Source organism: Cervus elaphus, chromosome 20, assembly GCF_910594005.1.
Source record: "Cervus elaphus chromosome 20, mCerEla1.1, whole genome shotgun sequence".
NCBI lineage: Eukaryota > Metazoa > Chordata > Mammalia > Artiodactyla > Cervidae > Cervus > Cervus elaphus.
Genome location: NC_057834.1, coordinates 125,685,081 through 125,803,447, shown reverse-complemented (window position 1 = coordinate 125,803,447; position 118,367 = coordinate 125,685,081). Strand labels below are relative to the sequence as shown.

The 118,367-nt window shown below is 40.2% G+C and overlaps 4 protein-coding genes and 2 pseudogenes across 10 annotated transcripts; 5 read left to right on the top strand and 1 right to left on the bottom strand.

The window, feature by feature from the left end:
• Window positions 1-12,171: 12,171 nt before the first annotated feature.
• LOC122678161 lies at window positions 12,172-12,548 on the bottom strand (annotated as a pseudogene).
• A 715-nt stretch (window positions 12,549-13,263) lies between these two features.
• ZFP69B (ZFP69 zinc finger protein B) lies at window positions 13,264-34,667 on the top strand. The gene is given in 6 exon segments (XM_043878719.1): window positions 13,264-13,381; window positions 17,754-17,839; window positions 28,055-28,181; window positions 28,441-28,551; window positions 32,730-33,008; window positions 33,011-34,667. Coding segments are annotated over 6 exon segments (1,587 nt in total). The 3' UTR covers window positions 33,877-34,667.
• Window positions 34,668-38,002: 3,335 nt separating this feature from the next.
• ZFP69 (ZFP69 zinc finger protein) lies at window positions 38,003-54,467 on the top strand. Of its 3 annotated transcripts, XM_043877688.1 has the most exons (7): window positions 38,003-38,646; window positions 39,618-39,700; window positions 39,852-40,334; window positions 41,664-41,749; window positions 48,727-48,853; window positions 49,205-49,303; window positions 53,108-54,467. In XM_043877688.1, exons 3-7 carry the CDS (start codon window positions 40,208-40,210, stop codon window positions 54,241-54,243), a joined length of 1,575 nt encoding a protein of 524 aa, XP_043733623.1. In that variant the 5' UTR covers window positions 38,003-38,646; window positions 39,618-39,700; window positions 39,852-40,207; the 3' UTR covers window positions 54,244-54,467. The 3 variants fall into 3 exon arrangements, with proteins under 3 accessions (XP_043733623.1, XP_043733624.1, XP_043733622.1); XM_043877689.1 differs by lacking the exon at window positions 39,618-39,700 and having other exon boundaries at window positions 49,208-49,303; XM_043877687.1 differs by lacking the exon at window positions 39,618-39,700.
• A 15,783-nt stretch (window positions 54,468-70,250) lies between these two features.
• EXO5 (exonuclease 5) lies at window positions 70,251-81,395 on the top strand. Its single transcript, XM_043876727.1, has 3 exons — window positions 70,251-70,388; window positions 71,238-71,295; window positions 79,436-81,395. The coding sequence occupies exon 3, from the start codon at window positions 79,461-79,463 to the stop codon at window positions 80,571-80,573; it is 1,113 nt and encodes a 370-aa protein (XP_043732662.1). The 5' UTR covers window positions 70,251-70,388; window positions 71,238-71,295; window positions 79,436-79,460; the 3' UTR covers window positions 80,574-81,395.
• Window positions 71,161-98,059, top strand: ZNF684 (zinc finger protein 684). 5 transcript variants are annotated; one of them, XM_043876724.1, is made up of 5 exons: window positions 71,161-71,295; window positions 91,036-91,073; window positions 94,841-94,967; window positions 95,291-95,386; window positions 96,485-98,059. In XM_043876724.1, exons 2-5 carry the CDS (start codon window positions 91,059-91,061, stop codon window positions 97,387-97,389), a joined length of 1,143 nt encoding a protein of 380 aa, XP_043732659.1. In that variant the 5' UTR covers window positions 71,161-71,295; window positions 91,036-91,058; the 3' UTR covers window positions 97,390-98,059. The 5 variants fall into 5 exon arrangements, with proteins under 5 accessions (XP_043732659.1, XP_043732657.1, XP_043732658.1 ...); XM_043876722.1 differs by lacking the exon at window positions 71,161-71,295 and adding an exon at window positions 89,019-89,150 and having other exon boundaries at window positions 95,285-95,386; XM_043876723.1 differs by lacking the exon at window positions 71,161-71,295 and adding an exon at window positions 89,019-89,154 and having other exon boundaries at window positions 95,285-95,386.
• On the top strand, window positions 83,848-84,244 carry LOC122676821 (annotated as a pseudogene).
• Window positions 98,060-118,367: the final 20,308 nt, after the last annotated feature.

Sequence of the window (118,367 nt, the reverse complement as noted above, 5' to 3'; positions counted from 1 at the left end):
CCCATTCCAGCATTCTTGCCTGGAAAATTCCATGGACAGAGGAGCCTGGGGGGCTACAGTCCATGGGGTCTCAAAGAGTCGGACATGACTTAGCGACTAAACGTATATGCATGCATACAAACCTTATATTGGCCAATCCTAAAATCTGGGATGACAGAAATTCCTTTGTATAATGTAGAGAAAAGCTTCCTAAACTCAAGGAATTCTGGGACGAATTACCAAATATATCATTCCTTTTCCCAACCTGATAAAACACTGAAGGCATTCCCTTTACCCAATGGCTTGAGACATACTTTGTTAGAGAAGTGCTAGAATCATTAAAACACGACTTAGTAGGTGTTCTCTGTAGGCCAAGAATACTAGTGAAGTGTACTTCCTATTTTCAGTGGACTTGAGCATTTCCAATAATAGCCTTTAACAGTGGCCCACCTGCAAGTTATTATAATCAGAATGGATACCAAGATCTTTGGAGGTGATTAATTAATTGAAGCTAGGGACCCAGACAAATGGCAGCTCACTAAAGCCCCACTTGATCTGTATAGCCAGATTTTCTCAGGGTTTGGAGACAGATGTCAGTAAGATAGAAATACAGCCCTATGTTCTGTTGCTAGACCTGAGTTCACAGCCTATTGAATAATGGAGAGACAGATATTCTTGAGGATGGAGCTTGTAAAAGCCTTATTAATGTGTAATGTTTATCTTCTGGCTTTCCCCAAAGGGACCCATTACCATTTTATCTGGGTAAATACACTAGGGAAACTACACAAGCACCTGGGCAACAGTTGGACACTAGCTGTTAACTATTGCTATGTCCTACTCATAGTATTTTTGTCCATGTGTCAGAGGGGGAGCATATGGTGATCAGGTAATGATGGAGTTTTGACCTAAGTCAGCCTCACCATAGGCCAAGTGGAATCTTAAACCCCTCCTGTAGCAGTTCCCCCCAAGTTTCTGAGTGTCCGGTTAGAAAAAGATGCCCTTAGCAACTGATAGATTTCTTACATTGGCTTGACCTGCGAAGTAAGGACTGTTGAGGAAAGAGTGGAGGAAGAGGAAGACCCTGAAACTCTTCCTTACTGAAATAATAAACCAGAACAGTATTACATCTCTGGGGGAAATTTAAGAGGCCCCAGGTCCATTCAACCTGAAGTCTAGCTGGTGCAAAAGATGGATGGGTTTGGAAGAATGATAGTAAATTATGGTAAACTTCTCTGGGTTAATACCTCCAAAGTAGGTTATCCTCATGACAGGTGCTGTTCTAGAAGGCATCTCCTTATTGAATTTAATCAGGATAATGCTTGACATGTTACATATGTCTATTAACATTATACTTTGGGAGAAGTAATTTATCCTGATAAGCAAAAATATCAGAAACAATCTGCTTCCATGTGATAGAACATCAGTGTGAGTTTACTACCCAGTCTGAGGAATGTGCCATCTCTTAGATATATGCAGTAGTTCAGTGTGTAGAGGCTTTGGCTCTCTCTTCAAAGTAGATTGTATTTTCCAAAGATGGCCTCACTGGCATATACCCCATCCCACATGCTCATCTTATAATCGTGACATTGGCCTTCTTCCATTGAAGAGGTCTATTTTCTCTTCCTTTGAACATGAATAGGCCTTTATAACTGCCTTAACCAACAGAATACAGCAGATACAACACTGACTCTCTTCCCAGGCTACATTATACAAAGGCTGTATGGCCTCTTCCTGGTTCTCTCTCTCAGGACTCTTGCCCTTCATACCGAGCCAATATATTTTAAGCTCAGGCCACATGGAGAAGTCACATGTGGGTTTCTGGTCAACAGCCCTGGCCAGGCCCATGTGACAGTGAATACCCTTCGGATGATTCCAGTTCTTTGCCTTTGTGTCTTCCAGTTAGGCTCCCAACATCATGGTGCAAACACAAGCTGTCTGCTCTGTGCCCTGTCTGAATTTCTGACTTACAGAAACTGTGAGAGACAATAAAGGATTATTGTTGTTTTAAGCAGGAAATAATAGGCAATCTATCATATAAACCAATCTGTAAGGAATCCTGCCACATCAATGAATTATTTGAGGCATGTTGGGCTGATCCTTTTAAAGGAAGGAATAAGTTGTTTTCTCTCCTCTGTATTAAAAAGAGAAGTACCACACCAGATGAGTCCCTTTGGATTTGTGAAGCATATACATGATAGATGTGTTGACCCAACCAGTTTTGGGGGTGATGTGAAAAGCTGCCTATTTCAAGTAGAGCCCAGAACGACAGATGGTTCTCTTATTCAGGCTACAGGCACTTCTTCCCTCAGCCCTTGCGATTCAGTAGCTCAGTAACAGATCAGGATACTGTATGGACCCTCTTACAAGCCCTAAGTAAAGAACCAATAATGGGACTTCCATGGTGGTCCAGTGGCTAAGATCTGCACTCCCAAAGCAGGGGCCTGGGTTCGATCCCTGGTCAGGGACCTAGATCCCACATGCTGCAACTAAGAGTTCACATGCCGCAACTAAAGATACTGCATGCCGTGATGAAGACCTGGTGCAGCCAAATAAATAAATATTAGAAATAAAAAGGAACCACCAAGGAGGCATTTATGGTTTTCGAAACTAAGCTCTCTTTGGCGAGCAACTCTTTTCCTACTTGGCCTTGGTGTGGATTGAATGCCAGATCAAGAGATCCCAGGTGCCATGGGCTTCCCTGGTGGCTCAGATGGTAAAGCATCTGCCTGCAGTGTGGGAGACCTGGGTTCGAACCCTGGGTTGGGAAGATTCCCTGGAGGAGGGCATGGCAACCCACTCCAGTATTCTTGCCTGGAGAACCCCCATGGATAGAGGAGCCTGGCAGGCTACAGTCCATGGGGCCTCAAAGAGTCGGACACAACTCAGCGACTAAACACATCACAGCACGTGGAGCCAGAGCTGCCCAAAACTGAACCGAGTAACGGTCTGCCTGCATATCCTTGGAGAACCTTCAATGTCAGCATCTTTAGATCTTTTTCTCTTTGGCCGGGTGGAGTCACTGGAGAAGTTTTACAAATTTGCTGCCCAGGGAGTATAGACCTGGCTAGAAGCATTTTGGAAAGAAGACTGGGAATCTCAAGTTCAGTGTGTAAATGTTCACATATCCTTGCCCTGTTCCCTGTATTTCCAGCATAGTGCCCACCCCTCAACTCTGCCTGCGGTTCTTCTGTTCAGAGACCCGTCTGTTTTATCTTTTTCTTAAATGACTCCTCCAGTCTCCTGCAGAGATGGTCAAAGGACAGTCACCTGACTGGAGTAGTGGAGAGACACTGAGAATTTGCTTCTAACAAATTTGCAACCAATGTTCTATGGTTAGCATGGCCTGAACTCCCCATTTTCAGAGGGGCCCCTAGGCGACCAGTGTGTTTGCTTCTGGGGATTCTGGAATGTAAATTAGGTTGCTTCTTGGCTTTCCCACTGCTCACTAAGGAGTCAGACTTTTCTGGACTCATAAGGCTGTCGGCACTCATCCGTTCGTTGTTCAGTTGCCAAAATTTTGTTTTTCTCCTCTCTATTCAATGTATCCTTGGGTTTATGCCTTTGGTTTTAAGTCCTTTTTTTCTGCAGTTATGATGGGATTTTTGTGAGGGAGTGGAGCTAAATACATGTGTTCCATCTGCTCCTTTTAACTAGAACTTAAGACCATACGACAAGGACTAAGAAGGCGGAAAGGACAGGGGGTGAGACCCTTCTTCTGGAAAGGGGTGTAGTTTTCCCAGGGAAGAGAGTTATGGACTACAGCCTCAAAGAAAAGGACACCTGTAGGATGAGGGTTGTAACTACAGTCCCTGAGAAGTTCAACGTGCCAAGTACTTTCTTTTTAAGAGAGGTCAAGTTAATTGCGATTGTAATTCTGAATTTCCCTGACTCTCCTATAAAAGTTATCATAAAACTGCTCAGTCTGGTTTATGAATTCTGTGAGGGTTTAAGGAAAGCAGGAAGAAAATGGCCTTATTCTGTCCCACTGTCTCCCAAGATGGAGAAAGGGCATTAACTTTGAGTGCCCACACCCTAGTGAAAGCAATAGATCCTGGAAGATTGTTTCAGAGAGGACAAGAGAAGAAAGAAAATCATCTGTTTACTCTCATGTGTTAGTGAAGGTTGTTCCTTTGAGGAGAAAGAACTCCAGCAAAATCCTGAATTATTTAAGTGGAGTGACAAGTTGATTTATAAACCAAATGAATTCACTGGAAGCAGAAGCTCAAAGCTGGGGTGACTGTGAGGCTGAAAGACAATTTTTATTTTTAATTTTTTATTGTGGTTGATTTAAAATGTGTTGATTTCTTCTCCATAGCAAATTAACCCAGTAATACAAATTATGCATTCTTTTTAATATTCTTTTCCATTATGGTTTATCCCAGAACATGAATATTGTTCCCTGTGTTATACAGAATATCATGTTGTCTGTCCATTCAATATGTTATAGTTTGCATCTATTAACCCCAAACTCCCTGTCTACCCCTCCCCCTCTCCCATATATGAAAGTACACAAATTGTAAATGTGCTTGTATTCATTTTTAATGTGTATTAGGAGAAATAGAATTGGTACATTAAATATAGAATGTAGGATATTATTGCTCGGGATGAGGGTAGTGTGCACTGGTAAGGCACTCACTTTATAGGGACTGCATGGAAATACCCTGGGGGTCCAGGGGTTGAGACTCTGCTCTTCCACTACAGGGGGTGAAGATTCAGTCCCTAGTCCGGGAACTAAGATCCCACATGCCACACAGTGTGGCCAAAACAAAAACAAAAAATACAAAGACCGTATGACTTGTAGGATCACTGTTCCTGCCTTCAGTGACTGTCTGATTTGGGTTCTCTCAGAAACATACTCTGACAAAGGATTGGGCCCAAGTAGTTTATTTGGGAAATACCAATAGGAAATGAGGGAAGGAGGTGGAAAGGAAGGTAGCCAGTAAAAGGTACATTATTAAGCTAGTTACCTCTGTAGGAGTGTTGTGTCCTTAGCCGCTCAGTCGTGTCTGACTCTGTGAGACCCCATGGACTGCAGTCTGCCAGGCACCTCTGTCCATGGGGATTCTCCAGGCAGCAACCCTGGGTTGCCATGCCCTCCTCCAGGGCATCTTCCCAACTGAGGGATCGAACCCAGGTCTCCCGCATTGCAGGTGGATTCTTAACCATCTGAGCTCCCAGGGAAGCCCCCTCTGTAGGAGACGAGTTTAATCTCACTGAAACTCTGGGAAACTGCATAATAACCTGAGAATCATGCCATCTAGTGGTGACCAGTCTGAGTATTGTCAAACCAACTGATGAGAGTCATTGGTTGAAGGCTGGTGGTGGGGGTGCTTGTATGTCTGCTCAGTCGCGTCCAACTCTTTTCAACCCCATGGACTATAACCTGCCAGGCTCCTCTGTCCATGGGGATTCTCCAGGCAAGAAGTGGGTTGCTGTACCCTCCTCCAGGGGATCTTACCAACCCAGAGACTGAATCCACATCTCCTGTGTCTCCTGCATTGCGGGCAGATTCTTTACCCACTGAGCCACCTGGGAAGCCTGGTGGTGGGGGTAGTGGGAGGGTAATCAGTGTTAATTCCCTGCCCAGCTGCAGAGATGCAAATACAGGCAGCTGGCATCGCTGAAGCACACTGGAAAGTCTAAAAGGTATGCATACGACACAAACAACATCAGCTCCTGCAACTAAACTTACCATTGTAAGTGCTTGGAAGCGATAGAGTGCTAGCATAGATTCCTCCTGCACTTTTTCCATCATTCTGCTGGAAGTTGACAATTATTTGTGATGGAAAATACTTAGAAAGTTAAATAATTATAAATTGAAATTGGGCCTCACTCTGTCATTAGTCATAGTGTTAATTTCTACTTGACCCTATCAGACATTAGTGGTGAAAGTGGTAATTCTAAAGAATAAGGCTGAACATTGTAACAGAAATGTGAATAGCAATTGTGATTTGAATAAAATTTACAGATGGAAAAGATTAGTTTTCATTCTAATCCTAAAGAAGGGCAATACCAAAGAATGTTCAAACTATCATACAATTGTACTCGTTTCACATGCTAGTAAGATTATGCTCAAAGTCCTTCAAGCTAGGCTTCAGTGGTACATGAACCAAGGACTTCCAGATGTACAAGTTGGGTATAGAAAGGCAGAGGAACCAGAGATCAAATTGCCAACATTCCTTGGATCACAGAAAAAGCAAAGGAATTCCAGAAAAACACCTACTTCTGCTTCACTGACTATGCTAAAGCCTTTGACTGTGTGGATCACAACAAACTGTGGAAAATTCTGAGAGATGGGAATACAAGACCACCTTATCTGCCTCCTGAGAAATCTGTATGCAGGTCAAGAAGCAACAGTCAGAACTGGATATGGAACAACGAACTAGCTCAAAATTGCGAAAAGAGTACGTCAAGGCCGTGTATTGTCACCCTGCTTATTTAACTTATATGCAGAGTACATCATGCAAAATGCCAGACTAGATGAATCACAAGCTGGAATCTAGATTGCTAGGAGAAATATCAATAACCTCAGACATGCAAATGATACCACCAAAATCAATGCAGATGGTGACTGCAGCTACAAAATTAAAAGATGCTTGCTCCTTGGAAGAACAGCTATGACAAACCTAGACAGTGTATTAAAAAGCAGAGACATCACTTAGCTGACAAAGGTCCACATAGTCAAAGCTATGGTTCTTCTGGTAGTCATGTACAGATGGTCTTCCGCAATAGCTCAGTTGGTAAAGAATCTGCCTGCAATGCAGGAGACCCTGGTTTAATTCCTGGATCGGGAAGATCCCCTGGAGAAGGGATAGGCTACCCACTCCAGTATTCTTGGGCTTCCCTTGTGGCTCAGCTGGTAAAGATGCGGGAGACCTGGGTTAGATTCCTGCATTGGGAAGATCACCTGGAGAAGGCAAAAGCTACCATCCACTCCAGTATTCCAGCCTGGAGAATTCCATGGACTAGTCCATGGGGTTGCAAAGAGTCTGACATGACTGAGCATCTTTCACTTTCGCTTTCATGTAGGGATGTGAGTTGGACCATACAGAAGGCTGAGCACTGAAGAATTGATGCTTTTGAACTGTGGTGCTGGAGAAGAGTCTTGAGAGTCCCTTGAACTACAAGGAGATCAAACTAGTGAATCCTAAAGGCAGTCAACCCTGAATATTTATTGGAAGGACTTTTGCTGAAGCTGAAGCTCCAATACTTTGGCCACCTGATGTGAACAGCCAACTCATTGGAAAAGACCTTGATGCTGGAAAAGATAGAAGACAGGAGGAGAAGGGGGTGACAGAGGATGAGATGGTTGGATGGCATCACTGACTCTACAGACATGAGTTTGAGCAAACTCCGGGACACGGTGAAGGACAGGGAAGCCTGGACTGCTGCTGTCCACGGGGTTGCAAAGAGTCAGATACAACTGAGTGACTGAACAACAAGCCATCCAATCTGTGGTATTTAGTTGTAGCAGCCCAAGCAGACTACTCAGTTCAGTTCAGTTGCTCAGTCATGTCCTACTCTTTGCGACCCCATGAATTGCAGCATGCCAGGCCTCCCTGTCCACCACAAACTCCCGGAGTTTACTCAAACTCATGTCCATCGAGTCAGTGATGCCATCCAGCCATCTCATCCTTTGTCGTCCCCTTCTCCTCCTGCCCCCAATCCCTCCCAGCATCAGGGTCTTTTCCAGTGAGTCAACTCTTCGCATGAGGTGGCCAAAGTATTGGAGTTTCAGCTTCAGCATCAGTCCTTCCAATGAACACCCAGGACTGATCTCCTTTAGGATGGACTGGTTGGATCTCCTTGCAGTCCAAGGGACTCTCAAGAGTCTTCTCCAACACCACAGTTCAAAAGCATCAATTCTTTGGCGCTCAGCTTTCTTCACAGTCCAACTCTCACATCCATACATGACCACTGGAAAAACCATAGCCTTGACTAGACGGATCTTTGTTGGCAAAGTAATGTCTCTGCTTTTTAATATGCTATCTAGGTTGGTCATAACTTTCCTTCCAAAGAGTAAGCGTCTTTTAATTTCATGGCTGCAATCACCATCTGCAGTGATTTTGGAGCCCCCCAAAATAAAGTCTGACACTGTTTCCCCATCTATTTGCCATGAAGTGATGGGACCAGATGCCATGATCTTAGTTTTCTGAATGTTGAGCTTTAAGCCAACTTTTTCACTCTCCTCTTTCACTTGCATCTAAATGGCTAACTAGTTGTCTTCACGACACTTAATGAATAACCATCACTTTGCTAATTTGAAATTCCACTTTTATAATATATTAAATTTAAGTAAACTAACAAGTCTGTTTGGAGGGTTTCAATTTAATTTTATTAGTTTCAGAGTATATTTTGGTGCTGGTTTTATCTTATTTTGATTATCAAGCCTTGTATTATATTGGTAAAACAATTTATACAAGTTACATTGGTAGGTCAAGTCTGACATCAGTATTGTTGGAAAATTTTATTGGCCATTCTGGAATACTTACCATTCCTGGTAAACTTTAGAATCATTTAACTTATTAAAAGGAAAAGTTGAGATTTTTATTGGGGAGCATTAAAGTGGAGGAAGCTGACATATTTAGAAAGTTCTATTCTAATCCATGAACATGATGTACATCACTATTCTTTCCATTTAAATCATTAATTTTTGTGACTTTATTGATAAGGTCCTGCATAATTCTTATTTATTCTTATCAATATTTTATTATGAAAACATTCAAACATACAGGAAAGTTGAAAGACTTTTACAGTGAGCATCCATGTACCACTACCTAGACTTTACCATTAGCGTTTTATTATATTTTATGCCATGGTTTTGTTTAGTAGCAGGTAGAAGAGCAGACTGCTTGGATTCATCACTTGCAAGCTGTAAGATGCAGGACAAGCTACTTAACTTCTCCAAACCTGTTTTCTTATCTACAAATTGGGAATAATAATAGCATTTACCTCAAGAGGTTGTTATGAGGACCACATTGGTTAAAATATATAATGCACTTGGAACAAAGCTTCATACACTGTAAATACTACATGCTAGTATGTTACTCTGCTTGGGCTGTTATATAACAAAATATAATAGGCTGGGTGGCTTAAACAATGGAAATTTATTTCTTCATAATTCTGAAAGCTAGAAGTTCCAGATCAAGGTTTGGCAGGATCAGTTTCTGGTGAGGGCTCTCTTCCTGGCTGTACATAGGCGACTTCTCGCTAAATCCTCATATTAACTTTCCTCAGTGCCTGCCTTCAGAGAGAAATTAAGCTCTCTGCTGTCTCTTCTTAAAAGGACACTCATTCTATGGGATCAGGGTCCCACCCTTATGATCTTATTTCATCTTAATTATAGAGAGTCCCTGACTTATGAGTTTTCAATTTTACAGTGGTGTAAAAGTGATATGCATTCAGTAGAAACTATAATTTGAATTTTTACTTTTTTCTTGAGCTAGCAATAATCGGTATAATACTCTCTCATGATGCTGGGCAGTGGCAGTGAGCCTCAGCTCCCAGACAGTGACAGTCACAAGGATAAACAACCAATACACTTACAACCATTCTGTACCTACAACCATTCTGTTTTTCACTTTCAGTACAGTATTCAGTAAATTACATGAAATATTCAATACTTTATTACAAAATAGGCTCTGTGCTAGATGATATTGGCCAACTCTAGGCTAATGTAAGTGTTTTAAGCACATTTAAGGTAGGTTAAGCTAAGCTAGGTGAGGTGTATTAAATGCATTTTTGACTTACAGTATTTTCAAAGTACTATGGGTTTATCCAGATGCAACCCCATCATAAGCTGAGGAAGGTCTGTGCTTTCTTATTCCAAATATAGCTACTCTGGGGGTTAGAGTTTCAACATATGAATTTGTGGGGCTAGTTGGGGAGACAGACACTCAGTTCATAACAGCTAGCAGTGACATTGCTTTATTCTGTTTTCTAAATTGTTGCTTTTGTAAGCTATCGATGTAGAAGATAAAATAGCATTAGAGTATAGTCATTTCTGCAGAAAATACATAAAAGATATGAAAAAATGGTGTGGGTATGTGTGTGTGTAGGTGAGTGTGTGCACCAAAAGTTAGCAACGGTTACTCGTTGAAATTATAGCTAATAATTATTTCGTATTTTGTGGTATTTCAGAAATATAAGGAAAGCAATTAACCTAAGGACTTCTTGAATGCTGGAACAAAAAACTACATAATCGTTGTTGTTCAGCCACTAAGTCGTGTCTGACTCTTTTAATGAAATACTGGATTCCATTCCACTTTCAGTCTTTTCTATGTACATATTAAATGAAAGTGGTATGGATCATTTTATACCAATGCTGTTTCTACAAAAAAAGAGATATCGATGTTTTCCTTTGTCAAGGGTTTCAAATCTCCCCGCGGAAACATTCACAAGTCTATACCCGGCAGAGGAGAGCTGGTTCTATTCAGTAGTCTTCAGACGGGCGAGAAGACAGGCTCCGTCTCCTTCCGCAGGAGCAGGCTTGCCTTACGCTGGGTTCTAGCCCCAGGCTGCAGGCAAAGCAGAGTGATGTAACCGCATCCCGGGGCGCATCCCTGGAGAGCATCCCCCGAGGCGCCCGCAGGCTGCTCCGGAGGACGCTGGGAACCGCGCGCCGAGGCTGCTTGTCGCGCAGGCGCTTCGGCCAGGGCTGCGCTACGTGGGAGCGTCTTGTCCCTGCGCGGTGACCGGTCCGCGGAAGCGGTCAGAGCGGGTGAGAGGGGTGAGCCAGGGCTCCCTTGGGTCTGGAAAGCGGTCAAGCCGGGAAGCGCCGCCTCTGCCCAGCCCGGCGTCATCTGTGGCTCGCGGTGTGCTCCCAGTCTCTGAGTCGGGTTGACACAAAGGCTGCGAGGGCTGGGCCAGACAGGTCCATCTTTGGAGAAAGGTTTATCATCTCCATTTACAGAAGAGGAAACGGGATCAGTGGGGTTACGTGGTTTGCCACAGCCGACAAGGGAAGGAGCTGGACTCAAACCCAGATCCCTTTTGATTACAAATCGCAGACTACTTTAAAAGTGGTGTTGTTCAGTCGCTAAGTCGTGTCTGACTGACTCTGCAGCACTCTAGGCTTCCCTGTCCTTCACTATCTCTTGAGTGTGCTTAAACTGGTGTCCATTGAGTGGATGATGCCATCCAACCATCTCATCCTCTGTCACCTCCTTCTCCTGCCTTTTATCTTTCCCAGCATCAGAGTCTTTTCCAATGTGTCCAGTCTTCACATTGGATGGCCAAATTATTGGAGCTTCAGCTTCAGTCCTTCCAATGAATATTTGGGTTTTATTTCCTTTAGAATTGACTGATTTGATTTCCAAGGGACTCTCAAGAGTCTTCTCCAGCACCACAGTCCAAAAGCATCAATTCTTCATTGCTCAACCTTCTTTATGGTCCAGCTCTCACATCTGTACATGACTACTGGAAAAACCATAGCTTTGACTATATGGACCTTTGTTGGCAAAGTCATGTCTCAGCTTTTTAATATGCTGTCTAGGTTGGTCATAGCTTTTCTTCCAAAGAGCAAGCATCTTTTAATTTCATGGCTGCAGTCACCATCTGCAGTGCTTTTGGAGCCCAGGAAAATGAAGTCTGTCACTGTTTCCACTTTCCCCCCATCTATTTGCCATGAAGTGATGGGACCGGATGCCATGATCTTAGTTTTGTGAATGTTGAGTTTTAAGCCAGCTTTTTCACTCTCTTTTTTCACCCTCATCAAGAGGCTCTTTAGTTCCTCTTCACTTTCTGCCATTAGGTGGTATAATCTGCATATCTGAAGTTGTTGATATTTCTCCTTGAAGTCTTGATTTCAGCTTATGGTTCTTCCAGCCCAGCATTTAGCATGATGTACTTTGCATATAAGTTAAATAAGCAAGGTGACAATATACAGCCCTGACGTACTCCTTTCCCAGTTTTGAACCAGTCCGTTTTTCCATGTCCGATTCTAACTGTTGCCTCTTGACCTGCATACAGATTTCTCAGGAGGCAGGTAAAGTGGTCTGGTATTCCCATCTCTTTAAGAATTTTCCAGTTTGTTGTGATCCACACAGTCAAAGGCTTTAGCATAGTCAATGAAGCAGAAGTTCTTCTGGAATTCCTTTGCTTTTTCTGTGATCCAGCGGATGTTGGGGAATTTTTTTTTTAATTAACAAGCCAAAGTAATTTTGTTACATAAATCAACCCATTTACTATAGGCTACCAACATTATCAAATGGTGGTGCTTCTACTGGTCCTTCAATTCCTTCAGTCTTCTGATGGCAGACTTTACTGCGACAGAAGTGGTGTTGTAGGTCTTGGCACCACCAGCTGCTGTTTTCATGCAGGAACCACAGTGCCAAATGCCCACAGCTCATCTCTTCATCTTGGTTTTGCCACAGAAGGAGCAGGTATTCTTGGCATGCTGGCTGATTTCAGTTCTCTTCACCATTTTCCTGAGGGAGGCACCATAACAGGTGGTGTATTTGCCCACGATTCCAACTTTCTTGGTGCATTTAGCCATTTTAACACAACCTAGGTCTGAGCCCAAGAGCAGATGCTGGTAATTTCATCTTTGGTTTCTCTGCCTTTTCCAAGTCCAGCTTCTACATCTGGAAGATCTTGGTTCACGTACTGTTGATGCCTAGTTTGAAGGATTTTGAGCATTACTTTGCTAGCTTGTGAAATGAGTGCAATTGTATGGTAGTTTGAACATTCTTTGGCATTGCCTTTCTTTGGGATCAGAATGAAAACTTACTTTTTCCAGTCCTGTGGCCATGGCTGAGTTTTCCAAATTTGTAATTTCCAAATTACTTTAAAGGTAGTACTGCCTAAAACAAAGAATTGGGTTTTATTAATTCTTTATGCTTCTAGACACCAGCAGTGCTTTGGACTATGTGGGTTGTGTCTATCCACGATCTCCGTGTATGTGTTGTAAAACAAATTTTCATTGATTGGTGTAAGTTCTGACCATGTAATCGAACTTTCTAGATCCTTTTACTGACACTGATATTTTTTGCCCATCATGGTGATTGGGAATAAATACTTGGAGCCTCCAGCTGCCTGCTGAGGAGACAGATGGAGGCAAGGATGGGAGGTATTCCTTGAGAGTCTAGAGAGTAAAACTGTCCAGACTCCGGATTTTGGTGCTGTTTGTTCCCCAGGTTCCTGAGAGTGGAGGACATTTGTGCAGTTGTAAAGCCTCCTGTCAGAGACTCTGGCGGTTTCCTCATCAGAAAGTGGAGAAGCCCAGTCAGGACTCTGCCCTGTGGGTGGAGCCAGAGCTCCCCAGAAAGGAGTGCTGAAGTCAGCATGCTACAGTGACTCCTGATCACCTTGCCCACCGAGGCCAGCACCTGGGTGAAGCTGCACCATCCAAAGAAGTCCGTGCCCCTGTGGGAGGACGTGACTGAGATGTTTAAAGAGGAAGGTAAGACTGGACTGCTGGGTGGGAGGGAGGAAGAGCACCATCCTCCAGAGTGGGAAGGAATGTAGACATCTGAGCAGAAGCATCTCTTGGGGAAGCAGTTGGGTAAAAAGCCTCTGGAGTTCTTTATTGCTCCTGGCCTAAGGTTTTCCTAAGTAGTAGTGGTTAATTCAGCCCCAAGCCAGTATTTTAGGGTCATGACTGTTGTATGTTATTTCTTTTCAACTTCCCTATGGGTGTGTGAGGCTGGGAGAACTTGCCTGATTTTCCATACTTTAGAGTGAGGAAATGTGAATCAAACAAATGACCTGTCCAGGTGCTTGGTATGTAGGTCAGAAGTAGAAGGCAGGAGGGAAAGTACCAGGTGAGACTGGAGTATCTTGTGCTCAAATAGCAAGGAAGAGCTCAGAGACTAATGGACCTGTGTTTGAAGGATGCAACAGCCCGGTTCAAACTGGGGACACTTTAAGTATCCAGATTGATTGTAACACCTTAAATAAGTAAAATTCCACACATTCATGATGATACTTAAAATAGAGGAGGAAGAGGGGAGAAAACTCATCTGTCAACATTGGAAGTGATTAAGACACTGATTTTCTTACTTTGAAAATACATTATTAGGGGATTGAAGGATGCGTTGACCTTTCTTTTTAAATCCTTTTCAGAAAATACCTTCCAGTAATGAATGTGAAAGGAATGGTGGGATATTTTACTGTAAATGAAATAATTAGAAGATTTATGGGGAATAGGATATTCACAAGGTGTCAAAGTGTCACCCCTGCAAATGAAATGAAATGAAATGAAAGTTGCTCAGTCATATCCGACTCTTTGTGACTCCATGGACTATACAGTCCATAGAATTCTCCAGGCCAGAATAATGGAGTGGGTAGCCTTTCCCTTCTTCAGGGGATCTTCCCAACCCAGGGATGGAACCCAGGTCTCCCGCATTGCAGGTGGATTCTTTACCAGCTGAGCCACAGGGAAGCCCAAGAATACTGGAGTGGGTAGCCTATCCCTTCTCCAGTGGACCTTCCTGACCCAGGAATTGAACCAGGGTCTCCTGCATTGCAGGCAGTTTCTTTACCATCTGAGCTATAACCCCCCACAAATCACTTGCTAAATGTCAGGGAAAGAACATACTTTTCCAGTGGCAAGATCTGGTGGTCACTATCTTAAGTGTTCCAGTGATGGGATGACCTGACATTTTGTGCCTTCTGGGTCATGTAATATAAAGCACATGGTATCACCCATAATATATCCCTTCCTAAAATGTTTAACTTGATCCAAATTAAACTTAAAGGCTGAACTTCTGGTTTAAAGAAAATATAGGGGATGGAGAAGTAAGATAAACCTAACCAAGAGGATACAGTAAGACGATACCAGTGTTTTAAAAGCCACTGTTGTGAAAAAAGTGAGAAAGGCTTTGAATAACAGCCACTTTGAGTGTGTGAACCTTGGTTGGCTCCTGGTTTGGAAAAAAATCCAGGATAAAAGATAGTTTGGGAACAGTTGAGGAAATCTGAATATTTACTGAATATTTGGATGGATATTATTTAACTCTCTGAACTGAGATAAATGGTATTATGATTATGGAGGAGAAGATTCTTTGAAGTATTCAGGGAGGAGGTATCATGATGGCATGTGGAATCTTAGTTCCCTCACCAGGGATTGAATCCACACCCTTGCAGTGGAAAAGTGTGGAGACCTAACCACTGGACCTCCAAGGAAGTCCTGTGATGTCTGCAACTCTGAAATGGCTCAGAAAAAAATATAGATAAATGAAGTAAATATGGCAAATGTTAGTGATTATTGAATGTGGGTGGAAGATATATGGGTGTTCAGTATTCATGATAAAAAGTTAAGGGAAAAATACAAGGACAATAATTCATGTGCTTTTTAAAAAATTTCTCCAACCAAGATGGGTTTATTCAGAATCAGCAGAGAATTGCAATTTGTGGTCTGCAACTACTGTGAACCATGTACAAGTCCCAAGTGATAAGGATAGGAGAATACTTTTATAGAGAAAAAGGAAGTTGGGAGAGCTATAGTTAAAAATAGTCCGTAGCTTTTCACTGGCTGAATGCTTGCCATGAAAGACGAGGAGTCTCTTCTTCCTGTTGGACTCTGCTATCATTGCAGAGTATGAGAGCTCCCTCTTCTGGTCTCCCGATTTTATTTAATTGAGTGAGTGAGTCACTCGGTTGTGTCTGACTCTTTGTAACCCCATGGACTATGCAGTCCATTGAATTCTCTAGGCCAGAATACTGGAGTGGGTAGCCTTTCCCTTCTCCAGGGGATCTTCCCAACCCAGGGATCGAACCCAGGTTTCCTGCATTGCAGGCAGATTCTTTACCAGCTGAGCCACAGGGGAAGCCCTTTTTAAATTGAGGTTTCTGTTAATTTCTACATTTCCTCCTTTTGACCAAGATCTTCCTCTGGAAACTTGGTTAGTCAAGAGCCAGGTTTTCTAGTTTCATCAGTCCTTTTGTCCCTCAATGTCAAGAAAGTTCTTTCCGGAGTAGTGTCTTACATCAGAGGGAAAGTGTACAAATTGGAAACCTATTAAGGTCAATTTGAGTAAAACAAAGGGGTAGGAGGGAGAACTCAGACACTTTTTATCTAAAGTGCTTATGTTATCAAGATCATAGACATTGGAGATTATCTGAAGCATTATGTCATCATTACAGCTTTAGTGACGAACTTCCAACAGTCCTGGTCTGGATATGTTGGGAAAGCTGCCTCATCTCTCTCTCATGATATTGTCTGCTTCAGTTCTAGGAAATATTTACTTTTAGGTCACCAGATGATATGCATTTCTACTACTGGTGCTTTATTTAGGTGAGTCATGTGACTCCAGGAGTCTATTCCCTGGAGTGTAGCAGCACAAGGATTGGTTAGCAATACCTCTTAGGAGCCTTTCTAGGGATATTACAGAGAGTTTTTGGAGGTGTCTTTCCTAATGGATGAACTCTCCATTCTAAGGTGTGATGCTTAAGATCTACATCTTCCAAGGAAACACTGCTAGTGTTGGGCAGTCTCCTGTAGAGACGTGGGTCAGAAGTGGCTCTCCAGCGGGACGGCAGTACTGACAGCAGCAATCCTGGAAAGTGCCCCTTGGCGTGAACCCTCTTGGAGGTCGCCATTAGCCCTACTCTCTCATCTGCTTTAATTACAAGTTGTTTTGCTTTTTTCATTTGCTTGCATCTTGTGGGATCTTAGTTAACCTGACCAGGGATTTAACTCTGTCCCTTGGCAGTGAAAGTGCAGAGCCCTGACCACTGAACTACCAGGGGATTCCCTAGTTCATATATTTTTACAAAAGATTTATTTATTTGTTTATGACTGTGCTGGGTCTTTGTTGCTGCATACAGGTGTTATCCAGGTGCCGTGAGTGGGGGCTACCTACTCTCTAGATGGGGTGTGCAGGCTTCTCATTGTAGGGACTTCTCTTGTTGCAGAGCACAAGTTCTAGGCGCTTCAACAGTTTCAGCAGAGCTGGGCTCAGTAGTTGTGGCATATGGGCTTAGTTGCTCTGTGGCATGTGGAATCTTCCCAGACCAGGGATCAAACTCATGTCCCTTGCATTAGCAGGCGGATTCTTTACCACTGAGCCACCACTGAAGCCCCATATTTTTAGCATGTCAAATTCAGCCAGTATTTCTTGAATTCTAGTAGCCTGGCAGGGTGTTATACTTAACTAGCAGATGGGAAAAAGTGAACCAGATAAAGTTTCTACACATATACTCATACTAATACTCAATTGAAAGATATAATTATAAAAATAAATATAATAGGAGGCAGCCTGAGATACCAGAATAGAGAGAAAAACCAAGCTTTGGAGGAATACAGGGGAGAGGAAGTTTTTTTCTCATTAAGGGGATCTGAGAAAACTTCACTTGAACTGATCTAGAAGGATACCTCAGTTTTTCACTCTGTAGGCCTTGGGGGAAAGTTCTGAGCTGGGTGCTATTAATATCTAGGTATGTTCAAAGAGTGGATTATGTGGTAGGTGTGTCTAGTGTTTAGAGGCAAGAAATACTTGGAGGAATAGCTTTGGACTGTTTGTGGAGGATCTTGAAGTCTATGATATGATAAAGTGTTTGGATTTTTCTTTCTTGTAGTGGGGAATGTTTGAAGATTTTTGAGGTAGGTCTGTGCTTTTGGACCAGCACTGGTCATTGGGAAACATTAATCCCGTAATCAATGCACTGCAGATCCTCCCAGTAGGAGGCTCCAATCTGCTCTTGAGTGGCTCTGAATGTCCCTCTTTGTGAATGTATTGAGAGAGGGGCTGTATTCAGCAGGTCTGCAGGAAGTTTTTCTATTTAGGGGGATTTGGAGAGGTGCAAACTTCATAGCTCTTTTCCTTTCCCACCTCGGCTATCTCAGGACGCTGATGAGACCCAGGGAAAAAGTTTTGAGGATAAAGTGACCTCTGGGTCCCTGACAGCAGAATCCCAGGTGGGTCGGAATTTCCTGTCACTTTCATGAAATTGTTTCTCATTTAAGAGCCCTGGACTTTGACTTTCTTTAGGTTGACTTCTTGGATTGGATTTTCTTAGCCTGTTTGAAATCAGCCTGCATGGATTTATTTTACAGGTAATTTCCCCACCAGTAGTAACCTTCCTGAAGAACCCTCTTGTTTCTAGCAAACCTCTAGCCACTTATCCAACAAATTTAAAAATCATGTGTTGTGTGTGTGTGTGTGTGTGTGTGTGTATGTGGAAAAAGTACATAAAGTAATTCTTTTTTTGGCCATGCCACACAGATTGCAGGATCTCAGTTCCATGACCAGGGATTGAACCTGGGGCCACAGCAGTGAAAGCCCGGAATCCTAACCACTAGGCTACCAAGGAGCTCCCTGTAATTCTTGCTCTTAAAATTCACATGATGTCATCCAGGGGAAAGACAAGCATTGTAAAACATTTTAAGCAACATTTTAAAATGAACGGAGCGAGGTTCTGATATTCTTGGAGATGCATGCACTTCCTTAAAGACCTTTGAGAGAGGATCTTTGGTCATGTTCAGGAGCAGAATTGTAGATGAAAAGAGGAGTAGAGAAGCTGCTGACAGGTCATAAAGGTTGCAAACGAAATAGACTGAGCAGAAAAGGAAGGAAAGCTTCCAAGAGTCATACATTAGCTCATTAGAAATCCAGTGGTACTGGCAGCAGGCCAAGTTCTTTACAACCAAATGCCAGAAGCACAGGGAAACTCAAGAGAGTTAGAGAATTAGAATACCAGTGTAGAAGGAGATAGTAGAGAACAGGAGAGTTTTAAAGTGGAGAGATCTTAGCTTCCAAAATCACATGGTATAGGGTTTAGTATAATGTCTTTGGGGCTTTCCTGATGGCTCAGACCAATGTAGGAGAATCTGCCTGCCAATATAGGAGACATGGGTTCAATCACTGGGTTGGGAAGATCCCCTAGAGAAGGAAATGGCCACCTACTCCAGTATTTTTGCCTGGAGAATTCCACAGACAGAGGAGCCTGGTGGGCTACAATTCATGGGGTCACAAAGAATCAGACACGACTGAGTGACTAACACCAAGTCTTTAACTTTGCTCAAATTCAGTTTTCTCATTGGTTAAATGTAGATGCTAGTGTTGGCCTCATAGGGCTGAAATACATTCCAGAGTTATTTATGATCCATAAAAAGCATTAAAATATTCTATATACTTAAGGAATTTGTTATTATTTCAGCCTTCTGGCTTCTGAGTTCTTTCCCCATTTGGTAATATTTAAAAAAACAAACAAACAAAAAAACCTCAAATGGCTATTTGTGTAGGTTGTTCACAGCAGACCCTAGTACTTCCCAATAGAGTGTCCGCTTTGGTCAAGGGATCTTCCTTACAAGCCACAATTCATGCTCCCTCCAAAAATGTGCTATTCTCGCATACTTTTCTTACTAATGGAAATCCCTAGCTAAGGGTCTTACCCATGAAGAAATGTTCTCATTTATAACCAGTTCTTTCAGCCCAACCAGGGTCCCTGTCTTGTCTTGTGGCCTTAACCTCCATTTGGACTCTCCCCTTTCTCAAATATTCCTGATTTTTATTGTCCTTAAATTACTATATACTGTTCTATGACCTTCTCTAATACAGTTCATGAGTGTTTTGCCTTCAGCCAAACTGCGAGTTGGAAGAGACAACTTACCCGCTCCCTGCATTGTTTTGTAACCTCCATCAGAGAATCAGCCAAATGGTTTTCAAAAGAGTGTCTGTGGGAGCTGATGAAGGCTGAATGACAAGGAGATCTCCTTCTAGCCTTTCTCACATCGGAGATGGTGTTGGTCTTCTTTACAGACTGGGACCTGGTGGATCTGAGTCGACGAAAAGAAAAAGAGAAAAAGAGAGAGACAGCAGTATCTCTTGGGTTATGTGGAAAACCAATAAAGCCCATACACAGGACTTGAACCGCTCACGAAGGCACAGGGCGCCCTCTCAAGGAGGTCTTGAAAGCCCGGGTGAGAAAGTGAGCTCAGTAGGTTTCCACGCTCCGATGAGAATGAAGACAGAAAGAAGGACGTGGGGGACCCAGGTCTCTAGTGGAGCAAAGGTATTTTATTAGCAGAAATGCAGGCTTATATATCTTTAGTAAAATGATTACTCAGCTATTACAAAGAATGAAATTTCATCAGTTGTAACAAAATGGATAGTCTAATATATAACAAGGTCGCTGATGCTGAAAAGAGTCACTGAAGGGAGTTACTGAAAGGAATCCAAGCTGGTACCCTTTCCCATGATCTCAGTCCTGAGAACTGCGTGCAGCTCTACTCGTTCCCAGAATAGGAACTGATAAGGAACAGAGAATCCTTGAGAAATGGCACACAAAGGAGAAAAGTGCAACATATCGGATTCTTTAAAGTTGAACGTCCCCTGACAATTCCCCCCTTTTTAATTTTTTCATAACTGGGGGTAACTGTAGATACTTTAGTGAAAAAGGTCCTGACCAAATGAGTTGGTTTAGTTTGAACAATTTTAGTTGAAAGGCATTGGTATAATATGCATATAACCATTAGGACAATTATTAGCATTACAATTCCAGATCCAATACTATGTATAATGCTTTGCAACCATCTTCGAGGGTCTAGCCTGGATAATTGATCACCTAGCTGTTCAGCTAAGGTTTCTAGATTGTTGGAAGAGGGTAGACTCTTAGAGAAGGCTTTAAAGATTTTTTTGTAATAATTGTACATTTAAGGAAGCATTATCATGTAAGTCTTGCAAATGAAATTTGATTTGTTTCCAATTGTAAGCACTATAGTTGAACCAAACAGGGGTAATACAAAATTGAGTAGAATTTCAATCACATTTTAGTATAGCTTGTTTTTGTAAATCTATTAATTGATCTCTGACCCATTGGAGGGCTATTTTTATTTCCTATATTTCATCTTGAACTTCCTCATTTATCTGAGCCTGAGTGGTCCACATAGTATGAGCATCTTTAGTCCAATTTTGGATAAAATTGTGTGTTTGAATTGAGGTTTGTAAAGCAATGCTGGCGACAGCAGCAGTAGTGTAAATGGCTATTAATCCCAAAATGCCAAGAATTAGCCATCCAGTGAATTGTTTAGATCGTCAGAGTAATTTAGTAAGTAACCGGGAAGCAAGTCTGGTCATGGGGCCTTCCTCTCAGGGTCATTGGAGATCTATTGGCAACCATATTACATCGAGATCGAAGAATCAGAAGGGATTCATTTTTTATAGACATGGAGGAGTTAAGACAAGTATATAGTTTGCAATTTATACAAGTTACAGAATGTAAAGTCTCATTAAATTGTAAGTTTCTTATAGCTACAGCAAAAGGAAGGGGAACACAAGCTTGTATGAATGATTATAATGAAAGGAATAATGACTAGAACCATGACCAGTCTCTGTGAAATATCCAGTCGAAGTTACAAGTTCTTCGGTGTTCATGGCAAATTTCCAAATGTCTCATTGTTTAGGTCCAATCTGTTTATTGAGGATGATTTGAGGGCGAGGAGGTGCCATCCCACCTCTGCCACCAAGAAGTCCTTTGTCATAGTAATGTTTCATCGTAGTATTGGTAGTCGTCCATGTTACTTGAGTAGTATAACGACATACAGTACTGTTAATATCATCTGAACAGTCAGATAACCATATACCATGGGGTCCCCAATCAACAATGGTATAATTGGCCACAAACATTAATTTTCCTGATTTGGTTTGATATCTGTCCCAATGAACAGGAGTATATTTAAAGTTTTTATAAGTAAACCCTTTACATAATGTTTTTTGTCCTTTCCCTAGAGTTTCAGTAGTGTTGACATGGTTCTCATAAAAAGAAAGGGCAGTAAATAATCCAAGCAATGTCCGATAGTCTTTTTTTGGAGGCAGGACGAAAGCCCAAGTTTGTTGGCTAACATTTATGTATAATTCTATTGGGCCCATGTATAAAGGAAGGATTTCATAACCTAGAGAAATATTAATTAGTCTCTCTTCTTCCTCAGGGCATGAGGGCCCCTCCAGGCTCTAAGGAGGAGGCATATATACTGAGTCATTAGTGGGTACAATTGGTCTTATGTCTGTCCATATTATAACCTGAGATAAAAGGGGGGTTAGGTATATAAGCCCAATAAGTATAATTAATCAAGTCAGCCTGAGTGGGGGAAGCAAAAGCAAGCAAAGCAAGCATAGCAACAAAAATATTTTGTGGATTCCAAGGCATTCCCTCTTGAGAAGCCAGATTTTCAGCTTGATTAGTAAGGGTTTTTATCTGTCCCCAAGTAGGGAGATCATGAGGTAGATGATGTTGAGTGCAGCATTTTTTGGAAATCTCTAAAGCCACCATGGCTTGTGTTGGAACTTCCTCTTCCCAGGGATTTAGCTTTTTCCTCTCTATCTTGAATGTCGGTGGTTCCCCAGGGCTGGATCTTCCAAAGGAGCCAACTGACTTCGTTGGATCCATCTGGAGAAATAGAAGTATACCTCTTTCTCTGTGATATTAATTTTCCAGATTTTCATTGTTTAGTTAACCCATCTGATACCAAATGGGCAGAGGAAGGGAGGTATCCTTCAATGCCTCGAAATGTTTTTCTGCTTTTGTCAAAATATCTCCTTGTGGTAAGTTTAAAAAATTTAAAGCAAATAAAGCTGTATTAACAATAGTTATAGGTTTAGAGAATAGCTTATGTTGGAATCTAGTAAAGTCTGTCTTAGATAAGGAAGTCAGTAGTGTTCCTGTGTATTCTCCCTTTTTAAATTTTTTTATTAGTAGTTTCAGTGTGTGATGTGTTTGTTTGATTATACCTTGTGCTTGTGGATTATAAGGAATATTTGTAACATGTTTAATAGAAAATGATTGTAAAAATTGTTTGAAGTGTTTAGAAATATAGGCAGGGCCATTTTCTATTTTTATAGAACTAGGAGTTTCTATTATAGCAAAACAAGTTAATAGATGAGTTATAACATGTTATGCAGTTTCACCTTGAAGAGGTGTGTCCCAGATAAGAGAAGAGTTTGTGTTGATACAGATACGTAAGAAAAAAGATGGAGAGAGTTCAGGGCAATGAGTCACATCTATTTGTCCTAATTCATTGGGTTGTAATCTTCAAAGATTGATATCTTATGTAATGGGTTGAAGATGTAAGGGTTTACAAGTAGAGCAATTATTAATGAATTTTTTTGCTTGGTGGTTTGGAATTTTCTATATTTGCTGTAAGGAGCCAGTATTATTGTGTAATAAAGCATGTTGTTCTTTGGGAGTAGCAAAAGAAACAAATTTATTAGCTTGTTCATTACCACGAGTCATAGGGCCGGGAAGGCAGGAATGTGTTTGAATATGAGTGATATAAATGAGATAAGTGTGTTTTCTAATAATAGATTGTAGTTCAAAAAAAAGTTGTTGAATAACAGGTTGATTGGAATTTATAGTAGAGGTTTTTATATTTTTTAATGCAAAAACTGAATATAAGGAATCAGAGCCTATATTAATGGGGTAAGGATGTAAGTAAATAACTTGAATGAGAGCATATAATTTGTTTTGTTGAGCAGAATGAAATTTAGTATAAAAATTTTTATATTTTTTAAGAGACCAGAATGAGACTTTGGCATTTTTGGTCCCGTCTATATAGAAAACATCAGCTTGAGGTATAGGTTGTGAGCTGATGATGTGGGAGATAATAAATTCAGTATTTTTGAAGAAATTCTAGAGCTTGTTAGAAGGATAATGAAATGAAATTTCTCCAAAATATTCCAGAAGCACTATTTGGAAATCAATAGAAGTTTGTAATGTGTTCTTGAATTGAGATTTATTAATAGGTATAACAATTTTATGAGGATCAGAGCCAATTAATGTCTTAGTTTTATTTCTTTCATTGATAACAATTAAAGCAATTAAATCAAGATAGGGTGTAAGTGATTTTGTCCCTCTAAAATGGGTATAGATCCATTTTATTTGGTGTTTTAGTTGGGCAAGAAGTCCTGTGGGGGAATGAAGAGAGGGGAGTATAAATAATTTTAGAGGTAAATCGAGTCTAATACATGTAAGAAATTGCTTTTGCAATTTATTTTGTATTAAATAGAGTTTTTCTTGTCTCTTGTGAAAGTGAACGAGGGCTATTTAAATTGGGATCTCCTTTCAAAGTATTAAATAAATTAGTCAGTTGATAATTAGCAATGTCTAAAGAAGATCTAATCCAATTTATATCATCTAAAAGTTTTCAAAAATTATTTAAGGTTGATAATTTATCAGTACGAATCTGTGTTAGTTGAGGAGTAATGTGTTGTCTATTAATAATAAACCCTAAGTAATGGTAAGGTATAGAGGTTTAGATTTTTTTAGGGGTAATAATTAGTCCAGAGTCTTTTAAGCATTGTTGAGTTATATTAAACATGTGTTGAGTTTCTAAAACAGATGGAGCTGAAAATAATATACCATCTATATAATGAATAACAAGAAAGTCAGGAAATTTTTTTCTTATAGGTTTCAGGGCTTTGGCTACATAATATTGACATATGGTAGGAGAATTCATCATTTCTTGAGGTAATATAGTCCATTGGTATCGTTTATGGGGCCTGGTGTGATTAGGATAAGGAAGAGAGAAAGCAAATTTCTCTCAGGCTAGAGGGTGTAAAGGTATAGTAAAAAAGCAATTTTGTAAATCTATAATAATAATATGGAATAGTAGTAGTATGGAATAGTAGTAGGTGATGGGATTCCTGGTTGTAATGCACCCATAGGTTTCGTAGATGTATTAACTTTTTAAAGGTCTGTTAAGAGATGCCAATTGCCAGATTTCTTTTTTATAACAAAAATGGGAGAGTTCCAAGGGGAATAAGATTTCTCAATATGTTTTAATTCTAATTGTGTATCTATAAGTTCTTTAGCAGCCTGTAATTTCTCTTTTGTAAGGGGCCACTGCTCTGTCCAAATAGGTTTGTCATAATTTTAAGTTATTTTAATAATTGTTTTGTTTGTTAAATTAGCAGTGGCCCCTAGGAAAAATGTGGAATGTATATTTGAGTTTGTCATAGTATAAGTAAATACCTTTCTATTAGATTAAGGGGTGTCTTTATCACATAAGGTTGTAATGTTGTAGGCTGGCCTTCTGGTCTATCACAAGGATAAATTTGAATGTTTTGATAGACTTCTTGTATTTTGGTTTGAGAAATTTCTGTAACTTCGTAAGAAATTTTCTGTATAGGCCAAGATTTAGACCATAAGTGTTTGGAAATGATAGTGATATTGGATTCAGTATCGAGGAGATTAGAAAATCTTTTATCATTAATTTTGATATTTATATTTGGTTGGGCATATTCAGATACCAATGATGTCCATAAGGACTGTTTTTGATCTGTATTTCTTAATTTATTTATCTGTATATCATTAGAGGAGTTAATAGAAATATAAGGTAAAAGAAGTAATTGGGCAATTTTGTCTCTTTTTTTGAATTGTCATAGTATCTGAGATGACATGATAATCTGAATTTCTCTCTTATAATCTGAATCAGTTATTTCAGGGTGAACAGTAATTTTCTTAGAAGTCAAGCTAGATCGGCCAAGTAAAAGGCCGAAGGTTTGTGGAGGTAGGGGTCCAAAAAGTCCAGTAGGTATTCTAGAAGGAATTGTTTGAGGGAAAAGATGGAGTTTGTCCCTGTTTTTCTTTGAAGGAGACCTGGGGAGTCCCCTGTTTGAAGTTTTTCAAAATAAGTTTTCTCTCAATATCATATATAGATTGACAGTCTTTGGCCCAATGTATCTCTTTATGACAGTGAGGGTAGATTTTGGGAAATTTTTTATTAGTTTTAATTTTTTATTAATTTTAATTTTTTTTTGCATGTTTCTTAGGGCAACCTTTTTTTTAAATGGGTCTTATCTCCAAATGCAAAATAGCCTTCATTTCCCTTTTTAAAAGCAGCAGCCATTGTTTCAGCTAACATTTGTATTTTCTGTGTCTCAGACCCTACATTGCGGCAAGCCTTCAAGTAATCAATAACAGTCCTGGTCTCAGGTATTGGAGTGATAGCCCTTTGACATTTTTGATTTGCATTCTCATATGCAAGCAGTTTTTCTAGATGTATTTTGGTTTCTTCTCCAGTTACACTATGGGAAATAGCAGTTTCTAGTCTAGCTAGAAAATCAGCATAGGCTTTATTAGGCCCTTGTAATATCTTAGTGTAGCTGTCTTTAGGTTCTCCTTGAGGAGTAATTTGATCTCAAGCTTCAAGGGTAACTTCTTTTAATTGTTTGATGAGCCCCCAAGATGATAGCTTATGGTGAATGATTCTGTCAGATTAGTAGTCTCTGAAGGAGAGTTAATTCTGGGAACAAAGATAGGTTTCAGTCATTGAGAGCTTTGTATAAAGTGACAGATCAGAGAAAGCTTCTGATATAGATACCAGAATGGGGTAGAAAGAGTATTTGTCTCAGTAGTTTAAGTGGGACCTTATATATTTCTCAACTAGCTGTTGAGAATAGGTAAAAAGAATACCTCAATGTTGTAAGAGTTCTATTAGACCCTTTCCCAAGACATATATCTGGAGATAACTTTGGCACAATATTAGCCAGGGAGAACAGGTTCCAGAAAACGTCTCTGGGCAAGATATATTGTTGCTGTGCAATCAGGGGTACAAGTCTTGAGATACAAGTTCCCAGGTAAGATTTGTTATAATTATAATCATTATCATAGAGCCTAAGAAAAGCATTTCAATGAGTAAGACATTGTGCTGTGTAATCATTAGTTTTGGACCTAAAGAAAGGTCAGTTCTCTGGCAAGAGACATAGTTGTACAAGGCTTAAGGAAAGCATGAGTGAGAATGTTTGCTTCCTCTTTATAGGGCCTTGGACTGTCTGCTTAAGCTTTAATTCTTTCATTTCCTCCTGCTTTTAGGAGAATATGGTTGTCAGGGAAAGGGGTGGAGAAATCATTCTGTAACTATTTCCTGTTGGAAAGGGGTGTAGACCCTAAATTGTTGAGGCAATATATTTTCTTTATCCTCATATTGAGGATCTTTGATCTAGGGGCCCCAAGTAATAGTTGGAAGAGCCTGTGGCTATCATAGGAGCCTGAATAATCATTTGTAACTTAAATGCCTCAAACCTCTTACATATAAAATTCATTATATAGTTACAGATATAAAAAGCAAACAGCAAGAATGAGATGACTACAGTTATTACAGTCAAGATAGTTTTCCATCATTTGGAGATAAGCCTCTATTTGCTGACATGAAACTGAAAGTCTTTGAACTTTAAATAAATAATGAAGTAAAGTAGAAAAACGGTGGGGCTTTCCAGCCATTTGTCCCATAACCCCGCACTTACCTGATCTCAGTAGGTTCCAGTCACTCTGTCCTGAATACCATGAATTCCAGGTCCCTGTTCGGGTGCCACTTGTTGGTCTTTACAGACTGGGACCTGGTAGACTGGAGTTGATGAAAAGAAAGTGAGAAAAAGAGAGAGCAGTATCTCTCAGGTTACGTGGAAAACCAGTAAAGCCCATACATGGGACTTGTACCACTCACGAAGGCACAGGGAGTCCTTTCAAGGAGGTCTTGAAAGCCCGGGTGAGAAAGTGAGCTTGGTAGGTTTCCACGCTCCAATGAGAATGAAGACAGAAAGAAGGACGTGGGGGACCCAGGTCTCTAGTGGAGCAAGGGTATTTTATTAGCAGAAATGCAGGCTTATATATCTTTAGTAAAATGATTACTCAGCTATTACAAAGAATGAAATTTCATCAGTTGTAACAAAATGGATAGTCTAATACATACAAGTTTGCTGACGCTGAAGTCACTGAAGGGAGTTACTGAAAGGAATCCAAGCTGGTACCCTTTCCCATGATTTCAGTCCTGAGAACTGCGTGCAGCTCTACTCATTCCTGGAATCGGAACTGATAAAGAACAGAGAATCCTTGAGAAATGGCACACAAAGGAAGAAAAGTGCAACATATTGGATTCCTTAAAGTTGAACATCCCCTGACAAGATGGGTTCCCACGTGTGGCAGGCTTTCTCATACAGATTGACATAGACCTATCTGACCTGAGGAGACTCTCTGCTGAGGGCTCTTTTTCCACCTCTGTGATAGATTTGCTTAAAAAAAAAAAAAAAAAAAAAAAAAGAGGGTGTCCAGGAAAACTTGGCTACAATCTCTTAGCATATAGATAAAGTTAGAACAACTTCCTGATTCAGGCTAAAAAGAAATATATTTGATGTTCTAGGAACCATTGACCTTCAAGGACATAATTGTGGACTTCACCCAGGAGGAGTGGGGGCATTTGGTCCCTGCTCACTGGCATCTGTATCGGGAGGTGATGCTGGAGAACTATGGAAACCTGGTCTCAGTGGGTAAGGGTGGATTCCGTTTGTAACTAGAACCTGCCTACTGGAATAAGAATCTTTATTTCTAACTGAACTGCTCTGCTTGGGCTTTGGGTTCTGTGTTAGAAATTTCTAGTTCTGTTTGAACAGCAAGTCAGAATTGCTGTGGTCTTTGGTGATCTTTCTACTTTACCCTGCAGAAGGCCTGACTAACAGAGCACTGTCTGTAAATTCTTGGGATACCTCTCTGATCTCAGCACATGCAGTTTTTTCTTCTTGTGAGCAGGATATCAGCTTTCCAAACCTGGTGTGATTTCCCAGTTAGAGAAAGGAGAAGAGCCATGGCTGATGGAGAGAGAGGTTTCAGGAGGTCCAGGTCCAGGTAAGAGCAAGGCAGGTGGAGCCCTTATGTTTTCCAGAGAGTTCAGCTTAAAGGCTTCTCCAGGCTGTGGGGAAGGCTGCAGTCACCTGGGTGAGACCCACAAAAAACTCGATTACCACTCTGTCCCTGCTTTCCTACACTTGCTTCTTCTCATTAGTTTCTCTGGAGTCAGAGGAAAAGAGATGCCTTTCTCTTCAGGGTTAACTGCCTTTACCATTTCTTCTGACCTGACTTTTGTGGTTTTCTTGCTTTCTTCAGCATTCTAAACCTTGCCCTGATCATAGTTTCTTTCTCATGTACATTCAGATATCCATGGATCTCTCTTCATTTAAAACAGCGCTCTTGGTACTTCCCTGGTAATCCAGTGCTTAAGACTCTGTGAAGACTTTGTGTTTCCACTGTAGGGAGCATGGGTTCAATCCTTGTTAGGGAAGTAGGATCCCTCATGCTGCAGTGCAGCCAAAAAATCAACCAACCAACCAAACAAACAAAAGAAGCACAACAAAAGACAAACACCCCCAAAAAATCAGCACCCTTCACTAGATTCTTAAGTCATTTTATCATGACTTTCTCTGATTCCATTTAAAATTTTTTCCTATATTCTATGATTAGCCCTTCAATTTTGATTCTCTTTTTGACTTGTGTAATTTAACCTTTATTTCAGATAATACATGACTCTGAGAAATCATCACAGAATTCCTTCTTAGCAAATCCAATGGCTTTTCATAGTCTTCTTTGACTTCTAAGAGTAGTAAAAATGACACTGTTTTCCAAGCTGGTTTCTATGAGTCCTATACTGACTTTAACCCCATATTACAAATGAGATAAAGAAGGTACTTAGGTTAAGAAATCTGTCCATGATCATTTAGCCACTATTAGGTGGAATCAGTGTTTGAATTCTAATCATTCTGCCCTCCACGGTTTGCATTCTTTTTTTTTTTTTTTTCATTTATTTTTATTAGTTGGAGGCTAATTACTTCACAACATTGCAGTGGGTTTTGTCATACATTGACATGAATCAGACAGTTTGCGTTCTTATGGAGCTTTCCTATAGGGAAGCATTAGGTTATATAGACCTCACCACCTTCGGGTTATTGTTTTCTTTCATCAGCTAGTTTAATAATTTTTGTCTCTTCTGTCTCTCTTATTGATTCTTCCATGCTTCTCATCAATCTCCTTCTTAATGCAGGTGTATCACTTATGCCTGTGTTAGTCTAGCCTAACCTACTATAGCATATAGACTCTAAAGTTTGGCTCAAACTGAATAGGGCTTTCTTGCTCATATATTGATCTGGGGGAGTTGGCTAGTTCAGTGGACAGTTCTTGACCACCTTGCATTCAGGGACAGAGATTCCTTCCACATGGTAGTTCCATCATTCTTGAGGGCCTCCTCATGGTCTAAGTTTGGCCAGCAGTAGCGGAAAAGCACAAGGAGGGCATGGCAACCCACTCCAGTATTCTTGCCTGGAGAATCCCCACGGACAGAGGAGCCTGGCGGGCTACAGTCCATGGGGTTGCAGAGTCAGACACGGCTGAGCGACTAAGCACAGCACAGCACAGAGGAAAAGCACAGAGGGGTTCCTTTGGGAGGTTTTTATGGGCCAAACTGGAATGGCTCACATCACTTTTCACTCTCATTCACTTAATGTTACTTCACTCAAATTCAGGGAAGATTGGGAAGTATAGTACAGTTGTGTGTCCAAAAATAAGATGTTTCAGTGAACAGCTAACAGTCTCTGCCACAGTCCCCGAGGAGCCTCTCTCTTTCACTGCTGTCCTGTTTCTGCACAAACTCCCACAGATGCATTGTCATGTTCTCAACGATCCCTTTGACGTCTGTATTCTCCATATCTTCGTTTGTGTCATACATGTTCATGTGAACTCTATTCCCTCACCTCCCTGGTGTTTGGAACATCTCTATATAAATACACTGTTGTTACTTCAAGCCCGGTACATCCAAAATTGGAAGCACTCATCTCTCTCCCAAACTAAGTTCTCATCCTGACTCCTCCTGTCCTTTCAGCCTCTAAGACTAGAAATCACTGTATCAGCAAGAATGTATCATGCTTTCTACTTTGTTTTCCCCCCATCCTCCATGTTTTCTTCTTTGGTTTTATCTACTCAGTCCACTTCTACATCTCTGTTGATGTATTGTTAAGCCAGGTCCCCATCATCCCATGCCAATTACTATAATTTCTAGCTGCATTTCTGGATATCTTATTTTCTCTTTCTGAATCCTTTGAATGTTACTGCCAGATTGGACCACTCAAAATATCTCATTTTTCTTGTTTTTACCCTAAAAAGAAAAGTTAAGTGACTCCTTATCCCCTATAATAAGTAATCCAAACACCTCTATTTGCTTTTTGGGTCCAGTCCAAAATTTATCCTGCTATTACCAAGTACTTTGTATGTGCTTTGACTAAAATGAGCTTAGACATCCTGCAGAATAAGTTTGCTGTGAACAGAAACTATTGATGCTTTAGGATGACAGAGTCCAGAATAGTTGGATAGAAGTAGAGAGTAAAAATCCAGGAGACTCCCTCATCTGATTTATAAAAATCACATCTGAAAATGCTGTGTTATGTGTACTATGGATAGAATATATATTCTCTATCTGTTAAGATTTTACAGTGTACATAATATTTTGTCACAAATTAAGAAACCATTTTTCAACTCTTATATAGACAATATTATGAAGATAGATAAAAATCCAGTGAAAGGCACACATATTCACCAATAGCACATATACCCATAACCTAATAATTTCTTTTTAGTAAATCCTATGAAACACTGACAGAAGTATACACAAATTTATATATAAAAGATAAAGGGAAAAAATGGAGATTACCTAAATATTTTTCAGTAGAGAAAAGTCAAAGAAATATATCTATAAGTGGAATGTGGGCTTTCCTCATAGCTCAGTTGGTAAAGAATCTGCCTACAATGCAGGAGACCCTGGTTCAATTCCTGTGTCAGGAAGATCCACTGGAGAAGGGATAGGCTACCCACTCCAGTATTCTTGGACTTCCCTTGTGACTCAGCTGGTAAAGAATCCACCTGCAATGCAGGAGACCTGGGTTCGATCCCTGGGTTGGGAAGATCCCCTGGAGAAGGGAAAGGCTACCCATTCCAATATTCGGGCCTGGAGAATTCCATGGACTGTATAGTCCATGGGGTCGCAAAGAGTCGGACATGACTGAGCAGCTGTCATATTTCACTAAGTGGAATGCAGTTATTATAAAGAATAAGATAAATCTAAATGTATAGACATAGAGGGGGGCATGAGATATAGTTTAAAAAAACACAGAATTATATTTATGACCATATATACACAAATGCACATATTTACATATATATATTATTGAGAAATGTCTGAACATCTGAACAGATTCATTCCATAATCCTAAGAGAATAAAGGAAATGGAGATGAAATTGACAGAGGCTATCTTTTTTTAGTGAATGCATTTCTGTATTATTTAACATTTTATTTGAGCATGCAAAATGAATGAGGTACTTAAATTTTTTAAGTAAATAAAATTTTGTCATAGAAATAGGAGGTTGAGATATGGTGTTAAAATTCTTATCTTCCTGTCTTATCTCTTGATATTTGCCCTTATAGTGATGTTTTCTTCTTAGTCCATTTCCTCTTGCAGTTCTCATAGATGAACTCCTCCCAGTTTTCAAAGTCACTTTCACATACATTTTTTAAAAAGTCTTTCATTTTGTATAGCTCCTCAGAGCTTCATTTATTTATTTGACTGTGTCAGTTCTTAGTTGCAGCATGCAGGATCTTTGTTGCATCATGAGCGATCTTTTGTTCTGATGCATGGACTCTAGTTGTAGCACACGATCTCTGAATGTGGGCTCAGTTGCCTGGTGGTATATGGGATCTTAGTTCTCTGACCAGGTATCAAACCCATATGCCCTGCACTGCAAGGCAGATTCTTAACCACTTGATCACCAGGGACGTCCTATCTCATATTCTTTTAACAGCTTCCTTGCTTTGACCACTTTGTTATTTTCATATTAGCTCTCTAGGTGGCAGAATCCTATTTGAAGACTATTCAGCCCTCCTGTACCTAGTATATATTATTTTCCCCTTCTCTTTGCACTGTGGCCATTTATTTTTGAAGTGCAGTGAATATGGGTTATTTATATTTTTGGATTTCTTTCATACTTGGAGGATGAAACAGAAACCAAAGAGACAACTTTAAAGAATGACATTTCATGGGAAGAATTACACCATGGCCTGATGATGGAAAGGTTCATGAGAGGAAGCACCTTGATTTCCACATTGGGAAGAATCTCCAAATGTCACAAGTTAGAAAACCACCAGGAGAACCAAGGAATGGGTGAGAGACAAATACCCTTGATCCACAAGAAAAGGCTTACTCAGGAGAGGGGCCAAGAATCTAACAAATTTGAGAAAAATATTAATATGAGCTCAAAAGTTATAGGACCAGTAGGCCCTCCAAAAAAAGACACCATAGATATGACATATCTGGCAAGAAAAGTAGATGCAATTTAGATTTGATTAATCATTCAAGGAATTATACAAGAATGAAAATCTTTGAATGTAATATATGTGAAAAAATCTTCAAACAGCTCATTCACCTTATAGAACACATGAGAATTCATACTGGAGAGAAACCTTTCAGATGTAAAGAATGTGGAAAAGCCTTTAGCCAAAGCTCATCCCTTATTCCACATCAGAGAATCCATACTGGTGAGAAACCCTATGAGTGTAAGGAATGTGGGAAAACCTTCAGACATCCATCATCTCTTACTCAACATGTCAGAATTCATACCGGGGAGAAGCCCTATGAATGTGGTGTATGTGAGAAAGCATTTAGCCAGAACATTGGACTGATCCAGCATCTGAGAACTCATGTCAGAGAGAAACCTTTTACATGCAAAGACTGTGGAAAAGCATTTTTCCAGATTAGACACCTCAGGCAACATGAGATTATTCATACTGGTGTGAAACCCTATATTTGTAGTGTATGCAGTAAAACTTTCAGCCACAGCATATACCTAACTCAATACCAGAGAACTCATACTGGGGAAAGACCATATAAATGTAAGGAATGTGGAAAAGCCTTTAGCCAGAGAACACATCTTTCTGTCCATCAGAGAGTCCATACTGGAGTGAAACGTTATGAATGCAGTCATTGCAGGAAAGCCTTTAGGCATGATTCATCCTTTGCTAAACATCAGAGAATTCATACTGGAGAAAAACCATATGATTGTAATGAATGTGGAAAAGCCTTCAGCTGTAGTTCATCACTTATTCGACACTGCAAAACACATTTAAGAAATACCTTCAGCAATGATGTGTGAAATATGTTCAACATCAAAGAATCCCCCAATTGGAGCAAAAGCCTCTAAATTTGTGATTTTCTGACTTTCAGATTTCAAGAACGAATATTTTTTTTAACGGTTTGACCCAATGTTACAATTACTAATTTTGCTGTGTTAAAAAAACAACCTACCTATTATTAGCATTGCTTTGGAAAAGAAAGGGCATTTTATTATTTTAAAATATAGGAAGACTATAATTATAGAAAACAGTCTTTTACATTAAATTAGTTTTATGAAAATCTCCCAAATTTGTCTTTATTTTTCTCATTTCACTGTGGGCCAGTGAAATCATCATGACAAGCCAGTGATCTGTGATTGATTTTAAGAGTCACAGATTTAAATATCCCTTTAATGAATCAGAATAAAATACAACCTTTTACTATAGCCCTTTATATGGCTAGAAGAGGTAGAAATAAAAATGTCAATTGTCTCATTCTAGAAGAAATAATGTTAAAGAGAGTTTTCTAGACTTAATAGGTAACCAGCTAAACATGAGGCACATACATTGGGGTTTCCTAGAGAGAAGTTGGCAAATGTTTTCTGTAAAGGGCCACATAATAAACATGTTAGGTGTTGTAGGCCATATGACCTCTGTCAGAACTACTCAACTCTATCATTTTAGTGCAGGAGCATCCAGAGACAATATATGGGTATCTCATCCGTGGCACTGCTAATGTTTTGGGATACTTTGTTGTGGGTGGCTGTCCTGCTTTGTAGGATGTTTAGCAGCATCCCTGGCCACTGAATGCCAGTAGTTCCCCCTTCCACTGTGACAACCAGAAATTTCCCCAGACCTGGGGAGGGCAAGATAATTCCTAGTTGGGAACCACTGACATGAATGAATTGCTATAACTCTGCTCCAATCAACTTTATTTAAAACACAAGTGTTGGTTTGCATTTAGCCCAAGGATTGTAATTTGCCCATTCCACTATGTAAAATGAATATATGTATAATGATTAATACTGACACTAGACTACCATTTAATGTCATATTTGTATGTTCAATTATATCTATGCCAAAAGTCTTATTTCCTTATCAATCCCTTTGGTATTTTGTTGCAAAAAGGTTTTTTAAAATCACAATTGTAATGCTGTTGTGGAAGCCTAGGAATTATTTATGGAGATATTTATGTAGACTTTAGTTCATAATGATGCTTTTTTTTTTTTATCCATCCACAAGTGCTTTGGGATGTATCTCTAAAAGATAACCACCACTCTTTTAAGACTTAACTGCAATGCCATTATTATACCTAAGAAAATTAGACCATAATTCCTAATACATATTGATGTCTTTTGAAGATAGATATATTAAGATTGGTGGATGCCATTTTAATTGTCTTTTACTTTCCAATTGCCAATTGTATGACATTAAATTTAAAAATGTGTTGTCTTTTGAGTGAGAAGGTCTTTGAAACAGCTCTTAGAAAAACACATTTAGGGACCCACCAAAGAGGACCAGGGAGACGGTGACTGCAGGGGCCAAATTGAGGCAGGGACGTGTGAGAGGGGAAGTGGAGGAATTGATTCATAGTACTTCACTGTCTTTATAAATACTTCATCCTTTCAAACATCAGTGGAGATTGGTCAAGTTCAGCTTCTTACTCTTAAATGGCAGTTCAAAACAAATAATTTAACTGCCTGAACATTGTGTGAACTATCAAAAGTAAAGCTGTTAATACAGAATATATTCCATTATCTCTAGATATTTTATATTAGTATATTTACCTGAAAAAAACTGGCTTCTAACTCTTAAGTCCTGTATGACTTTGATGGGCAGAAGGACAGAGTGAAGGTGTTCACTGTACCTTATATATGTTCTTCCATGTTTCTGTGGTCTTAGATTTCCCAAGAATTTGGGTTTTTTTGATTGCTTCCTTTAGTGAAAAGCACAACCATCACTTTTCTCTATCTACAGTCTGTGTCTCAGTGATCTTACATGGTCTCCTGGCTTAAAATAACATCTCTGTTGGTATTTTATGGTTGTTATCAACTGCCAAATTCATGTCTCCAGCCAAGACCTCCATTCTGAACTATAGCCTATTCCTGCTACTGGGCCTTTACATTAGCTGTTCCTTCAGACATCCTACCCTTCCTTCCTCACTTTTGCTCAAATGTTACCTTTTCACTGAAGCCTGTTCTGACCATGCTACTTAATATTACAACCTTTCCCTTGCCCCCTAACTTTTGTATTCCCAAATTCCCTTAATGTCTTCTGTTCCTTCTTTGTCCATATCACATCTTACATAACATACTAGATATTGATAATTTACACATATATTATGCTTATTATTTACTCATATTTTCCCTTAGGAGAATGTAAGCTCCATGGGAGCAGGGATCTGTTTTGTTCACTGGTGCATTACAAGTGCCTGGCATACAGTAGGGACTCAATAAATACTTGCTGAATTGTTTTGATTTAAACTGAATTGAACTGGGTATCTATGACAATAGAGAAAGGCCATTCCTATGCTTTCTCACCTAGCTTTTATAGGTGAGGAAATCTTCTTGTTTCCTTTTTTTTAACACAAATTTTTATTTTATTTTTTTAATATTTATTTTTATTTGTTTGTTTGGCTGGCCGGGTCTTAGTTGCGGCACACGGGATATTTAGTTATGCAATACAAACTCTTTAGTTGTGTCATGTGGGATCTAGGTCCCTGACCAGGGATCAAACCTGGGCCCCCTGCGCTGAGAGGGCAGAGTCTTAGACACTAGACCACCAGGGAAGTCCCTCCTTCTTTTGCTTACAAATGGTTCAGAATTTATAAGTTTTTAAGAATGGTGAATCATAACAGACATACTTTTAAGATAGCAGGTTATTTTTTAAGTTAATTTGTTTAAAATGCAATTAACTAGGGGTGATTAACTATGTGAGTTTCTCTTTATTTTGTAAACATGAGTTTACATTACCACCTTTCCTCATCCCAAAAGAGACTAGAGTTTATCCTCTGGAGAAGGACAAGTTGCTCCGGAATCAGGCACACCAGACGCAGTACCTGAAAGAGGTCAGGAAGTAACTCAAAATACAGGAAACAATCTTTTCAGTGATGACTAGATTAAAAGTCATAAACAAGTCATTAACAAGTTATCAGTTCAGTTCAGTCCCTCAGTCATGTCTGACTCTTTGCGACCCCATGAATTGCAGCATGCCAGGCCTCCCTGTCCATCACCAACTCCCGGAGTTTACTCAAACTCATGTCCGTCGGGTCGGTGATGCCATCCAACCATCTCATCCTCTGTCGTCCCCTTCTCCTCCTGCCCCCAATCCCTCCCAGCATCAGGGTCTTTTCCAATGAGTCAACTCTTCGCATGAGGTGGCCAAAGTATTGGAGTTTCAGCTTCAGCATCAGTCCTTCCAGTGAACACCCAGGACTGATCTCCTTTAGGATGGACTGGTTGGATCTCCTTGCAGTCCAAGGGACTCTCAAGAGTCTCCTCCAACACCACAGTTCAAAAGCATCAATTCTTCGGCGCTCAGCTTTCTTCACAGTCCAACTCTCACATCTGCTATAACAAGTCATAGCAGAAGGTAAAGGCCCTGCTCACTGAAATTATTCCTTAGATATGTGTCTTAACTATCTACAGTCAGCCAGAGGGCAGAAGGTTTCCTGTTTGTCTCCATCCTGAATTCACCTCAGGGTACACCATTCGTGAGGTCTGCAGTGGCTGATGCCTTGATGGTGGGCAATTCACTGGGGTGGCAGAGAACATTACCTTTCTACATTATTATTATTATCTATTTAATTTTCCCAGAATTAAGATCCAAGAAAGCAGGGACTGAGTTTTGATAACTGGTATTTCCCCAGAGCCTGTAACAATGTGTGAAAAGACCTAGGGATTCAGAAGATAGTTGAATAAATGAATGAAGGACAGAGAAAGCGCTTTCGCAGGGGAAGAGCTGGGCCGGTTACCTAGTCTCTTGGGACCGCTGTCAGGAAACGCGGGCGGTCCCCCTGGGTGGCCGCTGCCCAGGGTCTGGCAGTCGTGGGGGCGGCGTGCCCAGGCGCGCTCCGCGGAATCCAAGTTCCGGATTTTCGGGAGCGCCTGCCTCCCTGGACAGGGCGAACTCTCGCTGCTCCCGATGGGCGGAGCCGGCGGCGGGGCGTGCCGAGCCGCCGGAAGACTCGAGGGCACCGGGGTTGATAGCACTGCGGCTGCGTCGCGGGCAGCACCCGGGACCCGCCGAGGCCTGGGCGAAGGCGAACAGGGGCGCGGGCAACGGCGCTTCGCTACTGCGGAGGGGCCGGGACACCCGGACTGAGGCCCAGGAGGCGGGGCGCCGGTGGGCCTCGCCACTGCCGCCGGCCTGGCATCAAAGCAGCGGCTGGCGAGCGATAGCCTAGCCCGGGTCTGTTGGAAGCCGGTTCAGCGTTCCCTTGGCCTTGCGGGTCCCCAAAGCCCAGCTCCCGGGAGTGTGGCTGCGAAAGGACACGTTGGAGGGGCTGTGGGTTTATCTGGTGCCTCATCACCTACCCTAGGCCGCCTCTCAGGAATTTGGAAAAGAGCCCTGGTCCGGTCTGGAGGCCGATAGTCCTTTGGGCTTCAGAAGGAAGCCTGCGTGAATGTTTGGCGTTTTTTAAAAAAGTCATTGTGTTGGGTGTCGATGTGGTCTGTCTATAAAAGGCTGGGAAAGAACAAAATATCTTACCCGTTCTTCTCTAAAGAGACACCCTCTGGAGCTGTAAGCCTCAAGAACCGGCTCTCTCACGCCCCCCATCTCTGGTCCTACCAGCGTACAGGGCCGCTCTGGTGAGTAGGAAGCTACGCTATCTGTGTCTGTAATTTCTTAGGTCCGAGAGAGACATGTCTGGGAGTAGTGAGAAGGGGTTACGCTCGAAATGAAGCTTCTCTGTCGTTAACCATTTCGTGAATAAGATTGGAAAGTTTCTCCGCTTGGGTAACAAACCATTTTACTTTTCATATATTTGGGGGCAGGATATTTTTCATATGCTCCAATACAGCTCCTTTCTCTGCATCAGTCACAGCTGAAAACAACAAGCCAAACACCCTGCCCCACAAACTTCAAAAAGTTGGGCCAGCTCCCTTTTCAGGGAGCTAGGACTAGGATTGTTCTTGAGGCCCTAATACACTGTACTTAGTCGCTGTAGAGGCACCTGTTCAGATGCCAAGGGCTTCCACGAAAAGATAGGCGGTTTCCAAAATTTCCTGCCAGGAGCAGTTCTGCAGTAGTTCTCATTATATTTGAAGTACTATATTTGAGATACTTGAAACATTAAATTCAGATCTGTAATTGTTTTAAAAATAACTTTAAAAAGTAATGTTGTGGTTGCACATTAAAGCAAAAGGTTTATGATAATGTCTATTAAGGTACTGTATTCCCAACATTGTTACAACCCTACGAAGTATACTTCTTATCTGCATTTTCTAGATGATGAAATGGAAACTCAGAGAATTGAAGTGTCTTAGAGCTTTTAAGTGCCTGTGTCAGAATTCTAACCCAGGCTATTTGATTTCTAAGCTTGTCCTCTTAACTCCCAAGTCTGTCTGTGCCCAAGCAGAAGATACATGCAGCTTGCTGTTGTTGTTCAGTTGCCAAGTCGTGTCCGACTCTTTGTGACCCCATAGACTGCAGCATGTCAGATATCTCTGTCCCTCACCATCTCCCAGAGTTTGTCCAAGTTCATGTCCACTGAATCAGTGATGTCATCCAACCGCCTCATCCTCTGTTGTCCTCTTCTTCTGCCTTCAATCTTTCCCAGCATCAGGCTCTTTTCCAAAGAGTCAGCTGTTCGCATCAGGTGGCCAAAGTATTGGAGCTTCCAAAGAGGAAAGTCAAGGCAAGGTCTGTGCATGTTTGTGTATCTTTGGTATTTGTGTGTATCTGTGCTATTTGTGAAAGTGTGTATGGAACTGGAAATTAGAGCTGCATCCAAAGCGTAGATTATACTTACTTTCACATTGATGCTAAATCTTTGTTTTTGGATATTTTGCAGTTTTAAGTATGTTTCTGCAAGTTCTGGAGTTCTATCTGTATGATCGGTTTTCTGGATCCCTCCTCCCTGCCTTTTGCTCCTCTAGAAGAATATGAAGAGGCATAGACTCAGACCTACTCAACCAGCCACCCCGCAAGCAGGCAGGAGTTAATTTTAGAGAGGAATCAGTTTTTCAGAGCTGTGAGAGCCACATCAGCCTCCAGGAGGCCCTAGGTTCTGGTGCCGCAGGCACACGCAAGAATCCTGAGGGCAGGAGACTGTGATCACAGGAGGACCACGCAACTGTGAGGCATCTCAGCAGAGGCTCTGGCCGTTTCCTCACGAGAAGTGGACAAGGTCAGTCAGGAGGCATCGTCATGCTGCAGCAGCTCCTGATCACCCTGCCCACTGAGGCCAGCACATGGGTGAAGTTGCACCATCCAGAGAAGGCCAAGGAGGGGGCGCCCCTGTGGGAGGATGTGACCAAGATGTTTGAAGGAGGAGGTGAGAGTAGGCTGATGGATGGGGGGATGGAGGAGGAAGAAGGGTTCTCAATCTGCTTGGGAAAAATAGGTACACACATCACTGAGGTGGTCTCTGGCAGAGAAAATTGGGAGAGAGTAGGTCCTTGGGGCTTGTGCTTGTGGCTTTGGGGAAGGAAATAGCTATGCAAGAAAGTGTTAGGCTCTTAAGCACGGAGTCCCTGCAAGGTGTGCTCAATGCTGCTCCCATCTGTCCTCAAATAAACACAGGACAGGAAGACAGAATTCAGGGTGTTCCCCACCAGCAGCTGTATAAGTGTGATTTACAGACTTCAGAGTCAAAGGTTTCTACCCCCTTAAGCCCTCCAGTGGTTTTCCTTTATTAGTCCCAGTCAGTTTACCCCCATACCAATGCTTTTTCTTTCTTTTCGTCTCCTGCTAGGAGGAAGGAATGACATTCTTGGTTACTCTCACTTTACCTTGAACTGTTTTGAGTTCAGTGGGAAACATGTCCAAGGTTACACAGTATTTGCTGGCCGGGTTAGGATAGATGGATGGACAGAGGAATTAGTATATCTCATGGGGTCTCTTAGTTCATCTTTAACACTTCAAAAGTCAAACAGGGACTTTGTTAAGCATCTTGATAGATGGAAAAATGAATAATGATCTCTAATGCTAATTATTAATTGATAGAGATAGACACATACCCGGATGGAAAGAAGAGAAAGTAGCCTAAATACATTTTATGGTAAAGTTCTTTTGGAAGAGACAGGAAAATTCTTCTGATTGTATTTATCAGAGAAATTTTCACAAAGCAGATAGCACTGAATTGAGCCTTAAAAGATGTCTTTGGTTTTTATGGAAGAATTGGGAAAAAATACAAAAGTGGGGACCTTGAAGAGTGGTTCAGAGAATGGAGACTATTCTAGTCTAACTGAGGGATAAGAATGTGGTCAGTGCATGTGTCCCACAGATAAAGGGTGGTGGTTAGAGGAAACTAATACTGGGAAGATACGCTTCAGGCAGATTGTAGAGTGCCATGAAGTCCGTGGGAAGTGTTTGGATTTTTCTCGCTTGTAAGTGGGGAGCCTTTGAGGATTCTGAACAGACGAGTGGCCTTGTAGGTCAGTGCTTCTGGATCATCATTGACCATTGGGAAACATTAATACCCCAATCAATGCACCGCAGGTCCTCCTCATTAAGGAGACTCTAGTCTGCTCTTGAGTCACTCTGAATGTCTCTCTTTGTGAATGTATTCAGAGAGGGGCTGTATTGAGCAGGACTGCAAGCAGTTTTTCTATTTAGTGGGGTACGGGAAGATGCAAACTTTCTGGCTCTTTTCCTTCCTCAGCTCTGCTATCTCAGGATGCTGATGAGACCCAGGGAGAAAGTTTAAAGGATGAATTAACCCCCGGGACCCCAACAACAGACTCCCAGGTGGGTTGGAGTTTTCTGTCACTTTCTTGACAGGCTTTTTAGTTTTTAAAATTATAATTTGCCCTTTTCTGGGGAGTTGGGTATATTGAGGCTAATGAATTTAACTAGGGAACTCAGTGCAAGTTGATCTTGTGCAGAAAATGGGTCCACAGTGGTGGCAGTTTCCCTCCTTTTAGAAAACGTTTCTTCGGACTTCCGTGGCAGTCCAGTGGTTACAACTCTGCACTTCCACTGAGGGGGTGTGGGTTTGATCCCTGGTTGGGGCACTAAGATTCCACAAGCTGTGTGGCCAAGAAATATTTTTTTAAAAAATGTTTCTTTCCAGCCAACATCTAATACAAATTTTTGTAGAGAAAGCAAAATGAATGATTTAATTCTAACCCATAAAAACCAACAGGTACCATATGGGATCTAAGATAAACCTCAGTTTTTATGAGTATTTTATACTAAAAAATGGGTTAACATCTGTCACTTCATGAGGTGGCCCATAGAATAGTGGCACGAGCAGAGGTCAAATAACAGCTAAAGACCTGAGCAGAGAAGAAATGGTCAGGCCATGGAGCACACACATTAGACAGGCTGGGCAGTTACAGCAGGGTATGGAAACATGTCCTCACCACCTGGTAGAAGCACAGGTGAAGTAGAGAAGGAAAACTGTAGAGTAAATGTGAAAGGAAGACTTATTACAGAGGAGACGTTATCCGGGGACAGAAGAGTTTTTTTTTTTTTTTGTGACAGAAGAGTTTTAACTGAGAACTTGGGTTCTGAAATTAGATGGTACAGAATTTGAACTTATCTATGGTATTTACTTGCTCCGTGATTTTTTTTTTTTTTTTTTTTTAGGTTTTTTATGATGCCATTCTCTTTAGCTAATTCAGGTGCTAACATCTTTTAGGATTGAAATGCATTCCAGGGCTATTTCCAGTAATATGGAAGAAATAGTAATATTCTAATTATTTGGAGAGTTACCTTATCTCTACATTCCACTTTTCTGAAATTCTTAACCTCCTGACAGTTAAAAATATTGGTGGGATTCTTAGCACTGGGAAAGGATTAAATTTCTTAAGATTGAGGTATAATTTATATATAGGAAAAACACTTAAGAAAGTATATGGTTCTATTTTGACATTTATACACCATGTAACCAAGTCAAGATACAGAGCATTTCTGCCTCTCAGAATGTTTACTTGTGCCCTTTTCCAATCAAAACTCTGTTTGGCCCCCAGTAGAGAGAGAGTACATGGGATTTCTGCTTTATTTCTTATAACTACATGTAAATCTATGATTACAATTATCTGATAAATCTATAATCTCAGAATAAAAACTTTGAGAAAGAATCTGTATGTGGCAGTGGTTAGGTATAATGCTCTACAAATGTCAGGTTAAGTTGATTGATAGGTGTTCAGATCTACATCCTTGATAAATTTTTGTCTACTTGTTCTATCACTTACTGAGAGGAGTGTTAAAATCTCTAATTATTGTGGTTTTGTTCATATCTCCCTTTAGTTCTGTCAAGTCGAATTCTGTTACCAGGCACATAAACACATAGGATTATTGTCTTCTTAACGAGCTGACCATTTATCATTAGGAAATGTCTCATCATATTCTTTTTCCTAAGCCCACTTTGTCTGATTTAATGTAACTTCTCCAGTGTTTTTAGTTATTGTTGGTATGGTATAGCTTTTTTCATTCTTTTAACTTATTTGTGCCTTTATATTTAAAGTGTGGCCCTTCTTAGATACTGCCGGGCCTTGCTTGCTTAGTCTGTTAACAGTTACATAATCACTGACATGGAGCTTCCCAGGTGGCTCAGTGGGTAAGGAATCCACCTACAGGATTTCCCCAGTGGCCCAGTAGCTAAGACTCCGTGCTTCCAATGGAGGAGGCCTGGGTTTGATCCCTGGTCAGGGAACTAGATCCCACATGCCACAACTAAAGATACTGCATGCTGCAACAAAGACCCGCTGCAGCCCAAAAAAACCAAAAACAATCCGCCTGCAATGCAGGAGACGCAGGAGACATGGGTTCAATGTCCTGGGTAGGGAAGATCCCTTGGAGGAGGGCATGGCAACTCACTCCAGTATTCTTGCCTGAAGAATCCCAAGGACAAGAGGAGCCTGGAGGGCTATAGTCCATAGAGTCACAAAGAGTAGGGCACAACTGAAATGACTGAGCGCACAGGCAGTCACTGATATGGTAGAATTTAAGTGTACATTCTTGTCCTTTGTTTGCTGTTTGTCAAACCTATTCTTTCATTTCTTTATTCCTCCTCTCCGGCCTTCTTTTGGATTGTGCAGTGTTTTAGTATTCTATTTTGTGTCCTCTAATGACTTTTTTAGCTATACTTTGATTTGTTTTTAGTGGTTGTCCTGGCCATTACAGTATGCATTTTAAACGTGTCACAGTTGAATTACTATTATACTGTTTCACAAAGAATATGAAGATCTTATTTTCCCATTTACTCTTCCCACTCTTTGTGTGTTGTCATCATGCTTTTCACTTTACATGTTATATACCCCATGATACATGTCCTTATTTTTGCTTTTAACAGTAAACTGTCTCATAAGAGATTAAGAAAAGGAAAAAAACGAGCCTTTCATATTTGCCCACATATTTACCAGTGCAGGCTTTCTTGGTGGCTCAGACAGTAAAGGATCCACCTACAGTGCAGGAGACCTGGGTTTGATCCCTGGGTTAGGAAGATCCCCTGGAGAAGGAAATGTCAACCTACTCCAGTATTCTTGCCTGGAGAATTCCAAGGACAGAGGAGCCTGGTAAGCTCCAGTCCATAGGGGTCACAAAGAATCAGACACGACTAAGTGACTTTCTTTCACTTTACCAGTTGGAGCACTTTTCAGTCCTTCCTTTAGGTTCTAAGTTTCTGACATCATTTCCCTTCAGCCTGAAGAACATCATTTAGCATTTCCTGTTGTATGGGTCTTCAAATGACGAATCCTCACAGCTTTGGTGATCTAGAAATGTCTTTATATGATCTTCCTATTAGAGGATCTTTTACTGGATATAGAATTCTAGGGTTACTGTTTTTTTTTTCTTTTATGCACTTTAACGATGTTCCATTGTCTTTTGGCTTATATTGCTTCAGATAAAAAGTGAGCTATTTTTCTTATTCTTTCCCCAGATGTGACATGTCTTTTTGTTTATTTTATACTAACTTTTCCGGTGTTCCTGTTCTTCCTTTCCTACTTTCTTTTCACTACTTTTATAATCTTCCCTTTTATCTTTGCTCTTCAGCAGTTTTAATGATGTGCATAGACATGGTATTCTTTGAATTTTTTTTCTTTTGGTGGAGGATTTGCTGCCTTTTGCATTTATGGGTTGATTTTTTTTAATCTAACTTGGAAAATTTTCAGCCTTTATTTCTTCAAATATTCTTTTCTTCTCATTCTTCTTCTGAGATTTTAATTACATGTATATTAGACCATGTGATATTATCCTTTTTTTTTTCTTTTTCTCTCTTGGTGCTTCTCAAATGGTGCTTCCATTTGAATACTGTCTTTTGACCTCTGTTAAGTTTCATTGATATTGCCTTCATCAGGGTCCATCTGATGTTAAGCCCATCCAATGGATTTTTCAGATACTGTATTTTTCAGTTGTAGAATTGTCTTTTAGTTCTTTTTTGGCATTTCTGTCTCTCCTCAATTACCGTGACGTTTTGACCTATTCCATCCATATTTTATTGTAAACTCTTCAACATATATTTTAATAATTGCTTTAAATTTCTTGTCTGCTTCTTCCAGTGACTTGGTGACCTAGGTCTTTGCTTTTTATGTTTTTATTTCTTGATTATAGGTCAGATTTTCCTCCTTCAGTTGCCTAATAATTTTTTATTATGATTCAGATATTATGTATAAAAGAACAGTGGAGGATGAAATATGCATAGATAGATTCATTTCCCTATCAGCGTGGGAGGACATTGGTATTGAGAATAACTATGGTTGCTTCCAGTTTTTTAATGAAACCTCAGATGTGTAGCTTCCTGGCCAAGCATCTGCAATTTCATATTGTTAGAGCAATCGTTGTATCTCTGGGAGTTGCAACTTTCTACAAGTTTGCTTTGGTGAACCAAGAAAGACAGAATAAAGGACAGAAAGGGCAAGGACCTAACATAAGCAGAAAAGATTAAGAAGAGGTGGCAAGAATACACAGAAGGACTGTACAAAAAAGATTTAATGACCCAGATAACCATGTTGGTGTGGTCACTCACCTAGAGCCAGACATCTTGGAGTAGGAAGACAAGGCAGCCTTAGGAAGCATTACTACAAACAAAGCCAGTGGAGGTGATAGAGTTCCAGTTGAGCTGTTTCAAATCCTAAAAGATGATGCTGTTAAAGTGCTGCACTCAATATGCCAACAAATTTGGAAAACTCAGCAATGGTCACAGTACTGGAAAAGGTCAGTTTTCATTCCAGTCCCAAAGAAAGGCAATGCCAAAGAATGTTCAAACTACTGTACAGTTGTGCTCATTTCACATGCTAGCAAGGTAATGCTCAAAATACTTTAAGCTAGGCTTCAACATTATGTGAACTAAGAACTTCCAGATGTTCAAGCTGAATTTGGAAAAGGCAGAGGAACCCCGAGATCAAATTGCCAACACCTGTTGGATCATAGAAAAAGCAAGGGAATTTAAAAAAAAAATTCACTTTTGCTTCATTGACTATGCTAAAGCCTTTGACTGTGTGGATCACAACAAACTGTGGAAAATTATTAATGAGATGGGAATACCAGACCACTTTACTTATCTCCTGAAAAACCTGTATGCGGGTCAAAAAGCAACAGTTAGAACTGGACATAGAACAATGGACTGGTTCAAAATTGGGAAAGGAGTATGTCAAGGCTATATATTGTCACCCTGCTTATTTAACTTCTATCCAGAGTTCATCATGTGAGATGCTGGGCTGGATGAATCACAAGCTGAAATCAGGATTGCCAGGAGAAATATCAACAACCTCAGATATGCAGATGATACCAGCATAATGGCAGAAAGTGAAGAGGAACTAAAGAGCCTCTTGGTGAAGGTGAAAGAGGAGAGTGAAAAAGCTGGCTTAAAACTCAACATTCAAAAAACTGAGATCAGGGCATCCAGTTCCATCACTTAATGGCAAATAGATGGGGGGAAAATGGAAATAGTGGCAGGTTTTATTTTCTCCTGCTCCAAAGCAGGAGCTCCAAAGCAGGGCTTCAAAATCACCCTGAATGGTGACTGCAGCCATGAAATTAAAAGATGCTTGCTCTTTGGAAGAAAAACTGTGACAAACCTATACAGCGTATTAAAAAGCAGAGATATCACTTTGCTGACAAAGGTCCATTTAGTCAAAGCTATGGTTTTTCCAGTTATGTACAGATGTGCGAGTTGGACCATAAAGAAGGCCGAGCCCCAAAGATGCTTTCAGACTGTGGTGCTGGAGAACACTCTTGAGAGTCCCTTGGACAGCAAGGAGATCAAACCAGTCAATCCTAAAGGAAATCAACCCTGAATATTCATTGGAAGGACTGATGCTGAAGCTGAAGCTCCAATACTTTGGCCATCTGAGGCGAAGAGCCGATTTATAGAAAAGACCCTGATGCTGGAAAAGATTGAGGGCAGGAGGAGAAGGGGGGCAACAGAGAATGAAATGGTTGGATGGCATCACTGACTCAATGGACATGAGTTTGAGCAAACTCCGGAATAGAGTGAAGGACAGGGAAGTCTGGTGTGCTGCAGTCCATGGGGCAGCAGAGTCGGACATGACTTAGCAACTTAACAACAGCAAACAACAAGAATGCAGGCATATGCAGATTCTGCAGAAAGTATGGTTCTGTGAAAATTTTTAAGGTGATGAGAAAGGCTGGTATCTTTCAGAGTGCAAAGTGATTTCAGAATGTAAAGAATTTCTTTGGGTTGAGTTGCATGAAATTCATCCCTGACCTGTGTTTGTTAATGAAGCATGAATATCTGGGCTATGGAATAGTTTCTCTTGATAAATAAACAATAAATGTATATATGTATAGACAGATAGATGTAGTCTGTTTGTCTGTTCTGTTTATTTGCAGAAGACTCTAAGCCTTTTCCTCTTGACTGGTGGTTAAGGTGAGGGACTGATTATTCATATTTTTCCTAGAGCTGTGGCTGAGCTCTGGCTGAGATGCACTTTAGTTTGATTGAATTCACTTTTTTTCTTTTTTTGGTTGCATGGCATGTGGGATCTTAGCTCCCCAACCAGGACTTGAACCCATACCCCCTGCAGTGGAAGTTATGGACCTTCCACCGCCAGGGTCCTTTATTGAGTTCACTTCTGATTAACCCAACTACAAGCGCCCCATGCCCTCACTGCTAAGGGGCTGATCCTTTTTGATCTATTCAGTATTTGAGCTAAGGAAGAGCTCGATCACAGTTCCAAACCGTTTTGTTCATCTTGCATTAAATTCCAGCAGGGTCCCAGAATTTCAGCCTTGGAGGAATGCATTGGTCTTTGTGACAGTAAGTGCTGAAAGCCTGTCTCCCTTCCCCTGGGCCCTCTGGTCTCATCTACTTCCACTTGCCCGCCTCCAGCAATGCTGGCCACTCTCCTGCTCCTCAGACAAGCCAAGGACATGCAGTCCTCAGGTCCTTTGTTCCTGCCTGGAATACTCTCCCCTTAGATTTCTGTGTGGCTCTTTCTTACTGAGTTCATGTCTCTGTTCTAATATCACCCTTTTAGGGAGGCCTACCCTAACACCCTCCAGGAAAGATCTTCCTCATCCTCACTGTGGCTCTCCCTGGTGCCATTATCCTGCTTCATTTTGTTTTTTTCTAAGACACATATAATAACCATCTGTCCTTTCATATATTGTTTATGATAGTCTCTAGAGAATTACCAAACAGATCCAGAGGAGACTCCCAGTAAAACTAATTTAGAATCTCTCAGAAAACTGTCAGAACATATTGGATCTTGATAGAGGTGGTCTCAGGCTGAAAAGGGATATATTGGATATTCTAGGAACTGTTGACCTTCAAGGACATATCTGTGGACTTCACCCAGGAGGAGTGGGGGCAGCTGGCGCCTGCTCACCGGAATCTGTACCGGGAGGTGATGCTGGAGAACTATGGGAATCTGGTCTCAGTGGGTAAGGACAGGCTACACATACATCCAGAATCCTGCCTATTAGCAGGATTAATATTTAATTTAGTTTAGTATTAATAATTCCTAAATTACTAAATGCAGTAGATTCCCTGGAGCCTGGCCTTGGGTTCTGTGTTGGAGATGGATGTTTCATACCTTTGAAAATCAAGCCAGAACATATCTGAATCTCTTCCCTCGGGGAACACTTTACTTTGTAGAGTGAGAATAGGAAAACATGCTCTGGTACCCCTTCCCATCTTCAGAGACCCTAAATACCTGAGGATTGAAACTACATCCCAGGGATGGATCTTTGACCTCAACATAAATATTGATACCCTTTTTTTCACTCCATAAGCAGGCTGTCAGCTTTCCAAACCAAGTGTGATTTCCCAGTTGGAGAAAGGAGAAGAGCCATGGATGACAGAGAAAGAAGGCCCAGGAGATCCCAGTTCAGGTGAGCCAAGGCAGATGGTGCCTTTTAATATGTAGGCCAGAGTGCCCAGCATCTTCCCAGGCTGCAGAAAGGCTGAATGGGTGGACAGGCATGCTCTGAACTAGATTTCATCCCTCTGTCTGCAGTCGTTTTCTTCATCTGACCTTGCAGAAGTCTGGAGCTGGAGGAAAGATAAGTCTTCTCTTGATTAAGGTTTTCCTTCTTTCTTCAGTATCCTAAAGTCTGCCAATCGAAAGCTCCTTTCCCCATGCTCTGAGATGTACGTAGTAGTCTCTTCTCACAGAAAGCAGATCTCCTTTCAGGACTCTCTGCATTTTCCAGATCTTTAATCTTCTCTCTTACATCCTATTTCCACTTTTCATCAACTTCGATTTTATAATCTTAACTTTGATTCTCACTCTCCTTTGAACTAAAGTATCCTTATTTATTGTAACAAATGTTTTATGGAAAATCCTGCTAGAGAAATGACCATGGGATTCCTTCTCATCAAATCCAGTGATCTTTAACAATCTTCTTAAACTTCGCTTTTATTGTGAAATATTTTAGATATTCAGGAAGGCACAGAGAACATTACAATAAATTGCTATGTACTTTCTACCTAGATTAAGAAATAAAACAGAGCTTAAACCCCAGTACTCCCATCCTTGCCTGTGAAATAACCAACTCTTCTGACTTTAAACATTGTCATTCCTATATGTGTCTTCATATTTGTATTGTATGTATATATTCCCAAGCAATATATAATATTTTTTGAATTTATTTTTAATTGAAAAATAAATTGTATTTATGATGTTGTGTTCATTTCTGCCGTATATCAGCATATATCAGCCATAGGTATACATACATCTCCTCCTCCTTGAACTTCCTTCCCACCTCCCACGCCATCCCACCCTCCTAGGTTGTCACAGAGACCTGGTTCGAGTTCTCTGAGTGTACAGCTAATTCCCACTGGCCGTGTGTCTTACATATGGTGGTGTATATGTTCCCATGCTACTCTCTCCATTCATCCCACCCTCTCCTTCCCCCCACTCACTCATTTCCTTAAGTCTGTTCTCTGTGTCTGCGTCTCCATTGCTGCCCTGACCATAGGTTCATCAGTACCTCTTTCTAGATTCCGTATATATGTGTTAATGTACAATTTTTTTTTCTTTTTCTGACTTCCTTCAGTTTGTATAATAGGCTCTAGGTTCATCTACCTCATTAGCACTGACTCATGTTCCTTTTTATGGCTGAGTAATATTCCATTGTATATATGTACTACAGCTTCTTTATCCATTCATCTGTCAATGGACATCTAGGTTGCTTCCATGTCCTAGCTATAGTAAATAGTGCTTCAGTGAACATTGGGGTACGTCTGTCTTTTTCAGACGGTTTTCTCAGGATATATGCCCAGTGGTGATATTGTTGGATCATATGGTAGTTTTATTCCTAGTTTTTTAAGGAATCTCCATACTGTCTTGCACAGTGGTCATGCAAGAGGTTCCGTTTTCTCCACACCCTCTCCAGAATTTATTGCTTGTAAATTTTTTGATGATAGCCATTCTGACCAGCGTGAGGTGATATATCATTATAGTTTTGATTTGCATTTCTGTAGTAATAAGCAATATTGAGCATCTTTTCATGTGTTTACTAGCCATCTGTATGCCTTCTTTGGAGAAATGTCTATTTAGGTGTTTTGCCCACTTTTTGATTGGGTTGTTTTGTTTTTCTGGTATTGAATTGCATGAGCTGCTTGTATATTTTGGAAATTAATCCTTTGTCAGTTGTTTCATTTGCTATTATTTCTTCCATTCTGAGGGTTGTCTTTTCACCTTGTTTACAGTTTCCTTTGCTATGCAAAAATTTTTCAGTTTAATTAGATCCCACTTGTTTATTTTTCTTTTTATTTCTGTTACTCTAGGATGTGGGTCATAGAGGACCTTGCTGTGACTTATAGCACATAAATTACTACTTACAATACTGATTTGCATATTCTTATTCTTTAAAAAAATGGTATATGTACTTCTTCCACTTGCTTTTCTCATTCAACACTGTCGATATTTATCCGTATTATTCATTCATATTTATCCATATCATTCATTTCCATTGAATTAATAAAGCACAATTTATCCATTTTTCTGTTGATAGAAATTTAGGGGTTTCTAAATTTGGGGATTATAGAGATACTGCAATAAAACTTTGTATATGTAACTTCTTGTGTAAGTATGTAAGTATATCTCTGAGATATTTGATAGAAGCAGACTTGCTGGGTCATGGAGCAGACGTACCTTTATGTTTCAGGAAATTGTTCTTCAAAGTAGTTGCACCAGTTTGTACTCCCATCTGAGACTTTTGAGAGGTTCCAGAACTCAGCATCTTTGTCAGCCCTTGGCGTTGTCAAACTTTCACATTTTTATAAATTCAGTGGTTGAATATGGTGTCTTGTTTTTTTCATTTTTATGATACTAATAAGAAGGAGCATGTTTTTCATGTTTGTTAGCCATCCTTCCAGGATTTCTTTTCTGTAAATTACCTGTTTATATCCTTTGCAAATCTTTCTATTATTTTTTCCTTATTGATTTATAGAAAAAATGTATATTATTTTATATCTTTAAAATTTTATTTTTCCATATTTAGGTTTAAATCTATACATTTTATATATAGTGTGAGATGAGGCTCTAGTTTAACTTTTTACATGTGGGTAATCAGCCCAAGAACCATATATTGAATAGTTGATGCTACTTGGTCACCTGCCAAGTTTCTTTATATACCTGAGTCTATTTCTGGCTTTATCTGTTCTGTTCCATTTTTCTATTTTCTATCCCTACTCTAATGTCAGACTGTCTTAATTACTGTATTTCACAGTGAGATTTAATATCTTATTCTTCAAAATTGTCCTGGCTATTGTTAGCCCCTTGCTTTTCCATATGAATTACATAATGAGTGCATCAATTACACACACACAAATTCTCTGGTGGTATTTTGATTGGAATATATTGAATCTATAGATCAATTTAGGGGGAAATTAATGTTATGATATTGAGTCCTGTTGTCCGGGAATATGGTATATTGTTCCAGTTATTGATATTTTCTAATTTTTTAAAATAAATTTTCAGGATTTTCCCCCATAAAAGTCTTGTACACATTACACATCTTTGGTCAGACTCATCCTGAAGGACATACATTTTATTGCTATTCTGTTTTTTTATTTTTTAGCCACACTGCATGTCTTGTGGGATTTTAGCTCCCTGATGAGGCACTGAACCCTCACCCTCAGCTGTGAAAGCTTGGAGTCCTAATGACTGGACTGCCGGGGAATTCCCTCAAACCTTTTTCTGAACTAGCTGGAGTGGGAAGAGGGAAATCTTTTTCTCTTTCTGAGAATGTTTTCCAAAAATAGTTATCAGTTAAAAAGACACTGTTAAGACATAGCCCTGAAATATCATTTTTTAGTATTAATAGAAGATTAAAATGTTCAAAATTTTACTCTGTATATAAAATCACACTTTTACCTTGTTCATTGTGTCTTAATTTCCCATTACCTCTCCAGGCTGCATAACCGTATTTAAATACACTCAGAATTTCATGGGACTTCCATGGTGCTCCAGTGGTTAAGACTGCATGCTCCCAATGCAGGGGGCACAGGTTGGATCTCTGGTCAGGGAATTAAGAACCCACATGCCTCATGCAAAAAATAAATATACTCAAAATTTCATGTACTTCATATGTATTGTTATCTAAATCTGTATTCCATATCCAGTGTAATAATTGATTTCTTAAAGCATAATGAACATGAGTTATTTGCATTTTTTCCATTTCTTTCAGACTTGAAGAGTAAAACAGAAACCAGTGCGTCAAATGCAAAATATAACATTTTACAAGAACATTTACGTCATGGTATGATGATGGAAAGGTTCATGAGGGATGATGTCATTTACTCCACATTGAAGAAAGTCTCAAAATATGATGATGGGTTAGAAAGGCACCAGGATCTCCATGGAAGAAATGTGAGACAAACCAGTATGACCCATAAGAAGAGAAGCCAAGAAACTTACAAATTTGGCAGAAATATTGTGAGTTCAAATGTTGTTATAGAACAGAGGCTCCGTAAATGTGACACGCCTAGAAAGAGAAACAAATGCAAATCAGATTTGATTAATCATCCAACAAGTTACATAAGAGTAAAAACCTATGAGTGTAATATATGTGAAAAGGTCTTCAAACAACCCATTCACCTTACTGAACACATGAGAATTCATACTGGTGAGAAACCTTTCAGATGTAAGGAATGTGGAAGAGCCTTCAGTCAAAGTGCATCCCTTACCTCACACCAGAGAATCCATACTGGTGAGAAGCCCTTTGAATGTGAAGAATGTGGCAAAGCCTTCAGACATCGCTCATCTCTCAATCAGCATCATAGAACCCACACTGGGGAGAAACCTTACATATGTGATAAATGTCAGAAAGCTTTCAGCCAGAACATTAGCTTGATCCAGCATTTGAGAACTCATTCTGGAGAGAAACCCTTTACGTGCAGTGAATGTGGGAAAACCTTTAGACAGATTAGACACCTTAGTGAACATATAAGAATTCATACTGGGGAGAAGCCCTACGCATGCACTGCATGTTGTAAAACCTTTAGTCATAGAGCTTATCTAACGCATCACCAGAGAATCCATACTGGGGAGAGACCCTACAAATGTAAAGAATGTGGGAAAGCCTTTAGGCAGAGGATACACCTTAGCAACCATAAAACTGTTCATACAGGAGTAAAAGCATATGAATGCAACCGCTGTGGAAAAGCATACAGGCATGATTCATCCTTTAAGAAACATCAGAGGCATCACACAGGAGAAAAACCTTATGAATGTAATGAATGTGGAAAAGCCTTCAGCTATAATTCATCACTTACTCGACACCATGAAATACACAGGAGAAATGTCTTCCAAAATAATATCTGAAAACAGATTATGCAACATGAGAACAAAAGCTAAGTCTAAATCAGTAACTCTGTGCTCTGAATTTCAGGACTCTAAATTTGAGGAATTGACATAATGATGCCAACTTCTAGTTTTGCTCATTGTGTAAATAAACACTACATTGATAACAACTATTTACTAATACCTCCACACAAAGTTACTTAATCGAGAATAAAAGATGGCCCTTCAAATTAAAATCAACAATATAGAAAATTTTGTACATCATTATTTTTATGATTTCATGGTAGATTTAATAAATTATTTTTCTTGGGCATTCATAGATAAAGACCAGCATTTGGAAACTACTGTTTAAAACATCACCACCACCCCTAATTTTTTAATTAAAATTTTATTTTTTTTAATGGGGAAACCCTTCACATGTTATAAATTTCAAAAGGTATGGTCAGTTGTGTAAGTGAAAAGCCTTCTTTCTCCATCCTCCACACAAAATTCTACCTACAGGCACCCATTTTTTATAACTCATATTTTGTACACCCTTCTAGAGAGCTTTCTGTTTAAATCCAAGAGAATACAAGCATACATTGTTTTACTTTTAAGCATAAGTGGAAGCTCCCTAGACAAATGCATATTACTTTTATTACTTCACTGTGTATCATGGAGGTTATTCCATATCACTAAACAAAGTGCCTACTTGTTCTTTTTTAACAGCTGTATAGTATTCCATGGTTTGAATGTACTTTATTTAGCCATTTCATTGTAGATGACCTTTTGGATTTCCAGTCTCTTATTTATATAATTTTGCAATGAATACTCTTACACATTTTTTTGTTTGTTTGTTTCTCACATATAGGAACATGCAGAGGGTAAATTCCTAGAATGGGAATTTCTGTGCTAAAGGGTATTTGCATTTGTATGATGGATACTGCCAAACTGACCTTCAGAGAGGTTGAACCAATTTATTTTCCTACTAGAAAGATACAGAAGCCATGTGGGAGCCATATATGATACTGATGCATCTCCAGCAGCCTTATAATCCATTAAAGAAGTATCAGTTTATGTTAATAACATAGTCTAGAAGTACAGTCTAAACACATCCCCCAAAAGAGCAGTACTTGCCGTCCCTGGAGTCAGCATTAGCTGCATCTTATCAAATAGCAGCCAAACCCACCAGTCTCTGTTGGAGAAGAAAACACCTCTCCACCAACTGCTCCAGTCCCTAACTTCTGAGGCTGGAACTGTCTGATGAAGTATAGTCACTTAAGAGACTGATCCACCTGCTTTAGCAAGTATAATCCTGGCTACAACACCTTTGTTTGGAATGGAGGAAAATGGACAATTCAGTCAGGATACTTAAGATGGCAGGCTATACTACAAAGGATCAACTGACCATACATAGCATTTTATGGCTATGTTAGTGAGTTACAGTTCACTTGTGGAAGGAGACAGAAATGAGGCAGGACATGACTTTCTAATTAATAAACATTAATTAATGAGAACATTAATTTGTTGACATTGCCTATTACATTGCAAAAACTGTCAATGAAAGGACCACAGTGATTTTGTAGATGTTCATTTTTCATTTTGGTAGTTTTATTGTTTAAAGTTTTCATGATTCTGTAGAGTGTTGATGGATTTCCCATCTCCATCACCACAGCCACTAATCAGTTATAAACCAAAGCATGGCACTCATTACATCTAGTCTACCTTATAGCTTCACCTTCCATTTACTTTTCTCTTTCCCATATGGGCTCTAATAGTTGAGAATCTTTTAAGTTGCAAGTAACAGAAATCAACTGAGGCTAGTTAAGTCTTAAAGGGGGATGTTAATAGAAGGATATTGGGGTATCATGGAATTCAGGGCAGTGATAGATTATAACAGTGGCCTGAGACTGAGATATAAAGTGCTTTGGAAAACCCAGGCAGTTTTCTCTCCATCTGTGATCTTTGCTTCTTCTGTCTTCATTTTTCAGCTTCCTGCCGCCAACACCTCATTGCAAATCATGGTTATCGTCAACTTTAGATTTTACATATATTCCCTTTTCATTACCCAGAGAAAAACTGTCTTCTCTTTCTTTTTATCTCAGAATCCTGAGGAAGGTATTTTATTGACCCAGCTAGCTGCTGCCTACCCTAAACAAGTCAATTGTAAACAGAGATCTCAGTTTCTGTGGGAACCACATGGAGGGTATGATGGTGAATGGGAGAGGAGGGCTGGAGGGGCAGGAGAGCAGAAGAAAGAGTTACTGTTCATAGAGATCCAGATCCTACTCACTCTTCAATGCTGGCTCATCAGATCAGAACTTAAGAGCTGGAAAGGGAGAAAATTGTCTTCTCTTTCTTCCTTTTTATCTCAAAATCCTGAGGAAGGTATTTTATTGACCCAGCTAGGTCAGCTGCCTACCCTAAACAAGTCAACTGTAAGCAGATATCTCAGTTTCTGTGGGAACCACGTGGAGGGTGTGATGGTGAATGGGAGAAGAGGGCTGGAGGGGCAGGAGAGCAGAAGAAAAAGTTACTGTTCATAGAGATCCAGATCCTACTCACTCTTCAATGCTGGCTCATCAGATCAGAACTTAAGAGTTAGAAAGAGTCTAGGAATTCACCTAATTGAAACTTCTCCCTTTATAGATGAAGAAGTGAAGAATCCCCTTCTTTAATTACTCACATGTTTTCACCTGAGTCATATTTTTTTTAATAATTTTTTCCTCTAAATTTGTTAACTTGGTTCTCCAAACACTTGCCCTTAATGACTGACCATAGCTGCAATTCATCATTCTAAGAGTTTTGCTTCTTAGATCTGCTATTGCCCCAAGGAGATCTTTCATAAATTATACTTCAGAACCTACTCACTAGTTTTGCCTTTTATCACTGCCTATTCATTCATTGGATTTGATTTAGGTCGTACCTGAGTGGTCTAGTGGTTATCCCTACTCTCTTCAGTTTAAGTCTGAATTTGGCAATAAGGAGTTCGTGATCTGAGCCACAGTCAGCTCCTGGTCTTGTTTTTGTTGACTGTATAGAGCTTCTCCATCTTTGGCTGCAAAGAATATAATCAATCTGATTTCGGTGTTGACCACCTGGTGATGTCCATGTGTAGAGTCTTCTCTTGTGTTGTTGGAAGAGGGTGTTTGCTATGACCAGTGTGTTCTCTTGGCAAAACTCTATTAGCCTTTGCCCTGCTTCATTCCGTACTCCAAGGCCAAATTTGCCCGTTACTCCAGGTGTTTCTTGACTTCCTGCTTTTGCATTCCAGTACCTTATAATGAAAAGGACATCTCTTTTGGGTGTTAGTTCTAAAAGGTCTTGTAGATCTTCATAGAACTGTTCAACTTTGGCTTCTTCAGCATTACTGGTTGGGGCATAGGCTTGGATTACCGTGATATTGAATGGTTTGCCTTGGAAACTAACAGAGATCATTCTGTCATTTTTGAGATTGCATCCAAGTACTGCATTTCAGACTCTTTTGTTGACTATGATGGCTACTCCATTTCTTCTAAGGGATTCCTGCCCACAGCAGTAGATATAATGGTCATCTGATTTAACTTTGCCCATTCCAGTCCATTTTAGTTCACTGATTCCTAAAATGTTGATGTTCACTCTTGCCATCTCATTTGACCACTTCCAATTTGCCTTGATTCATGGACCTAACATTCCAGGTTCCTATGCAATATTGCTCTTTACAGCATCGGACCTCACTTCAATCACCAGTCCCATCCACAACTGGGTATTGTTTTTCTTTGGCTCCATCCCTTCATTCTTTCTGGAATTATTTCTCCACTGATCTCCAGTAGCATATTGGACACCTACTGACCTGGGGAGTTTCAGTATCCTATCATTTTGCCTTCTCATACTGTTCATGGGGTTCTCAAGGCAATACTGAAGTGGTTTGCCATTCCCTTCTCCAGTGGACCACATTCTGTCAGACCTCTCCACCATGACCTGACCATCTTGGGTGGCCCCACATGACATGGCTTAGTTTCATTGAGTTAGACACGACTGTGGTCCTGTGATCAAGTTGGCTGGTGTTCTGTGATTATGGTTTTAGTGTGTCTGCCCTCTGATGCCCTCTCGCAACACCACCGTCTAACTTGGGTTTCTCTTACCTTGGACGTGGGCAGCCTTACCTTGGACGAGGGGCTTAAATAGATTAAATAGATAAATAGATTAATAGATTAAATAGATTTAAGGGACTAGATCTGATAGACAGAGAGCCTGATGAACTATGGACAGAGGTTGATGATATTGTACAGGAGACAGGGATCAAGACCATCCCCATGGAAAAGAAATGCAAAAAGGCAAAATGGTTGTCTGAGGAAGCCTTACAAATATCTGTGAAACGAAGAGAAGCTAAAAGCAAAGGAGAAAAGGAAAGATATTCCCATTTGAATGCAGAGTTCCAAAGAATAGCCAGGAGAGATAAGAAAGCCTTCTTCAGTGATCAATGCAAAGAAATAGAGGAAAACAACAGAATGGGAAAGACTAGAGATCTCTTCAAGAAAATTAGAGATACCAAGGGAACATTTCATGCAAAGATGGGCTCAATAAAGGACAGAAATGGTATGGACCTAAAAGAAGCAGAAGATATTAAGAAGAGGTGGCAAGAATACGGAGAAGAACTGTACAAAAAAGGTCTTCACGACCCAGATAATCACAATGGTGTGATCACTCACCTAGAGCCAGACATCCTGGAATGTGAAGTCAAGTGGGCCTTAGAAAGCATCACTATGAACAAAGCTAGTGGAGGTGATGGAATTCCAGTTGAACTATTTCAAATCCTGAAAGATGATGCTGTGAAAGTGCTGCACTCAAGATGCCAGCAAATTTGGAAAACTCAGCAGTGGCCACAGGACTGGAAAAGGTCAGTTTTCATTCCAATCCCTAAGAAAGGCAATCCCAAAGAATGCTCAAACTACCACACAATTGCAGTCATCTCACATGCTAGTAAAGTAATGCTCAAAATTCTCCAAGCCAGGCTTCAGCAATACGTGAACCGTGAACTTCCAGATGTTCAAGCTGGTTTTAGAAAAGGCAGAGGAACCAGAGATCAAATTGCCAATATCCACTGGATCATCGAAAAAGCAAGAGAGCTCCAGAAAAACATCTATTTCTGCCTTATTGACTATGCCAAAGCCTTCGACTGTGTGGATCACAAGAAACTCTGGAAAATTCTGAAGGAGATGGGAATACCAGACCACCTGACCTGCCTCTTGAGAAACCTGTATGCAGGTCAGGAAGCAACAGTTAGAACTGGACATGGGACAACAGACTGGTTCCAAATAGGAAAAGGAGTACGTCAAGGCTGTATGTTGTCACCCTGCTTATTTAACTTCTATGCAGAGTACATCATGAGAAATGCTGGGCTGGAGGAAGCACAAGCTGGAATCAAGATTGCCGGGAGAAATATCAATAACCTTAGATATGCAGATGACACCACCCTTATGGCAGAAAGTGAAGAGGAACTAAAAACCTCTTGATGAAATTGAAAGAAGAGAGTGAAAAAGTTGGCTTAAAGCTTAACATTCAGAAAACTAAGATCATGGCATCTGGTCCCATCACCTCATGGGAAATAGATGGGGAGACAGTGGAAATAGAGTCAGACTTTATTTTTCTGGGCTCCAAAATCACTGCAGATGGTGATTGCAGCCATGAGATTAAAAGACGCTTACTCCGTGGAAGGAAAGTTATGACCAACCTAGATAGCATATTAAAAAGCAGAGACATTACTTTGCCAACAAAAGTCCGTCAGGTCAAGGCTATGGTTTTTCCAGGGGTATGTATGGATGTGAGAGTTGGACTGTGAAGAAAGCTGAGCACTGAAAAATTGATGCTTTTGAACTGTGGTGTTGGAGAAGACTCTTGAGAGTCCCTTGGACTGCAAGGAGGTCCAACCAGTCCATCCTGAAGGAGATAATTCCTGGGTGTTCATTGGAAGGACTGATGCTGAAGCTGAAACTCCAATACTTTGGCCACCTCATGCGAAGAGTTGACTCATTGGAAAAGACCCTGATTCTGGGAGGGATTGGGGGCAGGAGGAGAAGGGGACGACAAAGGATGAGATGGCTGGATGGCATCACCGACTCAATGGGCATGAGTTTGAGTAAACTCCCGGAGTTTGTGATGGACAGGGAGGCCTGGCATGCTGCGATTCACAGGGTTGCAACGAGTCAGACACGACTGAGCGACTGAACTGACTGAACTGATTCATTCATTCAATCTGTCCCCCAGGCACTTCTCCTTCTGTTGGTCTTGTGAATGTTCTTCCCCAGAGCTGTGTCCTTAGGCACATTCTCAAGTTAGACATTTTGTCTGATTGATTTTGTTACCATCCCAACACCTCTTACATCTACATTTTAGAACTCTCTCCTGAACTCCAGGTCATAATGATCTTCAACATCCCATCATATATCTCCCCTTGGATATTTCATAGTAAACCTCAAAGTCAGCATGTCCAAAACTCAACTCAGCTTTGGGGAGAAAATCTGTATTCCTTAATCCAGGAAGTGGTATCACCACTCATTCAATTCTCCAGTTTAAACTTCTCCCTCTCATCCATTGCCCCCACCCTCCACCCCTCAATCAGTCACCAGGTCCTATACGTTCTATTTAGGACTTTGTCAGTTTATACCCTCTGTTCTATTTCCATTGTCAGTGCTTTAATCAGGCTCTTAGCATTTCCTAATTGCTTAGGTTCCCAACTATTTTTTCTATATCTAATCTGGACTTATCTGTCTTCCCCACTGCTGCTAGAGTAGTCATTCTAAAATATATAACTAATCAAATTATTGCTAGAAATCCTTCAATGGTTTCTCATAAAAGGTAAAGGTCAATTTCCTTAATAGAATACTTGGTATAGAGCATTGCCTAGTTTCCTAGCAGTGGCTCCCAAATTTCTCCCTGAGCACACGTCTCTCCAGACAAAACATCTTATGGTCCTCTAAATTCCATGCTCTTTTATGGTTTCTTTTCATCAGTTATGCTATTTTTTCCTCCTTCCGCCTAACTTCTTTATTTAGTTAGCTCCTACTCATCCTCCCAGATTTAGTTTGTGCACATCTTCAGAGAATGCTATGGAGCTTTATACCAGGATCACAGGTGTGGAGCTTATACCTCCTTTACTAGAAAAACACCCTACTTTCCTTAAACAACTGTGAACTGTCCTTTATATTATCTTTCTGTAGATTGGTGAAAATAACCAGTGGTAATTTCTAAAAATATTTCCTTTCTTATAGGGAACATCTCAGGATGGCACCAAATATATTCATTAATAGTTCAAAATATCTTTAGTTTCTCTGTAAAAGGAAGCCAATGTTTAGTAATTAATGTTTCAGTATCTTATTTTATTTGGGAGTGACCTAGATATTTAATAAACTTCCAACACTTAATTTAACACAACCCTAGAAATTCAAGTTACCAAAATCTGGAAAGACTAAAGCAAAATTATTTTTAATAGAGTTTTCCTAAAATCTCTTATCTCACATTTTCTTTCCTTAGAAGTTTATTCACACTGAGTTGCTTCCCTTATGGACAAATTTTCAACAGATAAAATAAGCTCTTCTTTAGTTTATATTAAACTTAGGTACAATAAAAGTATTATGCTTAATGATGATTCTTAAAATAGGTCTATATTAATTAGATCAACAAACATTAAATACCAGGTATTAATTTAATATTGATTATTCTCCATTCACATGAACCTGGAATTCCTTTCACTTAATTTCTCTTGTATTTAGAATTGTTTGATTTATAGGTGCTTACTTTCTTTAGGCCAATTAAATTAGAGCTCATTTACAAATTAACCTCAAAAATAAAAACTAAAAAAAAAAAAAAAATTAACCTCAGCAATATTATTCAAAGACTAAGACATACACTGAGACATACATAAATCCAGAGAGACAGAGATCTGATCTTATAGTTTTTTGCTTGATATTTAAAATGTCTCTTTGTCCCTTTTTTCCCTTGACTTGAAGTTCTACCAATTTACCAAAGGTTGAAGTCTCAGACAATGTGGGCTGTGTATCTCAAGGACATGATAAGAGTTAACTTCAGGCTTTTCCTAGGCATATTTCTGTTTAACAAGCTAGCTTTTTCTAATTGTACATGCTAGGAAAACTGGTTTTATAATTTCAGAAAGATTTCACTTTAACCAGTTTTCTCTGGAGTCTAAAGAATATCATGGTCATACTGTTTTTTCCCCTTCTGTGGTTATGGTCTAATAGCTAAAATTTAAATTAGAGTACTCAAATCAGCTCTGTTAACAGGGGCAGACTGACTGATAAAATGTTGTCCTAGCAAGGATTGTCCCTCTGGGGAGGTGGGGTCTTAGTTTGATCCAAAGAATCTGGAGAAGTAAGGGAACTTGCAGAAGTAGGGAAAGCTTGGTTCTCCCCAACACTCCCCCACCCCCAGAGACAGCAGAAGTTATGAGGGGATTCTTTAGAATGTTAGGAGAGTTTTTTGATCCCTCAGGCTAGGAGAAAGTCCTGGACCAAAGGGAACTTCAGAATCCCTTCCTTGTCTGCAACAATAAAGATCAAATGTGGACAGGAAAGGTTGAGTTGGGGTCATCTAGGAGATCTGATGGAGAGGGAGACAGGGACGGGGATGGGGGTGGGCATGGGGATAAGGCGGCTATTGCCTTAGAAAGACATGTGGCATGTGTACCTCAGAACAAGGTTCTGATTAAGGGTCATAAAGATTTGAACATAAGGAACTTCTGAGTGAGTCCTTTTCCCCTGCTTTCGGCAAAAGAGATCAAGTTGGAGGATGGAGGTATAATTTAGTGTGCCATTAAGAGGTCAGTTTTCTTGGTCCTCCGATTTGTATTGAGGTCAGACTAGATTTCCAAATTTTTCCAGTTCCTGAGAATGTAGCCAAGAGGTGAGTGAGGGAGGCTCCTGGATGTACCAGTATCCGTTTTTAGCCTATATGCTGTAGAATGGGGATACTGAGAGTCACTAGTTGACTCAAAGGCATCCCCTTTGTCCCAGTGGGCCCTCCATTCAACTAGTGGCACCAAATGGCTGACCATCCCAAAGTTGCATCCAACAGCGAGAGGTGACCCCTGAGTGTAAACCATGAAGCTAAGGCACCAACCATGTGACTCAAGCAGGGAAAGACAGAAAAGAGAGAGATTCCCAGGACCAACAGATAACTCTCCAATTGGCGATTTCCTGAAACACGGAAGGCACTCTTGGGACGGTTCAGAGGCAACACCTGCTGCTGCTGCTGCTGCTACTAAGTCGCTCCAGTCGTGTCCAACTCTGTGCCACCCCATAGACGGCAGCCCATCAGGCTCCCCTGTCCCTGGGATTCTCCAGGCAAGAATACTGGAGTGGGTTGCCATTTCCTTCTCCAGAGGCAACACCTAGGCTCCTGTAAATCAGTCTGGACTGAAAGAGAAGTGAAAATAATAGGGAAGACAGGCTGAGGAATCTGTCTTTTAATCCTACTGGGAAGGTGGTGGTCAGGGAAGTGGGCTTAGTGTTTTGCTTGAACCAATCACTATATGTCTCATGGTGCACAGAAGTTGTCTTGCTGAGGGTGGATGCCCTGTAGTCTGGTCCATTCCATGACCACCTTATCCTGTCATAGGTGTCTTCAAGCAGCAGGTGCAGTAATGTCTTTTAAGAGCCTGACCTATGCCAGCACATTATCAACTGGCCTAATCCTCAGTCTAAGGAAGAAAGAGGAAAGGAGAGCCCTCACCCACTTGGGTGACAGCTACTGGGGTGCAGTGGGCTGTGGGGCCTTTGGAACATGCCAGAGGGTAACCCTAGCCAGAGTTTCTCAATTGCTTCCATGGCCATTTGCCTGTTTGCAGAGGATTTGAAGAGAAAGGAACAAGCAAGTGGTGGGGGAAAATCCCTAAGAGTCCCTGTATGAGAGATGCTTTCATATTTTCAGGTAAAGATTTTCATGAGTCCAATTCTTGAATCTTCTCATACCTAGAGAAACATTTAATACCACAGACCAATGTCTGGTTCTGGTTCTCCTGGCTAGCCCCTCTTCTAAGCCACTTGGCAGCCTTTCTACTTCTATTAATCTTCAGGCCATGTATCTTCAAACTTCTTGGTAAGTTTGTTTCTTCTAGAATACAACAAATAAATCTCCAGATAATAGAAGAACAAGAATATCACCTGGCCAACACTCAAACAATGCTTGAATAAGCTGCCTTGTTATTCTGTGGACTCTCATCTCCCTCTGTAAATGCACCCTGTCAGAGAGCAGGCACTGGGACCCAGGACCCTATGATGCCTCTGTTAAGCCTGAAGAATCTAGGAATGGTCATCATCCCTTTCCCAGTGACCTGTGTCCCCATGACCTGAGATGGGGTAGGTAGTCAGTTCATCATGAGCAGGCTAAATATCTGGCCCACAAATAAAAAGAGATGGGACTATGGAGCCCTTTACCAAGGTCACAGGTGTGGAGACTTACATCAAGGTCACAGGACAAAAATTTCTAGAATTAACCAAGCCCCATAACAGTTGTTGCCATGAGCCTCCTGATCTACACTGGCCAGTTCTCGGACCCCATATTAGGTAAAATACCCACCCTATTACCCACCCTATAGCATCCCAACCAATCACCTAAGGCCACCCTTTCAGGAGGACTTTTCTCTGTCCTGAGGCTATAAAAATTGGCTACTAGCCTGCAAAAGGGGTCAACTTTCCCTTGAGCTGGCCCACTGTTCTAACAGCATCTCCTGCTCTAATAAACTTTTGTCTCCTCTCATTCTGCCTCATGTCTGGAAATTCTCTTTCAACCTGCACACAGACCATGGCAAATACTACCCAAAATTTGTGACAATTTTGGATGAACACTTGAGTTCTTGAATGAACTTATTAATAAAGATCTAGATCTTATCCTATTGGGTTTTTTACTAGAAGGGGTTTTAATTTTATAAAATTACTCTGGAATCACTGTGGAAGACCATGGCTCAATATGCCACAATAGCCAGTGCTATACCACTTCAGTTTGCTTCACACTGTTGTTGGCTACATTTCCTTCTTTTCTTACCTTTGGTACCATGGTTTTGCAGCTTCGCTTTGTGTTTTGGTCATGCCACACTGCATGTGGGACCTAGTTCCCTGATCAGGGATTGAAACCACGTCCCCTGCATTGGAAGCATAAGTCTTAACCACTAGACCACCAGGGAAGTCCTGGGTTTGTACCTTAAAAAAAAAAAAAAAAAAGCATCCAGTCCTTGCCTCAGGCTCTGTTTGTTTTGTTTTTGGCGACTCTGGTTAAGACAAGTATAAAGCCCCAGTTTGAGTAATCAGGGCCAATTGGACAATTTCTGGACTTATTTTTGAGATATTAGGGAATGGACTGTTTTTTCCACTGGACAAAAACCTAGAAGTGGCCCTGGAAGCTAATGACAGTGGAAGAGGAGGAAGACTGCATATAAATGAAACACAGAGGAAATAGATCCAAGAAATGGAGAGCAAAAACTCAGTTCTGATCACACTGTTTCACACCTGGATCAAGCCTCACTTGAAGCTAGAGCTCCTGGGTTTTCAAACTAATAAATGAATAAACCCTATTTGAGTCAAGGTTCAAATGTCCTACATCTGAGGCTGCCTGTTTTAGCAGAAGCATGGCCCAGTCTTACATTCTTAACCCAGGTCCCCTAACTTCCTATCTTTCAGTTCTGTTTGGTTGCTCAGTTGTGTCTGACTTGCTGTGACACCACGGACAGCAGCATGCCAGGCCTCCCTGTCCATCACCAACTCCCAGAACTTACTCAAACTCATGTCCATTGAGTTGGTGATGCCATTCAGCCATCTCATTCTCTGTTGTCCCCTTCTCCTCCCACCTTCAATCTTTCCCAGCATCAGGGTCTTTTCAAATGAGTCAGTTCGTTGCATCAGGTAGCCAAAGTATTGGAGTTTCAGCATCAGCATCAGTCCTTCCAATGAATATTCAGGACTGATTTCCTTTAAGATGGACTGGTTGGATCTCCTTGCGGTCCCAGGGACTCTCAAGAGTTCTCCAACACCACAGTTCAAAAGTATCAATTCTTTGGCACTCAGCTTTCTTTATAGTCCATCTCTCACATCCATACATGACTACTGGAAAAACCATATCCTTGACTAGATGGACTTTTGTTAGCAAAGTAATGTCTCTGCTTTTTAATATGCTGTCTATGTTGGTCATAACTTTCCTTCCAATGAGTAAGCGTCTTTTAATCTCATGGCTGCAGTCACCATCTGCAGCGATTTTGGAGCCCCCAAAAATAAAGTCAGCCACTGTTTCCCCATCTATTTGCCATGAAGTGATGGCACCAGATGCCATGATCTTGGTTTTCTGAATGTTGAGCTTTAAGCCAACTTTTTCACTCTCCTCTTTCACTTTCATCAAGAGGCTCTTTAGTTCTTCTTCACTTCCTGCCATAAGTGTGGTGTCATCTGCATATCTGAGGTTATTGATATTTCTCCCGGCAATCTTGATTCCAGCTTGTGCTTCATCCAGCCCAGCGTTCCTCATGATGTATTCTGCATATAAGTTAAATAAGCAGGGTGACAACATACAGCCTTGACGTACTCCTTTTCCTATTTGGAACCAGTCTGTTGTTCCATGTCCAGTTCTAACTGTTGCTTCTTGACCTGCATACAGATTTCACAAGATGCAGGTCAGGTGGTCTGGTATTCCCATCTCTTTCAGAATTTTCCATTTCTACTTTATTTACTATGCCAAAACCTTTGACTGTGTGGATCACAATAAACTGTGGAAAATTCCTAGCTTTAGGGCTACCTTTTCTGGGTTTCTCCAACTAAGCAATGCTCTTTTCAATTACCAAAAACTGGTGTTTTGATGAAGAGAGGCTGATCCTAACACAGGGAAGAAGAGATTCTCAAATACAGAATATTATCAGTGGGTTTCTCTTATGCATGTAACAGTTATATCAATAATTGTTCTACCTCCCAGGGACTGAGCCTTAGCCTGAGTTCCCCTGGGTAGGTGGGCTTTGGCATAGGGTCCTGCACTTGCTAAGGTCCCCTATCCCAGAAGTGAGGAAGGGAATGATCACGGCCCCTCCAGTCTGAGGGTACTGGCCTAGCCTCAGGGAATTCCTTACCCTGATCCCTTCCCCACACCCAGGGAGATAGCTCTCAATTTTTAATTTTTAATTTTTGTTTGAAGTAAAGTCCTTAGTTAGCCAAAAATAATAATAACAATTGTTCTAGCATTTGTGACAAACACAAACTTGAGTAAGATAAATTCCCTGCCCTTATATTCTAATGCTCAAGAAGAGCACTGTCCAAGAGTGATGTAATATGAGTCAAAATAAAAATGCAAATCATATAAGGAATTTAAGATTTTCTAGCAACCACACTAATATAATGAAAGGCAGTAAATAAAATCAATTTTTAAACATATTTAATTTGATGTAATATATCCAAATATTACATTTCAGCATGTAATCAAAATAAAAGTTATTAGTTATTTTTTTTTTTTTTTTACTAAATCTACAAATACAGTGTTTTATAGTTATAGCACATCTCATTTTGGTCTAGTTACATTGCAAATGCTTAAGAGCCCCATGTGCCTCGAGGCTAATGTATTGGACAGTGGCGTTTTAGAGAACACTCATATAGATAAACACTTAAATGAAAGAATGTAATCAGTGTTGTTTAGAGGTATAAACTCTATGCTCTGAAAGAGTAAGGAAAGTAAGACGGAAAGAGGAAACAGACGATTTGTGTCTAAAAGTATTTTCCAGATTACAGACATCCCTGGAGGTAGAAGATCTAAATGATTTTTGTATACAGATGGACCTTAAATCGAAGTTTCCCAAGTGGCAAATGGTAAAGAATCTGCCTGCTAATGCAGGAGACCCAAGGGACAGGGGTTCAATCCCCGAGTCAGGAAAATCCCCTGGAGTAGGAAATGACAACCCACTCCAGTATTCTTACCTGGAAAATTCCTTGGACAAAGGAGCCTGCAGATTGCAATCCATGGGGTCACAGAGTCAGATACCACTGAGCATACACACACACACACACACACACACACACACACACACACACAGACCTTAGAAACTTAGGCTTCTTATGATAGCCTTTTGGGGGAAGGGTAATATTTTCTGAAATTTTAGAATGAAAGCTTTGGGGAACATCATCCAGCTGACTTGGACATATCTTTTCCCCATGGTGTGATCATTTCTCAATCCCTTTTGCTTGACTCCACCCAGCAGTACTGCCTCCTCAAACTCTATTGGAAGATAATAGGTCCATATGTGAAAGAGTGGAGGAGGGGCTTTCGCAGCATTGGGAATTACATCTTGGTGAAGGAAAGTTACATTTGGGAGGAGGCAGTAAACTCCAGCCTCAATAAGCAATGCCCACTCATATTTCACTTGATTAAGAAGATTTTCCTCAACTTTCCCGTTTCCAAAAACAAGGATGTTTTCCTACACAGCCACAAAATCACACTCAGGATGTTGGTAATTGGTTGAGTTATCTAATTATCTAATATATGTCACATTTAACTTCAACAGACCCAAAATGTCCTTTGTAGTTTTCTTTATTATTTAACATTTTTTTAATTTTTAAATACCACTTCAATATTCTTGCCTGGGAAATCCCATGGACAGAGGAACCTGGTGGGCTGCAGTCCATGGGGTCTCAAACAGTTGGACACAACTGAGAAGGCATTCATGTATTTTTTAAAAGAAATATTTCCCTATTATGAAGTCCAAAATATATTTAGGTCTTAAATGCTCCTGGAATTGATATTTGTGATGAAATGATGTGTCTCATTTTATTTTTTTCCATAAGGATACCCTCTTGTCACAGACCCTTCATTGAAAAGACCATCTTTTTTTCCTCCATTTCTATGTGATGCCACCTTTGTCACAAATCAAGTTTGCAAATATGTTATAAAAACTGTGTTTTTTAAAACAATGATTGTCATATAAGTCAGACTAGTGGGGGGTTGACATGTATATACTGCTATATTTAAAACAGATAACCAACCAGGACCTACTGTATAGCACAGGGAACACTGCTCAATATTCTGTAATAACCTAATGGGAAAAGAATTTGAAAAAGAATTGCTGTTGTTTAGTTGTTGTGTCCAATTCTTCTGTGACCCGGTGGATTGTAGCCTGCCAGTCTCCTTTGGCCATGGAATTTTCCAGGCAAAAATACTGGTATGGGTTGCCATTTCCTTCTCCAGGAAATCTTCCCAACTCAGGGATCGAACTGGGATCTCTTAGCATTGGCAGGTGCATTCTTTTACCACTGAGCCACCAGGGAAGCCCCCCCTCCCAAAATATATACATATGTATGAGTCATTTTGCCGCACACCTGAAACTAGTACAACATTGTTAATCAAAAGTGCTTCAATATAAAACCAAAATTAAAAAGAAAAAAAAGTCAGACTAGTGGTCTTCTTAGGAAGGAGGCAGGGAGTGTATTTGTGAAGCGCCTGACACTATTTTATTTTTGCTCTACATGATGACATGTCTGTTCAGTGATTATTATACTTACCTTTCTAGTTCAGAATATAATTGTGTTATATTTCCTAACAAAAGGGTTAGCTAGAAAGTAAGCATATAGAAAAAAGAAATACATTGATGAGACGAGTGCCAGCATCTTTGAAAAGTGAGTTTGTGGCTGTTTCTCTCGGCTAGGGAAGCTGGTGCGAGATGCAAAGAACAATATACAGAATTCAAGGTGGCAAAGCGCAGACCCAGCACTAATGGGCCGCGGCCAGGTGCGCGGAGGAAAGGGACGTGCCCAGACCTTTCTCCTACAACTGGCTTTGCGGTAGCCGGGAGCCGCCAGGGTGGGAGCTTCTAGGTCAAGTGACAGCGCTGTTTCGTCCGGAACCAACTCACAGGGACAGCCAGCGGCCACAAGGACGACCTCCCCGGAGGCGTACCCGCACCACGAACCCCCTCCGACCCGCAGCTAGCAGTTTGCCAGTCTGAGTCGCCAGCGGGTTAAGAAGTGGCGCCGCTGAGGCCTCTGGGAGGGGGCGGTCCTTGGGCAGCTGCTGGGCATTGTGGGCGTGGTCTCCGGGCGGCTTTCCTGCGAAGCCCGACAGAGCTAGTCAGGTCCTCTTCCTGACTAGAACTTGCGCCTAAGGGAAAGAGTCCGGGAGCGGTTGCGAAGTTCAAGAGGAGCAGGTGAAGTCCTGGGTTCGGAGGCGTATCCAAGGTCAGAAGGGTTAGAAGAAGGCCGGCGAATGCGGGTGGCGGGCTGAGGGGTTGCGTTTTGGAACCCTGGGATCTGTACCAGCGGTTACGACGTCCCCCCATCGCCTTCTCCGGGTGGGAACGGCTCCGGAGTAGCGGTTTATCTCGTCTGTTCCTGTGGGTTGAGTTCCTTCTCACCTTGGAAGACCCTGCTGTCGGCTGGGACCCCTTCCCGAAGTCAGTGATCCCCTTCTCGCCGCTCCTCTAGCACCTTGAAGGGAGTGCTCAGTAAACTTTTGAGCATGCTTGAGACTCCCGGGAAGACAGTGGTTTGGGGATGGTGGGAAGGTCCCCGCTGAAAGCAGAAGTTTCTGGGACCTGCAAGTCCGGGCTTGTACCAACCATTCAGAATATTGGTGGTAAAGCCAGTGGCAGTTCCGGAGGCATCAGGAATCCGTCAGGGAGGAAAAGCCTCTGGATTTGAGATCTCTTTCTGAGCTTCTGAGCCCCGGTTGGGGCTGGAAGAGGGAACTGACCTCGGAGTTGCCGGGAGACCTTCGCTATTGTTGACACTTTTACTTGCTGGAAGCAGGGATTGGATCGAGTGTCTGCATCCAGGGTGTGGGCAAAACGAAGAAGTTACGGAGAATTTGCCCGTAAAGAGAGGCAAGCATTACCTAGGATCTGGGTGGGCAACAGTCTGTGCAGTGAGGATCAGAGAGGAGGAAACACCACAGTGTGAGGGACTGACTGACTGGTCAGGTGAGAAAAGACCAGAAGTTGCTCTTTTACCACAGCAAGTCCGGCGGTTGCTAATCTGGATTCTCCAATTTCAGACCTGGTCTTTCAGAGCTCCTTTCTCCTCCCCTAGACTTGTCAGTTTAGCATTTTGCCTTTCCCTGTGAAGAGGAAGATCAGCCAAGTCCCAGGTGAGTAGAAGTTTTTTCTCTCCTAAAATTTAGTTTAATTCGACAGAGGGAATGAATAAACTATCTTATGTCTTTCTGGGAAGGAGGAGACCCACATTTGTTGAGTGGCAGTGTCTCCTGTGTCATCACACTATCATTTGGGTAGCTGAGTACTATTGGAAAGTGTTGGTCACTCAGTTATATCCAACCCTGTGACCCCATGGACTGTAGCCCACCAGGCTCCTCTGTCCATGGAATTCTCCAGGCAGAAATACTGGAGTGGGTAGCCATTCCCTTCTCCAAGAAATCTTCCCAACCCAGGGATCGAACCCAGGTCTCCTGCATTCCAGGAGATTCTTTACTGGCTAAACCACCAGAGAAGCTGGTGTTGGAAGAAGTACTGTTGGAAGAAGTACTCTAATTTTAAAGATGTGTCAGTAGCCTCAGTAAAATGAAAAATTTGCCCAAGAGTACTCAGAAGGAAAGTAGTCTACTACTAAATACTATTGACCTAGTCAGATTCAGAATCTAGAGCTGTAGGACCCCCAGACTCTTGACACTATGCTGGTGTTTCCCAAACATCTTATTCACTTACCACCTATTTATGCCATACCTCTGTCCTACCTGTATTACTGTTATTCTCATATTTTTAATTTTTAACTTTTATTTTAAAAAACAAACTTGCACTGAGAAACACTGCATATGAAATTATGCATTTGATAGATGCTCTAAAGTCTTTATATTTATTCTAAGATGTATCTGAAGGTGTTGATCTATGTACCATGTAAAATCATCTCCTGTCAAAAAGATACAGACTGCAATTTGGGAGACAGTGCACTGTCATGCCTTTTAACTTTTGTTTTTTGATGAAGGGTAAAGATTCTCTCCCACTTTCAGAGACTTCATTGTCCAAATAACATTACTCATTTTGACACTATCATTATCTAAGACCCACTTATAGTTTAAGACACTTGTGCAAATGTTCTCCTGTGTTTTATTTCTGTTGAAGTATCCTATAAAGCAATAACTTAATAGGATATACCCAGAAGTCTGAGCATTGTATTACCTTTGTTTATTGCAAATAACTTTTCTTCCAGTTATCTGTGTTTTCTTTCCTTGGGGGAATTTAGACTATTTAAAAATTAGTTAAGTACAATGATAACTAATATTTATACCATTTTCAAGGTACCAATTGTTAAAACTTTTACCATGGGAGTTGGTGAATGCATCTCTTTTATTGTTCATTAGAGTAGCAAGGAGGAAATTTGGCTTATAACCTCAATCAGCTTAAATTCTGTGTCAAGTTATTTTCCTGGGCACCCAAAGTCAAATACTAGTGGACTGATCATACTTTTTTTTTTTCCTATGAAGGGTTTGTTTTGCCAGAAGTCTTACTTTCGTTTTAGGTTCGAAGGGTTTGCTAACAAAAGAAATAACTTGTTACACACAATTTCAGGTTTTTTTAATAGAAAATTATTTGACTTAATTTCAATATACTATCATTAAAAGAAAAGAAATAGAAACAATAGAGAAAACTAACAGCACATACATCACCTAATTGGGCTGGTCAATATGCAAATTTAAACAGTGCTGGGAAGTCCCTCCATAATAGCAATGTGAAGTCCCAATTGGGAAAAGGTCCCAAGCAGTGCATCCACTCCACTGGTGAGACTTCACATTGCAGTTTCAGGGATTCCCGCATATTTGTGTGCAAAAATGCAGCTCTGGTTTTACTTTAATTTTTTTACAATGTTGTTTGTTTTATCTTGTGAGTCACAGGATTTCATTATACCCTGAGCTGTTGGCCAGACCTCCAGGGGCTCAAGAATTCGAAGACCTACTCCCTTTCTTATCTAAAGTGCTGCCTGACTTACTATGCTTGTGGGCAGGCACTGAATCTGGGCAGTGTCCAGGCAGGTCAGAAGCCAGGTAAGGGACCTGCCCTCATGCTTCTGAAGCCTGAACAAGACTTTCTCCATTTTAATTTCCTAACTGTCAGCCTCAGTGTTGTTTAGACTGAAAGAGCATGTTGTTGTTCAGTCTCTCAGTCGTGTCAGACTCTTTGTGACCCCATGGACTGCAGCATGCCAGGCTTCCCTGTTCATCTCCAGCTCCCAAAGCTTGCTCAAACTCATGTCCATCAAGTTGGTGATGCCATCCAACCATCTCATCCTCTGTCGTCCCCTTCTACTCCTGTCTTCAGTCTTTCCCATCATCAGGGTCTTTTCCAATGAGTCACTTCTTCACATCAGGTGGCCAAAATATTGGAGTCTCAGCTTCAGCCTCAGTATTTCCAATGAATATTCAGGACTGATTTCCTTTAGGACTGACTGCTTTGATCTCCTTGCAGTCCAAGGGACTCTCAAGAGTTTCCTCCAACACCACAATTCAAAAGCATCAATTCTTCAGCGCTTAGCTTTGTTTGTGGTCCAACTCTTGCATCCATACATGACTACTGGAGAAACCATAGCTTTACTAGACGGACCTTTGTCAGCAAGGTAATGTCTGTGTTTTATAACATGCTGTCTAGGTTTGTCATAGCTTTTCTTCCAAGGAGCAAGCATCTTTTAATTTCATGGCTGCAGTCACCATCTGTAGTGATTTTGGAACCCTAAAAAATAAAGTCTGTCAGTGTTTCCATTGTTTCCCCATCTATTTGCCATGAAATGATAGGACTGGTTACCATGACCTTAGTTTTTTCAATGTTAAGTTTTAAGCCAACTTTTTCACCCTCCTCTTTCACTTTCATCAAGAGGCTCTTAGTTCCTCTTCACTTTCTGCTGCTACGTTGGTGTCATCTGCATATCTGAAGTTGTTGATATTTCCTGGCAATCTTGATTCCAGCTTGTGCTTCATCCAACCCAGCATTTCACATGATGTACTCTGCATATAGGTTAAATAAGCAGAGTGGCAATATACAGCCTTTCCCAATTTGGAGCCAGTCTGTTGTTCCGTGTCCAGTTCTAACTGTTGCCTCTTGACCTGCATACAGATTTCTCAGGAGGCAGGTGAGGTGGTCTGGTATTCTCATCTCTTGAAGAATTTTCCACAGTTTGTTGTGATCCATACAGTCAAAGGCTTTGGCATAGTCAATGAAGCAGAAATATATGTTTTTCTGGAACTCTTTTGCATTTTTGATGATCCAACAGATGTTGGCAATTTGATCTCGGGGTTCCTCTGCCTTTTCTAAATCCAGCTTGAACATCAGGAAGTTATCAGTCCATGTACTATTGAAGCCCAGCTTAGACAATTTTGAGCATTACTTTGCTAGCGTGTGAGATGAGTGCAATTGTGTGGTGGTTTGAACATTCTTTAGCATTGCCTTTCTTTGGGATTGGAATGAAAACTGACCTTTTCCAGTTCTGTGGCCGCTGCTGAGTTTTCCAAATTTGCAGGCATATTGAGTGCAGCACTTTCACAGCATCATCTTTTAGGATTTGAAATAATTCAACTGGAATTCCGTCACCTCCACTAGCTTTGTTCATAGTGATGCTTCCTAAGGCCACTTGACTTTGCATCCCAGGATGTCTGACTCTAGGTGAGTAATCACACCATCGTGGTTATCTGGGTCATGAAGATCTTTTTTTGTATAGTTCTTCTGTGTAGTTTGTATAGTTCTTCTGTATAGTTCCTCTTGCCACCTCTTCTTAATATCTTCTGTTTCTGTTTAGGTCCGTACCATTTCTGTCTTTTATTGTGCCCATCTTTGCATGAAATGTTCCCTTGGTATTTCTAATTTTCTTGCGAGATCTCTAGTCTTTCCCATTCTATTGTTTTCCTCTATTTCTTTGCATTGATCTCTGAGAAAGGCTTTCTTATCTCTCCTTGCTATTCTTTGGAACTCTGCATTCGAATGGGTATATCTTTCCTTTTCTCCTTTGCCTTTTGCTTCTCTTCTTCTCAATAGCCTTACAGCTATTTGTAAGGCCTCAATAGGCTTTGCTTCTCAATAGCCTTACAGCTATTTGTAAGGCCTCCTCAGACAACCATTTTGCCTTTTTGCATTTCTTTTTCTTGGTGATGGTCTTGATCCCTGCCTAGTGTACAATGTCACGAACCTCCATCAATAGTTCTTTAGGCACTCTATCCATCAGATCTAATCCCTTGAATCTATTTGTCACTTCTGTTTATAATCATAAGGAGTTTGATTTAGGTCATACCTAAATAGTCTAGTGGTTTTCTCTACTTTGTTCAATTTAAGTCTGAATTTGGCAATAAGGAGTTCATGATCTGAGCCACAGTCAGCTCCCAGTCTTGTTTTTGTTGACTGTATAGAGGTTCTCCATCTTCAGCTGCAAAGAATGTAATCAATCTGATTTCGGTATTGACCATCTGGTGATGTCCATGTGTAGAGTCTTCTCTTGTGTTGTGGAAGAGGGTTTTTGGTATGACCAGTGCGTTCTCTTGGCAAAACTCTATTAGCCTTTGCCCTGCTTCATTCCGTACTCCAAGGCCAAACTTGCTTGTTACTCCAGGTATCTCTTGACTTCGTACTTTTGCATTCCAGTCCCCTATAATAAAAAGGACATCTTTTTTTGTGTTAGTTCTAGATGGTCTTATAGGTCTTCATAGAAACCATTCAACTTCAGTTTCTTTGGCATTAGTGGTTGGAGCATAGACTTGGATTACTCTGATACTGAATGGCTTGCCTTGGAAATGAACAGAGATCATTCTGCCATTTTTGAGATTGCACCCAAGTACTGCATTTTGGACTCTTTTGTTGACTATGAGGGCTACCCCATTTCTTCTAAGGGATTCTTGTCCACAGTAGTAGATACAATGGTCATCTGATTTAACTTTGCCCATTCCAGTCCATTTTAGTTCACTGATTCCTAAAATGTTGATGTTCACTCTTGCCATCTCCTGTTTGACCACTTCCAATTTACCTTGATTGATGGACCGGCCATTCCAGGTTCCTATAAAATATTGTTCTTTACAGCATCAGACTTTACTTCCATCACCAGTCACATCCACAACTGGATGTTGTTTTTGCTTTGGCTCTGTCTCTTCATTCTTTCTGGAGTTATTTCTCCACTCTTCTCCAGTAGCATACTGGGCACCTACCGACCTAGGGAGTTCATCTTTCAGTGTCATATCTTTGTGCCTTTTCATACTGTCCCTGGGATTCTCAAGGCGAGAATATTGACGTGGTTTGCCTTCCCTTCTCCAGTGGATCACGTTTTGTCAGAACTCTCCACTGTGACCAGTCCATCTTGGGTGGCCCTACACAGCATGGCTCATAGTTTCTGCAACCTTTATAGCGACTTTTTCGGCTACCAACTGGAAAATGGACTTGGTCAGCTAAAATAAATCTTTGACATTGTAACATGGACAATTGTCCTTGCAAATTGCATAATTCTTTCTCCAATTTTGACTTCTCTTCAGCCAGTTTTAATTTGGCTTCATGTACCTTACAGAAGGCAGAGAGGTAGATTAGCCTTTCTGACCCAGTGCAGTACATTCTTATCCTTTCTCAATTGGCATGAGCTGCAAACACTCAATAAATTCTAAAGTTTTGGCTGCTTTAATTTGGGGTCTCAGTTCTCACACAATCCGGTGGGTACGCCCCATTCAGTAACTAATGAGCAGTAAGGCAAATCTTCCCATCCAGGAATTAAAAACTTCATTAATCTTAATCTCTTGTGGCATTTTGCTTCATGAATCCTGCTTATGGTACCAGTTTATATTTTGCTTAAAGTTTTACTTTCATTTCGGGTTTGAAGGATTCATTAACAAAAGAAACCACGTGTTACTCACAAACAATTCAATATTTTATAGGAGGTTATCTGACTTAATTTCAATATACAGCCATTAAAAGAAAAGAAACAATAGAGAAAAGTAACAGGACATACATCACCAAATTGGGCTGGCCAACATCCAGATATGAACAACACTGGGAAGTCCCTCCTTATTCAGCAGCCTGGAGTCCCAGTTGGGAAAAGGTCCCAGGTAGTGTGTCCACGCCACGGGTGAGACTTCAAACTACAGTTTTGGGAGTTCCCACTTAAAAATCCAGGCCTCAAACTGATACATTATCAGTTTTCAAGAAAGAATGCAGTTCTGGTTTTACTTTAATCTTTTCACAATACTGTTTATCTTGTGAGTCACAGAATTTCATTATACCCTGAGCAGTTGGCCAGACCTCCAGGGGCTCAAGAATTCCAAGACCCACTCCCTTTAGATAAGATATCTAAAAGTGCTGCCTGACTTACTATGCTTGTGGGCAGGCCTGAAATCTGGACAATGTCAAGATGTTTTTAGGGCACTTGGGGAAATTTGAATATGGACTAGAGTATTAGGGAATTATTCATTTTATTAGATGTGATAATATTGTAGTTAATGTAGAAGTCTTCTTTGGAAATGTATGCTGAAGCATTTGAAGCATTATGCTGTCTGTAATTTACATTAAAATAGTTAAACTGAAAACAAAAAGCACCTGAAAGAAGCAAACACAGCAACATGTCAACAGTTGCTAACTAGATTGTGTTCATTGTTCTATTCTTTCTATCTCCTGTGTTTGTGAAATTGCTTGTTGTAAAGAGAGAGAGTACTTGTCCTGTAGTAAAGTAGTGAGATATTAAATGTGAAGCACTTGGCTCAGTGTCTAGCACATTTTGGTTGTGCCTTGCAGCATGCGGGATCTTAGTTCTCCAACCAGGAATCGAACCTGTGCCCCCCTGCAGTAGAAGCATGGAGCCCAATCCACTGGACCACCAGGGAGTTCCCAATATCCACTATTATTTATAGCGAAATCCAGTAATATTTGTTGGCTTCCCAGGTGGTGCTGGTGGTGAAGAATCCACCTGCTAACACAGGAGATATAACAGACGTGGATTCAGTTCCTGGGTCAGGAAGATCCCCTGGAGAAGAGCGTGGCAACGCACTCCAGTATTCTTGCCTGGAGGATCCCATGGACAGAGGAGCCTGGTGGGCTACATTCCATAGGGTCACAAAAAGTTGTACATGACTGAAGTGATTTAGCAAGCATGTAATATTTTAAGCGTGTTCACTGACAGATGTTTTCCATCATAAGCTAATTTCTTGTGGGGAGAGAAAATAAAACTTAGCAAGAAACATCAATTTCTATTATGTTAGGAAGAATTTATAAAGGTAGTAAAGTATTAATATATCTCAAATAGAAAAAACAACTGATTTCTGCATATTGCTGTGAATATCCTCTTACTACTGTATGCTATTACTTTGTATATGGGTAGGTCTATTTGTATTTATCTGTAGTTAGTTTTTTAATTTTGCCACACTGTGTTCCTGAAACAGTCACTGTAGAGCTGATTTTTCTCATGGAACAGTTTGGTATTGAGATTTGTTTTCCTAGCCAAGGACTTTGTATACAAAGGAAGTGTAGAAGCAGTCCATGATAAACTGGCAGACATTGCTACAACATTTACAATGTTCTGTATTTACTTAAAATAATGAAATAATATCTCAAGGCAGTAGAGATTATATATATATATATATAATTTTATTTATTTATTTATATTTGGCTGTGCTGGTTCTTTTTTGTTGTGCAGGCTTTTCTCTAGTTGCAGCCAGCAGGGGCTACCCTCTAGTTATGGTGCATGGACTTCCCACTGCAGTGACTTCTTTTGTGGAACATGGGCTCTAGGGTATGCAGGCTTCAGTAGTTACAGCTCATGGGCTCTAGAGCACAGGCTCAATAGTTGTGACACACAGGCTTAGTTGCTCCTGAGCATGTGGGATCTTCCTGGACCAGGGATCAAACCCATGTCTCCTGCATTGGCAGGCAGATTCTTTACTACTGAGCCACCAGGGAAGCCCAAGGGGAGCTTTTAAGGAAAAATGACAAACTTTAAATCTTCTTTTAAATGAAGAAATTGAGGATGAGGAAAGTGATTTGCTTAAAGTCACATAATATGTTAGTGCCAGATTTAGGAATAAAACTATTTTGCACTTAAAAAATATTTGCCAAGTATTCATATATGGATGATACAGTGAGCCTTATTGTAAACTGCATGTGTGCTACAACTCTATAGCATTACTAACTGTTCATAAATTAATAAGCATCTTTAAAGACTATATATAAATAATTAGTTGTGAATCTTTTTTACCTCATTGGAATTCAGGAGTGCTTTTGAGAAATTTTTCATTTGAATAATGCATTTCTTTAATATGATGTGTATAGCCTTTGCCCAATCTAGAGCTGTGCCATGGCAGAGACTGGGGAAGAGGAGACGGTGTCAGCAGAGGCTTCTGGGTTCTCAGACTTGAGTGACTCAGAATTTTTGGACCTGGAGGATTCGGAAGAGTCGAGTGCTTCACCTAGCAAGCCTGGTCCTTCTTATGAATTACCTGAAAAGGATGACAAGCTCATAAGTTTACCAAAATTGAAAAGAAGATTGGAGTTCTCATCACCTATGGAGCGATTTCATCTTAAATATTTGTATGTCACTGACCTGTCTACTCAGAACTGGTGTGAACAGCAAATGGTATTTGGAAAGGAGCTTCCTGGTTTCTTGACACCCAAGAAATCAGGTATTTTGGATACTGGTGCCAGCATCCACCTAGCTAGAGAACTAGAAGTTCATGATCTTGTGAGTATCCCCATCACCTGTACAGAAGATGCTTGGGCAGTTAAGTTTCTGAACATGTTATCAATGATTCCTACCCTGCAGTCAGAAGGGCGTATCAGAGAGTTTCCAGTGTTTGGAGAAGTGGAGGGTGTGCTTCTTGTTGGTGTGATTGATGAGCTGCACTATACAGCCAGTGGGGAACTGGAACTGGTGGAACTCAAGACACGTGGGAACCCTGTGCTCCCTTCAGACGCTCAGAAAAAAAAAGATAGTTTTCAAGTCAGCCTGTACAAATATATCTTTGATGCCATGGTACAGGGGAAAGTGACTGCTGCTAGCTTAATCCACCACACAAAATTTCATCCAGAAAAACCACTGGGACCTTCAGTGCTGAGGCATGCCCAGCAGGGAGGCTACTCTGTGAAGTCCTTGGGTGACCTCATAGAACTGGTCTTCTTGTCTCTAACACTGTCTGACCTCCCACTTATTGATAGCCTCAAAATTGAGTATGTCCACCAAGAGACTGCCACTGTGCTGGGTACAGAGATAGTGGCCTTTGAAGAGAAGGAGATGAGAAGCAAAGTACAGCATTATATGACCTACTGGATGGGCCACCGAGAGCCTCAAGGGGTTGACGTGGAGGAGGCCTGGAAATGCCGGATGTGCAACTATGCAGATATCTGTGAGTGGAAGAAGAGCGGTGGGTTGACCAATGCCACGCGAGAGCCACAAGTCAAAAAGGCCAAATGAACAGAAGATGTGCCTTCAAGAACTTTGATGGTTCCTGCATCTAATGTACTCAGCAGAGTTAAAGAGGACCAGTCTTTTCAACCGAGCTTGAATTTCTTGGAGAGTGTTCTCATTTTGGTTCTTTTCATATTTTCTCAGCCTCTAACCTCACAAATCCAAGACCCTGGCTCATGGCTGAGTGGGAGAGATCTGGGATTACACTATCCCTAGATCTTTGCCACAGGTTGCCAAAAAGACAAATACTCATCGTGGTTGGAGCACAATCATTGTTTTCCTAAGAAGATTCTTCCATTTCTTTTAAGTCTCTTCCCTACGTTTTTCTCAGTCAAGGTTTCTACAAGGTGCTATAGCATGTGCCAGAATTTCCTTTTTAAGACTGAATAATATTCTACTGTGTCAATAGCTTTTAAAAGTAATTGAGAGCAAAGTAGTATTCCAGAGGAGGAGCTGACATGGTAAAAGCTAACATGTTGCAGAATGATTTATCTCAGATGGATCCGAAACTAGAACTATTACAGTGGTGTCATAGTCCACCAGGTTGTCAGATCCTCACATGTGGAAGCAAAAAATGCAGATGGTTCTGTTGATTGGGAACAAGGGGAGGGTCTAAGTCCTAGAAGTCTGGATGAAGTGAAAAATGAACTGTATTGAATTCCAGGTCAGTATCCTAGGAATACTGATTAAGCCTCATAAGCAGATTCTGTGAATGTGGAATACAAGTAAGCTAAGAATTGTTATCCCAGCCTCAGTATCTCTAATTCCACTGAACTTCACTTCTGCTGTTCTTTAATAATGTCTCCAATAAACACAACATTCATTGAATATCTTTATTGGGAGTATTTTTTTCCAGTCTGTGGCTTGCCTTTTTATTCTGTCATGGTGTCTTTTGATGAACAAAATATTACTGAAGGCCAGTTTGAATGTTTCATCAGTGCTTTTGATATCTCATTTAAGATATACAATATTTTTCTTTTTTTTTGATATACAATATTTTTCAACTTCAACACACCTTGTTTCTTTTACTTATCAATGTATTTTAGAGTTGTTTCATATTAGTATTTATAGTTCACCTCCTTCCTTTTAGCTGGTGCAAAGGGTTCCATTGTAAAGATATACTGTTTATCTAACTAGGCCTCTATTTATATATACTTAAGCTATTTCCTATCTTTTCCTACTACAAACATTATAATAATGTATAAAGTAGAAAGTAAATATTGGTCTTACATGCATACCTGTAAATCCTGAATCCCAAAATAACCATCAATAGGAAGTTGGATAAAGCTCTTCAAGATACTTTTTGGATCTATCAACATATATTTAAATATAAATCAAATACATGTGTTGGGTGTATGTGATTAGACATAAAAAATCTTATGTAGCATGCTTTTCTTTTCAGGTGAACATAGAATGTTTATCAAAATAAACTATTTCTGGGCCATAAAACAAATCTGAATAAATTTATGTGGATGAAAGTCATACAAAGTATGCTATCTGATCACAGTGGAATTAAGTTAGAATTGATGACAGATATCCGAACAATCAAAAATTATATGCTAACTAAATTACACACTAAAGTAACCTATGAGTCAATAAAGATATCACAAAAAGAGAAATTACTTATATTTAATTGAAAATGAAAATATACAAAAATGTGTGGGAAGCAGTATATTTCAGGGAAATTGATAACACTAAATGCCAGTTGGATACCTAATTGACACCATTAATGCCACTAATTGGAAAAGAAGAAAGATCTCAAATTACTGACCTCAGTGTCTCCCTTAACTAAAAAAAGGAGAGAAAATGAAATTCAGAGAAAGCATAAAAAGGAAATAAGCAACAACAGAGCTGACATTAATGAAATAGAAAACAGATAATAGAGAAAAATCAACAAAACCAAAAACTGATTTTGAGATCAATAAAACTGATAAGTTCTAGCCAGAGCAATTAGGGTGGGAGCCAGAGATCAAATTGCCAACATCTGCTGGATCATCGAAAAAACAAGAGAGTTCCAGAAAAACATCTATTTCTGCATTATTGACTGTGCCAAAGCCTTTAACTGTGTGGATCACAATAAATTGTGGAAAATTCTGAAAGAGATGGGGAATACCAGACCACCTGACCTGCATCTTGAGAAATCTGTATGCAGGTCAAGAAGCAACAGTTAGAACTAGAAATGGAACAACAGACTGGTTCCAAATAAGAAAACGAGTACGTCAAGGCTGTATGTTGTCACCCTGCTTATTTAACTTCTATGCAGAGTACATCATGAGAAATGCTGGGCTGGATGAAGCACAAGCTGGAATCAAGATTGCCAGGAGAAATATTAATCACCTCAGATATGCAGATGACACCACCCTTATGGCAGAAAGTGAAGAAGTAAAGAGCCTCTTGATGAAAGTGAAAGAGGAGAGTGGAAAAGTTGGCTTAAAGCTCAACATTCAGAAAACTAAGATCATGGCATCTGGTCCCATCACTTCATGGCAGATAGACGGGGAAACGGTGGAAACAGTGGCTGACTTTATTTTTCTGGGCTTCAAAATCACTGCAGATGGTGATTGCAGCCATGAAATTAAAAGATGCTTACCCCTTGTAAGGAAAGTTATGACCAACCTAGACAGAATATTAAAAAGCATAGACATTACTTTGTCAACAAAGGCCCATCTAGTCAAGGTTATGGTTTTTCCAGTAATGTATGGATGTGAGAGTTGGACTATAAAGAAAGCTGAGCGCTGAAGAATTGATGCTTTTGAACTGTGGTGTTGGAGAAGACTCCTGAGAGTCCCTTGGACTGCAAGGAGATCCAGCCAGTCCATCCTAAAGGAGATCAGTCCTGGGTGTTCATTGGAAGGACTGATGTTGAAGCTGAAACTCCAATACTTTGGCCACCTCATGCGAAGAGTTGACTCATTGGAAAAGACCCTGATGCTGGGAAAGATTGAGGGCAGGAGGAGAGGGGGATGACAGAGGATAAGATGGTTGGATGGCATCACCGACTCAATGGACATAGGTTTGGGTGGACTCTGGGAGTTGGTGATGAACAGGGAGGCCTGGTGTGCTGCGGTTCATGGGGTTGCAAAGAGTCGGACACAACTGAGCTACTGAACTGAACTGAATTAGGGTGGGAAGGGAGAGAGGGAAGACGCATGACCAATATCAGGAATGAGGTGACAGCACTATAAATATTATAGATATTAAAAGAAAATAAGGGAATATTATGCAGCCATCTTGGATCCTGCGGAGGCCTGCTAGGAACAGGACTTCTGAATTGACAAATATGTCTGGAAGGCTGTGGTCCAAGGCCATTTTTGCTGGCTATAAGTGGGGTCTACAGAGCCAGAGGGAGCACGCAGCTATCCTGAAAATTGAAGGTATATGTGCTCGAGATATACAAAGAGTTGGACATGACTGAGCAACTGAACTGACTGACTGACTGATACTCGAGATGAACCTGAATTCTGTCTAGTCAAGAGATGTGTTTTTGTGCACAAAGCAAAGAACAATACAGTAACTCCTGGCAGAAAACCTTAGTAATCTGGGGAAAGATAACTCAAGCTCATGGAAACAGTGACATGTTTCCTGCCAAATTCCAAAGCAACCTTCCTGCTGAAGACATTGAACACAGAATCCATGTGATGCTGTACCCTCGAAAATTTAAACTTCCTGAAAAGTAAATGAAAAGTGTGGATTTGTTTTTAAAAAAAAGGAGGGGAGGGATATTAAAAACAACTTTTTATGCCAATACATTTGACAGCTTAGATGATATAGAAAAATTCTTTGAAAGATACAAACTACCAAAGTTCTCTCAAGAAGAAATTTGCAACCTAAATAGCCCTATATCCAACAAAGAGATTGATTTTGTAGTTTAAACCTCCCCACAAAGAAAACTCTAGGCCCAGATGATTTACTGCTGAATTCTACCAAATATTTAGAAATGACACTGAAGTCTAGACAAACATCCAGAAAATGGGAGGGATATTTTCCTACTCAATGATACAAGTCCAGGTTGTCTACTTGTGTTTCTGACCTGCTGGCTATAGGTTGGAGGTTTCAACAACCTCCTCCTTGGGTTTGATTAATTTACTCGAGTGGCTCACAGAACTCAGAGAAACATTTTACTTACTAGACTACCAGTTTATTATTAAAGGATATAACTGAAGAATTGCCATATGGAGAGATGCATAAGGTAAGGTATCAGTAAAGGGTGCAGATCTTCCATGCCGTCTATGGGTACATGGCTCTCCCCATACCTTCACGTGTTCACCAACCTGCTTGTGAGCAGGGGTTACACTCTAGTTGTTGTGTGTGGGCTTCTCATTGTGGTGGCTTCTCTTGTTGCAGAACATGGGCTCTGGGGTGCATGGTCTCAATAGTTGTGGCACACAGGCTTAGTTGCCTGCAGTATGTGGAATCTTCCAGACCAGGGATTGAATCTGTGTCCCCTGCATTAGCAGGTGGATTCTTAACCACTGGACCACCAGGGAAGTCCCCTTTTGGGGTTTTACGGAGTCTTCATTACATAGCCATGACTGATTAAATCGTTGGCCATTGGCAATTGATTCAACCTCCAGCCTCTCTCCCCTCCCCATAGGTTAGGAGGTGTGGGACTTAAAGTTCTAACCCTCTAATCATGTGGTTTGGTTTTCCTGACAGTCAGCCCTTATCCTTAGGTGCTGTCCAAAAGCCACCTCATTAACATAACAAAAGACATGCTCATTCTCATATCTTAGGAAATTCCAAGAGTTTTAGGAGCTCTGATCTAGAATTGGGGATGAAAGCCAAATACACATAAATCAAAGAAAGGAGAAATGAAGGATGGCTCCTAAATTTTTGCTCAAGTAACCAGGTGAATGATACATTTATTGAACTAGGAGAAGTGTTATAGTGGGAGTGTGGATGGGGACAGGATTAATAGGTTGATTTGAACATGTGAAGTTGAAGGTAGCTTTTAGGGGGAGATTTCAAGTAGGCATAAGGAATCAGAGGTCAGAAATTCAGGGAAGAGATGAGGGCTGGAGATACAGATTTGTCAGTTAACATCAAATAAATGGTATTTAAAATTGTGGGGCTGAATGAGACCATTTGAAGAAAACTTCAAAAAGAAAAGATCCAAGGCCAAACTCTTGAGTATTCCAACATTTGGAGGTGGAATAGAGGAAGATTATTCAATAAAGAAAATAGAAAAATAGTATTAGTGAGGTGGGAGGAATTATCTTTCCTGAGATGCAGAAATCAAAATAAGGAAGTATTTCATTTTTCTTAAATGCTGTTGAAGTCAAATATGATGAGGACAAAGAAATCCCATTTAATTTTTCAATTGGAATTTCATTGATCAATTGACAAGAGCAGTTTCAGGAGTGTAGTTGTGGCCAAGAAGCCAATTAGAGTGGACTTAAGAGAATTGGAGGTGAGAAAATGTAGGCAGAACCAAGAAGCAAGAGAAATTTTCCTATGAAAGAAAGGTAGGGGTATTTCCTTGGTGACCCAGTGATTAAGACTTCGCTACCACAAAGTGACCCAGACCATTGGAGATGTTGGTCAACCACCTCCAAGAGGCAGGCCTGGGCCCAGCCAGTGCCAGCTAAGCATCCTTAGGTAGGATGAGGGGGCATCATGAGACCCCTCGTGTTGGGAGACAGTGTTGTCTGGTTGATTCCAGTTGGGGGCAGGAGGTATATTTGTTTATTCTCCTGGTTTCATCCATTGGATCATTGAAAAAGCAAGAGAATTCCAGAAAAACATCTATTTCTGCTTTATTGACTACGCCAAAGCCTTTGACTGTGTGGATCACAATAAATTGTGGAAAATTCTGAAAGAGATGGGAATACCAGGCCACCTGACCTGCTTCCTGAGAAATCTGTATGCAGGTCAAGAAGCAACAGTTAGAACTAGAAATGGAACAACAGACTGGTTCCAAATAAGAAAACGAGTACGTCAAGGCTGTATGTTGTCACCCTGCTTATTTAACTTCTATGCAGAGTACATCATGAGAAATGCTGGGCTGGATGAAGCACAAGCTGGAATCAAGATTGCCAGGAGAAATATTAATCACCTCAGATATGCAGATGACACCACCCTTATGGCAGAAAGTGAAGAAGTAAAGAGCCTCTTGATGAAAGTGAAAGAGGAGAGTGGAAAAGTTGGCTTAAAACTCAACATTCAGAACACTAAGATCATGGCATCTGGTCCCATCACTTCATGGCAGATAGACGGGGAAATGGTGGAAACAGTGGCTGACTTTATTTTTCTGGGCTCCAAAATCACTGCAGATGGTGATTGCAGCCATGAAATTAAAAGATGCTTACCCCTTGTAAGGAAAGTTATGACCAACCTAGACAGAATATTAAAAAGCATAGACATTACTTTGTCAACAAAGGCCCATCTAGTCAAGGTTATGGTTTTTCCAGTAATGTATGGATGTGAGAGTTGGACTATAAAGAAAGCTGAGCGCTGAAGAATTGATGCTTTTGAACTGTGGTGTTGGAGAAGACTTTTGAGAGTCCCTTGGACTGCAAGGAAATCAAAGCAGTCAATCCTAAAGGAAATCAGTCCTGAATATTCATTGGAAGGACTGAGGCTGAAGCTGAAGCTCCAATACTTTAGCCACCTGATGTGAAGAACTGACTCATTGAAAAAGACCCTGATGCTGGGAAAGATTGAAGGCAGGAGGAGAGGGGGATGACAGAGGATGAGACAGCATCACCAACTCGATGGACATGAGTTTGAGCAAGCTCTGGGAGTTGGTGATGGACAGGGAAGCCTGGTGTGCTGCAGTCCATGGGGTCACAAAGAGTCTGACACGACTGAGCAACTGAACTGAACTTCCTTTTTTAGGTCATTGCTGTCCTAAGCAAATGGTTCTTTGTACTCTGCTTACAAATTTTCTGTGAGTTTAAAAGTGTTTCCAAATTAAAAGTTAAGCCCCCCACCCCCAAAAAAGACAGTGCTCTTTAACTGCAGGGGGCATGGGTTTGATCCTCAGTCACAGAACTACCAAAACTGCAGGACACAGTCAAACATTAAAAAAAAGAAAGCTAGGAAATGGCACAATTGCTCAAGTGAACTAAAGTCAAGAAATGATTTTTTAACAATAAGATATAGAAATATGTGTTTATGACATAAAAAACGCCAGTGAAGTCAAGGGCTTACTAGCATCAAGTGAGATCTTAATGGTGCTGGGCAATAGTACTTCATTTTCTGTATCCATTCACTTCCCCACATTCCTAAATAACTAACATTAGAATCTCAGATGCCATTAATTATAAGATACATCATTATTTTACATATTACTAGGAAAGAAAAAAGACTACCAATTAAACTATGGCATGTCATCATTTGTGAGATAGCAATTTCACATATATTGAAATATGAAAAAAAATTAGAATCAATCTAATGCAGAATTTCTTATCTTTTCTTTCCTCATATCTCAAATACCTTCTCCCTAATTTCACTTTGAGCTTCCAATTTCACTTATAAAATAGAAACACTCAGGGAGGATATCCTCATTCTCCCCCGACCAAATCTGTACCTATCGATTCTGCTTCTCCTGTTATTTCAATGAATAAATTGTCCAGGCTCTTGCTTAGAACTGATCCTCCCAATTGTGTGCTGGATTCCATCCCTTCTTTCCTTAAGGACTTTGCTCTTGCAACTGTCCTGTCTCTCCTGTATTGTTGATTTTCCCCTCTCCACTGTATCATTTTAATTAGGATACAAACACTGTAATTTCTTCCATCTTAAAAAAAAATTCTGAACCCCAAATCCATCTGCAATGGACAGTTTTACTTTCCTATTCATCTTTTAAAAATTGAAGGAGTATGTCTATAAGTACTTGCCTTCTCCCATTGTTTTATCCCACTCCTAATTCTTATCAGATTTCATCAAAAAGGGCATGTTTCAGCCATCCCCACATTGCTCAATCCAATGGTCAATTATTAATTCTCATCCGACCTAACCTATCAGCAGCATTTAGCGCAATGGATCACTCCCTCCTCCTTGAAACGTTCCCTTCCCTTGATTTTGCAGATCCAAACCTTCCTGCTTTTCCATCTGCCTCAGGATTATTCCGTCTCAGTCTTCTTTGTTGGGTCCTCTTCATGTTTCTGACCTAAGCTACTGTATTACTAGAAAAGACTGAACTGAATAAAGGCAAATTATTCTCTTAGCAAACTGCTGACTTAGATTTTCCAGTATTTAAAAATTCTGAGGTCTATAGCTTTTAAGCAAAAATGATATCTACATCTCCCTTTTATAAGTGAGCATGTCTCTTCAAGCAGCCCCAGAGATACCAGACCTGGAGTCTCCCTCTAAGGAGGCAGAACCGACGCATTCCAGAAATAAGCTCCATAGGCTTTATGGGAAATGTAGTATTGGATGAATAGCCTGCACCCCGCGGAAGCCTGGGAACTCTGGGCAAAGAGTTATTTCCGGACACGCGCAGTGGGGTGGTAGCCGGTATTCTGTAATTTTCGAACCAGTACTGCATGAAGTGAGAGTTGGGGTATCTCCCGGATCTGGGAGATCTCCGTAACCTGATCTCCAGCTTAGAGCCGGAGCTGGGAGTGTGGCGCTGCAAAGCTGGCAAGTATGACTACAGAACTCGGGGGATGTAAGGAAGGGGCAGGAAGAAAGGGACCGCTTTATTGGCTTACCCTACGAAAATAAAACGTGAAAACCCTCACATGCGGTGGCTTCCAGTTTGGGTGTGTGGGTCCTGTCCCATTCTGGAGTAGTTCAAAGAAAGCAAGGGAAGGGTCCAACTGCCACTCCATGGGTTCCTAGATCCCAGTTGCGGCTTGAGCAAGTTCAGTTTGCATTCCTGCTCTTGTGCTTTAAACTGCACCTTTCCTGATGACCTACCAGAGCCTGCAAAAGGAAATAGTAAACCATTTTAAGGGATCTAGGAAGAAAACATTTTTAGAGAAACTTCGGTGCATGCTTTAGGGTATTTTCATGTGAAGTGAAAATAGCTCCTGCCGTATTAATAAACAAGAAATGTCACAGCTCTCAGTGATACCTGGCTTCCAAATGTGAATGAGGGCTGCTAAAACTGCGATCCCGCAGAAGCTGCTGCCCGCCCCCCTCCCTACGGTGTTGCTTTGGAGCTGGGGGATTGCCAAAAGTAAGGTGAACAAGGAAACGGTATTAGCCCCAGAGAGTGAGGTGCGTATGAAAGGAATGAATTCAGTGAGCCTAGAGGCTTGCGTCTTCCATACACAGAATGCTAAATTCCTTAACTTGGTACTGATACTTGATGTTCAGCCTGCCTGCTTCCATTGTTGCACACTTGTATATAGCCTGACTTCCTCTCCTGCCTCCTTGGAGCAGTTTTCCCAGAGTTACTGAGATGCTGTCTCCCAGGCTAACATTCCCACCAAATAAAATAACTCTCTACTTTCAGATTGTGACTATATTTTTTTAGTCAACACTCACAGCAATCATCTGAAGTAAATATTATCTCTATTTTGTATATGAGTTAACTGAAGCAGAAAGGTGAGTTTAACTTGCCTGGACTCAGGCAGTTTAGTATAGATGATCTGAGAGTTAAACTCCAGATGAGTTTCCTTCAGGTTTCATTCTTTTTGCAAGATGAGAAGAACCTGCCAAACAAATCATTGGATTTATTTTTCTTTCAAAATATTTTTATATATGCTGAGTAAATTTTGGTTTGTCATCATTAAAAAAAAAACAACTCTTGGTATATGTGTGGCTGAGTCACTTTGCCATTCACCTGAAACTACCACAGCATTGTTAATCGGCTATACCCCAACACAAAATAAATTTTTTAAAAAAAAAGAACCCTTGGTGAATCTGCAGATTTTCCAGTGATGATTGTAAATAAAGCTGAGAGGGCCTCTTGTGCGTTTTAGCCTTTCTAGGGCCCTAGCAGTGCTGGTTGGAATTTCAAAAAGCCCAGATTGGGCCTGTAGGAGATGGTGAGATTGAGAGAGAGAGATCGAGATTTAGAGTCTCAATTGAAGACTTCAGCTTAAAAAAAAATACCCACACCCACCCCCAAGCCCCCACCACCCCGTCCCTGCATTCAGCCTCTTCATAAAACCTAATTTGAGATCTCTTAAATCCACATACAGAACAGAGGCCAGAGAATCACAGAAGGAATGACTTCCAAAGATAACTGAGCTTGAGAGATCAGGCTTTTAGTTATCACTTTAACTCATTCATTATTATCTACTTAGAATGAATTTCTGGGAGGAAAAAACCTGTCACTGGTTTAAAGGTTAACGATTTGCTATTAGGTCAGTAGGATAGAAATGTACAGCCTACTAATATAAGATCATTGCTTATAAAATGTGGACATTTCTAACTTGCTGGAAGTGTCATTCTCTCACTGGGTGGCATTTTCTCAGACTGCACTGTGTGTGCTTCTGTTCTCATAGAGCAGGGTTCTCCATTGCAGTCCTGGTATTTCATGTCTTTATTCTATTCCCCATTTCTACTTTCATAGATCTCTGTGCAAGAGAGGCAGAAATGATCAACTTCAAGGTAAGGCATCCATTTATTGTTATTAAAATCTGTCTCTTTTTTTTAATGGGTAAGAAGTGGATTTATTTAAAGAGATACACAGTCCGTAGACAGAGTGTGTGCCTCTCAGAAAACAAGAGGTCCAAATCTCTTTTTAAAAAATCCTCATAAAGAGGAGATGTATAGTTAGGGAGAATGTAGACTGAATAGATCAGGTCCAATACAAAATTCAGAAAATTGATAAATTGATATCCAGGTTATAGGGTTGGTCAGCATTTAGGTAGAGCTTCATATGTGTACCCACTCTTTCTGGTGATCATAGAAAATAGGTAGCCAACCAAAGTATTGGCTTTGTCCAGGAGCATAAAGCAGAACAATTCCCCTGATAAGTAAAATTTATCCTAGCACAGTTCTCCAAAGAAAATATCTTACAATAGGGTTTCAAAGAGGTTATGTTAGTTACAGTATTGCCAGTAACAATTCTGTGATAAATGTAACATCCAATTTCCAGTGACCTTCTTAGGAGTGTTCCCTAGAGTAAACAGAGAACATAGTGCCAAGAACTCCATTTGTAAGTCCGTGTGTGCTGTGCTGTGCTGTGCTTAGTCGCTCATTTGTGTCTGATTCTTTGCGACCCCATGGACTGTAGCTTGCCAGCCTCCTCTGTCCATGGGGCTTCTCCAGGCAAGAATACTGGAGTGAGTTGCCATGCCCTCCTCCTGGGGATCTTCCCAACCCAGGGGATAGATTAGCTATCATTATTGTGATTACATTACACTTTTAGATAAATTTGGAGAGAATTCAGAACTTTTCAGTAATGAGTTCTCCATTTTATTTCCATTTTTATTTTGGTCCTTCATTATAGTTGTATAGGTTTTTATGGTAATTCTTATGCATTTCTTATAATGTTTATTCTTACGCATGGTTTAAGTTGCTATTGAGAATGGGATGAATATTTTTTTCATAATATTTTCTAACTGGCTACTCTGGTGCATAGGAAAGTATGGATTTGTCTGTTTGACTTTGTTCAACTTACAGAACTCTTACTGAGTCTAAGAGTTTTTTAGTTTATTCTTAGATTTTCTAGATAGATCATCATATACTCTTCAAATGGAGTTTTGTCCCTTATTTGCTTGTCTCTCTCTCTTTTTTTTTTTTTTTTTTTGTCTTATTGCAATGGACAGGATTTCTAGTACTATAATTTTGAATATAATTGCTAGCCAAAATCTTTTCTGGTCCACTTTTAATGGTAATTCTTTCAGTGTCTTATATTCTGGTAGATAGTTGTTCTTTGTTTTTTTATTTTTAATCAAGTTAAGGATTCTTAGCTTATTAAGATTATTTTCATAAATTGGGAACTTTTTTCCTCATATACTTTTTTATACTTGTCAATAATATATTTCGTGCTTTTAACATAACAGTTTAAAGAATTTCTAATACTGTTCCCCTTAAAGGGACAAACAGTAAATATTTTAGGCTTGAAGGTTATATACCTTCTGTGACAACTACTCAACTCTGCCCTTGTAGTTGAAGTAAAACAAATAGGCATAACTGTTTTCCAGTTACATTTTATTTACAAAATTATATTTCTTCTAAATGAAATTATTTCTGTGGCATTAAAAAAAAGCTTAGAAATGTTGCTATGTGCCTTTTTAATTTCAGTTTAAATTAAAAATGATTTTGATTCATGGTTAGGGTATATTTTATCATATAAAAATCTGTGTTTTTCTATTTTATTATGCTTATATAAGTCTAGCCTATTAACCTTATAGCCAGTTTAAAATCTAATTACCTTTATACATTTATTTTGTAGTGTTTAATAAGCTGTAAGATTGCTGAGGGCAGTAATAATTTTTTTCTTTTTTGTATCACTAGTACTGTACTTGGTATATCCTCATTAAATATTATATGAGTGAATGAATGAAGAACATATAAGCAATATTTTAAAATAATTTTATTAAGACTTAATTTACTTATTATAAGTTGATTACCTTAAACTCAGTATATTAGCACAATTGTGAAACTGTCATCACTAATCTCAGAACATTTTCATATCCTCAAAAGAAACCCCATATCCATTAACAGTTACTTTCCGTTCCTTCCTTCCCCCAGCCCTGAGTTACTTTATGTTTTTATGGATTTGCCTATTCTGAAAATTTCATACAAATGGAACTATACAATATGTGATCTCTTGTGACTGGCTTCTTTCACCTAGCACAATATTTTCAAGGATCATCTATGTCATAGAGTCCTTTTTAGTACTGAATAATATTGGATCATATGGATATACCTCATTTTGTTTATTCATTTATTACTTGCTCAATACCCATATTGTTACCACTTTTGCCTGCTATGAATTCTGCCATGGACATGTGTGTATGGTTTTTGTGTGGACATATGTTCCCAACTCTTTTGGGTATATACCTAGGAAAAATTGCTGGGTATATGGTAACTCTATGTTTAATGTTTTGAAAAACTCCTAAATTGTTTTCCATAGTTGCTGCACCATTTTACAATTCCATCAGCAGTGTATGAGAGTTCTAGTTTCTCCCTACCCTTGTGAAAAACTTGTCATTGTCTGCCTTTGATTTTAGCCATCCTATTGGATGTAAAGTGATATCTCATTGTGATTTTGATTTGTACATCTTTTCATGTGCTTTTGGATCATATCTGTCTGTGGAAAAATGTCTGTTCAAATCCTTTGCCGATTTTTAGATTAAGTTTTCTTTTTGTTGTTGTAAGAATTCTTTTTCTTTTAGAGACAACTCTCTTTTCAGATAGATGATTTACAAATATTTCCTGCTATTTTGTGAGTTGTCAGTTTCACATTCTTCATGGTGTCCTTTGAAGCACAAAAATGCTTAATTTTAATGAATTCCAATTTATCTATTTTTTCTTTTATCACACTTCTTCTATCATGTCTAAGAAACTTTTACCTAATCCTAGGTCATAAAGATTTACTCCCTTGTTTTCATGTAAGAATTATATACAGTTGACCCTTGAATAACACAGCTTTGAACTGTGTGGGTCCAGTTATGTGCAGGTTTTTTCCAGTAAATACATACTGTAGTACTACATGACCTGTGGTTCATTGAATTCATGGTTGTGGAACCACAGATACGGAGGTACCTATAAACTTATGTGGATTTTTGGCTGTGGGGAGGATTGGCACCCTAACCCCCACGTTGTTCAAGGGTTACCTGTAGTTTTAACCACTCTTAGATTGGGTCTCTGATCCATTTTTAGTTCATTTTTATTATGATGACTTCTCTGGTGGCTCAGAGGGTAAAAGCTTCTGCCTACAATGCGGGAGACCTAGGTTCGATCCCTGGGTCGGGAAGATCCCCTGGAGAAGGAAATGGCAACCCACTCTAGTACTCTTGCCTGGAAAATCCCACGGACAGAGAAGCCTGGTAGGCTACAATCCATGGGGTCGCAAAGAGTTGGACACGACTGAGAAACTTCACTTTATTTTATTATGATATGAGGTGTGCGGGTTAGAGGGAGTCCAACTTCACTCTTTTGCATGTGGATATCCAACTGTCCGAACACCATTCGTTTAAAAGACTATTCTTTCTGCTATTGAATTGTTCTGATACTATTTGAATATTTTTAATATAATTTTTGTTTCTATCACAAAGTAATTTCTGAATCAGGTGTATAGTGGTTTTCATACATAACTTTGAAAACTCATCAATGAACATGATATGATCCTAAGAGGCTGCCATGACTCTTACAAGTCCCCAAATGACGCACACTTTAGTTTGAAGATCCATGTACTATTACAGGGATCAGTGACACTCCAGGATGTGGCTGTGGAATTCACCCCAGAGGAGTGGCAGCTGCTTGACTGTGATCAGAGAACCCTGTATTGGGATGTGATGTTGGAGAACTTTAGAAACCTCATCTCAGTGGGTAAGGACAGTGGGTGGTAACTTTTTAGGTGTAACTCAGAATGTTTTTAACAGTACCCTTCCTTTAAGACCTGTGAAAGCTGTGAACATTCTGAAGCATTAGTAAGTTTGGCCTTGAACTTCATTAGTCAAAGATTCTTAATCTCCTTTGGGGATCACGTACTGTGTTTATGCTTCTGCCTCCTAAGTGAAGAAGGGTCTTTTCTGTTCTGAAGCCCGTTTGTCAGCCTTCACAGGCCCTAAGACACCAGGAGGCAAACCCGAATTATGAGGTAGTTGTTCCTAGCACTTTGTCCCCAGTTCTGTGTTGTTTCCCAGGAACAGGGTGTCCAGTTACTGAAACAACAGTGATATTCAAGGTGGAGCAAGGACAAGAACCATGGATGGTGGAGGGAGAGAACTCACATCGGAGCTCTCCAGGTGAGTCAGAGAAAACCAGGAAGATGGGAGTCTTTGAAATTGGGGTCCCAGTTGGTGAGTGAGGGACTGGCACCTTTGAAACACTTTTTAGGAAGCACATACCTTTGAAAGTGACTGGGTGCACTTGACATGACATCCTCAGATCCCCAAATGACACCTTCAGTTCCACTCTCCCACGTGGCTGCTCTTTCTCTTCCTCAGCTCTTGTGTAGGAGGACGTCCTGCCGCTCCGCTTTGACTCCTCACACTGCCCATTGCATCGAAGTGCTTGCTTGGTTCTCTCAATTCCTAGAATCCTCATTGTTCTTTCCTCCTCAACATGATGGCAGATCTTTCCATACATCTAGTTCTAATAATGTAGTCAGCTTATGTGGATTTGCAGTCTTACTCCACCAACCTCTTTTGGATAAGGTTAGAGGACTGGAGAGAGAGAAGGAAATGGCAACCCATTTCAGTATTCTTGCCTGGAAAATCCCAGGGACGGAGGAGCCTGGTGGGCTGCCGTCTATGGGGTCGTCGCATAGAGTCGGACACGACTGAAGCGACTTAGCAGCAGCAGCAGAGGGCTGGAGATATAAAAATGTTCTTGAAGGGAACTGATATTGTGCCAGATGACCAAGAGGAAAAAAGAGATAAGAATGCAGAAAAAAGGGAGGTATTCTACCAGGGTGATCTAGGAATTAAGTAGTGAGGATTCTGATTCTGATCTCCCTCTTCCAAATCTAATTTTCCCTTAACTCCATTGTCTCTTATTCCTCTCCCTGTCCATTGATCACATCTCCGTAGTGCGCTGTCTTTGTTCTGTGAGTTGACCGTACACCCTGTTGAGCAACTTTTTGATTTTCTTTGTACTCTCCTCACTACTTTGTGCTATTTTACTGTTGTTTTTTTTTTTTTTCCTCCAGGTCACAAGTTAAGCCACCCATTCTCACTGTCATTCTGTCTCCTTTTTCCTCCCTAGCAGTTTTATTCTTAAAGTTCAGGAGCAAGGTGAAAACATACTTGTTTCAGAATGAGACTAGATTTGAAATCAAGTTTCTTTCTATGACTGTCAATGGCAAAAATTAACTAGGAACATTTCATTGTACTCCTTTTTAGAAGCTGACTGCCCACTTGTTGATGAATCAGACAAGCACCAGAAAAGCAAAGACAATTTTTTAAATTCAGTTTTGTTCATGTTCAATAAAATTCAGACTGTGAAGAGACTTCATGGTTATAATATGAGCACAAGTCTTAATCCTACAAGAAAAAAATCATATAAATGTAAGTCATATGGGAAGAGTTTGCAACCTACTTTGGACTTTCTTAATTATAATAGATGTTATAATGGAGAACACTCTGATGAATGCAATGAATGTGGGAAAGCCTTAAAAAAGAAATTTAATTTCATTAGACATGAAAAAAATCATACAAGAAAAAAACTGTTTGAATGCAACACCTGTGGGAAAGCCTATAGCAGCAAGGCACACCTTGCCACTCATCAGAAAATTCATAACAGAGAGAGACCCTTTGTGTGCAGTGATTGTGGAAAAGCGTTTACACATAAAGCACAGCTCGTGGTCCATCAGAGACTCCACACTGGAGAGAAGCCTTATGAATGCAGTCAGTGTGGAAAATCATTCACTTGGAATTCTTCCTTTAATCAACACATGAAATCGCATACACTTGAGAACTCATTTGAATGTAAGGAATGTGGGAAAACGTTCAGGTATAGTTCTTCCCTTTATAAACACTCTAAATTTCATACAGGAGAAAAACCATATCAATGCATTGTATGTGGCAAAGCCTTTGGTAACAGTTCTGTGCTTGTTACCCATCAAAGAATTCATACAGGAGAGAAACCTTATGGATGTATTAAATGTGGCAAAGCCTTCATCAAGAAGTCTCATCTCCTTAGACATCAGATAACTCATACAGGAGAAAGGCCCTATGAGTGTAGCAAATGTGGGAAACCATTTTCCCAGAAGTCAAATCTTACTGTACATCAGAAAATTCATATGTAACATTCACTTATGAATATGAGAAAGCTTTAATATTTGATAAGTTATTGAGTAGAGAATTCATGGTGAGGAGAAATCAACAATTTGAAGGAACTGAAAAAATAAATTCCCATAAAAAAAATCAATGCCAGTCATGTTCTGGAAGTGATAAAGTATTTAGAGGAAAGATCACAGAAAACGTTAATTTATAATGATAAAACTTAGAGCTTGGAAAGCATAAATTAAACAATCAAGGAATCAGTGAAAACTACATTTAGCATCTCTGATTATTTTTATAACAAATTATATAATTATGCAAGTATGAATATAAAATAAGTTTATATATTATATTAAATTATATCTATTAAGAGTTTCTGAAGTAAATATCACACTTTTTCTTCCAATCTGAATAGTAACATGCAAGTGAAAAAATGTAGTTTAAGATATAGTATGAATTTCAGTAATATTTTCATCCATTCGCTGGCACTTTTAATGGGTATGGCAGTGTTATTGAATCTCAGAGTCTCCTCTTTAATTCTAAAACTTGTTATAAAGATTTATAGAATTACATATGTGTATAATTTAACAAGATATCAATTGAGATGGTGAAAGCAGTTGTATTCTATACACTAAGTGCTCAGTTGTGGAAAAGGAAGTATTTAAAGAAGTATGTAAATAAAACGTTTGCACTTCAGATATCCCTGTTCTTTTTCATTGATGTATCCACCTAAGGTGTAATCATAGCTCGAGTAGTAGTTACCTAGGGTATCAGCTGAATTTCATCTTAATAAAGTAGGGTGTCGTGATACTTTGCAACTTTCAGGGAGCAAGTTTTTGGATCTATTTTTTGTTTTCTTGTTAAGAGATTGATACAGGTTTAGCTCTTAGAACTGCCTGGAATTTTCCATGTGACAGCACATGGAAAATTTCCATAGGCACATTAATTGAGTTGAAAAGAGCACTTTTTTTGGTTATGTTTTGTTTAGCAACTTCACTTTGGAATGTGACATTCGGTAAATTCCAAATATTCCCTTAAAAGGATGAACCAATCATTATTTAAGCTACAGTTTTCATTATTGTACACAATATTCCTTAATAATGTTAAAAAACTTTTATTCCTTTTTTTGAGTTGTGGCAAAACAGCTTGATCCTAAATTCAGAAATCAGGCCTTTTCAAGTTTAGGCTCAGTTACAACTTTTTTACGTTGCTTTTCTTTCATTAACCATGTTTTGAAGAGTAATGTTGAGTAATGATTATAAATGAATGCTAGTGCTTTTTTGAACAAGCATACTAGAACTTAAGGATCTAAGTTAAATCTTTTACTGAATATTTTTTTGCTTGACTAAACTTTAGTCAGGTTCCTGAAACTTTCTGAGGCTCACCTGCACACTTTCTTTAAAAAATCTATTTTTAGCAAGAACCCTGCTAAAAAGAGAGTTCATTTTAAACAGAACTCTCCACCCTGAGTGTCTGATCAGATTTCTCATCCTCCATCATCCTTCAGGTAATGTCTGATTACCCTGGCCTGTTTCGGCAAAAATCCTGTTAGGACAATTTAGCCAGAACCCTCCTCTACCCCTCATGTTTTCCCTTCTTTTCCCTAATGTTTTCTCTTAGTAATTTTCCATTCACTGACTCCTACCCTACTCCTTGGCTGTGAATACCCACTTGTCCACAGTATATTCAGAGTTGAGCCTGACTAAAATCCCATTGCAATGGTCCCTCTGCCTATCTCACTGGTCCTGAAGAAAGTCTGCCTTGTCATTTGTCATCTTTAACAAATGTCATCAAATACCTTTTTTTCTTTAACAGTTTGCCAGTTATTTTAGGAGACTACATATTGTTTACACTCTTTCAGTTCCCCAAATCTCTGTTACCTTATTTTGGAATTGTCTTCAGAATCAGTTTGCCTGCCACACAGGGAATTCTGTTTTTGGCCACATGGCATGAGGGATCTTAGGTCCCCACCCAGGTTCAAACCGGTACCCCCTGCAGTGGAAGTGCAGAGTCTTAGCCACTGGACCACCAGGGAAGTCCTGGGAATTCTTTAAGTACTTATAGTCATGGAATTTGCCTTTTTTCAACTCAGTTTTCTCATTTCCTACATGAAATCCTCATTTTGCCCTGTTTAGTGCTTTCCATCCCCATCCTATCTCCCCTTCCCATGCCCATGCTTCTCATCTGAAAAACTCCAAATTACTTAAGACTATAGGAGGACACATTTTAAGAGGAAGTAGGGAGCTCTATTGTTGTCAGCATGACGTGAGGTCCCCCTGGAAGAGCAGCTGTGTAGGCAAGAAATGTGTAAAGATGTGGCAAGAAGTGTGTAAAGATCTGTGAATAAAATAAGGAATCTTTAGTTGTGGCATGTGAACTCTTAGTTGTGGCATGTGAGATCTAATTCCCTGATCAGGGATTGAACCCAGAGCCCCTGCCTTGGGAACATGGAATATTACCCACTGGACCACCAGAGAAGTCCCTAAAATAAGGGAGTTTTAATTGTAATACATCAGGAAGCTTGTGATCTAGGTTCTCTAATATGCTCCCTTCCATAGTGAAAGAAGAAATACAATAAGCAAGTTAAAAATATATTTCCAATACTAGACAAATATAAATTGCCACCTTGAAAGCTTTTGTCACTGACCTCATTGTCAGGCTGTACAAGATTTTGACAAGAAGAAAACCAAAAGTATGCTTAGCTCCATCCAAACATCTCAGATTCCCATAACTCCCTACTCTGTATTCTCGGGCTGAAACAGCCATACACAGTCTAAGGGAGAAATCCCTCAACTTTTCCCACCTCCAAGAGTTTGTCATACATTGAAATTTTCTTTCTTGTTTAGCTTTATAAAAAGATCACTGAAAAATCCTTTCTTTCTCTTTTAGGGCATTTTTTTTTGCCAGTGAATCTGCTCCATTTTTTTCTGTTTATATCATACATGGTAATTTTTAAGAATTAAATATGAAAAGGATAATGAAAAGAAGAAAACAAGAATATGGAAAGGGGAGATCTGAAATTAGGAATCCTTGAGTTCTGAAAAAGGATAAGGCCTTATAAGGTGAAAAAAATGCAATCGTAACTAGAAAAACATAGAAATATAATGTATAACTTAAAAATCTGAAGAGAGGAATAATGAAAACTTCATAAATCCAACAAAGCAGGAAAGGTGAAAGTTGCAGAAAAAAGGCATGATAAATAGAAAGTCCCCCTGCCAAAAAAAAAAAAAGGTAGAAACAAAAGCATATCAATAATATTAACTGAAAATGGGTTAAACTCACCCACGATGAGGAAGAAACAATGGTCTCTTATTTTTTTGTTGTTGTCATTCAGTCACTAAGTCATGTCCAGCTCTTTGCGACCCCATGGACTGCAGCACGCCAGGCTTCACTGTCCTTCACTATCTCCCAGAGATTACTCAAACTTACGTCCATTGAGTTAGTGATGCCATCCAACTGTTTCATCCTCTGCCGCCCCCTTCTCCTGCCCTCAATCTTTCCCAGCATCACTGTCTTTCCAATGAGTTGGCTCTTCTTATCAGGTGGTCAAAGTATTGGAGCTTCAGCTTCAGCATCAGTCCTTCCAATGAATATTCAGGGTTGATTTCCTTTAGGATTGACTGGTTTGATCTCCTTGCAGTCCAAGGGACTTTCACGAGTCTTCTCCAGTACCATAGTTCAAAGGCATCAATTCTTTAGTGTTCTGACTTCTTTATGGTCCAACTCTCACAACTGTATGTGACCACTGGCAAGACCATTGCCTTGACTATACACGGACCTTTGACGTCAAAGTAATGTCTCTGCTTTTCAATATGCTGTCTAGGTTTGTCATTGCTTTCCTGCCAAGAAGCAATTGTCTTCTGATTTCAGTGGCTGCAGTCAACGTCTGCAGAGATTTTGGAGCCCAGGAAGAGGAAATCTGTCACTACCACCTTTTTCCCTTCTATTTGCCATGCAGTGATGGAGGTGGATGCCATGATCTTAGTGTTTTTAATATTTAGTCTTAACCCGGCTCTTTCACTCCCCTTCTTCACCCTCTTCAAGAGACTCTTTAATTCCTCTTTGCTTTCTGCCATTAGAGTGGTATGTTTCATCCGCAAATCTGAGGTTGTTGATGTTTCTCCCGCCTATCTTAATTCCAGCTTGTAACTCATCCAGCCTGACATTTCTCATGATGCACTCAGTGTATAGATTAAACAGAGTGACAGCAGACAGCCCTGTCATACTCCTTTGTCAATCTTGAACCAATCAGTTTTTCCATACAGGGTTCTAACTGTTGCTTCTTGACCCGCATACAGGTTTCTCAGGAGACAAGATGGTCTGGTATTCCCATCTCTCTAGGAGCTTTCCACAGTTTGACATGATCCACACAAAGGCTTTAGCATAGTCAATGAACAGAGATAGATGTTTTTCTGAAGTTCCCTTGCTTTCTCTATAAGCCAGCGAATGTTGGCAATTTGATCTCTAGTTCCTCTTCCTTTTCTAAACCCAGCTTGGACATCTGGAAGTTCTTGATGTCACATTATGCTGAAGCCTAGAATGCAAAATTTTAAGCATAACCTTACTATCATGGAAGATGAGTGCAATTGTCCAATGGTTAGCACATTCTTTGGTATTACCCTTCTTGGGGATTGGGATGAGGATTGACTTTTTCCAGTCCTGTGGCCTCTGCTGGGTCTTCCAGATCTGCTGACATAATGAATACAAAACCTTGATGGCATCATCCTTTAGGGATTTGACTAGTTCTGCTGTAATTTCATCCCATCCACTAGCTTTATTAACAGCAGTGTTTCTTAAGACCCACTTGACTTGGCACTCCAGAATGTCTGGCTCTAGGTGACTAACCACACCATTGTAGTAATCCAGTTCATTAAGATCTTTTTTTATACAGTTCTTCCCTGTATTCTTTCCATCTCAATCTCTTCAGCATCTACTAGGTCTCTACCATTTTTATCCTTTATTGTGCCCATCTTTGGGTGAAATGCTCCCTTGAAGTTTCCATTTTTCCTAAAGAGAATCTCTAGTCTTTCCCTTTCTGTTGTTTTCTTCTATTATTAAGCACTGTTCATTGAAGAAGGCCTTCTTGTCTCTTCTAGTTTTATTTTGGAACTCTGCATTTAATTGGGTGTACCTTTCCCTCTTTCCCTTGCTTTTCACTTCTTTTTGTTCTTCCACTATTTGTAATGCCTCCTCAGATAACCACTTTGCTTTCTTGCTTTTCTTTTTCTTCAGGATGGTTTTGTTCACTGCCTCGTGTACAGTGTTATGGACTTCATCCTTTGTTCTTCAGGCACGCTGTTAACTAGATCTAGCCCCTTGAATCTATTCATTACCTCTACTGCAAATTCATACAGGATTTGATTTAAGTCATACCTGGCTGGCCTATTGTCTTTTCCAGTTTTCTTTAGTTTAAGCCTGAATTTTGCTATGAGAAACTGATGATCTGAGCCACAGTCAGCTCCAGGTCTTATTTTTGCTGACTGTATACAGCTTCTCCATACTCAGCTACAAAGAATGTAATCAGTTTGATTTTGGTATTGACCATTTGGTGATGTCCATGTGTAGTCATTTCTTGTGTTATTGAAAAAGGGTATTTGCTATGACTAGTGTATTCTCTTGGCAGAATTCAGTTAACCTTTGCCCTGCTTCATTTTGTTCTCCAAGGCCAAACTTGCCTGTTACTCCAGGTATATCTTGACTTCCTACTTTTGCATTCCAATCCCCTTCATGGATCACTGCCTTGTCGTGGCGAAGGGGCTTATGTAACTCAATGAAGCTATGAGTCAGGCTGTGAAGGGCCACCCAAGACAGACGGGTCATAGCAGAGAGTTCTGACAAAACGTGATCCACTGGAGGAGGGAATGGCAAACCACCCCAGTATATGTGCCATGAGAACCTCATGAACTTTATAAAAAGGACATCTTACAGCTCATCAGAAATTCATGTTGGAGAGAGACCCATTGTGTGCAGTGATTGTGGGAAAGTGTTTATGCATAAAACACGGCTCAAGATCCGACAGAGAGTTCACACTGGAGAGAAGCCTTAGAATGTGGTCAGTGCAGGAAATCACTCACCTGGCCTTACTCCCTTACTGAACATATGAAAGCTCACACACCCAAGAACTCATATGAACGTAAGGAATGTGGGAAAACATTCCAGTACAGACCATCCCTCTATAAACACTCCAGAGTCCATGCAGGCCAGAAACTGTACCAAGGCAGACAATATGGCAAAGGCTTTGCTGACTTGTCAGGGCTGAGCATGCATCAGAGAATTCACACAGGCAAGAAACCTCACAGGTGCGCTGAATGTGGAAAAGCCTTCATCAAGAGGTCACATCTCCTTTAACATAACTCACATAGAGCAACAAAATAAAGGCAGCACATGTGGGAAATCTTTTAACCAGAAAATATATCTTCTTATCCGTCAAAGAAGTCATAAAAACAAGAGAGCTTTGTAAATGTGGGAAAACTTCCAATTAGCCATTTACTAAAGCAGCAAAGAATTCATTGTGAGAAAAACCCTATCAGTTGAACAAATGTGGAAGTGCAAGTCTGAAATTCATGTTCTGTAAGTGATATTACAAATATTTTGGAAACAATTATGGAAAATTTTGAGCTATAGACAACTTTACCGTACAGTAAAACTGAGGAAGTTGTGAAAAAATTGTATAATTAGGCATCAAACTGACTATAATTGCATATATACTCTGCCCCCTGATTTGTGATGTTCACACCAATTATACAAATGTCGGCATTGCTTTAGAAATTTGTGTATCTATCTATTTGACATATGTGCTATGCATATTTTACTGATTTTTATCTGTTGTAATGGTTGTACAACATTGTGAACATACTTAATACCATTGACTCATACACTTAAAAATGGTTTAAGTATAGTAAATTTTATGTTATGTATACTTTACTAAAATAAAAAATATATAAATAAAACTTAAACCCCTTCTAAAATTGTATCTATTAATATTTTTGGTAAACACCATCATTGTCTCTTCAAAGCCTAAAATCACCGTATACAGAACTGCCAACTTTAAGTGAAATAATATGGTTTCTTATGGAAATGAAGCTCAGCAGTATGAACTTGATCTCTAACCATTTTGGGGCACTTGCGAATAGTTGCAGCAGTTGTTACTGAGCCTGAGCCTTCTTGAGCTTCCTCTCAAATAATAGTCAGGGACGGTTGAAGTCTTCTGCTCTGTTCAGCTGAGCACATCACGTAATATGTTTTTGTCTCTATGCAAAATATGTGTGTGCATGTGTGTGTATGTATTTAATCCTGATTAACCAGACATTGAAGAAAGGATGCAGCTGTGTTCTGTATTACTGCTAGTACTTAGTACAGGGAAAGGGGCATTTCTCCAAGTAGACAGTCATAAGTAAAAGCCATCCTATTTTGTTGGAGCAACTTCATAAGTAGAAGTGAGCCTAGCTGAAGCAGCATATAACGGGAGTACCTAGTTTAAAAAAATTAGGTGTTAAAATATTTTGCAACACTTCAGGAAGAAGATTCTTAAAAATCAATATTATTGACTAAAATAAAATTAAATTGTCAATATTATTGCTAAAATTAGTCCTTACCTTTTTGTTTAGGGAATTGATTCAGAGATATCTCAGACATGTTTGGAAATTTCCAGGTGACTAGCATAGGTATCATACCAAGCTATTTGTGTGTGTGTGTGTGTGTGTAATAAAGTTTTATTAAAGTATAAAGGAGATAGGGAAAGCTTCTAACATAGGCATCAGAAGGGGGCAAAAGAGTACCCCTTTGCTAGTATTAGCAATGGAGTTATATACTCTCCAATGAATCCAAAGAATGTCTGGAGGCTGCAAAGACCTCACCAGACCCACTCCCATAATTTACATTTTAAGATAACAGAGTTGGCCAGAAGGTTTAATCCAAAGATTGTCCTCAGGCAGGATATATCCTTGTAAAGACCAGACCTACTCCTATAAACCAAGCTATTTTTAAAATCTTGTCTCCTTCCTTGAACTACTTAGAAACTCTTATAATTTGACATTACATACATTCTGTGTATTCCCTTTAAAAACACATGAACTCACAATGATTTTAAGTGAAATTTTTGTAGAGTCCTTAATCTCTTTCTTCAGACATTTTTGTGAAGCTTAGGTACAGTGTTGAGCTTAAATCTATATTTACAAAGTCAGGTTTTCTCTTGGAAGCATAAGTTTTTGGATTAAACATGTGAGCTTGGAATTGTTTTTCCTCATTAGCATTATTGCAGGGTGATGATGAGCAAAGACATGTGAATGAGAGTAATTTTCTGAATATCCATCAGATCTAAGTGAAACTTTGTTTTACAGAGTTTTCATTCTATGTGCTAATTAAACTTAGGTAATCACACCAAATCACTTTGTTGTTAAGTTGCTCAGTCATGTCTGACTCTTTACAGCCCAGACTGTAGCCCAGGCTTCTCTGTCCATGGAGTTCTCCAGGCAAGAATACTGGAGTGGGTTGCCATGCCCTTCTCCAGGGGATCTTCCCAACCCAGGGATCGAACCTGGGTCTCTCATATTGCAGGCAGATTCTTTACCATCTGAGCCACCTCGAAACTATTATTCAGCTATAAAAAGAAATAAAGTACTGACACATGTAAGGACATAGATGGACCTTTAAAATATGCTAAGTGAAAGAAGTCAGTCACAAAATATCACATATTGTATGATTCAAGTTATATAAAATGCTTAAAATAGGCAAGTTTGAAGAGACAAAATGTAGATCAGTGGTTGCTCAGGGCTAAAAGTGGAAAAGAGGATTTATTGCTAATGGTATGGAATTTCTTGAGAGGGGTGAGTGGATAAAAATGTCCTAAAATTAGGTTGTGGTGATGGTTGCACAGCTAAACACAAAAAGCCAGAAAGAAATGACCAGCAAGACAGAAGTCGCAATCTTCTGTAACCTAATCACAGAAGTATAGTAACAACCCTAACTCATAATCATTTCAGTTTAAGCAAATGAAAGGGAAATCAACATTGTTAGTATTTCTTATTCTACTTGTTAGAAGCAAGGTCCAGCCCGAACTCCAGAGGAAGGGATTATCCAAGGCTGTAATTACCTACCTGGAGGCATGAATATCATGGCAGCCAAGTCAGAAGCTTCCTTCTATATACCCTTTTAGATGATTGTGTGATTGTGTGTGCATGCTCAGTCATGTCCAACTCTTTGCGACCCAATGGACTGTAGGCTTCTCTTTCCATGGGATTTCCCAGACAATAATACTGGAGTGGGTTGCCATTTCCTCCTCCAGGGAATCTTTCAACCCAAGGATCAAACCTGCATTGCCTGTGGCTCCTGCATTGGCAGGCATATTCTTTACCACTAATGCCACCTGGGAAACCTAAAGCTTTCAACAATCTTGGAGTTCATATAGTAGAAGGGCCTTGCGAATGGTCTGAGTGGGTTGAGGGTATCAGCCAATACAAAAATATTTGCAATCATGAAGATGTCTGTGGAGGAGGGAAACCCTATGAAGGGCGTAAAGGTGGTAAGAGTTATTGAAGAGCTGCCGACCTTAGACGTCTTCAGAGTCCACACGGGAGAAAAACCATATCCACGTGGTGAGCACAGTGAGGGCTTCACCAGATGCTCCACTCTTCTCCATTAAACCTTCCATTCCCATTCAGGAGAGAAAGCATATTCATGTGGCATGTGCGGTAAGAATTTTATGAGTGTGAAACCTGGCATTTGAGAGAGGGCCCATAGGGAGAGAGACTCTATAAATGTGATGAGTGCAGTAAGGCTCCTCTGAGGCTTAAACACTTCGTATTCATCTGAGAACCCACCCAAGAGAAAATTGATATTAGCAAGTGTGATATGGACTTCAGTCAGAAAGGAAATACCTTTATTAGAATCTACATGGAAGAGAAATCCTTTATAATAGATGTGATAATAAGTACTGTCAAAACTGTGAATTACAGACATGCAGCAGAGACACCCATTACAAATATGACAATTGTGGAGAGGGGGAGAGTTCACCTAGGACTTCAACACTCATAATAAAGTTATACATAATGAATTTACGATCATAATGAACATACATAATGAATATACACTCATAATGAAGTTGCAATAAGAAATAAACCATACCAAGAGCCTAAGTGAAATTTAAATGAAAGTGTTATTTGTTAAGCTTTTTAATGTTATAAGATACAGAAGCTGTCACCTTAAGGTTCTGTTTATGAAGAAGCAATAAAAAGAACGTTGAATTATTTCTATGGGACACCATGGACCCATAAGGAGGATGAGAAAACCTCACAAAGAGTTTGGTTCATAACATGACTTGTCCAGTGGTACAAGATTCTGCCAAGAATATAAATAATCATGGAGGTAGGTCCACAGTGCTGCTTTTCCTGGGTAATGATATCTAAAATCTTGCCTTGATATATGTGAACTATCCACTTTCACATTTCTTAGGTGAGTATTCTTGTTTCTTACAGTGTGGTTTGCAGATCACCTTTATCGGAATTACCCAAGGTGAGTGTGATGTTGTTCAGTTGCTCAGCTGTGTCCAACTCTTTGCAACCCCATGGAGTGCAGCATGCCAGTCTTCCCTGTCCTTCACCATCTCCTGCAGCTTGCTCAAACTCATGTCCATCGAGTCGGTGATGCCATCCAACCATCTCATCCTCTGTCATCCCCTTCTCCTCCTGCCTTTGATCTTTCCCAGCATCAGGGTCTTTTCTAAGGAGTCAGTTCTTCACATCAGGTGGCCAAAGTATTGGAGCTTCAGTTCAGCATCAGTCATTCCAGTTTCCTTTAGGATTGACTGCTTTGATCTCCTTGCAGTTCAAGGGACTCAAGAATCTTCTCCAACACCACAGTTCAAAAGTATCAATTCTTCGGCACTCAGCTTTATTTGTGGTCCAACTCTCGCATCCATACATGACTACTGGAAAAGCCATAGCTTTACTATACAGACCTTTGTCAGCAAGGTAATGTCTCTGCTTTATAACATGTCTAGGTTTGTCATAGCTTTTCTTCCAAAGAGCAAACATCTTTTAATTTCATGGCTGCAGTCACCATCTGCAGTGATTTTGGAGCCCAAGAAAATAAAATCTCTTTCACTGTTTTCATTGTTTCCCCATCTATTTGCCATGAAGTGATGGCACCGGATGCCGTGATCTTAGTTTTTTGAATGTTGAGTTTTAAGCCAGTTTTTCACTCTCCTCTTTCACTTTGATCAAGAGGCTCTTTAGTTATTCTTTGCTTTCTGCCATAGGGTGGTGTCATCTGCATATCTGAGGTTATTGATATTTCTCCCGGCAATCTTGGTTCCAGCTTGCGCTTCATCCAGCCTGGCATTTCACATGATGTACTCTGCATAAAAGTTAAGCAGGATGACAACATATAGCCTTGATGTACTCCTTTCACAATTTTGAACTAGTCAGTTATTCAATGTCTGGTTCTAACTGTTTCTTCTTGACCTGCATACAGATTTCTCAGGAGGCAGGTAAGGTGGTCTGGTATTCCCATCTCTTGAAGAATTTTCCACAGTTTGTTGTTTGATCCACACAGTCAAAGGCTTTGGCATAGTCAATAAAGCAGTAGATGTTTTTCTGGAATTCTCTTGCTTTTTCAGTGATCCAACAGATGTTGGCAATTTGATCTCTCCGGTTCCTCTGCCTTTTCTAAATCCAGCTTGAACATTTGGAAATTCTCGGTTCGTGTACTGTTGAAGCCTAGCTTAGAGAATTTTGAGCATTACTTTGCTAGCGTGTGAGATGATTGCAGTTGTGCAGTAGTTTGAACATTCTTTGGCATTGCCTTTCTTTGGGATTGGAATGAAAAGCAACTTTTCCAGTTCTGTGGCCACTGCTGAATTTTCCAAATTTGCTGGCATCTTGAGTGCAGCACTTTCACAGCATCATCTTTTAGGATTTGAAATAGCTCAGCTGGAATTCCATCACCTCCTCTAGCTTTGTTCACAGGGATGCTTCCTAAGGCCCACTTGACTTTGCACTCCAAGATGTCTGGCTCTAGGTGAGTGATTGCACCATTGTGGTTATCTGGGTCATTAAGATCGTTTTTATATAGTTCTTCTGTGTATTCTTGCTACCTCTTCTTAATATCTTCTGCTTCTGTTAGGTTCATACCATTTCTATCCTTTATTGTGCCCATCTTTGCATGAAATATTCCCTTGGTATATCTAATTTTCTTGAAGTGGTCTCTAGTCTTTTCCATTCTATTGTTTTCCTCTGTTTCTTTGCCTTGATCACTTGGAAAGATTTTCTTCTCTCTCCTTAATGTTCTTTGGAACTCTGCATTCAGATGAGTATGTCTTTCTTTTTCTCCTTTGCCTTTCACTTCTCTTCTTTTCTCACCTATTTGTAAGGCCTCCTCAGACAGCCATTTTGCATTTATGCATTTCTTTTTCTTGGGGACGGTTTTGATCACCTTCTCCTGTGCAATGTCGTGAACCTCTGTCCATAGAACTATAATTATCAGATCTAATCCCATTAATATATTTGTCACTTTCACTGTATAATTGTAAGGGATTTGATTTAGGTCATACCTGAATGGTGTTGAAGAAGGCTCTTGAGAGTCCCTTGGACTGCAAGGAGATCCAACCTGTGCATCCTAAAGGAGATCAATCCTGGATGTTCATTGGTAGGACTGATTTTGAAGCTGAAACTCCAATACTTTGGCCACCTGATGTGAAGAGCTGACTCATTTGAAAAAGACCCTGATGCTGGGAAAGATTGAGAGCAGGAGGAGAAGGGGATGACAGAGGATGAGATGGTTGGATGGCATCACCGACTCAATGGGCATGGGTTTGGGTGGACGCTGGGAGTTGGTGATGGACAGGGAGGCCTGGCATGCTGTGGTTCCTGGGGTTGCAAAGAGTTGGACACAACTGAGCAACTGAACTGAATTGAACTGAACTGAATGGCTTAGTGGTTTTCCCTATTTTGTTCAATTTAAGTCTGAATTTGGCGATAAGGAGTTCATGATCTGAGCCAAAGTCAGCTCCTGATCTTGTTTTTGCTGACTGTATGGAGCGTCTCCATCTTTGGCTGCAAAGATATATAATCAGTCTGATTTCGGTATTGACCGTCTGGTGATGTCCATGTGTAGAGCCGTCTCTTGTGTTGCTGGAAAAGAGTGTTTGATATGACCAGTGCATTCTTTTGGCAAAACGATTAGCTTTTGCCCTGCTTCATTTAAGTGTAAATAATACCTTAGTATTGGTGCATGAAAACTTCAGTGTATATAATCATCTGGTTGGACTTCAACCATATCTAATCAGTCTACAGGTGTGGGGACCAAGGATTTGCATTTATAAAAGCTCCTCCTCCCCTTGTAGGTGATTTTTATATATACCAAAGTTGGAGAATTACTGCTCTATGCAATGTTTGCATGAGATTAAGAAAAAGAAACAAAATCTTAGGTGGCATTTTACTAGTGTGCTGAACCTACTGAATACAAAAATTTCTACCAATAAATTGATTGAAGTAGGAGGTAAGATTTAAGAGACTTGAAAATGCACATCAGCTGCCAAAGGAAATATTTACAAAGGATTCTCTGACATCACCCAAGATGAGATGGGTGATGACCACAAATGAAAAGTAATGGGGACAAGCAGCCACAGCTCAACTTTTAAATGATGTTATTTCTAAAGCTTTGAACATGGCTTGGTATGGAAACATACAACTTGATAAGGGGAGTCTGGTATGAGTCTGTTATATGTGGAAAAAGACAGATTGAGAAATTCCTGTAGTTAAGATACTGGTTAAGTTGTCCTTAGAGCAATGATGATTAAATTAGAAACATCAGCATAAATTCAGTCTGTCACTGAAATAATTTGTGCTGTCTCTGGCATCAGCTTATTTACTGTAAATAGTCATATGGAATGGTATAAACATGCAATTTATAGCCTAATCTGAATCTGTATCAGTGATTTCCAAATGTGCGTGGGCATCAGAATGAACTGCAGCTTGTTAAAAATATAGTTATCTTGGGTTCCACCCCAGGAGGCTGAGATTCAGCATTTCTGTGAGAAGGCCTGACTAAGCATCTAAGTTCCAGGTTTTTGGAACTGCTGTGCTTTATCGTCCTTTTCTAAATGGAATCTGGGCTTCCTCGAAGTTGGCTGATTCAGAATCTCAGTCATGGCAAAGTGGGGTCTGGAACATCCTGTTAAGGTACTGATGCTGACAGAGTTTCCTGAGGTCATGATTAGAGGAGTATAGGAACCTGACAAGAAGAGGGCTTTGCAATTTGAGTTGTTAAAGCCATCTCTGATCACCCTTACTCAGAGCCAATTGAATATGTTGACAAGTACTGTTTAAAGAATATAAAAATAAATTTTCAGTTATCAATTCCTCACTGAAAATATGTTTCTGGTTCTGGAACACTTTGCTCTGTAAGTAATATGTAAGCCCCCTTTCGGACATGGTACCATAGGAGTGAGTGAACCCATAGACTCCAAGCCCCCACTCCCAGGTTCTCTATAGAAACCTTTATATAGCGTTCTGATACTTTGTCAGAGACATTCCATAGAATTCAATAACGAGCAGGTGTCTACTTCAGAAAACAGACTGAGGAGGGGCAAAGAGATCAGTAAGATTGAGCGGTTGTCAAGAACAGAGCTACCGTGTTGTCCATCCTGTTCTGATGATGTTTTAAGACATTTAACACCTGGTGTCCCTGAAATCAGCAAACAATTGAGGATGAGGTCTCTTTAGGACACAAGCCATGGTCAGGAGAAGCCTCCTCACCGAGTGCTTTGTCAGCAAACTTGTCTAGGTCTAAAGGTGAGAAATTTAGGGGCAGAGATAGAGGAGAATCACTCTTTTGGAGGGTCCACTGCACCCTAACAAATATTTATTTTATTTTGTTTATTTTTAGGAGAGTTATATTTAACTTTATTATTATTTTTAATTGAAGTACAATTGATTTATAATATGATAGTTTCAGGTGTACAACATAGTGATTCAATATTTTTATATGTTATATTCCATTCAAATTTATTATAAAATATATGCTGTACAATATAACCTTGCAGCCTAAGCCTTTATTTTAATAATCTACTATTTTAATAATCTACTATCTTAATCTACTATTAAGCAACTAATATGATCAATCTGTAGGTTATCAGTTACGGAGAATAAGGACAAACTATTCCCTCTACATTCTCTGATTCCTTCTGCTGACCTGGGTCATCTGGAACACCAAAGCTTATTTGACAAATTCACCCATAAGCAACTAAATCAACTTCTTTATGAAACCTTTCTCCCAATTATGATTTCCTCTTAAATAGGAAATTGTTATTTTCATTGGTTTGTGTTAAGGCTTTTCAAATTAATGCCTAAGCCCTGGAATGGCTATGAGGTTGCACTTAGGGAGTTACTTTTCTTCTCTACCACCATCCTTATTTCCCAAATCTTAGAAATGTGATTATAATTGTCATCTTTACTTTGATTTATTTTTCTGCCTTTTACCTACATACTGAGCCTTAGAATTAGAAATGAGTAACATCTCTCAGGCCAGGGCTACCCTGCTGCTAAGTAATCTCTAAGAGTGTAGCTCCTGGTAATCCTTGATGGGCTTCTTGTGTGTAGCCGTACATCATCCAGAATTCTGATTGCAAGTTTTTTTGCTCAAACATTAAGGTTGACCATGACTTAATTGGTATAGCCATTATGGAATGAATGAATTACATTACAGGATGAATTTTCCTCAAAAAATTAAAAATAGAGCTATCATATGATCCAGCAATTCTACTTCTAGGTATTTATCTGAGGAAAAGGAAAATGCTAACTCAGAAAGATATCTACAGCCCCATGTTTGTTGCAGCATTATTTATAATAGCCAAGATATGAAAACAACCTAAATGTCCATCCATGGATAAATAGATAAAGAAAATGTGATGCATGAATGAGCATACATGCGTGCACACACACACACCAGAATATTATTCGGCCATAAAAAGAAGGAAATCTTGTGAAATCTCTGGCAGTCCAGTGGTTAGGACTCTGCTTCCACTGCAAGGGGCATGAGTTCAGTTCCAGATCAGGAAACTAAGATGCCACCTGCTGTGCAGTATGGCCAAAAAACAAAACAACAACATAAAAAACCAAGTTCATAGCGAGAGAGAACAAATTGGTAGCTGCCAGAGGTGTAGGGGGCAAAATGGGTAAAGGAGGTCAAAAAGTACAATTTCCAGTATAAAGTAAATAAGCCATGTACAGCATGGTGACTATAGTTAATAATACACTTTGTTGCACATCTGAAAATTATTAAGAGAATAAATCCTGAAAGTTCTCATCACAAGAAAAAATTTTTGCAGTCTTGTGATGATCATTTTATAATATATGCAAATATTGAATCATCATGCTGTACACCTAAAACTAATATAACCATATATGTTGATTATAACTCAATAAAGAAAAATAAAGAAGGACCATGGCTTATTTCAAAGACTCTCAGTGGAGACAAAAATAAGCATTGAATAAATTCTTTTTAAAATTGAAGTATAGCTAATTTACAATGTTGTGGTAGTTTCTGGTGTACAACAAAGTGATTCAATCATATGTATATATTTACATTCTTTCTCAGATATTTTTCCATTATAGGCTATTACAAGATATTGACTGTGCCACTGTGTGCTATACAGTAGGACCCTGTTTAATTTATACATAAAAATTTTATTTTATGTTTATTTTATATTTATTATTTATATGTATGCTATTGTTTTATATTTATACATAAAACAAGTTCTTTTTTTTTTTTTAAGTATAATTTCCATTTTATAACAAGTTCTTTTTTTAACAGTATAAGTAGAAGAATTTGGTACAAAGATAGTAGCTTTGGTAGAACTAGGTAGCTGGCCCTCTTTCCCAGCCTCTCAATCTCCCTCTCCACCAGTTCTGAATATAATTGTTAGTGCCTCTCCACTAACAATTGGGATACAGAGCCAATCTTTACTTAATTTAGTCATATTTTTCTAGTTAAATGAATTGCAATCCTCAAAATGAATTTGTATGATCTTGATATTCATTTCATTCCAAATTTTGTTAACCTTCTAGCCACAAAATCCTTGAAGCCACTTTCGTCACTTGTTTTTAAATTTCCAGAGCTTCACTTACCCATTCAAATTGACTTAAATTCAACCATGACCTGTCCTTAGCCGTCTAATTGGATGATAGATTAGCAAACGTTTGTGCATTGAGAGCCAGTCACTCATTTAAGGAGCGAGTGCAGGTCGTGTGCCAGGTGATCTGATGGGAAAGGCTGGCCTGCTCATTCCTTCTCCACGGGCCCCTCTGTGTGGACTGCAAATGCTTGTCCTCTCTGAGAGCTGGCCCAGGTTGGCCAGCACTATATGCATCACTCCGAGCATGCCAGAACTTCAATAAGAATTGTTATTTTTGAGGACATCAATGAGATCATGTAGAGCATGATTCCCTTTATTCATCTTCTATGAGTAACTGGAACTCAGATTTCTTGGAAAGCTCTCCATAATAGCAGGAGAAAGTGTGGATGGCCTAGAAAATTAGGTAGATGTCTATGACTTGAAGCTGTGAATAAGGAATCATCTAAGGTTTTATACCAGGTATAAAGTAAAACTGGATGTTTCAGGTGGAAAAAATTGCAGAGACATTATTTATTAATAGAAAGTATGTGGCAGCAGTAGGTAATAGTAAGAAACTCAGTGTTTCAGTCATGGAGTGATGGAGACCATACTCAGGGAAGGGAGAGTATGGGAGGATCTAAGAGCTATTTCCTAGAGAGACTGTAGAAAACAAGGGGGAAACTGGTGGTAGAAAATATAGTATTCTTTCAAGCTGACACCATAGTTTCCAGGAGGGAATATTATGAAGAAGGAAACTTATTCCAAGTGTTCCCAATAATACAGAAACAATGAGCAGAAGTTGGGGACTACCAGTCTAAATGATGGAAGGCTGCCATTTCCCTTCTCGGTGGCTTTATGACTTCACAGAAATTACTTGACATCCCTGACCACCACCTCCTGTCTTTCCAGTTCAGGATCTCTGGTACTTACACGCCAATAATTCTTCAACCCCACTGGGGTCTCCTAGAACCTGAGAACCATTACTTTCCACTCTCTGTCTCTCCCCTCCTATCTCCACTTTCCACTTTTCCATCATCGTAGGTATCTGTAAACAGCTCCAACACTCTCCCCTCTCTCCATCCATCATACTAACCTAGAAAACCCCCAACCCTTGATAACCTCAGCTCTGACCCTGGGCCTGTACTCAGGAGCTGATTGTTGCTGAAATATGGTCATACAACACTGACAGCCTTCACATTAATCTCCTGACTAGACAGGTACTCTGAACATGCACCACTCATGATATGATCAAACTAATTGTATTTTTGTCTCTTACCATCCTTTTAATGCCAGGCTTCCCAGGTGGCGCTAGTGGTAAAGAACCCACCTGCTAATAAAAGGATGTAAGAGATGCTGGCTCGATCCCTGGGTCAGGAAGATCCCTTGGAGAAGGAAATGACAACCCACTCCACTATTCATGCCTGGAGAATCCCATGGACAGAGGAGCCTGGCAGGCTACAGTCCATGGGGTTGCAAAGAGCTGGACACGACTGAGGTGACTTAGCACATGCACAATGCTCTCATTCTCTTACCCATAATATTTGGGCTTTCCTGGTGGCTCAGCTGGTAAAGAATCTGCCTGCAATGCAAGAGACCTGGGTTGGGAAGATCCCCTGAAGAAGGGAAAGGTACCCACCCCAATATTCTGGCCAGGAGAATTTCCATGGACTATTCCATGGGGTTGCAAAGAGTCAGACACGACTAAGCAACTTTCACTTTCATCCTTTTAACATTCATTTCTGGAGTAACCTCCTTTCCTCACTTTTCTTCTCTTAGGAAGTAAACAGCCTTACAGTCATGTAAGTCAACCCAAACAGTCTTGCCTCGGTGATAAGAATATCCAGACATGGCTCAGTGTTGAGCCCTCCCACCTTCCCCATGTGGGAACAGCTTCATCACTTTGCTCCCCCCTCTCTTCCTGCTCATCTCCTCCCCTATTCATTAACCACGGTTTGGGACCCACCAAAGTGGAAGGCCAGAGGAGAACGGAAAGTAGTATGTGAACTGGTACTCTTGAGGTATCGTTTCAAGCCCTCTGGTGCCAGTTGGCACTTTGGTTGGCTCTGGTACGTGAAGAAAACCAGCGCTCTCATGGGTTATGCTGTGTGATGGTTATTCAGAGGTTTCCCACTGCTGTAAGCCTGACTCAGAGGAAGGCACCTCTGCTCTACACGGCTGCTTATGATTCCCTCCTCAGTCCTGGCATCAGGTGCCACTTCTCAGCCTCTGTCAGCCAAGGTCTCCACCCCTTCCAGACAGCCCTGTTGGACAGGACCTGAGAAAATAGCACGCCAGCTCCCTCTCTAGCTCCTGGCCCACAAGAAGCATGTGTAACCCTTGTCAGGGCACATTCCAGGAATGAGATAGGTCCCCATGCAGCAGAATGCCCTGACCAACGCAGCAAAACAGCCCTCCCCTGGCCTCCAGATTTTCACGTCCACAGTCTGCTGTAGCTTTTCCCAGTATCCCCAGGCCTCTTTGCTCCCAGGTCAGGGAACATGACTCAAAGCTGTCCTGGTGGGCACTTTGAAGCCCCTTTAATAGACTTGGGTTCCAAGTTAGCAGTCTCCCACCTGACCACCCAAGTAGAAAGAGGAATTTTTCACCTTATCATCAGCAACTTTTCTCCAAAGAGTTCCCTTCGCTGGGCTCTTCCTCTCACTGTCTGCTCCCTTTTGACTCCCTGGTCTGGCTGAGGATTCAAGGAGTTCCAGGAGAGTCAGACCATTTTCTTTGCAGAATTCCAGAGGGCGATTTGACCCCTCACCTGGGATTTCACATCTGTTGTATCTTGTGGCAGCTGGTTTCATGTCTATTCTATCTTGTTGCCAAGTCAAAACTTCATTTTTAACAAATCATTTCACTTTAAAAACCACTCAATACCACCCAGAAATTCACAGTTCACTAGTCAGCATGCCGCTGGCCTTCCAAGACAACTCAAAAGTCAGGGAAATGGTGTCTGAAGTTGCAGAAAGTAAAAGTTGCTCAGTCTAGTCCAATTCTTTGAGACCCCATGGACAGAACACTGGAGTGGGTAGCCTTTCCCTTCTCCAGGGGATCTTCCCAACCCAGGAATCGAATCCAGGTCTTTTGCACTGCAGGCAGATTCTTTACCAGCTGAGCCACAAGGGAAGCCCAAGAATACTGGAGTGGGTAGCCTATCCCTTCTCCAGCGGATCTCCCGACCCAGGAATCGAACTGGGGTCGCCTGGGTTCAAACCCACTGTCTGCCCATGTAGTAGCTAGGTGACCTCAGGCAAGTTATTTAACTTCTCTGTGTCCTATTTCCTCATCTGAAGAATGGGCTTCAAATATATTTACCTTCCCCGAATTGTTATAAGGATTAAATGAGTTGATGCCAACAAAGTGCCTAGAACAGACCCTGAAGTCTAGTAAGTATTCAGTGGGCATTAGTCGGTACTACTATCTCCTCTCTCCACTTACCCCTCTCACATTTAATGATCTTTGCATCATATTTTATTGAAATAATGAAGCACCAGAAAGGGATGCCCACTTATTTTTTCCTGCCACCAAACCTACCAGCATGCCTGCTTCTTCACTAATATTCTTTTTTCTCTCTGCCCACTAAAAATATCCCTGCCAACCCCCAACACCCAGCCCAGCCTGTGCTCAAGACCCTACCCTGTTCACTGTCAAGGACTTCTTTGACTTCCTCCTCTCTCCACTGTCACTGACTTTGCTGGCTGACCACATGTAGACATTTTTTAAAACAAGAGCAAAAAAAAGCCCCAAACCCTTCCTCAACCCCACCTCCCTCCAAAGACTTTGAGGGATGGGGTGGGAGAATGGAAGAGAGACTTCACATCTCCCCCGTAGAGCTGCTGAGAGAGAAAAACTAGTAATGTCAAATCCTAGCACTGCACCTAGCTTACA

Coding starts and splice junctions, on each gene's coding strand:
- ZFP69 (XM_043877687.1), top strand. CDS start 40,208: ATGCTGCAGCAGCTCCTGATCACCCTGCCCACTGAGGCCAGCACATGG. Junction 40,335..41,663: donor CAAGATGTTTGAAGGAGGAG/GTGAGAGTAGGC, acceptor TTCCTTCCTCAG/CTCTGCTATCTCAGGATGCT. Junction 41,750..48,726: donor CCCCAACAACAGACTCCCAG/GTGGGTTGGAGT, acceptor TGGATATTCTAG/GAACTGTTGACCTTCAAGGA.
- EXO5 (XM_043876727.1), top strand. CDS start 79,461: ATGGCAGAGACTGGGGAAGAGGAGACGGTGTCAGCAGAGGCTTCTGGG.
- ZNF684 (XM_043876722.1), top strand. Junction 94,968..95,284: donor TAGAAACCTCATCTCAGTGG/GTAAGGACAGTG, acceptor GTTGTTTCCCAG/GAACAGGGTGTCCAGTTACT. Junction 95,387..96,484: donor CTCACATCGGAGCTCTCCAG/GTGAGTCAGAGA, acceptor ACTCCTTTTTAG/AAGCTGACTGCCCACTTGTT.